The 132,500-nt window shown below is 54.0% G+C and overlaps 7 protein-coding genes across 25 annotated transcripts; 4 read left to right on the top strand and 3 right to left on the bottom strand.

The window, feature by feature from the left end:
- The first annotated feature begins 11,047 nt into the window (after nt 1–11,047).
- Nucleotides 11,048–16,214, top strand: NANOS3 (nanos C2HC-type zinc finger 3). Its single transcript, XM_036460005.2, has 2 exons — nt 11,048–13,859; nt 15,888–16,214. Exons 1-2 carry the CDS (start codon nt 13,403–13,405, stop codon nt 15,953–15,955), a joined length of 525 nt encoding a protein of 174 aa, XP_036315898.1. The 5' UTR covers nt 11,048–13,402; the 3' UTR covers nt 15,956–16,214.
- A 1,475-nt stretch (nt 16,215–17,689) lies between these two features.
- On the bottom strand, nt 17,690–35,489 carry BRME1 (break repair meiotic recombinase recruitment factor 1). Of its 2 annotated transcripts, XM_036460000.2 has the most exons (10): nt 35,094–35,484; nt 34,466–34,517; nt 29,208–29,373; nt 28,116–28,197; nt 27,781–27,885; nt 25,188–25,605; nt 24,250–25,094; nt 20,838–20,923; nt 18,756–18,848; nt 17,690–18,428 (listed from the first exon to the last, which is right to left on the bottom strand). In XM_036460000.2, exons 2-10 carry the CDS (start codon nt 34,494–34,496, stop codon nt 18,278–18,280), a joined length of 1,977 nt encoding a protein of 658 aa, XP_036315893.1. In that variant the 5' UTR covers nt 34,497–34,517; nt 35,094–35,484; the 3' UTR covers nt 17,690–18,277. The 2 variants fall into 2 exon arrangements, with proteins under 2 accessions (XP_036315893.1, XP_045445264.1); XM_045589308.1 differs by lacking the exons at nt 17,690–18,428; nt 18,756–18,848; nt 20,838–20,923; nt 24,250–25,094; nt 25,188–25,605 and adding an exon at nt 27,384–27,663 and having other exon boundaries at nt 35,094–35,489.
- A 98-nt stretch (nt 35,490–35,587) lies between these two features.
- On the top strand, nt 35,588–52,065 carry CC2D1A (coiled-coil and C2 domain containing 1A). Of its 6 annotated transcripts, none has more exons than XM_045589307.1 (29): nt 35,588–35,892; nt 37,880–38,015; nt 39,313–39,425; nt 39,514–39,579; nt 39,854–39,988; nt 40,081–40,315; nt 44,122–44,246; nt 44,539–44,611; nt 44,780–44,851; nt 44,955–45,085; nt 45,164–45,236; nt 45,912–46,045; nt 46,385–46,499; nt 46,581–46,753; nt 47,454–47,576; nt 47,663–47,721; nt 47,812–47,928; nt 49,094–49,167; nt 49,242–49,300; nt 49,408–49,459; nt 49,543–49,642; nt 49,728–49,818; nt 50,117–50,254; nt 50,346–50,407; nt 50,972–51,035; nt 51,107–51,258; nt 51,333–51,409; nt 51,490–51,537; nt 51,614–52,065. In XM_045589307.1, the coding sequence occupies exons 1-28, from the start codon at nt 35,833–35,835 to the stop codon at nt 51,528–51,530; spliced, it is 2,850 nt and encodes a 949-aa protein (XP_045445263.1). In that variant the 5' UTR covers nt 35,588–35,832; the 3' UTR covers nt 51,531–51,537; nt 51,614–52,065. The 6 variants fall into 6 exon arrangements, with proteins under 6 accessions (XP_045445263.1, XP_036315891.1, XP_036315892.1 ...); XM_036459998.2 differs by having other exon boundaries at nt 50,343–50,407; XM_036459996.2 differs by having other exon boundaries at nt 35,589–35,892; nt 46,388–46,499; nt 50,343–50,407; nt 51,132–51,258.
- A 310-nt stretch (nt 52,066–52,375) lies between these two features.
- Nucleotides 52,376–57,691, bottom strand: PODNL1 (podocan like 1). 2 transcript variants are annotated; one of them, XM_036460004.2, is made up of 10 exons: nt 57,402–57,691; nt 57,050–57,274; nt 56,541–56,634; nt 56,222–56,286; nt 55,992–56,101; nt 55,587–55,743; nt 55,208–55,323; nt 53,843–54,500; nt 53,072–53,220; nt 52,376–52,952 (listed from the first exon to the last, which is right to left on the bottom strand). In XM_036460004.2, the coding sequence occupies exons 1-10, from the start codon at nt 57,402–57,404 to the stop codon at nt 52,802–52,804; spliced, it is 1,728 nt and encodes a 575-aa protein (XP_036315897.1). In that variant the 5' UTR covers nt 57,405–57,691; the 3' UTR covers nt 52,376–52,801. The 2 variants fall into 2 exon arrangements, with proteins under 2 accessions (XP_036315897.1, XP_045445265.1); XM_045589309.1 differs by lacking the exon at nt 57,402–57,691 and having other exon boundaries at nt 56,541–56,672; nt 57,050–57,166.
- Nucleotides 57,692–63,544: 5,853 nt separating this feature from the next.
- On the top strand, nt 63,545–88,794 carry DCAF15 (DDB1 and CUL4 associated factor 15). 2 transcript variants are annotated; one of them, XR_006743066.1, is made up of 15 exons: nt 63,545–63,715; nt 65,387–65,484; nt 65,566–65,701; nt 66,243–66,349; nt 66,430–66,569; nt 66,655–66,825; nt 69,582–70,016; nt 70,122–70,213; nt 70,314–70,442; nt 70,535–70,620; nt 70,809–70,913; nt 70,985–71,100; nt 71,489–71,594; nt 86,709–86,732; nt 88,783–88,794. XR_006743066.1 is itself a non-coding variant. In XM_036460003.2 (13 exons), exons 1-13 carry the CDS (start codon nt 63,578–63,580, stop codon nt 71,542–71,544), a joined length of 1,809 nt encoding a protein of 602 aa, XP_036315896.1. In that variant the 5' UTR covers nt 63,545–63,577; the 3' UTR covers nt 71,545–71,946. The 2 variants fall into 2 exon arrangements, 1 of the variants encoding a protein (XP_036315896.1); XM_036460003.2 differs by lacking the exons at nt 86,709–86,732; nt 88,783–88,794 and having other exon boundaries at nt 71,489–71,946.
- On the bottom strand, nt 72,034–104,226 carry RFX1 (regulatory factor X1). 11 transcript variants are annotated; one of them, XM_036459985.2, is made up of 22 exons: nt 104,029–104,226; nt 95,354–95,701; nt 88,736–88,845; nt 88,434–88,517; nt 87,814–87,921; nt 86,726–86,842; nt 85,572–85,667; nt 84,876–85,256; nt 84,039–84,133; nt 80,674–81,043; nt 78,358–78,539; nt 77,427–77,546; nt 77,219–77,334; nt 76,882–77,000; nt 76,692–76,801; nt 76,184–76,335; nt 76,011–76,108; nt 74,374–74,523; nt 74,074–74,282; nt 73,647–73,800; nt 73,522–73,567; nt 72,034–73,403 (listed from the first exon to the last, which is right to left on the bottom strand). In XM_036459985.2, exons 2-22 carry the CDS (start codon nt 95,652–95,654, stop codon nt 73,228–73,230), a joined length of 3,294 nt encoding a protein of 1,097 aa, XP_036315878.1. In that variant the 5' UTR covers nt 95,655–95,701; nt 104,029–104,226; the 3' UTR covers nt 72,034–73,227. The 11 variants fall into 11 exon arrangements, with proteins under 11 accessions (XP_036315878.1, XP_045445259.1, XP_045445258.1 ...); XM_045589303.1 differs by having other exon boundaries at nt 76,734–76,801; XM_045589302.1 differs by having other exon boundaries at nt 95,354–95,695.
- A 15,242-nt stretch (nt 104,227–119,468) lies between these two features.
- RLN3 (relaxin 3) lies at nt 119,469–122,189 on the top strand. Its single transcript, XM_036459800.2, has 2 exons — nt 119,469–119,910; nt 121,473–122,189. Exons 1-2 carry the CDS (start codon nt 119,721–119,723, stop codon nt 121,700–121,702), a joined length of 420 nt encoding a protein of 139 aa, XP_036315693.1. The 5' UTR covers nt 119,469–119,720; the 3' UTR covers nt 121,703–122,189.
- The last annotated feature ends 10,311 nt before the right edge of the window (nt 122,190–132,500 follow it).

Genomic DNA, 132,500 nt, shown 5'->3' with positions numbered 1-132,500 from the left:
ATGGGATGACACTCAACCACTGAGCCACACAGGCTAGGGCTCTTTTTACTTTTTTTTATGTTTTTTTTTCTTTATTAAGGTATTACATATGTGTCCTTATTCCCCCATTGCCCTCCCCACTCTCCTGCTCATGCCCCCCTCCCACACACACACACCCGGGTCTGTGCCCATTGGTTATGCTTATATGCATGCATACAAGTCCTTTGGTTGATCTCTCCCGCTTACCCCCACCCTCCCTAAAACATTTGCGAATGACACACCTGGCGGCTGGCATTTCTGGTTCGTGATAAACTTCTTTTGGAGAGGGCTGCGCTGGGCTCGCTGCCTCTGCTCCCTTCTTCCCCATCCACTCAAGTGGCCGGGTGATCCCACCACCGACACCAAGCTTTCAGTCAGACCACCTTTCTCAGTCATCGCTGTCTTCAGCCTTCATGCAGTATCTGTCGCCTTTGCCCACTTCCTCCTTGGCCTTGGGACACTATGTTTCCCCTAATGTCCCTCCCCTCCTTGATTTTTTTAAAAAATATTTTTTATTGATCTTTTACGGAGAGGAAGGGAGAGCGATAGAGAGCTAGAAACGTCGATGAGAGAGAAACACCGACCAGCCGCCTCCTGCATACCCCCACCGGGGATGTGCCCGCAACCAACGTACATGCCCCTGACCAGAATCGAACCCGAGACCTTTCAGTCCGCAGACCCACGCTCTACCACTGAGCCAAACCGGTTTCGGCTCCTCGATCTTTTTTAATCAAATGCTATTCTCGGGGGGTGCAGCTTTGGCCATCACATTCTGATGACCCCCTCTCCAAACATCTACTCCCCGGTGTCCCACAGCTGCCTCCAAGTCAGCTTGCTCTGCTCCAGGAGATCCCCACCTCCCTCCTTAGTCCCTCAGCCCCTACATGTGGTCCGTCTCTGAGACCTGCAAGCCCTACTTTCTGAAGCTGTTCATTCCCTTCTCTTCTGGACAGCCACACTGGGCTCCTCACTTCCCTCCGTGGCTGCCAGGACCCTCGCCTCCTCCAGAAGCCTTCTCTGGTTACACCCCATCCTCCAGACTGGTCCCCATGCTTCCCCTGTATATTCTCATGCTTCTGGCTCTCAGCACTGACAGCTCTTCAGTGCACTCAACAAGCTATGTGACTGTCCCCTCCTCTGACTGGCAGGTGCCACACCTATTTTGTTCCCCAGCATGCCAGGAGCATGGTCGTTACAATATGTCGATGCGACAAATATTGTCCGACGCTCTGCTCTCGGTGAATAATAGTGATCAGGACAAAGCTTCCTGCTCTTGCTCTGGCCAGTTTGGCTCGGTGGACAGAGCGCTGGGCCTGTGGACTGAAGGGTCCCAGGTTCGATTCCGGTCAAGGGCACATGCCTGGGTTGCGGGCGAGGTCCCTGGTGGGGGGTTTGCAGGAGGCAGCCGATCAATGACTCTCATCATTGATGTTTCTCGCTCTCTCTCCCTGTCTCCCTTGCTCTCTGAAGCAATAAAAATATATTAAAATAAAATAAAAAAGCTTCCTGCTCTGGAGGAGCTGACATGTGAGTACAGGAGACAAGACAAGAAACAAGATATGCAATCAAATATATAAAGTGGTCAAAGGCAATAGGGCAATGGGAAAAAAATAAAGCAAGAAGGTACAGCTTCACATGGGGGGCGGGTCTCACTGAGGAAGAGATAGCTGAGCAGAGGCCTGAAGGAAGTGAGGGAGGCAGCGGTGTGGGCATCTGAGGGGAGAGAGTCCCTGGCAGAGACAGCCAGTGCCAACGCGCTGGGGTTAGACCGTGAATGCCTGGTGTGTGTGAGGAACAACGAGCAAGTCCATGTGGTCGGAACAGAGTGAGGGGGGAGAGGAGGAGGTGAGGGCAGGGAGCGGATGGGGTTGAGTGTGCAGGGTTGTGGGGAGGACTTGAGCTTCTGAGTGAGAGACATTGGGGCCATGGAAGGTCCTGAGCAGAGGAAGGACGTATTCTGGCGAGGGTGCTCAGAGGGGCCCGCGCATTCGCTGTGCGGGGACAGGCTGGTGAGGCAGAGGCCTGAGGAGCACGGAGGTGATCCGGGAAAGAGCTGGTGGGGGCGTGGAGCAGGGTAGTGGCCCAAAGAGGGTGACATTTTATTATTTTTTAAAAAATATATATTTTATTGATTTTTTACATAGAGGAAGAGAGATAGAGAGTGAGAAACATCGATGAGAGAAAAACATCAATCAGCTGCCTCCTGCACACCTCCTACTGGGGAAGTGCCCACAGCCCAGGTACATGCCCTTGACCGGAATCAAACCTGGGACCTCTCAGTCCGCAGGCAAACGCTCTATCCACTGAGCCAAACCGGTTAGGGCGAGGGTGACATTTTAGATTCCTTAGGGGAGAGAATGAGGGAATCTGTTAATGGATTGCATTTGTTAGGAAAGGTTTTGAGCCTGGCAGGTGTGGCTCAGTGGTTGAGCATCGGGTCGTCTCATGCCTCATGCACCAAGAGGTTCGGGTTTGATTCCAGGTCAGGGCACATGCCTGGGTTAGTTGTGGTCTTGATCCCCAGGAGGGTGGAGGTAGGGTGGGGGCGGAGGGGGGGCGGTGCAGGAGGAAGCTGATGGATGTTTCTATCTTTCTCTACCTTCCTCTTTCTATAAAAAATAAATAAATAAAACGTTAAAAAAAAAAAAAAAAAAAAAAGAAAGAAAGAGAAAAAGAAAAAAGGTTTTGGCCCCAGCAGCTGGAAGGCTGGAGCTGCCGTTTCCGGAGACGGGAAGATGGCTGGAGAAGTTGGTTTGTGGTTGAAGGAATGAGCTTTCCGCCCAGAGCCTCTCATTGCCCTGAAGTGTCCTGGCCCAGACGCCAGTGGGCTGCGGGGGAAGGCGGCCCGCACAGCCTGGGCCTTGCCTCCTTCTGGAAGTTTCTCTGAGTGTGCAAACTACAAACACATCCGGACACACACGGCCCCATGACCCAGCACCTCCACCCATGGCCACAGGCTCGGGGGCTTCGGCTCTGGGATGACAGAACCGAGAAGGGCCTTTGGTTCACATCTCTGCAGGGCCGCCTTCTGGGTCCCTCGGGAGACCCCAGAGGGGACCGGAGGGGACAGGGCTGGAACGCTCTAGGGGAGAGGCTCAGGAAGAGCCGCTGCTGAGTCACAGCGGTGGGTCCCCTATGAGTCAGCACTGGCAGGGGCCCCAGGAACCGGAGGCCGGGGCGAGCAGTTCCCACGCCCAAAGGGACCAGGCTGCTGGGGCAGCGGGGGAAGCCCTCCCATCCCGTGCGAGGCTCAGAGGGGAGAGTCCGAGGACTCGGGTTTGGAGGGCTGACCACGGGGCGAGGCTCCAGAAATCCTCTCTCCTAGGCTGACCCAGTTCAGGAATGCGGAGGCCGCCCACCCAGCCAAGGTGCTGCAGCAGCAAGGAGCTGAGCGAGACGGGGCGAGGCGCCACGTGCGAGCGAGGCATCGGTGGGGACATTCGTTCTAGGGGATTCTACTCAAGAAGAGCTCCTTCCTTCTGGGGCCGGAGCGTCTGGGCAGCGGATAGTCCAGCCCGGGGGTCCAGGCTGCGTCCTCAGCTTCTGTGTTGTGGCGGGGGTCGCGGGAAGAAGAGGGAGCAGAGAGGCTGTCCTCCCCCACAGCGGGGAGGACGCTGGCGTTTGCTGCCCCCTGCTGGTGGCCGTAAAAGTGCGCAGAAGAGCCGGCCAGAGGGTTTTTTTGTGTGTGTTTTTTCAGGCTCATCCAAGAGCGAAGATGGGGAACGGCTGGCACAGAATCCCAGCTTCCAGGCTGTGCCACCTTGGGCAAGGACAGTCCCTCTGGGCCTCACTGGTCCACTTCGTTGGGCAAGAGTCCGAGATGACTGGGAATGAATGAATGTAGCATATTCCAGAGCAACCCCCGTTCCCTTTTCCATTTGAAAGAAGGCACAGGAGGAACAATAAACCTGACCCCACCCAATGAGGCTCAATTACTATCTACTCCCATCCTTGCAGAAGAGGATGGGAGTAAATAATAAATAGAATATTTTATTGATTTTTTACAGAGAGGGAGAGGGATAGAGAGCTAGAAACATCGATGAGAAAGAAACATCAGCTGCCTCCTGCATGTCCCCACTGGGGATGTGCCCGAAACCAAGGCACATGCCCTTGACCGGAATTGAACTTAGGACCCTTCAGTCTGCAGGCGGAAGCTCTATCCACTGAGCCAAACCGGTTTCGGATATATATATATTTTTTTTTTTTTTGAGGGGGTGTTAGGTACAAAGTAGGGCTGGATGCCAGTCTGGAGTCCTGGACCCATCATTCTCCTAGGCCAGCTGGCTTTCTGGGCTGAGACCTGAAGGAAGGGAGCAGGGTATAGGGAAAGGGGGCTCATCCAGGAGAAACTGAGGCAGGACTGTGGCTGGGGGGGCGGGTAGAATGGAGGAGACAGAGCCAGGTGGAGCATGACCATCCCCCCACAAAGGTTCAAGCCTCGGTTTGGGGGGTGGGGTCAGGTCGGGTCAAAAGCTTCTTTGACCCCCTCTCAGCTGTGGGGGAAGGAGATGAACAGAATGAGAAATCCCTCAAGTCAGCCCTAGCCAAAGGGAGGCCCTGCCTGGCACCACGGTCTGCCCTGAGGTGACCTCCCTCCAGCAGCATGTGGTGTAGGCAGGGCCTGCGTGTGTATGTGTGTGTGTTGGGAAGTATGTGGGAGAAGCTGTGTGTGGTTTCCTGAACGGAATGTCTGCCCGTGGAGGAGCCCTGCTGTGTGTGTCTGGGCACCTTGTGCATGTGGATACGGGGGCTCAGGATAAGCGTCTCTGATTGATCAGGAGAACCCCAACCCACGGACAACTTTCCAGTGTGCCTCCTTTGTGTGGCCTGCGCCCCTGGCCAGAGTGTGCCTACACTAGATGGTCCCAGGAACATGTCCCCAAGTGTGCTTTTGTGTGTGTTAGCTAAGACCCCTGTGGACCTGGGGTTTTGTGGGTGTGGGTCTTGGTTCTTTGAATTCTGGGTGCTTCTCTCCTTGTACATGAGTGACTGTGTGAATATTTGTGTGTCTGTGAACTCTGTGTGTCTGTGTGTGCCCCTGAGACTGTGTCTGGCATGTCTCGATGGGTGCGCCCCTGTTCTATGTATTGGGGTACTAATATATCCATATGTTGTGTCTATGTGTATTGAGGTATTGTATGTCCAGGTGTTCCCACTGGTGGGTGGGGAGGTATGTGGGTTCCGTGTATAACCCCTCTGTGTCTATGTGTCTTGTGTGTGCTGTGTGGGCATCCAAGTGTCTGTGAGCATTCCTGTGAGTCTGTGTATGTGTGTGTGTCAGTGTTTTCTGCATGTGCCCCTGGACCCCTCTCTGTGTACTTCCGTCCTGAGGTCCTTCCTTCTGCCCCTGAGATGCGGTGTCTGCATCTTGCATGTCTATGTCTGCCCTTCGGTGTGTAGCTCGGTTTTATGGACATTCCCGTGTAATCGGTGCCTCGGTGCCCCTGCACGTCCCGCCACGCCCTCCCGTGTGAGTGCGCGCCTCCCAGCCCCTCGCCCGCCCTCCCTGTGTGTGAGGTCTGCGTGCCTTTGTGCGCGCGTGCTCCCCATTCGCTTCAGAGGCCCATGTGCTCCCGGGCCTCTGCCTGTGCCCGTCCGCGCCCCCGTGCCCCCTGCGCGGGCCCCGGAGCCGCGTCCCGGCGCCCCGCGGGCATCCCCGCGGAGTCCTGGCGCGCCCGGCGGGAAGCCTCGGAGCGCACACGGCCAGGCTGTGGACCCACCACCCGCCGGTGCGGAGAGGGCGGGGGCGCGGCGGCGGGGCGCGGGCACGTCACCGAGACAGACAGACTGGCGGGCGGGCGGGCCGGCCGGCGGGAGGAGGTGGCCGCGGGTTCGAGACAGCGCCGGAGCCCGCGGACGCCTCCCCCTGCCCGCGGCCTGGGAAGCCCCCCCGCCCGCGCAGCCCGGAGCCGCCGGCATGCAGTTCCCGTGCCGGAGTCCCGGCCGGGGGGGCTTTTCCGGGCGGGTCTGGAAACAAGAGGGGACACGCGGCGGCGGCCCGGAGCGAGGTGAGCTCGGGCACCGGGGGCCGGGGCTGCCTGCGGGCTCGGGGCGCGGCGGGGCGGGGCGGAGGTGGGACCGGGCCGCGGCCCCCTGGCGCACCTGCTGCGGGCCCGGGGCGGGGGTCCCGGCCTCTGCGGCCCGGCCCTCCATTGTTGCGGCTGCTGGAGAAGGGGGGCGGGGAGGCCCCGGCGGCGTCTCTCCTCGCTTTCCCCGAGCAGGGGCTCAGAGAGGCCTGAACCCCCCAAGCGGAGAGGCCTGCAAGCCCCCGAGCCGGGGTCGCCCGGGGTGGGGGGAGGGCCGGCCGAGATGCCCCCGAGGGGCGGGGACGCGTGGTGAGGGGCACAGGGACCTCGGCCCGCTGACACCTGACCGCCCGGAGGCCCGGGGACGGGGCGGGGGCGAGCTTTGTTCTTGGGGAGGCCGAGCGCGTGGGGAGCTCGCACACGCGGGGCCGGTGGAGGCTCCGTCCCGGCGGGCGCCCGGGCCAAGTTCACGGGCGCGCGGGCCTGCGCGGGGCCTGCGGAAACCGATCCCCGCGGGGGCCCTGCTCCGGTCTGGCCGCGGCCACCTCCTCGTGCTCCCCGCCACCGGTCTGTCATTACCGGAGGTGGCTGCAGGGCATTTACCGGGGCCAAGGTTTACTAATGGGAACTCGCTCTCCACAACTGGCCCTAAAAAAGGAAAAATGGCCCCGAATCCCACTGCTGGGGAGTCCTTTTAAAGCGACAGGGACCCTTTCACAGGGAACTAACTGCCCTAGAAGGCACGCTGGGGGTGGAGGAAGGGAGATCATCTCTCATGGACTGATGGGAGCTGTGAGGTACCCCGCACTCCCCACTGCTCTTCAGCCCTCCATCTCCTTCCCCACCGATGCCCCACTGCCCTGGACAGCTCATAGATGCACTTACAGGACCACAGTTACATTCCCAAATCGCTGATGAAGAATCCCAAATTCACACACTGCACACGGACATACAGCATCCTCAGTACTCAAATCAGCCGCAGGAACGCTGATAAGCACATGCACATGCACATCACCCACAATAACACTGCCACCTGGGCGCACACGTCACCCACAGTGATGGGGACGCCCTGTGAAAACACTGACGGTGGCCATGGCACAGACACGGCCTTGCACGGAACATACAGTTCTCTACCACACACACAGACACATGGATGGACACCCACCACTGTCACCAGGACACACAGACACACAGCATCAACCACAGGTATGTTAAACACCCTGACAAAAGTACAGGTAGACACATAGACATGGACATGCATGTGCCTGCCCGAGCAAGCACACACCCACAGCCACCCCGTCATCCAGGCAACCTCACACACACACACACACACACACACACACACACGGCACCAGGCTTGTACAGATGCTGATATCAGGTTATATTAATCCAGACAGACACACGTATAGCACAGCCACACATGCTGACACATGGCTGTGCATGGTAAAACGATCCTCCTAGACACCCATGATGACACTGCCACCCACAAACAGATATGGACCTTCCAATAATACCTACACCCCTACACTGGATTATACACCTGGACACCTGCAATAATACACACAGAGGAAATAACATAATGACACACAGAGCCACTGGGACAATGACAGGGACACTCAGAAACACAGTCCCCTGGATGGCCGTACACCCAATGCTTGTTTATTGAGCATCTGTTACGTACCAGGCAGCCTTTTAGTGCTGGGCATAGGAGAGATAAAAACCCCTGCCTCTTTAAAAAAAAAAATGTATTTTATTGGTTTTTTACAGAGAGGAAGGGAGAGGGATAGAGAGCTAGAAACATCGATGAGAGAGAAACATTGACCAGCTGTCTCCTGCACACCCCCCACTGGGGATGTGCCCGCATCCAAGGTACATGCCCTGACCAGAATCGAACCTGGGACCCCTCAGTCCGCAGACTGACGCTCTATCCACTGAGCCAAATTGGTTTTGGCCAAAATCCCTGCTGACATTTTAGTAAGGGAGGTAGGGACCCAACAATTGGATGACACCCAAACTACAGTCACCCTCAGTGACTCTGGCATATGCCAGACACCCCACACACTGGCTCACCTATCTACCTGCAATCACCCACAACTAGCCTGACATGCACTCCCAGTTACACTGACACCCCCTCACACACAAGCCCACAGCAGCACCAACACACACACTGATGTGCACATCACTGGCACAAGAGACGGCTGCTCATTATCATGCACACCTACCTGGATTTACAGACACCCATAGCTGCCCAGAACTGCCCCCCTGAATAGTGAGGACCCCAAAAGCAGGGCAGCTCCCCGGTAACAGGCCCCCAGGCAGCTGCTGCCTGTGTTTTCCGGTGGAACTCGCCTGACCTAAGACACAGGGCTGCCCTGCAGCCTGAGTCACGGGAGCACCAAATGTCCCATCCACTGGCCCCAGGCCCCAACCCTGGAGAAGACGCTTCTTGCCTACCCCAGCCCTGGTGGGCTTGGGAAGAAGGCTGGGCTCCTGGCCCTCTGCCCACCCCTAGGCCTGGGCAAGACAGATGAGCCCTTTGTCCGAGGGCCCCGCATGGAAAGGCCTGAGCAGCCAGAGGAAGCCAGGGGCTGGCTTGGCGATGGCAGAGGGGGAACCCGAGAGACCATGCAGCTAGGAAGGAAAAGAGGAGCCCCCTGCACCGTCTAGTCAGTCTGGGTCATCAGCCGGAACCCACTTGGGAACCCCCATGTGTGCTGTCACCGTACCCTCAGGAGGGGCTCTTTGTCTGCCAGGCCCTGACTACCTCCTCCCCCATGCTCCCCACAGGTCCGTGCACACACACAAGGACATACACACACCGGGACACGCGTGCAGGAACACACACACACACAGACACTCCTTCTTCTTCAGCTTGACGGCAGAGCTGCCTCCATCCATCACCCTCACTCAGACCATGACCCCCAGACCTGCACCAGCTGCCCTGCCTGCCTGGAGCTCAGAGTGGGGGTGGGGGCGGGCCTTGGGCCCAGTGTGGCTTCTGCAAGGCTCCCCTCACCCACTCATTCCCAACCCCCCTCCAGGTGTGGCAGGGCTGGGGTCCCAGGAGGAAGAGGGTGATGGTCCAAAGGGCCGGGAAGGGCACCCCTGCCTGGCACCAGGGCCTATGGTGGGGAGCGGGAGGAGACAGTCCCCTCCACCCTGCTGGGCTTCACAGATGGAAGCGCAGTGGGCCCTCCAGGTCTCAGGGCACTTGGCAGAGGAACAGTCGCCCCCCATTCCCCCAAGGTCCAAGTCCAGACAGTGAGACGCTGAAGTTGGGGGGGGGGGGGAGCAGGCCTACACACAGATCAAGTGTAAAGGGCCAGACAGACACAGGCGGACCCAGACAGCCAGGAATAGGAGCACCAGTCAAACAGAGCGGGAGACCCAGTCAAACACAGGCCGCCAGGGGCGCAGGCAGACCCAGACGGGCCGACCCAGACAAGCACGGAGGGCGAGGGCGGGAAGCTCCGCCGACCACCGCAGACAAAGGGAGACCGGCCCGGGAAGGCCCCAGCTGACTCCTCCCCACAGGACGGGGCGCGGCCGAGCTCCTCAGCCCCGCCCCTCGGCCCGGAGCCACGCCCACCGATCCAGCCCCGCCTTCCGGACTGCCGGGACCGGCCCATCCTGGCCGATTAGGGGGAAACCCCGTGCGGGGACCTCCTTTGTAGGTCAAGGTCAGTGCCCTTAGAGCGTCCTTCTGATAAGCCAAGGTCGTGGGTTCCATCCCCCACCAGGGCACACACCAGAAGCAACCAGTGAATGCATAAGTGGAACAATAAATGGATGTTTCTCTTGCTCTCAAATCAATTAAAAATCCAACAATTTTACTTAAAAAATAAAGGACCAGTGCCCTCAGGGAAGCTAGGGGAGAGAAGGCACAGGGTGTCTGTCTCAGGGGGACCCTCAGTGTGGTCAGAGTGCCTCCAGTCTGTTGACCTCGCCTTCTAGCTTTATGGTCGCCAAGGAACCTCAAAAGTTGTTACCAAACTCTCAGAGAATCCATCACCGTCTTCATCGATAAAATGAGTATCCTAATAATAGGGTGATGTATGTAAAGATTTATTATTATTATTATTATTATTATATCTCTGCATTTCCAACAAATCCTCCAGTCCCCCTCCACCCCCCATCCCCGGGTTCTAGGCATTCTGTGGTTAGGACCACCACCCCCAAGGCAGGAGAAAAGGGGAGGAGTCCGGGCCGCGGCCCACCCACCCCTGAATGGGGCCCTGATGGCTGGGCGGATGGGCCACTGGGCGCTCCCCACAGGGGTGCGAACTAGACTGGACCCCGGCCTGGGACGAGACGCCCGGCTTAGGGAAAAGTTGGGGAAATTTCCTGGGCGAATTTTGCGGGGGGTCGGGCTCTGAGGGGCTCCAGTTTGGGGGCAGGTCCTGTCAGGGCGGAACTTAAGGGGTTGGGCTCCAAGGGAGCGGCCTTGGGGATTCCTAGGGTCACGGTCCAGGAGTGTCTAGAGGAGGGTCCTATGGGGGGCGGGCCTCTGTGACCTTGGCCCCTCCTGGGGCTGACAAAAATGTGGGGTGCCACAGGGTTAGGCTCAGAGGCCAGGCCTGGGAGGAGTCTAGGGGAGCTGGACTCTTTCTGAGGACCTGCTTAGGGGCAGGCTTTACGGGTTGAGTTTGTTGGGGGGCTCCATGGGAATGGATATGGGCGGGCTTAGAAGGAGGGGCCTAGGGACTGGCAGTGTGTGTGGCTGTAAGGAGGCGGGTCTTGCGGAGGGGCCAGGGCTGGTGGCTTTAGAGGGGCGGGTTTCCTGGGGATGGATCTGGGTGGGGCCTCCAGAGAGGGGTTTGAGGGGCTGTGCTGGCTCAGGTCAACTACTTCAGGGACATTTTAGGGTTTATTCAAACTCAGCACACTCGGGGTCCCTGATCCTCCTGAGGGTCGTGCCAAAGGCTTCCTTTGGGGCTCCACATTCCCCTGAGTGAAACCGGAGGGGGCTGGCCGCCACCTGGGGCCAGCTCCCTAGAGACTGTGTGCATCCTCCCTTTTCGCCCAGGGGATGGGCACCCAACTGTGCGAGGCCCCTGGAGGGAAGGACTGGAAGCCCTTTTACCGGGAGGAAATGAGGAGGGGGCAGCATCTTGCTGCAGTTGGAGTCCAAGTAGCTGTTTGCCCACAGTGTCCTTTGAGGTTGGAGGGCGAGCGACCTTGCACGATTACATCACGAGGGGCCTGAGTTCAGATGCCTGGAGACCCTGCAGAAGGGCACCAGGCATCCCCGACATCCTCTGGCTTCTCCCCCGTCCAGTGGACAAGTGGACCTGGCAGCCACCCCACTGTGGGCCCTGCATTTGCAAAGGGAAGGCTGAGGGCCCCCAGGGGTTGTTGTGATTCCTAAACAATTGTGCCCAGAAGCACAGTGAGGCTGGAGGAAGGTATACATTGTATTAAAATGACTTGTTTATCTCTCTGTTGAATGATGCTCCTCCTTCGCTCCCCACCCCCCCATGCAAGGCAGCCAGACACACCTTGGGGCCACGAGGAGTAGTGCCCTCGGCCTCAGTCTTCCCCACTGACAAATGGGCCACATCTGCACCTTCCCAGGGCCCTTTTGAGGATGATTTGAGTACATGCATGAAGCAGGGAGCCCAGCACCCAGTATTGCTACATCCATGTAGCAAAACTACATAAACACCTACTGTTACAACTAGCTATATTGATGTCATGCTTTTCCAGGTCATGGGACTGTTTGCTTACTTAGTGAGTCAATAGGTCCATCCCTCTGCCACCTCTCTGGTTCCTTGCACCTCACCCTCTTACTCTGGACACACCACCACCACCACCACCACCACCAAGAAGTTGCCAAGGGCTTGGGGGAACATTCAACCTGTCGGTGAGTTTGGGCAGCTCAGGCAAACCATCGACCGTTGAGTGGACCCCGAGGCCTGGAAGTGCCATCCAGCCATCGTGACCCCCACCTTCCAGATCTGGGGGGCGGGTCCTGCCTGGCCACGTCCCCTCCTTTAGGCCACGGAGAAAGTCACAATCAACATTCATTGTTGTCGGTGGGTTGTGAGGACGGAGGCCAGACCCACCGAGGGATGAATGTCACTGTGGCTGGGCCACACGCAGCCTGAGGGGAAGTGGGCTGGGGGGGACAAGACCCACCATGGGTTCCCCCAAATGGCTCAGCCTGTACCTTGCCCTGACCCCACAGCCTCTCACCACTTGGGAGGGCTGGTGTCTGGGGTCCTAATGGACACAAGCTGGATTTGGGGGAGAAATCCTGGAGGGCTGGAGAGCTAAAAACCCTTCTGGAAGGGGATGGCGAGCTTAAGAGAATAAGTGAATGGGGCCCTCTTCTCTGAGTCCAGGTCCTGGGCTCAGTTCTCTCACCCTCCTTGCCCACACCCTCCATCGCCCACCTAGCACTTGGTGCTGGCTGATCCCTCCCACTGCATGTCTGTGCTCCTGGGCACACTCCCTCCTCCTGAGGCTGGCTGAGGTCTCATGTGAGGGAGGGAAGATCAAAACTCCGTGAGTGCCGGGGGTCCTCCCATTAGCCCACCTTGGCCTCTGCTCTTCCCAACCTCCCCACTTCACCCCCTCACCACCCCAGGGACAGAACAGGCTGCCTGGCCAGCACCTAGCCTTGAGGGCCCCAATAAGTAGAAGGGGAAAGGCAGAATTTGTGTTAGTCTTTGTGAATAGCCCTAGGGGCAGGTGGCTTCATACCTCAGCTTGCTCATCCATTAAGTGGGGGACAATAGGTGTGGAAACACCCTAAGGCAGACCAGAGCTGGGGCCCAGAACCTGATACCATCCCCCTTCCAGGGGCATTTGGAGAATCTTCAGGTGTCCCCCTATTCCCACTCCTTCCCCAAAGGCCCAAGGGCACCTGGCCCTTCCCCGAAACCAGGGGAAGGAAGAAAGCAATTACTAAGTTACAGGTTACATCAATGCTTATCTTGAGGCAGGGCTTCCAACACTATCCACCCTCCCACCCCAAATCCTGTGGGGCAGGGTGGTGGGCCTCCTCAAAGGAGGGGTTGGGGGTAGCCCTCCAAACAGCCTCTGGGTGGGGTATATGGCTCTAAATTGCAGACTGTGTCCTGTATCCTGCCCCTCCCGCCCCCCCAGAGAACGCACACCTCCTTGGCAGGTGCATTTACTGGGAGCTAGCCCCCCTGTGACAATAGGAAGTCTCCCACAGGCTGTTCCTCCCCCTTCACAACCCCTTGGAGGTATAAGGAGAGAACTGACAGCCCAGACTCCTAGGCTCCAGAGAGGGGAAGGGAGGGGCAGGGAGGAAGCAGAGAAGGACGAGCTTGGGGCAGGCAGGGTTTCTCCTCTTTCTGCCCCAAACGCCTGGCACATACTGCCCAGCCATGGGGACCTTCGACCTGTGGACAGATTACCTGGGTTTGGCACGTCTGGTGGGGGCTCTGCGTGGGGAGGAAGAGCCTGAGACCAGGCTGGAACCCCAGCCAGAACCAGTGCCAGGACCAGGGGATCAGGGGGCCAGCCCGGAAGCCTCACCAGCTCCGGAACGCCTGTGCTCTTTCTGCAAACACAACGGCGAGTCCCGGGCCATCTACCAGTCCCACGTGCTCAAGGACGAGGCGGGCCGGGTGCTGTGCCCCATCCTCCGAGACTACGTGTGCCCCCAGTGCGGCGCCACTAGAGATCGAGCCCACACCCGCCGCTTCTGCCCACTCACCGGCCAAGGCTACACCTCTGTCTACAGCTACACCACCCGCAACTCTGCAGGCAAGAAGTTGGCCCGCTCCGACAAGGCGAGGACACAGGACTCCAGTCACCGTAGAGGAGGAGGAGCCGGTGCAGGTGGCTGGGGGATCCACTGTGAAGGGGGCATGCCTTTGTTAAGTGGGTTAACCCCAGGACCCACCTCAAAGGGTTGGGGTAGAGAATCTGGGTAGAAGCCTTAGGACAGTGTTCTAGAAGTGTTGCCCGGGGTGGGTCAGCAGGGGCTTAACTTTGCTCTGCAGCCTTGGGAAAGGGACTCTCCCTCTCTGGGCCCTTGGGGGGAAAAGCCATCCTTTCCTAGGCACAGGCGACCTGGCATGGAAGCCATGGGGATGAGCAAGCAGTGGGACCTGGGGACAGGTACAGCGAGGGCTTGACATTGCGTGGCTCTGAGGAGAGGAGTTGCTCAGACTCTCTGAACCCTAGCGTCCTTATTTCTTACTCATTTGCTAATAGTTTGTGTGCCTGTTCTATGCCAGGTGCTGGGCTGGGCTAGTGGTGGACAAGATAGATGGGCGAGCAGCAGTTAAAACACAGGGTGATAGGTGCTGAATCGGGGAGTCTAGAGAAAGTACTTGGTCCAGATAAGAGGATTCAGGAGGGCTTCTGGAGGAATTGACTTCAGGAAGCCTAATTCGAGTGTGGCCCAGGCTTTGGGGCTTGTCCAGGAACTTCAGGATGAAGCGTGTGTGATTGTGTGGTGGAGGGGGAGGTGTCGGAGATTTGGGGACAAGCCAAAGGGCCTATAGGGCCTTGTGGGCCACAGTAAAGAGCTTGGACTTGGGCAGCAGGGACCCACAGAAGTGGCAAGACCAGGTATGCGTGTTTAGAGTGTGGCTAAGCAAATGGACCCAGGGATGGATTTGAGAGTGGTGAAAGCAGTTGGTTCTGCGGGCAGAGGTGTCCAAGGCAGGCAAGAGGGAATGGCCCAGTGCCCAGGGAAATCTCAGGCTGGAGGGGAGTCTGCTGAGTGGGAGCAGCCCCCCTTAGAGCTTCTGGGGCTGGAGGTTAGGCGTGAGCTGCACTGGAGTCTCCCTGAGGCCCAAGCCCAGTCTCCTCACCTGCATGGCCCACCACTCTGATCTTGCTCATCAGATGTGGGAAACACTTCACAAGTTTGTTTGGGTGAGGCCTGAGCAGCTGCATTTCCAGCCAGCTCCCCACGAGGTGGCCACGCCGCCAGGCAACAGACCATGCAGGCTTTGAGTGGCTTGGGCTTAAAAGACAGCAGTTATCAGAATAGATGCAAAAGACCTCAGCTCCTGTGGGGTTTTAAAGGACAAATCCATTTCAGCAACTTTCTGGGGGTAGTCAGTCAACAGAGGAAGGAGTTGTTTTTTGTTTTTTTAAATGATTGATTTTAGGGAGAGGAAGGTAGAGAGAGAGACAAAAAGAAACATCAACACTAGAGAGAAACATGGACTGCTTGCCTCCTGCAAACACCCCTACTGGGGGGGTCAAACCCACAACCTGGGTATGTGTCCTGACCGGGAATGGAACCCACCACCCTTTGAGGTATGTGAGGACCCTCCAACCAACCAAGCCACACTGGCCAGGGCATAGGAAGGGGTTCTGATGGGGCAGTGTCGCTACTTGGGTACTGCCTCCCATCAGACTGAGCTCCTGAGCAGGTGAGCTGGAAGGAGGATCCCCCTGTCCGTACAGCTGGGAAGTGAACACTTTAAAAGAGTGAGCTTGCCTCCAGGAGAAGACAGTATCCCTGTGAGGTTCAATTTGGAGGCGCAGGAAGCTGAGGGGACACATGAGATGATGACCTCAGAATCCTCTTTTCCCCCTAATTCTGAGGGAGCAGGGTACGCCTGCCTCCCTGGTAACACTCTAGGTATCACAAATACGGGGTCCCCAGGCCCTACGGCCACGAGGGGGCAGCACCACAGGACGGAATTGGGGTTTTTGCATTGTGTCCGTTTCTGGGTCTCACTTGGGTTTGACTTGGTCCAGAAAAACGTAATTTGGGAGCTGTTCCACAAATAGCCTCTGGGTGGCGCCAGAGTCTTACAGCCCTGTAGGTTGAACTGATACTTTGGCCACATGAATCATCGCCTATTATTGTTTTTCTCCTCCCCCTTCCGCTTTTGAACTCAGGTTCCAAAGGTGCCAGGAAGTCGTCTGGACCTTCGCCCTCTTCCTGCTGCCCCTCCAATTCTGTCTAGAAGGCAGGTTCGGGGAGGACGTCCGGGATGCTGCCTCCCCCTAGCCTGGGGACTCCTTGAAGCCTGGATTTCAGGGAAGATGCATCAGGCAAGGACCCTGCCTTGACCCCCTCCCCCAGCCTGGGGCTTGTATGAGGGAGCAGCGACTGGAAACATGACTGGAAGAGCCCTGTGAGGAAGGAGGTGGCCTGGAACAACCTGCCTGCCCTCCCTCCCCAACACCAGGCGCCCAGTCAGCTCTCAATAAATGCTATGAATGGATCAGTGGTCAGATGAGGCTGGTCTTGGGGCAGGGTAGTGGGAACAGCTTTGGAGGGACTGGGTTCTCTCCTGGCTCCGACAGCCTGCACATGTTCCCGTGATCCCCACTTTCCTGACTGCTATTTGGATTTCAGTTCACCCTGAGGCTCAGGGAGAGCAGAGAGATGGGAGTGGGCACCATAGGGTGGCTCTGGGGCTTTGAGAGGTGGCTCCTTTCCTGGCACTTCTGGGCATGACTTCTGCTGCTGGCATATTTGGCACTTTTTCTGACGTTTTCCAATTCCCTTTCAGCCACCCCTCACATATTGACATGCCAAATAGGTGGTAGAATCTCATGCACTGGGTGTGAGGGCCTGATATGAGGGGAGAAATGGAAAGATAATTAGACAAGCCTCCCTCACCCCCACTGTCTTCCCCAGGAAGCCTTCAGTGAATGTTTACATCACACCACAATGCCCCAGTGACTTGGGGCCATGGAGTACCAAGCCCTCTGGGTGGGGGCAAGAATGGGACCATGTTGACTGTGCCTTGGGGGGGGGGGGTGTCAGCCAGTTGAGGCCTTGCCCAGGGTACTGGGGTTCTGTAGAGGCAACTGGATCTGTTTGGGCAAGAGTAGGAGATACAGAGCCCTCCCCATCCATGGATTGTGATCCAGTTCTCCTGAAGGGGGTGCTCAGAGGAACAGCTAGCCCGGTTTCCTCCCTCACCAGAGGCTGTTTCCCTGGCAAGTGGCAATTGTCCATCCACTTCCCCTAAGTCAAGATGCTGGCCTCCATCCCCAAACCACACGGTCTTTCTCCCAGGGGTGGGTGGAGGCAGGATTTGGACTTTGCAGGTCCACTCTGCCCTTGAACTGGGACTGGGGCCACCCAGAAGGAGAGTCTGGGGTGGGAGCCTGCCCTTAAAGACAGCCTGCTGCCTAGGCTTAGAGGGGGAGAATGGAGGACAAAAAAATCACAGAGGGCAGCCCAAAGGGTCTTCAAATTGAGTTGGGGACACGACATCCCAGGCTCTGCCAGCAGCTGCATGCTGCCAAGGACAGAGCTCTTGGGGCTTGGACACACTGGACAAACCGGTGTGTCCTGGCAAGATCAAGGAAGGAGAGGTGGAAGGGGACCCCGATCTGACCTGCTCCCCTCCTGAATGGAGTCTGGGGCTTCAAAGCAGCTTGTCTCATGGAGAACAGACAGGACCACTGAGCACTGGGCAAAAACACCTCTGCAGGTGAGACCTGTGGGCTCACCGCCTCACAGATGCTGGTGTGGGTGCCTCAACGGGCCCACAGCCACCCGCTTCCAGGGAATCCCACACACTTGGGAAACTCGTGGGGACACCCTGACCTGTCCCAGCAATAGCCCCACTTGCCTTTCTAACGGAGGATGAGAAGCAAAAGGGGAAAGAGACAGTTAGGTTTGTGGGCCGAATATCAAGGAACTCAAAGGCTTCAACCTTCAAACAACAGGTCCTGGGGCTTTGCTAGGGAATCATTTATTAATGCTCATCCCAAAATAAATAAAATGGAAATCACAAGAAAGACAAATGCACAACCAACAAAGGAGGCCCTTTTTCCTCCAGGAAAGAGAAATTCTGAACCCGCCATAACCTCAGCTAAGGAGCCAAAATTTGCAAATCCAGATAAACATCTGGGTGGCGCTGGGCCCTGCTCCTGGCCCCCCCCCCCTCCCCCCCGCGCTTCCACCTCCCCCTGCAGCCTCCGCCTCTGGGCGAGCAGGTTCCCTCCCCATACAGACTCCAGAGGGCAGCTGTGGATTCCAGTGGGGCCTCCAGGGTTCCCCAGGGCAGGCTGACTTCCAGGTCGGCGGAAGGACAGTTTCTGGGGCCCACTAGGACCCGCTTGAGCATCTTGGGGGTAATAAAGTACCAGGGGTAACAAAATATCAGGAGCAACCTCAGGGACTGAAGGCTTTCCTGGGTCAGCAGGGGATTGTTGACAGCTCTGTGACAGGAACACTTCTGGGGCCAGAGTTTGAACAAAACATACATCCATGGGAGGGGTAATCTCTGTACACACAGTCCCCCAGCACCCCCATTTGGAAGAATCTACAAGTCCCTCCAGGGCTGCTCCCCTCGAGGGAGAGCCCCAGCCCCCTTTGATGGGTAGGGCATGGGGGCTTTCCCTGCAGGCTTTGTCTTCCGGTAGTTGAGGCGCTTGAATGCTTCCAGGTCCCGGTGGGCATTCATGATCAGCCGGCTGCAGGAAAATGCTGGCTTGACTCTGAGGCAGAGCAGGACACCTCACACTCGTGCTTGCACATTCTCAGAGGCTCACACACTCTCACAGACACACACGTACAATCAGAACCAGCCTGCCACAGAGTGGACTACTGATTGTCCCAGGCCCTCTCTGGAACCTAACAATTCTGTAAAGGATGGATCTGTACCGTAATAGGTGAGAGCCAGGAGGAGTGATACTTTTTGGAGGCCCCTTGATGGGGGGTCTGGGCTGCGGTGAGGGGCCTCCTCCTTGCTGCCCCACTGGCTCTCCCATCCCACTGCCTGTCCTATCCACCCCTCTTACTTCAGGTTGGAGAGTTCAATAATGAGGCCGCGCATGGTATCTGTTGCATCCTCCATCCTGGTGGCTTCACAGGGCTGGATCCCCTTGTGGGTGCTGGAAGGAAAGGAAGATAAGAGGCCTGACCTCAGCAGGCAGCTCCACCAAACACCATGCTGGGGGGCTTTCGCTGGGCCTTCAGCTGTCTGCTTTCCCAGATATTAAGCTACTGTGGGCAGAGCTCTGAGGGCCAACCCAGCGGGATCGATTGCCAAAAGCACACCCAGCATCCAGCCACCTCTCCCCACCAGTCTCCCCTGACCCCTAGCTCCTGCCCCTACAGTTTGTCTCCCTTGCGTATGGGGTGGAGGGCTGTGAAAATGGTCACTGCACCATCTGCAGGCCCTTCCAGACCCCATCATCCCTGCCTTCCCTCCAGGCACAAGATGAATACCTGGCCTTTCCCTGAGCACCTCTTAGGGCTCTGGAATGTTCTCTCCCAAATGTCAGGGGGTTGGGGGAATACTTCCCTGCTCACTGAGTTAAAATTTTAACCTCTTCCCCACTGACTTTTTTCCCCTAACACTCTGTCGCCTGCTTATCTAATTTGCTCGTCTCTCTCTCACCCTGCCTGCCCCACCCAACGTGCAGTAGATGGCGGCTTCATGTTTTGTCCTGTCCCACGCTGCCTGCCCAGTGCCCAGAGCAGTTCCTGGAGGAGCCAGCACTGGGTGGCATTAACCTCTATGGGAGGGTGGATGTGCCACAGCACCCACTGTATCTAATGTGTGGCCTGAGGGTGCTGGCAGAGGATTGTCCTCCTGGCGTCCAGCCAACAGCTCTCCCCAAATCATACCAGACCCTGGCATGGCAGCACCTCCTGGTCTTTCACTATAGGATCTGTGTTCTGCTCCACCTGCCGCGGCCACCCAAGATGGCTGGCTAACCTGGGCCTTAGCTTCTTTTGTGTCTTACTCACCATGGGCCATCACCCCAGGCCCTGCCCTGGGGGTCTTCCAGATGTCCATGTGGGGTCACATCGCCCAACAAGGAGGTCAGATTGAGACACGATTCTCCCTCCTCTTTGTTCAAACAATGGTGGTGCCATTTTGACTGAATGGCCTCTGGTATTTGTGCAGGGTGTGTGTGTGTGTGTGTGTGTGTGTGTGTGTGTGTGTGTGTGCCACTAGTACAACAGGTACTAGAGACAAAGCTTATGCAAAGGAAGAGGGCAAAAACATGCTACCTTATCCCTGGAGGAGTAGGAGGACGAGGAGGAGGAGGAAGGAAAAGGAAGAAGAGAAGGAGGAACAGAAAAACTCACCAAGGGCTGCACTCCTAGCCCCTCCTCCACACTTGCTAGACAGACACAGAAGCTTGGCCATAAATAATTGATAAGGCACTGCCTCTGCAGGAGGCCTGTAACAGGAGAGGATGGCCACCCAGTGCTGGCCCTGGCAGGGCCGGGAGAGAGGACTGCAGGGAGAGGACAGACTGTGAGAGCCTCTGGAGTAAGGGGACCCTAGTCCCACACACGCCCACTCCTCAGGCGGAGGGACAGTGCACCTGGCGGCCTGCCGAAGGGAGAGAAATGGCCTGCCCTGGGGCACAGAGCCAAGCAGGAAGTGAGGACACCAACCAGGTCAGACCTGGAGGGCCCACCCTGGGCCAGAATTGGGTCCGCCCAAGATTGGCTAGGTCAATGGTTCTTAGCTGTCGCACTCTAAGGAGATTCAGAGAAAGTTCTGGACCTTTTCTCCAGAAAAATGCACACACTGAGTTCAAACAACCCACAGAACCAGGGGCGCCACCCCAGGGGTCCCAGGGAGAGATGCTTGTTTGGATGCTGATGGCTGGTGACCAGTTCTCCACCTGCGGGGAGCCGGGGACACACGCAGTTTGAAGGACAGGGCTCACCTCCCTCACTAGATGGAGGAAAGCGAGGCCCAGCGAGGGAGAGCCAGGCCCCTGCATCAGCAAAATGGGAGCTCATAGGGCGGGGGGCGGGGATCATGGCAGCTCAGCGCCAGGAAAGCAGTGACACTCTCTAAGGGAGGACCTCTTCCCCCCAGATAAGGGTCCTGGGGTGCCTCCCACCTGGCCTACCTTGGCTGGGAATGGATGAGGGGGCCTCCTTCAGTACTTAGGCTAGTGTCAGGCCAGCAAGGGTCCGCCCCGCTCACTGCAGGAAACTGGAAGAGAGCACACGTGTGAGCAGTTAGCCCTGTACAGGACAGGAAAGGAAAGTCATACAGGAACCGTCTCAGTGGCCACAGCAGGAACTCTGAGGCTGGAACTCCTGGAGGAAAAGTGGTTAGACCTGGGGGCCACCAGCTGGGCTGCTCTTGCCATCATCCCTCAGAAAGAGAGCAGACACGCTAACCACTGGGCCTGACCCTGTGTCCTCTCCTGGGCCTGCACCTCCCAACAAGCTGCCCTGTGCCTGGGGGTGGCTCCGTCCCCACATTCTCTGCATCCTGCAGGATCTGGGAAGGCACAGAGAGGACTCCTAGGAGTTGCAAGGTGGGCATCAGTGTCGAGGGGAAGAGGTCAGCCAGATAAGCCACACATTTTATGTCAGAAAACAATTTTGCAAATCTATTGCAAAGGAAAGATTCATAATTAACAGGGGAAAGAGCCAAATAACCCAGAGAAGCTCAAGTCTCTAAATGTCAACAGTGGTTTAATTTTTGTGGAAAATGTCAGGCTCAATAACGGGGTGACGTGTGTCCTACCCAGGGTCTTTTTTAAGGAGACCGAAGTCCTGGGGCTGGAAAGGGGCCTGTTCTAGGACATCCTCTCCCCTGATGGGGTGGGACAGGGAGAAAAGTTGAGCTCCTTTAGCAAAGAAGTACCTGAAAAACTGCCTGTAGCCAGTGGTTCTCACCTGGGGATGACTCCATCCCCAGGGGACATTCTTGGTGGTCACGACTGGGGAAGAAGGTGTTATTGGCATATGGGTGGAGGCCAGAGACGCTACTCAACATGCTACAGTGCACAGGACAGGCCCCACCACTAGAACGAGCTGGCCCTGGACACCAGCGGTGCCGGCTAGATCTCTGCTATAGACAATAATACAGTGTCTCCTAGCATCTGGCTATTTCATGTAGGCAACTCTGACGTAAAAGACCATCCAGTGTCACATAGTCACCAAACCCCCTGCACTCACTGTTCCTGGCGGTGAGAATACGCTCTCTCCCACCAGGATTGTGTAAATGTTTGTCACAACAGAAGTGTTCCTGAACGTGCCAGGGTCAGAGATGTAGGCCCTTGAAAGGGACCTGGGAATGAGCTTTGTAAACGATGCTCTTTAAGCAATGGTGTACGGAGACTCCACAGCTCTGGGGTGAGTATCATGCCCCAAGGGAGCTGTTTTAGAAGAAAGCACCAGTTTTCCTGTGAGGGACCTGGGTTTGAAACTGGTCAGTCACCACTGTGTAACCTTTGAGTCTCCGAGTGGCTTCACCTGAAGTGGCACTCACCACCATGCTCAGTGAGGCTGCTCTCACCCATCTGTGCTGTACCTAAGTGTCCCTGCCCACCTGGCCTTCCTGCCAAGGGCTATCAGAATCTTCCCATGAGAATTTGCTTGTGCCTGGGTCATCCCAACTTGTCAGGAACGCCCAATATCCAAACGAAACTCGTCTGGGCGTTGGCAGTCTTGTCAAGGAAGTGCCTGCTCCCCTGGGGGACCTGTCAGGTCTGACCACCTGGCTGTCTGCCCAGGTCCCCCACATTGCTGACTCCCGGTGTTTTCTAGGAGCGCAGTCACTGGCAGCCTGTCTGAAGGGCTCACTCCTTTGCCTGCTGGGTGCCACCAAATGTCCCAGCTGCTTCACCAGCTTTCCCCCTTAGCCACTGCCCAAGAGGCCAGAGACTGGGAGTAACTTAGACAGCATTTCCTTCCGAGTGTGGAGTTTGCACTTTTCAAGAAACAAAGCTCCAATTCTAAAATTTCAGCTCTTTCCCAGGAGATCGTGTTCTAACTCTGCACTGTGACCTACTTTCCATGATCTTGCTCATCTGGCGATCATGAGACAGGTGCATGAGGAGCCAGGGCCCGGAGGGCCCAGGGAGGGCCAGGTCTGAAATCACCTCACAGGTGAACACTGGGGAGGGCCAAAATGCAGTGGAGACCACATTCGCTCAACCTAGTCACGCTCCCTTCGCACGCAGAACAGCTGGCTTTCTCCAGCTGGGCACCAGATGAGATCCTGTGCTTGTTTTGGAGCTGTGTCACATGAAGACTCTTTTAAAAATATATATATATTTTACCGATCCTTCACAGAGAGGAAGGGAGAGAGACAGAGAGCCAGAAACGTCGATGAGAGAGCAACATCGACCAGCTGCCTCTTGCACACCCTCCACCGGGGATGCGCCTGCAACCAATGTACATGCCCCTGACTGGAATCGAACCTGGGACCTTTCAGTCCGCAGACCGACGCTCCACCACTGAGCCAAACCAGTTCTGGCACATGAAGATTCTTTAAGTTCCAAAATAATAGGGTACAGAAATGCTCACTCTGGCCCTAGCTGGAGTGGCTCAGTAGATTGAGTGTTGGCCTGTGGACTAAAGGGTCCCAGGTTCGATTCCGATTAGAGGCACATGCCTGGGTTGCCTCTAATCCCCAATGTGGGGCGAGCAGAAGGCAGCCAATCAATGATTCTCTCTCATCATTATTTCTCTCTCTTCCTTCCTCACTGCAATCAATATTTTAAATATATATTTTAAAAATGCACACTCTGTGCCGAAACCGGTTTGGCTCAATAGATAGAGCATCGGCTTGGGGACTGAAAGGTCCCGGGTTCGATTCCGGTCAAGGGCATGTACCTTGGTTGCGGGCATATCCCCAGTAGGTGTGCAAGAGGCAGCTGATGGATGACTCTCTCTCATCAATGTTTCTAACTCTCTATCTCTCTACCTTTCTCTCTGTACAAAATCAATAAAATATATTTTAAAAAAAATAATCAGGACAATCTGGATGCAGACCCAGTCTCCACCCCTCCTGGCTGTGTCATCTATGGCAGGTGCCCAACCCAGTAGAAGCGAGAATCACCTACCTCCCAGAGCACCACTGCAAAGCACTTAGCCCAGGCTCAGGTGTGCCACCAGCCAGGGGCATGCAGCCTACCCTGGGAGCGGGGCTCAAGCAAGGCTGCCACCTGCCCTGCTAGGTGAACACCAGGACTAGCAGAGGCTCAATGACAGCTTTCCCACTGCCTGTCATGCAGGCAGCTCCCCGAAGGAAGCTAAGTTCCTACAAATTCCAGCATAAAATAAAAATTCCATACACATGTTTGGCACAGGCCCCTCATGGAAAAGCAGGTCTTTCTTTCTGGAAAGTCACAGACTCCACACAGCCACTGAAGTTGCAACTCAGACCCCCAGACTCGCCTGCCATATAAACAGACTACCACATGCCCCATCTTTCCCCACCATTGGGCGGTTTGGACCGGAGCCTATGGATACTGGCACCTGCTCTGGGATGGGCTGGCTGTAACTTTAGGAAGCTCTTACCTGCTCAGGTGGGGCTTCGAAGTTGAGGGCTTCCAGGGCATCCTGTATCTGGCTATCTGGCAGGAAGTCGAGTTCCAAGGCGGCCTGGTCTGCAGGGTCAGGATGCTTGGGCTGGCCTGCTGGGCTTGCGGGGGCATCTGGGCTGCCCTCGAGGGCCCTGGCATCCAGGAGAGGACCAACCACTGATTCTCTGTGCAATGGTGGATCAGAGGCTCCAAGGGACAGACTGAATCCCCCAAGGTCTTGTTCATGGCTCTGGCTACCTAATTCAGCTGCCTTTTCACCTGAGGGCTGTGACAACAAAGACACACCTCCCAGCCCTTCTTGATCTAGTTCTGGCACCTGTGTCTGACCAACAACTGGGCCCATTTCCGAGGCTACAGGACTGGAATATCCAGCACCTATTGAGGGCTCTTGGGTTTCATGAGCCAGAACCAAGGAGGCTGCAGGGCTCCTGGAGACATCACCAGGGGCCTCAGCCTCCCACTCTGCCTCTCCTCTGCTTCCTGTGGCCTCCCCAGCGAGAGGTGAGCCTGTGAGCAGGGCCCCACTATGGCCTCCATCAGGAGCCTTCCCGTTGGGAGAGGCAGATGCCTGGGTGTTAGCCTTCTCATCTGGCCCAGTCAACTCCAGAGCCCTCTGTTCTGCTTTGGTGGGGTCTGTGACCACATCTGTGATGACACTGATCCTAAGGGAGGAGTGTCCGGGGCTGCTACAGCTCCCTCTGGCTTCGATGCCAACCCTGCTGAGTATCTGCAGGGGGTCGGGTGGGGCCTGGGCTGCAGATCCAGGCTCTGAGCCCTGAGTGATCAGGCCTAGGATGCTGTCTCCTTTCTCCTGGTCACCTTCCTCCTGTGAGACTCCTCGGTCTGGCTCCTTCTCCTCAGCACCACTGCTTGGCAGAGACCCTTCCTGGCTGAGATCACCTGGAATCCTACCCCCTTTTATTCCCCCTAGGACACCTTCCTCCTGTGGGACTCCTCGGTCTGGCTCCTTCTCCTCAGCACCCCTGCTTGGCAGATGCCCTTCCTGGCTGAGATCACCTGGAATCCTACCCCCCTCTGTGCTTCCAGCATCTGGCAGGTTGGCCCCTTGCTCCAATAGATAGTCCCGGTTGGCACTCTCTGAAACCAAGGACACCATCCCCCATTCTGAAGAAATGTCATTGGAGACCTCAGGCTGAGAATCCCCCCTGCTGGACACAGGTGTTACAGAGTTTTGGGCGCTGGGCTCAGAGTGGGTGCCATCTGCCTGCGTCTGGTCTCCTGGCTTCCAGGCCTCCAAGACAGTGAGCTCTGAGGACTCTTGCCATGACTGGCTTCCTGCCCGCTGGGCACTGGGCTCTGGTGGTGTCTCCTGTGTAGAGAGAAAGACTCAGCCTCAGGCCTTCAATAACCAACCACTCTGAAGATGCTTCTAGTCGTTACTGCATCTGTATAAAGTCTCAGACGCTGTACAGACCACTGAAGGGATCAGCACAGCTGTTCCCTCTTATCCATGGGGGCTGGGGGTATGTTCCAAGAACCCCAGTGGATGCCTGAAACTGCGGGTTGTGCTGAATCCTTTACATACTATGTTTTTTTCTATAAGTGCATGCCTATAATAAAGTTATATTTTAAATTAGGCACAATAAGAGATTAATAACAACAATTGATGATAAAATAAGACAGTTATAACAGTATACTGTAATAAAAGTTATATGAATGGCTTTGAGGCCATTGCTGAGTAAAATACAGGTTACTTCAATACAAATACTGTGATACCACAGCAGTCAATCTGATAACGCAGACGGCTACTAAGGGACTAATGGGAAGGGAGCATAAGCAGGGTGGAGCTACTGGACAAAGGGACCATTCATGTCCCAGGCAGGACGCTGTGAGATTTCATCACATCACACAGAACGGCATGCAATTTAAAACTTATGAATCGTTGATTTCTGGGTTCTCTATTTAATATTTTTTGGACAGTGGTTGACCACGGAAAGTGAAAGCACAGAAAAGGGGGGGACTACTGCACTAGTACAAGGCAGAGCTTTGTGTCAGGGGCTGGAGGGTAATCCCTTCTCCCCACCAAGCATGTGGAGATCCAGGATATAAAACTCAAGGGGGTCTGTGGATGACACTAATGTCAATTGCTTGGACTGAAAATGAAGCACACTTATGTAAGAGTCACCACTGGGGAAACTAGGGGAGGAAACACAAGGACTTCTCCTCTGTTTTGTTGTTAAATTGTGATATGATGCACACAATGTAAGGTTCACCATCTTGTCCTAACTGATTTGGCTCAGTGGATAGAGCTTCGGCCTGCGGACTCAAGGGTCCCAGGTTCGCTTCCGGTCAAGGGCATGTACCTTGGTTGCGGGCACATTCCCAGTGCGGAGTGTGCAGGAAGCAGCTGATCGATGTTTCTCTCTCATCGATGTTTCTAACTCTCTCTCCCTCTCCCTTCCTCTCTGTAAAAAATCAATAAAATATATTTTTTAAAAAAAGATTCACCATCTTAACTATTTTTTATTGTTGTTAATCATCACTTGAGGATACTTTTTCATTGATTTTTAGAGAGAGTGGAAGGGAGAGAGAGAAACACAGAGAGAGAAACATCAATATTAGAGAGACACATCAATTGGTTGCCTCCCACATGAGCCCCGATCAAGGCCAGGAATCGAGCCTGCAACCGAGGTAAGTGCCCTTGACCGGAATTGAACCTGGGACCCTTCAGTCAGCAGGGCCGACAGACGATAGTTTGTTCAACCATTCACCAGTTGAAAACTATTAAGGGTGTTCCCAATTAAGGCTGATTAAAAACGCAGCGGCTGGCATTCCCACCACTCACTTGTTCTGGGGCGTGTGTTACCAGACATTGTCAGCACTGGAGCTCACAGTGGCAAGGATAAGAAAGCACACTGTGAGACCCCCTCCCCCAGCCCCAACTTGTCCAAAAGCTACTGAGAAGCAAAGGGGTTCAGGGACAGAAAATGGGCTGCCTTCCTGAGTTTTCTTTTCCTTTTTAAAAAATCCTCACCAGAAGATATTTTTTTTATTGATTTTTAGAGAGAGAGAGAGAGAGAGAGAGAGAGAGAGAGAGAGAGAAAATGATCACTTGTCTCCCACATGGCATGCACCCTGACAGGGGATGAACCCACAAACTAGGTTTGTGCCCTGACTGAGAACTGAACCCACAACCTTTTGGTGTTTGGGATGACACTCCAACCAACTAAGCAACTGGTCAGATTGCCTTTCTGAGTTTTCTAATTCTTACGAAATGTGGGCAAGAGGGCTCTTGTCTCCAGCACTCTGCTACAGGCACTGCTGTCCTGAGTGCTCTCACAGGCCTGGGGGCTGCCTGCATAGCACCTGCAGTACAGAGACATCGGTAGTGCAATGTGCTAAAAATGGGGTGTGGAGAGGTGCAGATCTAGCCATTGCCAAAACAAAAAAACACCAAACAAACCAAAGTTAAACTCAGCTGCCAAGGCTTGGCCAAGAAGCTGCCCTCTCTATGGGGCTCAGTCTGCTGATTTTAGGGTCTTACCGAGCTAAAGGCCCCACTCCCAAGGTCCTCTTCCCTCGCAGTTGTTAGTCTTGTCACTGTCTTCCTGGGTTTTGCAAACTGGGGGACAAACCTCCTGTCTGAGTTCTGTGAACCAGATACAAGAACAAAGCAGCAATTACTGTAAGGGAGGAATGAGGTCTAAGAAAGAAAACAAATACCCAAACGTGCTTCCTTCTTGTAGTCTCAAACTGGCCTTTGCCCTCTATCCCCAGGGCGAACCAGCCCATTGGCCACAAGGATGAATAGAGGCAGGGACTCCAGCCTAAGGGGGGCGGCTTCTTTTCGCACACAGGGGAAGCTACAAACAGGCTCACCTGGGAAGGAGGAAAGGGGATTGGCTCCTTTTCTGCTTGCGAGAGGAGCCTGCAAGGAGCTCCAGGTTCCTTGTCCAGAGAGCTAGGTGGAGAAAGACGAAACAAGAGTTTCTGAAGTCCTCCAAGGCTTCCAGCGCAGAGAAGGAAGTCCAAGGGCAAAGTAGCGCTCAGAGTCTCCCAGAAGGGAGGTCCTGGAGCACCTTCTTGCTGAGAGAGGGTGGGATGGAGGGGAGCAGTGTGTTGCGGAACATTTGACTCAAAGAAGGGTGCTGAGTCCCACATCTAGAATTGAAGCTGCCTGCTGTGGCAGCACTTCACCCTTAGAATCCTAGGAACTGGCTCTTCAAGTAAGACCAGGAATTCTCGTTTGCACTGACACTCCTGCCCACAACTCAGGCAAATTCTAAAGGGATTTGTAGATATGAGAAACACAGTAGCAAAAGAAACTGGAGTATTCATGATTGCCAAAATGTGATGGCCTCCAGTGGGTAAATGAAGTGGCTCAACCAGAAAATGGAATATTATTCGGCACTAAAAAGAATTGAGCCCTGGCCAAGTTGTCCTATGCACCAAAAGGTTTTGGGTTTGAGTCCCAGTTCAGGCATGTCTCTGGGTTACAGATTTGACCCAGTAGGGTAAGGTGACCAGACGTCCTGCTTTTGGAGGGACAGTCCCGATTTTTAACAATTTGTTAAAATTCCCAAAATCGGGATTTTTTAAAAAAATGCCGAGGGACGTGGGACAAATTGTTAACAATAGGGACTGTCCCGCCAAAAGCAGGCCGTCTGGTCACCTTACAGTAGGGGTGTGTACAGGAGGAAACCAATCAATGTTTCTCTCTCCCTTCCCTTACCCCCCTCTCAAATCAATAAACATATCCTCGGGTGAGAATAAAAAAATAAATAAAATAAATAAGCTATCAAGGCATGAAAAGGCATAGAGGAAACTTAAATGCACGTTATTACTAAGTGAAAAAAAGCCAATTTGAAAAAGCCACGTATTGTAAGATTCCAACTACATGACATTCTGGAAAAGGCAAACTGTGGAATAAGTCTAGATACTGATAGCAAGAGTCTGTTCTGAGCCACCTACCTGGAGGCCTCCTGTCCTGATTCCTCCTCACTCTGCTCTGTACAGGGAACAGGTCCCGACCTGCTTTTTGACTCTTCAGGGTGACCCGAAGGGCCAAACTGGAAACTTGGAGGATCCTCGTCAGAGTCTCTGAGCTTTGGATGCTTTGGTGGACGAATTCCTTCTCCTGGTTTAGACATAAAGGAAGACAAAGGGGCAGAGGATGCCAAGAGCACGCACTTCCGTTGCTGACAACCAAACCTGGCAGGGCTACTGCTGCAGTGTGGGCTTGTTCCATGGGCAGAAACCACTGCTCGACACTTGCCTGGAAAGTGAGAGATGGGTGGAACCTTACCGAGGTGGGACCTAGGAGCTTATGCGGCTATGGGACTCCAAAGCTTTTGCCTGTGGACTGGTCATGATTGAGGCTGAATCTTGAGTTGGCCTGGTTAGGCTCTCACCCACAGAAGATAAAACCCAGCTGACTGCTTTTCTGGGGAAGTGGTGAGAGGTGTGTACTGGCTTCTTTGGGTCTCAGCTCAAACACCCCTGCAGAGGGGCCATTCCCTAACTTTTCTATAGAAAGTTCCCTTTCAGGCCCATGCTGTTTTTGTTGACTTCAAAGCTTTTCTGCAAGAATCAATGTACTGGGTCCTTTCTGTCTTGCCCACTACAACTTGCTCCATGCAAGGAGAGGCTCTGTCTGTCTCGCTCTCTGCTGAGTCTCAAGTGCCCAGAAGAGCATCTAGTTCACCATCAGTGATCAATAAATACTTGGGCCCTAGCCGGTTTGGCTCAGTGGATAGAGTGTTGGCCTGTGGACTGAAGGGTCCCAGGTGCGTGCCCGCGTCCTCTCTCATCATTGATGTTTCTCTCTCTCTCTCTCCCTCACTCTTTCTCTCTGAAATCAATAAAAATATATTTAAAACAAACACATTAAAAAAAATACTTGGTAGATGATTGAATAAACATGTAGAAAATAAAGATCACTTCCCAGGAAATGCAGATACAACTAAATTGTATCCCACTCTAGTTTTCTATGATGCCTGAAGAATATCCACCCTGGGAAAACTTGGACCCAGTGTGATTAGGTGCCAAGGAACTGATATCTCCACTGCCACTTATTTCCTTGTCTCTCTGCAACACCTTCCTCATCACTGAGAGCAATTTAGAGCCTAAAGGTACTTTTAAATATATATATTTTATTGATTTTCACAGAGAGGAAGGAGAGGGATAGAGAGTTAGAAACATTGATGAGACAGAAACATCAATTAACTGCCTCCTTCATGCCCCCTACTAGGGATTGAGCTCACAACCAAGGTGCATGCTCTTGACTGGAATTGAACCTGGGACCCTTCAGTCCATGGCCAATGCTCTATCCACTGAGCTAAACCGGTTAGGGCCTAAAGGTATTCATTAACATCTACTTGTTGGATAAAGGAAACTCCCTTACACATAAGTTGCCATTGTTGGCTGGCTTGTGAAACTTCCCCACATCTGGTCCCAACGGAATCATTTGTTCAATGAACAAAAAATAAGGGTTGACTCTAGTGAGCTCCATGCCAGACACTGTCCTAAGAACTTGTGTTCTGATAAAACTCAAGGTAGGGTCCTGTTATACCCATTTTACACATGAGAAAGCAGAGGTACAGAAGGCCAAGGAATCCAGAATGGGATCCAGGCACCCAACTCCAAAGCCTGCACATTTAAGTGTACTCTGGCACTTACCAGGCAGTGAGGACAAAAGGACAAACTGGAGGTAGGCCTGATCTTCCTGGAGTTGTCACGTAGACCCTTTCCAACCTCAGCTCCTTGCACTCATTGACATAAACCCATTTAATAAGCGCTCCCCACCCCCACCTTTCTCCCAATGCCAATTGCTAGGGTCCACCTCAGCATTCAGCATTCACTCAACTCCGTGCACTCCGCTAGACCACAGCAACTTTCCTATAATTTCTTCTAATTCAGTTATGGTTCGTGTGTATCCATTCAGAACTATAACCCACTGCTGTGTGTTTGATTAGCTCTCTCCATGAGAAGCATTTTTCTTTTTTTCTTTGACTTGACCTTGAAGGTGTGGAGGGGAGGCACTAAGTCTGCTCTACCTTTTGATCTCATCCTTGATTTACCTCTTCTCAGGTGCCCACCCCAATGCTGCACCCAGAGCTAGGCTCCAATGAATTTCTTACACAAACCCATGTTCCTACCTTGCTGTCTGCCAGAAAACACAAACTACAGCGGCTTCATTTATTTGGTTTTTAAAGATGCCCAAATACCAGCTTGCTTTGCTTAATCTAATGGACATTTATATCAAATAAGAAGCAAAAATATAAACAGAAGTGAAGAGCCTTCCATTTCCTTCCTGTGATCTGTTCCCACAGGACTAATATAAGATGTTGGAAGGGAAAGAGCTTCTTTCACCATCTGCCAGAATTGTCTTCCTCTCTCCCCACGCCGTCCAAGGCATACAGAAACAGCTGGGCTAACCCAGGGGTTCAATGAGCTGGGGGGGTCCATGGCCAAGAGAGGCCCCAAAAGACTTGCTGTGGGTGGGCTTGGCTGTCCCCAGCTTCTCCCTCTGAGGTCAGAGAAATTCTTGTGTCTCAAGCAGCCTATTGCTAATCTCTACACAAAATATCTCAATCTGTTGATAATTTATTTTCGGTCCCACATTTTCGGGGGGGGGGGGGCAGGGGACTGAATGCTGCTCCATAAGTTCATTAAGCACTAAGTAAAGAGGTTATTGCTAAACTTTTAAGAAGTTTGAGTTACCTTAGAATAGGGGTGTCGAACTCAATCAGAGAAGGGGCCAAAATCTAAAATCCAGCCTAAATCGCGGGCCGAATGGTTTACTGAACAGTCATAAACTGTCATTGTGATGGAAACGCAGCGGAGTGCAGTGATGACAGCGCGGTGCGGGCCACATTGCAAGGCCTGGAGGGACGGATTTGGCCCACAGGCCTTGTGTTTGACACATGTGCCTTAGACAATAGGCAGGGAAATCGAACTATGCGATGTAATACTTGTGTTTCTTTTTAATGAGAAAATGTTATATGTTTATGGACAAGTGATGATAGTCCCAATATACCATGAAGTAAAAAACAAAGGTTAGCCCTAACTGGTTTGGCTCAGTGGATACAGCATCGGCCTGAGGACTGAAGGGTTCCAGGTTCGATTCCGATCAAGGGCATGTACCTTGGTTTGCAGGCACATCCCCAGTTGGGGCTATGCAGGAGGCAGCTGATCACCAATGTTTCTAACTCTCTCTCTCTTCCTTCCTCTCTGTAAAAAAAAAAAAAAAAAAGCAATAAAATATATTTTAAAAAGCAAAAAAAGGTTGCATATCAATGACGACTCTTATGTCCCAATAAAAACACTATATTTTTGTATGTGAAGAAAAAGTTTGGAAGAATAGTATACTCAGGTTCATTTCTTGTTTTTTTTTTGTGTTTTTTTTTTAATGTTTTAAATTTTTATTGATTTCAGAGAGGAAGGGAGAGGAAGAGACAGAAATATCAATGATGAGAGAGAATCATCGATTAGCTGCCTCCTGCATACCCCACACTGGGGATCGAGCCTACAACCTGGGCATGTGCCCTTGGCCAGAATCTAAATGGGACCCTTCAGTCCACAGGCTGACTATCCACTGGGCCAAACCGGCTAGGGCCTGGTGTTTTGTTTTTAATCATCACCTAAGGATATATGTTTTTGATTTTTAGAGAAAGGAAGGGGGAGGTGGAGAGAGAAACATTGGTTGCCTCTCCTACCATCCCACTTCAATCTGGGGATCAAACCACAACCAGTATTTGAACCCTCAACATTTTGGTGTAGGGGACAATACTCCTATCAACTGAATTACTTGCCCAGGGTATTTCCTGTTGTTTTTTGTTTTGTTTTGTTTTTTTAAAATGCTGCACTATATGATTGATTCTTGCCCTGTGGTTTTGTTGGATGTTAACATAGGGGAATAAAGTCTGGAAGGACAAGCATAACAGTAGCATATATTTGTGTATTACCTAGGGTCTCTTCTTGGTGCAATATAAACACTAATCCAGCCCTGGCCAGTACTGCTCAGTGGATAGAGTATCAGCCCTGGCACTAAAGAATGGTAGGTTCAATTCCCAGTCAAGGATAGTACTTGGGTTGCAGATTTGATCTCCAGTCCAGTCAGGGGCGGGTTGGGGAGGCAACCAATCAATGTGCCCCTCACATCAATGTTTCTCTCTCTCTCTCTCTCTCTCTCTCTCTCTCTCTCTCTCTCTCTCTCTCTCTCTCCTCATTCCCTTCCACTCTCTCTAAAAATCAATGGAAAAAATATCCTTGGGTAAGGATAACAAAACAAAACAACAAATACTAATCCACATCTGAGCTGTAGGGAATGGTTCTCTACCTTAGCACTACTGACATCTGAGGTTGGATCATCCTGTGTTGTGGGGGCTGTCTGCACATCCTATGTTTTGAGCAGCATCCTGGCTTAGATGCACTAAATGCCAGGACCACCCCTCCCACACACACCAATTGTGAAAACCCAAAATGTCTCTCTAGATATTGTCAATTTCCTCTGCAGGGTAAATGGCTCCCCCCACCAGGCTGAGAATCACTGTTCTAAAGAAAAGGCGAGGCGCTCTTATTATCCTCTATCTGCAGAAGGGGGAGAGTGAGGCATACAGCAAGTCACCTGCCACCACATGGCGAGCAGCAGAGTTGGGCGGAACCAGGTTTTTGGTTTGACTGTGAAGCACTTAGCCACACACCAGTTAGCCACACACCAGAGGGCCTTGCAACAGGTCAAGCTCCATTCAGAACAGCCTCTGAGAGTGACTTTCACTTTCCACTCTATGCATCTTCCATCATTTATACTTTTTTTTTTTTAAGAGAAAGCTTCTTAGAAAATTTCCAATTTAAAAAAATATATATTTTATTGATTTCCTACAGAGAGGAAGAGAGAGGGGTAGAGAACTAGAAACATCGATGAAAGAGAAACATTGACCAGCTGCCTCCCGCCCACTCCCCTCCTCCCACTGGGGATGTGCCCGCAACCAATGTACATGCCCTTGATCGGAATCGAACCTGGGACCCTTCAGTCTGCAGACCGACATTCTATCCACTAAGCCAACCCAGCTACTTATATATATCAATATATTTTTTACTAGCAGGTATTAAATTACTTTTTTAAAGGAGCTTGGTGTGGTCATTTTAGCATTTCTGCAATTAATAAGCCCCAATTCCTACTAAGAGCAGAAACTGCAATAAAGAGATCAACTTGAATATCCAAATACCTGAAGTCCGCAGCTTCTTCCTTTTACTCATTTTATCCCTCCCTTGAGAAATCTGAAAATGGGCAAAAATTCCATCGTTACAAGCACTCACTGCCCCTGGATACTGACCCGAGGGAAGAAGCCACCCCATCCCCCAGCTTGGCCCACGTGGCCGCCCTGAGGGGCCAGTTAGGCCCCAAGAGGACACAGGGTGGGAGTCATAGCAACCTTGGGCCATGTGTAGCTGGGAAGCACTCAAACCTCCTCCCAGCTGCAGAGGGCAGAGAGGGAACTGCCCATCTGCCCAGGATCTGAGGGCACAAGGGTGGAGGGGGGTGGGGTGAGCTCAGTGTGTCTTGGGGCAGCCTGTGAGAAGCTCCCTCCTTCCAGGCTGGCTCTCAGGGAACCTTCTAGAGACACACGAGGGGCTTTGGAGGCGCCACCGGGAGTCCTTCAGTCACCAGGTGACTTTATTTTTATCCCCTCAGCCGCGCCCCCTGTGACTTTAGAGGGGCCATCAGGGGCGCTTCAAAGGCTGGATGTGGGGCTTTCACAGGGGGAAGGAGAGGGGCGCCTGGGCCTTGAGGGAACGAGAGTTACTACCGAGCAATTCCTTCCACCCTTGGGGTCCGGACAAGCCCAAACTGACCTGAGCCAGAGAAGTTGTTGAGAAACCTCTGTCCTTATCAGGAACTGGGAAGGTCTGCCTGAGCTGGTGGGGGACAACTAGGTGAAGTTATACGCGTGAAATAGTTTGGAAAAAATAAAAGATAATTTGGTCCCTCTCAGGGGCCGGGCAGCCCTCCGAGAGGGCCTGGAGCTAGCTGAAGGGCCAGGAGGCCTGAGGCCCGAGGCTTGTGGAATGGCTTCTGGTAACTAGGCCCCCAGTAACCCTACCGCGGCCGCCAAAACGTGAGGGATGCCCAGGCCCAGACCGCCACGCGGGACGAAGTGAACCTTCGGCCACCGCCACCCCTCACGCCTGAGCGCGCTCCACTACTTTCCCGCGCACTGCGAGGCCCAGTCCTGCGCACGCGCGACGCCAGCTTTTTCTGACGCTCACGCCCCGCCTCTTGCCCGGACCACTAGTGGCACCGCCCACCGCCCCGCAACGCGCACGCGCGCTTACGCACTGACTTTCGGGAGTTGTAGTTTCAAGGAGGCGGGCCCCGCAAGTCCAGTGGCCGCGCTTCTGTGCCGCGGTGCCCAAGGGACGAGACGGAAGTAGGGTGGCCACCCCGGGGACCGAGGACCCTGGGTCGGCGGTCGCGGGGCGCCGGCGAGGGGCGCAGGGCTCTGGAAGGGCGCGTGCGCGGCCATAGGCCCCGGGGGAGGGGGCAGGGCAAGGCTAGGCGTGGGGGCCGTGGCCTGGGCATCTAGCTTGGAAGATGCACAAGAGGAAGGGAACCCCGGGACCCCCGGGCCGAGGCGCCGCCGCTGCCCGCCAGGTAAGTCTGTACCCTGCGGCCCCACCTAAGGAACCCTCCCCACCCCTCAGGGAACCTGATCTCCACCCCACAGGTGAGTGAGCCCAGGTCCCCGCCCCCCAAGTGAGGTTCGACCCCCAAAGTGCGGCCTACTGGACCTGGCTCCCCAGCTTCCGGCGCCCCGCCCTAGGCTCAGGGCCACCTGTTGCCACACCGCCCCAGTAGGGGAGGGGAAGGCCTCGACTTGGGAGAAGGACAGGTACTGCTCCCCTGACCTGAGCAGCTTTGAACCCTCCCATCAGCCAGGCCAGGTCAGATTCTTTTATCCCCATTATAAAGATGAGGACACTGAGGCCCAGAAAGGTAAAGACACCTGGCCAAGGTCATGGGGATTAACAGGTTGTTGGCCAGAGCTAAGTGCAAATCCAGAACTGCTGCTATGATGAGCCCACAGGACTGTGGCTGGGTCCCTTCTCCTGCTCTCCCATCTCCCCTGTCCCCAGCACCTGGAGAGTTTGATTTTTCTCAGCTTTGATGGGAGGAGCCCAGGCTACTGCTTAGTACCCAGATGTTGGAGTCTTGCTAACCTGAAGTTCCCCCTACTAGGGGTGTCGAACTCAATCAGAGAAGGGGCCAAAATCTAAAATCCAGCTTAAATTGCGGGCCGAATGGTTTACTGAACAGTCATAAACTGTCATTGTGATGGAAACGCAGCGGAGTGCAGTGATGACAGCGTGGTGCAGGCCACATTGCAAGGCCTGGCGGGACGGATTTGGCCCATGGGCCTTGTGTTTGACACATGTTCCCTAACCCTTTCACATTGGATTTGTTCCCTTATCTGTACAATGGAGGCCCTAAGAGCCTCTATGTCATAGGTCAGGTGTGAAAATTCATTGGAATAGAATAGTTTATGGTAAGTGCTAGAACATAGTACTCAGTAAATGTTATTGTCATTGTTAATAGTATTAGAAGAAGCCATACATATTTGCCAATATTGAGTCATTTTTGATCCACAGGAAGGGCAATTTTGTATAGTTCATCCTAATATTATCATGTTATGATGGGTCATTAATCAGGATAGGATAGGATAGGAAAGGATAGGAAAATGGTCTGTTATATAGCAAAGACCCCACTTTCAAAGTCATGTTACTGTCAGGGTTTCTATTTACTTTTTTAAAAAATATATATATTTTGTTGATTTTTTTATAGAGTGTAAGGGAGAGGGATAGAGAGTTAGAAACATCGATGAGAGAGAAACATAGACCAGCTGCCTCCTGCACACCCTCTACCGGGGATGTGCCCGCAACCAATGTACATGTCGGAATCGAACCTGGGACCCTTCAGTCCGCAGACCGACGCTCTATCCACTGAGCCAAACCGATTTCGGCTACTTTTTTTTTTTTTTTTTTTTAATCCTCACCTGAGGATATTTTTCCATTGATTTTTAGAGAGTGGAAGAGAGAGGGAAATTCAGAGAGAAACATTGATTGGTTGCCTCCTGCACGAGCCCTGACCAGGGCCTGAATAGGGAGAAGCCTGCAACCGAGGTACGTACCCTTGACCAAAATCGAACCCAGGACCTTTTGGTCTGCAGGCCAATGCTCTAGCCACTGAGCCAAACCGGCTAGGGCAAGGCTTCCTGCATGGCCCCCTCTGCTGAGGATGCTGGAAGGAAAAGCCCAGGTGTGCAGAGAGGCCTTGCTTTGGGCAGGGTGTGGGGCCTGCTTTCCCTATGATTTCTGCTAGCAGCAAATCATGGGTGTGGACTCAGAGCAGGGAACGGGATCTCTCCACTTGCCCTTTGCCCCGTGTTGGTCTATGCCAGTGCATTATGTGGCTTATTGAGACACCTGTTGCCTTCTGGGCCTGTTCCAGGTTCCTGACACTCCCCAGGGAAAGGACTTTTGCCGCAAGGCCTGGGTTCTCTTGCTCCCGAGGGGACCCTGGGTAATCATGGCCAGGTGTGGTGCATCCCAAGGTCTGACTGGACTCTTTTCTGATCCCACAGCTGGGTCTGCTGGTTGATCTCTCTCCGGATGGCCTGATGATCCCTGAGGATGGAGTTAACAATGAGGAGCTGGAGGCTGAGTTCTTGGCTTTGGTTGGGGGCCAGCCTCAAACCCTGGAGAAGCTCAGAGGCAAAGGTGAGGCTCTCAGTCCATCCCTGGAACATTTCCTGAGCTCCACTGTGGGCCAGGCTCAGAGCTAGTGCTGGGAAGACAGGGGGAAGGAGACAGAGAAGGTCCCTGCCCCCCTGAAACCCACATTCTGGGTTAAAGGTTAAGCTACCAACTCTGTACCCAGAGTGAGGGTTCAGTCCCAGCTCAGCCACTTACTGGCTGTGACTTAAAGAGTCCCAGCACCTGTGTGGGCCTCAGTTTCCCCATTTATAAATGGGAATAAACCACACTTACAGGAATGAATCGTCAAGTGTTCTTAAAGCACTTCACCCAGGACCTGGTGAGTTGTCCAGCCTGCTGTCCTGTGATGGGGCGGCGATGGGGGAAGCACAGAGTGTGGAAAGACACCTATGAGCTGGGAGGAGATTTTTGGAGGAGGCACACATGAGGGGGAGGGCCACATGGAGAGGTGGGGAGCGCTTCTGGGAGGGGTCACAGCACGTGCAAATGCCCTGGGGGAGATGGCATTGGGCAGAGGATTCTAAAGTGGTCAAGTGGGGCTGGAGCCCAGACAGCAGACACAGCCTTTACACTTTTTAGCTAATACAGTTGATCTTCGTTATCACAAATTCTGCAATTGTGAATTCACCTACTGGCTGAAAGTTATCTGTAACCCCAAATCAATACATGCAGCTCTTTAAAAAAAAAAAAATAATAAATAAATAAATATATATGTGTGTATATATATATATATATATATATATACATATATATATATATATTTAAATATATATTTTATTGATTTTTAATAGAGAGGAAGGGAGAGACTAGAGAACTAGAAACGTCGATGAGAGAGAAACATCGGCCAGCTGCCTCTTGCACACCCCCTATCGGGGATGTGCCCGCAACCAATGTTCATGCCCTTGACCGGAATCGAACCTGGGACCTTTCAGTCGCAGACCGATGCTCTATCCATTGAGCCAAACCGGTTTCAGCCATGCAGCTTTTTTGTGGTTATTCTTGGAAGTGCTCAGAGCCACAAATAGTTACAGTCACCCAACTCGCCCAGTGCCCCATAGGGAGAAAGTTCCAGAGCCAGAGTTTGAACTCAGGCTTCCTAAGGAAGGGATAAGGCCAGGAGGTCCCTGAGAAGCGGGATTGTGCCTGCTGGATCTAGGGCAGTGGGTGCCGTGAAGTGTCGGGAGGGAGACATGCTGCCCCATTGCCTGCTCCCTATTCCCCGGGGCTGTGGGTGACCGGGAAGGGAGACTGGGGACTCTTGAAGGATCCCGGCCCACCAGGCGCCTCCCCCTGCTGCCAGGTCCCCTGCCCATGGAGGCCATTGAGAAGATGGCCAGCTTGTGCATGAGAGACCCGGATGAGGATGAGGAGGAGTTGACAGACGAGGATGTGGAAGCTGATGATGACCTGCTGGTGAGTGCCCAGAGTGGGGCAGGAGGGTTCCTCCACTGTTGCCCATCCATTGGGCACACACGCAAGCCCCTGGCCTGTGTCCCTGCAGGCGGAGCTTAATGAGGTCCTCGGGGAGGAGCAGAAGACGGCGGAGTCCCGCCCTCCTGTGGCCCAGGTAGACCTCTGACAATCCCGTTCCCTATAGCCCGGGGCTCAAGGCTTCCCCTTGTGACCGCTTAGCCATGTGACTTCAGGCAGATGATGGGACACCTCTGAGCCCCAGTTCTCTATACTAAGAAAGGGTACGGTAATTTCTGTCCCTCCGAAGTGGGGGCACTGGCCCAGGGGCGGCCTGGCTGGTGTGAATAAACCCTCAACCACGAACACCTTCAGGGTGGGCCACGTTGGGTCACCGCCCACCCACACCGTGCTCCTGGCCCCTCCCACAGCCAAAAGCCACAGCCCCCAGCCCAGGGTTGGAGGCCACCTTGCAGGAGAGGCTGGCCCTCTACCAGACAGCGGTTGAAAGTGCGAGGCAAGCCGGAGACAGTGCCAAGATGCGGCGCTATGAACGGGGACTTAAGGTGAGTGGGCAGACCAGGGTGCGGGGACCCCACCCCTGCCCCCGCACTCAGCTCCGTGCTCCTCCAAAACCCACGTGGACACCTTCTTCCAGACGCTGGAAAACCTGCTGGCCTCCGTCCGGAAGGGCAGCGCCATTGGCGAAGAGGACATCCCCCCACCCGTCGCTGTGGGGAAGAGCCCAGCAGCCACATCTAGCCGCCCTCCCGCACCCACCCTGCCAGGCTCTGTGCACCTGCCGGCCCCAGAACCCAGGGTCACCGTAGAGGGTCCTCCTTCCACTGCCCCAGCCTCATCACTGGGCTTGGCTAAGCCCCAGCTGCCCCCAGGTAGGCCGGGAGCAGGGGTGTTGACATGGGCTGTCGGAGGATATAGTCAGTGGTTGACCCCTCTGTGAGGGTTTAGGCCTGTACTGATGGTTAGATGTTATAAACATTCTTCCTTTCTAAGGTCTGCATGCCTCTGCAGTTCATGAATTCCTTTTCTTTGGTGTGTGGTGGTAGTAAAATATATATAACGTACCATGGGCCATTTTAACCATGTTTCAGTGTGTAATTGAGTAGCGTTACGCAATCATCACCTCTATTTTCCAAACCTCACCCCAAACCAAAACTCTGTCCCCATTCAACCCTATCTCCCCATCTCCATCTCCCTCCCCAGCTCCTAGTGACCTCTGTTCTGATTTCTGTCTATGAATTTGCTTCTTCTAGATATTTCATAGAAGTAGGACCACACACTATTTGTCCTTTGCTGTCTGGTTTCTTTCACTCAGGATAACATTGCAGCTTGTCTCAGAACTTGATTCTTTTTTAGGGCTGAATAACATTCCCACATACAGAATTTTGTGTGTTTTTTATATATATATTTTATTGATGTTTTTTACAGAAAGGAAGGAAGAGGGATAGAGAGCTAGAAAGATGAGAGAGAAACCTCCATCAGCTGCCTCCTGCACACCTCCTACTGGGGATGTGCCCGAAATCAGGTACAGGCCCTTCATGGGAATCAAACCCGGGACTCTTGAGTCCACAGGCCGATGCTCTATCCACTGAGCCAAACCCACTAGGGCCCCATATACAGAGTTTTAAGTGAATAATTCTCAAACCCTTCGCTTGTCTGTCTTTTCTACTGAAATTCCCCTGGCTGGAGGATGTACCTACCTAGAGGTTTTTTCTTCTCTCCCTCCCCCTCTGGGGTCGCCCTCCTCCCGCTATAGGGAAGGAGTACACAACCTCTCCCTTCTAGAATCTGTTCCAGGGGCAAACGCTTCCCGACAGGAACCAATGGATGGTATAAAAGGATGGTCTGGGTTGAGAAGGTGAACACGGGGTCTTTAATTCCTTTAGCGGCCAGGCTGGCCTCTGAGCCATTGTTTTTTGGTGAAGGAGGATTATTGGAAATTGTCACCTGAAATTCTTGGTTGAAATCCCTCTAAATTTTTCACGATGGGGTTTTTGGTATATAAAAAGGTTGGCAGGGGTTCGGGAAATTATGGTGTTACCTGGCAGTAACAAGACTGTCTCTTCCCATCTATTTTTTGGTGTGAAGCAGGTTTCTCTACACTTTAAAAAAAGGAAAAAATAAAGTAGGAAAGGAATGAATGGGAATCAGGAGCAACATGTTAGAAGGTGGACCCAACCTTTACTGTGTCAAGTGAGAGGTGCCTTGCCAATAAAATTTTACCCTTGGTTTGTAAAGGTATCAGAAAGCTAGAGGTAGTTATACTATGCACAATTATGTGTTAAATGTAATTGTAACAGTAATTCAACCCCAGGAGAAAATATTTTTAATGCTGAGAGAGACTTGCGGTAATAAATCAATCAAATATCAAGGTGTTTAGGTTCAACCTGTACACACCTTCTCAGGCTTAAAGGCCTGGGTCCAGGTGTCAGTATGCAAAAGTACAATGCAGGCTGTTTCCCAGGTGCTTCTAGGATTTGTGGTCACTGGGTGGCGTTTCTGTCTTTGTTTTTTATTGTTGTTTGTTTTTTAAATATATTTTTCGGAGAGGGGAGAGGGGAGAGAGAGAGAGAGAGAGAGAGAGAGAGAGAGAGAGAGAGAGAGAGAGAGAGAGAGGGAGAGAGAGAGAGAAATATCAATGATAAGAGAGAATCATCGATCAGCTGCCTCCTGCATGCCCCACATGGGATCCAGCTTGCATCCTGGGCATGTACCCTGACCAGAATCAAACTGACCTCCTCCTGCTTCATAGGTCGATGCTCAACCACTGAGCCACACCAGCTGGGCTTGTGCTTTGTTTTCTTATACCAACAACTTATCTATTACTTTCAATTTAGAGATACTTCCTCTGAAAACATATTGAGCCTATTATTTGAAACTAACTAAATTGCTGTTTAAAAAGCAGTTTAATTCTCTGTTTCCCAGCTTTACCAACACACTACACAAATGTATTTTGGTTACAAATGTATGATAGGGTGATCAAAAAAGGCTTTCAGATCCCCACATAGATAATGTTAGGATTAAATTCTGTGGGGGACGTGGATAGAAAGAAGAGAAGTATGAGATTTCCAACTGCTAAAAGCAAATCTGGTAAATGTTTTGTAAGTAAATGTTGGTATATATTCAGAAGAATTGAAAGCAGAGACAAGAAGAGCTATTTGTACACCCATGTACATAGTAGCATGATTAAAAGATAGAAGCAGCCCTAACCAGTTTGGCTCAGTGGATAGAGTGTCGGCCTGGGGACTGAAGGGTCCCGGGTTCGATTCCAGTCAAGGGCATGTACCTTGGTTGCAGGCACATCCCCAGTGGGGACTGTGCAGGAGGCAGCTAACTATCCTTCTCCCTTACTCTCTGTAAAAAAATCAATAAATTATATTTTAAAATAAATAAATAAATAAAAGGTAGAAGCAACCCATTGATGGATGGTTATATCTGTACAATGAAGTATTATGCAGCCTTAAAAAGGAAGGACATTCTTGCCCTGGCCAGTTGGCTCGGTTGATTGGAGTGTCATATCATACACCAAAAGGTGGCAGGTTCGATTCTTGGTCAGGGCACATACCTAAGTTGCAAGTTTGAACCCTGGTTGGGGCACATATGGGAGACAACCGATCGATGTTTCTCTCTCCTTTTCTCCTTTTCCCTTCTCTACCCCCCCTTCTTTTTCCCTCTCCCTCCCTCTCTCTATAAAAATCAGTAAAAATATACCCTCCAGTGAGGCTTTAAAAAATAAAATAAATAAAAGGGAAGGACATTCTGACATGCTATAATGGGGATGAACCGTTTGGATGTTATGTGAGGTGAAATAAGCTAGTCATGTAAGAATAAGTACTGTCTGATTCTACGTATGTGAGGTTCCTAGAGGAATCAAATTCAAGACAGAATGGTGGGGGCCAGGGCTTGGGAGAGGAGGAATGGGGAGTTAGTGTTTAGTGGGGACAGAATTTCAGTTTGGAAAGATGAATGTTCTGTTCCGTGGATGGATGGTGGTGATGGCTGCACAACAACAAATGGATGTGCTTAATGCCACTGACCTGTGTACCTGAAAATGGTTGAGATGGTGGATTTTGCCTTATTTGTATTCTGTCATAGTTTTCAAAAGTGAATATTGATGAGTTCTAAATCACCATAGTAGTTAAAATATGTTAGGCTTAAAAGAGTGGGGTGATGCTTTTCTCTTTCGAATGTAAATGTTTGCAAGATACTGGGGATGACAACATTGGCCACTTTTGAAACTTAAGATGAAAAAATTTTAGATGTTGCCAAAGCCGGTTTGGCTCAGTGGATAGAGTGTCGGCCTGCGGACTGAAAGATCCCAGGTTCGATTCCGGTCAAGGGCCTGTACCTTGGTTGAAGGTACATCCCCAATAGGCAGCTAATTAATGATTCTCTCTCATCGATGTTTCTAACTCTCTATCCCTCTCTCTTCTTCTCTGTAAAAAATCAATAAAATATATTTAAAAAAACCCCACAAACAAACAAAAACAAACAACAGCAATGGCGTTGGAGCCTGCCAAGCCTAAGCTGAGTCCCCCACCACGCAGTCTCCAGGCTGTGTGACCCTGGGGAGACAGCAGCCCCTCTCTGAGCCTTAGTTCTCCCGTCTATAAAAGGAGCCTGAGGACAGTTTTTGCCGTGAAAATAGAAACGGTCTGTACGCTCTTCTCCCTGCCAGGTCCCTGCAGCACCGGCCCCCTGGCTCAGCTGCAGAGCCGCCAACATGAGTACAAGATGGCCGCCCTTCATGCCAAGCAAAAGGGAGATACCTCCGCTGCCACCAGATACTTCCGTGTGGCCAAGGTGTGTCCAGACTGGATGACAGTTTTGTATGGGAAGGACAGGATGCTTCCGACATTACATGGTGGCAAAGAACGTGGGCTCTAGGGTCAGACATACCTAAATTCGCATTTCAGCTTGATCAATCCCTAGGTGTCATTAGTTTACCTTTTCTGTGGAATGGTCCTAAGTGTGAGAAGATGGGACGGAGGAAGGGGCAGAACTGGGAGTCCTCTGTCACTTGGCAGGGCATGGCAGCTCCCCATAGGGACCAGGCTCCAGCTCCAGCCTCTCCTGACTCCCTTCCTTCTCACAGAGCTTTGATGCTGTCCTGGAGGCCCTGAGCCACGGGGAGCCTGTGGATTTGTCCCGCTTGCCCCCTCCGCCTGGTAAGGCCCCCACCTGCCCACCTTCCAGGACTATCGGAGGCTTCCACTGACTTCCTGATATTGCCGCCCCTTTTGGTCAGGCTCGGAGACCCGCTCAGGCCACACCAGCCTGAGGTTAGGGGCGGCCACAAGCAAGCCCCTCATTGCACTGGACTTCTCTGCCCCCAGACCAGCTGCCCCAAGACCCACCATCACCGCCGCTGCAACCTCCGACTCCCACCACGGTGCCGTCCACACCAGGTAGGCTCCTGGGACTTGGGGCGGGCAGGCGGGCCAGGGCAAGACAGTCCCCTTCCTCCCTTTCCAGCACTCTTAACCCTGCCCCCACCCTCGTTGGGCCCAGAGGTTCCCCCACCCCCAAGGACTCTCCTGGAAGCACTGGAACAGCGGATGGAGCGATACCACCTGGCCGCAGCCCAGGCCAAGACCAAAGGGGACCAGCGGAAGGCTCGCATGCATGAGCGCATTGTCAAGGTGCCCGGGGGCCGAGCGGGTGGGTGGGCAGCACCTGGAGACCGTGCCAAGGGAGTCCTAATACCTCTGTCCCCACAGCAATACCAAGATGCCATTCGAGCCCACAAGGCCGGCCGAGCTGTGGATGTCGCTGAGCTGCCAGTGCCCCCAGGTAGGCCCTGCCCTTCCCTCTGGCCTCTGAGCCTTTGCAGGTGCTCACCCTTCTGACTGTACTGGCTCAGGAAGTTGATTGCTACACATTCAGGAATTCGGCAAGCTGATTAGGCAATTGGTAGCTTAAAATCAGTGTAGTAGCTGGAGTGTTTACACCTTGGAGCTTGGCCAACGCTAAGAACCAGGAGGCTTTATTTGAAGAGCCTGTTGGCTAGCCCACTGCCGTCTAATCTTCCCTGTTCTTCATTTGACTCACTCCTTCCTCATCATCAGCTCTTCGGCTTTACAGATACCTACTCCGCCTCCCACTAACCGCCCCAGGGAGTTGGAGGCCTCCTTTGGGTCCTCAGAGTTGCCTGTATATCCCTTCTGAGAGCAATGATCTCTCTGCACCAGGAGTCCCCCAGGCCCAGGCCCAACACTTGCACTCAGCACAGCAGCTCGCAGTGCTAGCTCGTTGGAGTCTGGTCAGGGTCCAGGGTCAGGCGAGAGGAGCCAAGAGACAAGAGGGAGGTTGACATGGTCTGGTGTCTATACCAAACCGCCAGCAGCTCCTTCCTGCATCTAAAGTGGATTCAAAGACCCGAGGCTCATTTGGATCGGGTGGAACCCACCTCTCCACCATCATGGCACAGGTTTCTCTCTCCTGACCGGGCTCCGACTGGCCGCCCAGGCTTTCTCCCTATCCAGGGCCTAGAGGCCTCCGAGTCCGCCCAGCCGAGCCTGGTGGGGGTCCTGGAGACAGCTATGAAGCTGGCCAACCAGGATGAAGGCCCAGAAGACGAAGAAGATGAGGAGCCTAAGAAGGTATGAGGGGCTGGGTTCCTGGGGTGAGGCAGGGAGTGACAGCAGAGTAAATCCTGACAGTCCCAATCTTGAGCCGGAAAGAACTGGTCTCGTTTCTTGGCCCTGCCACTTCCTGTTCATGTGGTCATGGCCAAGTCATTTTGTTCTCTGAGCCTCAGTCTCCTCGTCTATAAAGTGGGCATAGTCCCTACCTCCAAGAGTTGTTGCAAAGATTCAAGGAGAACAGGACCGCATGTTACATTTAGTGCTGAGGAAACAGAAGTTGAGCTGGTCACTATTGTCAGTGTCAGGCCCGGACTACTTGGTAGTGGCCTCATCACAGGTGCTCTCTGTTCTCAGCAGCCCAACAGCCCTGCGGCCCCCACAGCCCATCCCAAGGCAGCACCCTCAAAGGCATCCCAACCAGGATCCACCTCGGCAGCTAAAGCAGCCCCCAAAGGCATATCCAACAGAGGTAGGTGCCCCTGCCCCACCCTGCCTGCCTGTCACCCGGCCATAGGCTGGGCAGCACACGCAGATGCCCCTGTGCCCACAGCCCAGCAGCAGCTGGCCTTCCTGGAGGGCCGGAAAAAGCAGCTTCTGCAGGCTGCGCTGCGAGCCAAGCAGAAGAATGACGTGGAGGGCGCCAAGATGCACCTGCGCCAGGCCAAGGGGCTGGAGCCCATGCTGGAGGCCTCACGCAATGGGCTGCCCGTGGATATCACCAAGGTGAACCCTCTGGGCCGGCTAGACCTTCCCAGGTGCTCATCTGTTGGGCTATGGCCAATTAGTGGCCATGTGACTTGGAATGTATTAGTCAGGAGGCAGGTGAAGCTGCTGTAACAAATAGGCTCTTCCTAAGAGACCCGTTATACAAGACGTGTGTATGTTTCTTGCATGCAGCTCTCAGGGTGCTCTGGGCTCTGAAAGATAAAGCCATTCAGAGCCCAGGTTCTTTCCTTTTTTTGTTCTGCTGCACCCGAGGAGGTGGTCTTGGGCATGTGGTCCAAGTGCATCACTAATCTGCCTGCATCCCGTTCATGAGAAGTCGTGAGGGAGAAAAATTGCAGGCCAAGCAGTTTCCTCTAAAGGAAGTGGCATGGAATTGTCATCACTACTGCTCACCTCCCATGGCCCAGGGCTGCGTCACCTGGCTGCACCTAGCTGCAAGGGAAACTGAGACATGTCTCGCGGGCCGGCCATGTACCCAGTCAGAACCCTATTGTTAGGGATCAGATTTGGGGGGAGTAGTTAGTAGATTCTGCCACTTTGGTCAGGACTGTCCCTAAGCATCACTTTTCTCTTTGGGGAAGGAAGCAGGGGCAGGGGCCAGAGCAGTGGGCAGGGAAGGCCCCTCCAAAAAGGGATCCAGGCGGGCCTGCTCATTGCCGACCAGCAGGCCCCCCTCCATGAGCCCTGTCTTTCCCAGGTGCCACCCGCCCCTGTCAACAAGGATGACTTCACCCTGGTCCAGCGGCCTGGCCCTGGTCTGTCTCAGGATTCTATCCGGCGCTACGGTGAACTCACCAAGCTCATAAGGCAGCAGCATGAGGTGAGGGGGCCCCTGGCCTGGGTCAGCAGGGTTCCCCCCGGGTCATGGCCCCTCAACCGTCCCTTCACCGTCTTCTGCCTCACCAGATGTGTCTGAACCATTCCAACCAGTTCACTCACCTGGGCAACATTGCCGAAACCAGCAAGTAAGTGGCCCCATGCCCACCTCTGCCTGACGTGTGCACCCCCGGCCTGCCTCTGGGACCAGGGAGCTGAGCAGAGCCCTCTCATGGCAGATTTGAGAAACTAGCAGAGGACTGTAAGCGGAGCATGGAGACTCTGAAGCAGGCCTTCGCCCGGGGGCTACCCACGCCCTCTGCCCGCTTTGAGCAGAGAACCTTCAGCGTCATCAAGTAAGGCCCCGAGGCCCCGGAGGAGGGGTCTGCCCTCCGCAGGAGCTGGTGGAGGACTTGCTCTGGAGGAGAGTTTGGTGGGTGGTGGGAGCATGGCACACTCGGGGCCCGGAGGCAGGCATGAGGTGTGAGTGAAGGATGGCAGGTGAGGGGGTGTTAACAGTGACACCCCTTGGAAACAGGGCCGAGGTGTGCCCTGTCAGGGGCCCGTGGGATGGCAGTTGTTGGTCCTGCTTCAGTTAAGTGCTCCCACACCCTGGGTAGTTGGGGTAATTGCTCCCACTTAGAGGTGCAGCCTCTGGGGTAACCTAGGATAACCTCCTAGGAAAATCCACACCATTTACCCTGGCTTTCCCTCGTCTGCACGGCCTAGCTCCTTGTCACTTCCTTTCTATGTGTTGTCCACAGTTTGCCCGCCTCCTGCCACACAGACCTCTTTTTGGTCCCTCAGACACACCAAGCATGTTCCCACTCAGGGTCTTCACCCCAGCGATGTACCTGTCCTGACTCTGTTCCCCGTGTAGCATCTCTGTGCAGCACCTTCTTGACATGCAGCATCACTGTGCTGTCACCTGAGAGGCCCTCCCTGACCACCCTCTCTAAAGCAGCCCCTCCTGAGCACACGTCCCTGTTTTAATTCTTTGCAGAGTTGCTTTATTTCTTTATTCTTTGGGTATTTTCCCACTCAGTCAGCTCAGGTTCCCTGAGCACAGAGATGGGTCTCTCTCGTTTACTTCTGTATCCCTAGCATCAAGATCAGAGTGATCAAGAACACGGCTGGCACATAGTAGGGCCTCCGGAAATATTGTTAAATGAAGGGAAGGTCCCCAAGCCAGGAGGTCACTGACTGGTAGTTAGTAACATGACTCAAGTAATGTCAAGTGAAGAGAAGGCCTATCCAGTGAGGGCACTGGCTGGCACATAGTAGGTACTAAATAAGTGTGTGAAAACTAAAGAAAATACCCAAAAGTTTGTTATTGGTGGAACTGGACAGAGAACTCTAGTTTGCCTAATTCTAAAACTGGAGCTCAGAAGCTGAGACACCCCTAAAGGCGGTGTGGAATTTGTTCCCTACCCCTGCTGAAGGAACGGGTGTGTGTGTGTTGAGGGGTGGGGGGGGCAGTAAGGTTGAGGTGCCTCTGTCTCCCCACCTCCCTCCCGGAAGGATCTTCCCAGACCTCAGCAGCAATGACATGCTCCTGTTCGTCGTGAAGTGCATCAACTTGCCCACACCTCCAGGTGAGGGGGCGCCAGGCAGGGGCCAGGGCTCCGGGGACCACCTCTGCCCAGCTGTGACCTTTGTTTGCCCACAGGGCTGTCCCCTGGTGACCTGGATGTCTTCGTTCGGTTCGATTTCCCCTATCCCAACGTGGTACGTGGAGAGCCTAAGAGAGATGGGCTCACGCCCCATCGGGATGGGAAGTGGGTGGGGCGAGGGGTCCCAGGCCCTGAGCTTGCCTGCCTCTTGACTGGTCCCAGGAAGAAGCTCAGAAAGACAAGACCAGCGTGATCAAGAATACAGATTCCCCTGGTAATTCATGGGCAGAGGTACCCCCTGCCCCCTGCAGAGATGACATGCGACAATAGCTGACCCCTCCCTCCTTCCCTGAGCAGAGTTCAAGGAGCAGTTCAAACTCTGCATCAACCGCAGCCACCGAGGCTTCCGAAGGGCCATCCAGACCAAAGGCATCAAGTTCGAAGTGGTCCATAAGGGGTGAGCTGGGGGGTCAGGCACTGCATGGGCTCTGCGGGAGGGGAAGCCGCCCTGGGCCAACCGTCCCGTGTCCCCTCACACATAGGGGCCTGTTTAAGACCGACCGGGTCCTGGGCACGGCCCAGCTGAAGCTGGATGCCTTGGAGACGGCATGTGAGGTCCGGGAGATCCTTGAGGTAAGAGGTGACATTCATTTAATATTCCATGTGGCCATGTCACTCACTGACATCACTCAGACGCTCCCTGCCCTGAGCCTCCCGAGGTCCTCTCCGCTGACCCAGCCCCTCCCCGGGAGTTGAAGCCCTCCTCACTCCCAGCCCCTAAGACTTCCAGCACCAGTTCCATTATGACCGGCTGGTGTCTCCGTCTCACCCATGGGCTCATATTTTGGAAATCACCTTGGTTCTCCCTGATCCCAGCCCTGGGACTGCAGCCACTGCCTGCTTCCCAGCAGCCTCTCCTTATGCCCACCAGGTCCTGGACGGTCGCCGGCCCACGGGGGGACGGCTAGAAGTGATGGTCCGGATCCGAGAGCCACTGACAGCCCAGCAGTTAGAGACAGTGACGGAGAGATGGCTGGTCATTGACCCCGTGCCAACAGCTGTGCCTGCAGTGAGACCCCCACCCAGCAGCAGCCCCAGGGAGGGAGGCGTGGCTCAAGGGGAGCCAAGACTCACCACCCTGGTTTTGTCCTCTGAAGCAGGTTGCTGGGCCTAAAGGGAAGGCCCCTCTCATGCCTGCCCCGACAAGGGAGCCAGGAAACAGGTAGGTGGCTGAGCCAGGCCGTGCTGGAAAAAGCCCCTCTTCCCATCTCAATCCTTCCTGGACAATGTCTCATCGGGCACAAATCGGAGCAGATCCTTCCTCCCTTTTACAACCTTTCCTGGCTCCCTTTCTTCTGGAGGATCCAGTTTATACTCCTCAGCTTGATCGTTAAGATCTTTTTGATCTGACCATTGTGAAAACACCCAGCCTTCTCTCCCCCACTTCCTCCTGCTGGTTCATGGCTGCACCCAGTTTTCACTGTCCTCCGGGCATCTACGTCACAATGCCCGGAGCACCTCTACCTCTACACTCGCTTCCTATTCCTCTGCCCAGCTCTGACTCCTGGGGTCCCAGATTGACTGTCACCTCCAGGAAGCCCTCTCTGACTGCCTGGCACAGGCATTGCCTATGTATACAGTTGCCTGAGTGTACATCATTGCCACTGGGGTGTAGGCTGAGCAACGCTGTGGTGGGCCTGGCTTGTTCCCCATTACCCAACATGTCAAATAAATGGTCAGGGGTGAGGGATCTTTGTAGACCCTCATCCCTGTCCCCACTCCATAGGTCTGCCCGGCCCCTGCACAGCCTTAGTGTGCTGGCCTTCGACCAAGAGCGTCTGGAGCGGAAGGTGAGTGCCCACCCACTGGGCTCGGTGGGGCAGGGCTGTGGGGTTTGCAGGCTCAAGCAGGGCCCTCTCAGCCCCCTCTGTACCCCACTTCCTCAGATCCTGGCCCTCAGGCAGGCGCGGCGGCCGGTGCCCCCGGAGGTGGCCCAGCAGTATCAGGACATCATGCATCGCAGCCAGTGGCAGAGGGCACAGCTGGAGCAGGGCGGCCCAGCCATCCGGCGAGGTGGGGGCTTGGGGACAGGCACCCGGGGGCGGGGCGGTGGCAGTGGCCCCATTCTGACCCCCTCCCCACCTCAGAATACATGGCCCAGCTGGAGCATCAGCTGCAGTTCTACACGGAGGCTGCTCGGCGCCTAGGCAACGAGGGCAGCAGGGTGAGCTGGGGGAGTTCGGCTGGGGACTGGGGGGCTGGGGCTGCCAGGGGCTTCCCACTGACTCCCCGTTGGATCCTCAGGAAGCTGCAAAGGAGGCGTTGTACAGGCGGAACCTGGTTGAGAATGAGGTGAGCAGCTCACGTGTTGGGGTGGGGGTGGGCAGCTGTGGCCTTAGCCCCCCCTGACCCCTGTGGACTTCTGCAGCTGCAGCGGCTCCGAAGGTGAAGGGCCAGTGGGGCTGGCCGCCCTGGAGATCCGGGAGCAGGCTCAGGCCCTGGTGCCGGGAGGAGCTGACGTGGCCACGGCTTCCGACCAGACAAGCAGACAATCAGCAGACAATCGGTTCTGATGGACTCATCCCCTGCTGGGCCCACCCAGCCTGGCCAGAGCCGCCCTGGCAGGGGGCATCGGGGATGGTGCCTACCAGCCAGCCCGTGCCCCTGGCCTGTTCCGGAGGTGGAAACGTGGTTGGACCAGGCCCTGAGAGCCCCTGTGAGCACTTTACTTCCTGCCCCTCCCCGGCCTTAATCCGTAAGCCCTCCCAATACCCAAAGAAGCCTCTGAGAGCGGCCGGAACCTGGCTGGCTCCCCAGAGGGGGCGCCCTGGCCCAGCTAGGCCCCAGGGCGGACACACAGAATAAACAGCCAGGGCCACACCCGGCTTTCCATCTTGCCTTTGTTTCTGGCCCTCAGTGGCTGCTTTGGGTCTCTTCCCCCACGCGCACACACATCACACACACACACACACACACACACACACCCTCCCCCTCCCCAGGGGGAGTAGAAGGGAAGGTGCCTGAGAGGAGAAGTGTCTGCAAAGGATGTGTTCTTGCATGTGAAGGCTCTTGCATCTGTTAGGGGAGCTGTGGCTGCCTGAGGGCGCCTGCTTTACCATGTATTTAATCTGCGCATATAAACCCAGATATGCCCAGTGGCCTTGAGTATATCTGGGTTGAGAGGTGTGGTCAGGCCATACGTGGTGCTGCTTGGTGACCCATGTGGTACTCGGGGCCTCAAAATCTAGCCCTGCCATTCACTAGCCACAGTACCTGGACCAAATGGCCTCATCCACTTAGCATCCTACAGCCTCAGTTTCCCCACTGGATATAGGGATGGTGAGAGCCCTTCCTGTCCCACAACGTGAGGGCACCTGATTGGTGGAGAGTGCTCGAAAGAATTAGGCTTTATTGTTGCTGTCTCCATCTGTGCGCGGCCTGGCCAGCAGGGTCGCCTGGTGTGTGAGCTGCGTGCCTCGGTCCCTCCCTCCGGGAGGGGCCCCAGCTTCCTAGCCAGCCCCGGAAGGTGGGCCTAGCCCGGAGGCCTGGGAGAGACGGGTGGAGGCTCCAGGTGGGCACTGTCTCCTTAGTCCACAGCCCGGCAGAGCCCCTCGGGTCAGGGGCCCCCTGCCCGTGGCTGCCGTGGCGCCGTGGCTGGCAGCCGGACCAGGACCTGCTCGGGGTTACCCGCCGTGTCCACCACGCACAGGTGCGGGAGGCCCAGGAAGGCCTCAGGCGCAATGCTGGTCATGTGAAGCCTGTTGGCCCTGAACCAAGAGGCAAGCGTGAGGGCAGGTGCAAGGGGAGGGGGCCATAACCGCCCTGACCCCCTGGGCCTACTGAGGTGCCCACAGCCCACCGTGGCCCTCCCCTGCCCCAGGGGCACCTGAGGAAGAGGGCACGCAGGCTGGGGGTGCTGAGGAAGGCTTCGGGGCCCACGTGGCTGATGCGGTTGCTCTGTAGGTGCAGCTCCTCGAGGGCCTCAGGCAGGTCGGGAGGCACGAAGGACAGCTGGTTGTGGCTGAGGTCCAGCACCTGGGCAGGTGGGCAGAGACGCCTGTGATGGCTCAGCTAAGCCCCAGACCACTCTTCTCCCAAACCCTCCTCCCCTCCATGCCCAGCTCAGTCCTGCCCCTCCTTCTGGACCCCTTCCGAGGCTGCTGAAATCCTCCCCTTGGCAGAGGTAAACTGAGTCCTGGGGCAGGCCCTGCTATCGATGCTAGGGGCACAGACAGGTTCCCACCTGCTGTGGGAGACATGATTCCATTAGCCGTTCGTGTAGATGGCACTTCATCCACTTTGTCGTGCCCTTCCAACACCACTGCCACTTACGTTTGATATTGATTGCTTTCTCTCTAAGCGGGGTGTTTATGCCAGGGCCAGGAATAGTGTCACTGGGGCCCCCCTAGAACAGTGCCTGACCCCCCCAGAGGCTTTAAACTCTGGGGTCAATAGTGGTGAGGAGCCAGAGGCCAGTGTTTGCTGAGGCGGGGGAGGGGGTGCCTTAGAGGCCCAGGGGGCAGGGACAGCACAGCCAAAGGCCTGGAAGCTGAATCTGCCTTATCTGCCCCAGGGCCTTGTGGAGGAGGACGTGGGCAGGCAGGGCGATGGGAGTGCCATGGGGACAGTCGGTGTGGCCAACCAGCCAGCCTCTGACCTGGAGGGCCCGCAGCTCATGCCAGGTGCCGGGCTCAATGCCGCCCACTCGGAGCCGGTTATGTGCCAGGCTGAGCTCCCGCAGCTGGTCCAGGCCGGCCAGCGGCTCGGGCTCCAGGGCCCGCAGCTGGTTGCGCTGGAGCCGCAGGGTGTGCAGGCCAGTGGGCAGACCAGAGGGCACCCGCGTCAGCTGGTTGCCGGCCAGGTCGAGGCTGCGTAGGGCACGCAGCCGGCGGAAGGCCCGGTGGTGCACGCGGGCGCTGGCCAGGCGGTTGTAGGCCAGGTTGAGCTCGGCCAGGCGCGGTGTGGCCGCCAGGTCTCGGGCGCCCAGTGCAGCCACGTGGTTGTGGGGCAGCACCAGGGACCGCAGGCGGCGTGGCAGGGCCAGGGGCACACGCTCCAGCCTGTTGCCATAGATGTGCAGCGTGTGCAGGCGCCGCAGAGGCTGCAGCGCCCCCACCGGCAGCCCGGCCGCCCCGAGCTGGTTGTGCTGAAGCAGCAGGTAGCGCAGGCCCCGGGCCCCACGGAGCCGGGCCGCCTCCACCTGCCGGATGCGGTTCCGGCCCAGGTGCAGCACGGTCAGGGCGGGCGGCAGGCCGGCAGGCACCGCGGCCAGCTGGTTGTGCGACAGGTCCAGGTACTCCAGGCGATGCAGTTTGCTGGTGGGAGAGGGCACTGGCGTGGGTCTGGATGCCCAGCCTCGTGGGCCAGGTGGTCTTGGGCAGAGGGCAGAAGGGCTGAGGAGTGGCCGAAACCGGTTTGGCTCAGCGGTAGAGCGTCGGTCTGTGGACTGAAAGGTCCCGGGTTCGATTCCGGTCAAGGGCATGTACGTTGGTTGCAGACACATCCCCGGTAGGGGATGTGCAAGAGGCAGCTGGTCGATGTTTCCCTCTCATCGACGTTTCTAGCTCTCTATCTCTCTCCCTTCCTCTCTGTAAAAAAATATATTTAAAAAAAGAAGAAAAAAAAAGGGCTGAGAAGTGGTACTGAGAGATGTCAGCTGGACATTCCAACTTCGGGTGGTGGGTGAGTTGAGAGTTCTGGGTGGGAGGTAAACTTGGGGTGATCAGGGCAGGATGTGGCCTGGGGATTGGAGGTGGGGATGACCAGGACAGAGTTCTGAGTCTAGATCAGCAGGAGGCGGCTGTGATGCTGGTTAACAAGATGGCAGCACACGGCAGTGGGCAGTGAGGGCGGCTGCCGGGTGCTGGGCTGAGCTGGCGCACAGCGAGTGCTCACCAAATGAGGCCGTGGGGATAGGAGTGACACAGAGGAGAGGACAGAGGGCGGCGGCCCCAGGCTCTGAACCTCAGCCCCTACTCCCAGCACAAAGCTGCACCCCATCCCACCTCGTCCCAAGCTTCACCTGAAGGTGGTGGCATCCAGGCCACTGTCGCTCAGCTGGTTATGTTGGAGGTAGAGCTCGCGGAGGTGGGTCTGGCGGCTCAGGGCTCCTCGGGGTACCTTGGAGATGAGGTTGTTCTGGGAAGGGAGGAGAGAATGAAACCGAGGGTCTGGAACAGAGGGCAGTGGAGAGCCACAGAAGGCTCTCGAGTAAGGGAGTGATCGAGGAGGAGCTGACTTTAGCAAGCACAGCTGCTCAGAGCACTTGACTTGTGCCAGCGGTAGAGGGTCAGAGAAAGACTGCTGACAGCTGGAATTTTAAGGGGACGGAGGGGCCTTCCAGGAGAGAGGGGAAGGGGGCGAGGGGCAGGGGGTGGGGGTTTAAAGTGAAGAAGGGGCACCTGCAGGTGGAGCCGCTCCAGAGAGGGTGGTAGGCTGGGCGGCAGGTAGCTGAGCTGGTTGTTGGAGAGGCTGAGGGTGGTGACAGCCTCAGAGCCGCGGAAGGCATCGGGGGGCAGGCCAGCGTTGCTCAGGAGGTTGTTGTGGAGGTACACAGACCTGAGGGGAGCCAGGCTGCTTCCACCAGCCTGCCCGCAGGCTCCCCACCACCCCCATTCTGCACCCCAGCTCGGGGCTGCCTTCAGTGTGCATGGGAGTGTGTGTGCGTGTGTGTTCTCCAGACAGAGCACCCAGGGTCCTGTCTCCCCCAGGCCCCCCAGGCAGGCTCAGGACCTCCCTCAGACCCCAGGGGAGGAGGGGCCTGGGCACGCCTGAGGCCTGGAGGGCCGAGACGGGCCAGGGGCTACCTGAGCGCCGGCTTCTCCCCAAAGGTGAGTGGGAAGATCTCCGTCACTTGGTTGGCAGCCAGATCCGCCACTCGGAGGGAGCGAGGCAGAAACTGGGGGGCCACGGAGAGCTGCGGGGGCACAGTGTGCTGGTCCTGGTGGCACCTTCCAGCCCCTGCTGCTCCCTCTGCACTCGGCTGCGTGGCCGTGGCCGGCTGGGTGGGTGGGGTGGGGCGCTGGGTGGGGCTCACCTTGTTGTGGGCCACGTAGAGATGCTGCAGCTGGGGGAGGGACTCGAAGGCCTCGTCCGGCAGGCCTGGAGCGGAGCGGGTATTGAGGGGACCCCAGGCCGGGCAGGGGGCAGGGGGAGTCTGTGCTCCCGGCTGCCCCAGGGCTCCAGGCACCCTCTCCCAGTCCACAAAAGCCACAGCCCCCCTCCCCACCCCCATGCCGTGAGTTTCCGTCCTGCTCAGCAAAGGGCAGTTCTGGGAACAGCCGCAGAGCTGCCCACAGACCCAGCCCGGGGGGAGGGAGAGGGCTGGGGGGGGCCAGCCTCCTTGTTCCCCTCACCCTCAGAGGAGATGAGGTTGTTGTGCAGATTGAGGGTTCGAAGTCCGCTGAGGCGGGACAGCTCATTGTAGGGGAGCTCCTGGAGCTGGTTGTTCTGGGGAGGGGGCATTCACACCCCTGACCCGGATGACCCTGAGCCCTCAACAAAAGCCCCCAGCCCGGATTCTCAGCTTCCCATCAGCCCAAGCGAGAGAACCCAACACCCCATTCCCCCCATGGTTGACCCCAAATGCCTCCTCACCCCTTAACCAAAAGGACATTAATCCCCAATGCCCCATCCATCACCTTCACCCCAGACAACCCCATAGCTGCCAAGATTTTGAGCCCCTGACACCCCCAAACTCTCAGCCCCACCCACATCCCGTATCTGTGCTCCACCTCCCACACCAGGGCCGACTTCCATCACTGCCAACACCCTCACCCCTGCAGGAGGACCCCACACCCATCACTCAGGTCCAGCCTTCCCCATGCTTAGCCCACTCACCCCACCCTGCAGTGTGCCCCCTCACCTGCAGGGAGAGGTGCTGAGCCTCCCGGGTGATGTTGTGGGGGAACACCCACAGGTCCAGGCCATCGCAGTCCACGGTGGCAGCGCGGGGGCAGGAGCAGCGCGGGGGGCAGGCCCGGGGCGGGGGCTGCGAGCCCTCCCCCATGTGGGGGAAAGCGGGGTCCTCCATGCCGGGGGTCGTCGGGGGGCCCAGCAGCAGCAGGAGCAGCAGCAGCAGCCTCAGCCGCTGGGAGAGGAGGGACAGGTCAGGGAGTAGCCAGGTTGGGCACCACGTCGCCATGGTGACGGGAGCATCCCGGAGCGGGTGCAGGGCAGGCGGCCTCGCCCTCAGACCTCCCCCCACCCCACCTCACCATAGCCAGCCCCAGCTCAGCTGTCTTGCCCAAACTGCCGACCAGGGCTTCCTAATGGAAACCAGGCGGTCACCTCCGGGAGCCGCTGCTGTGGCCGCCACCGCCCCCCATCTCCTGGCACCGGCCCCCCTCCCTGCAGGCCGTTCCCCCGGGGCTCCAGAGAGCTGGCCTGCCCCCTTGCCTGCTGTGGGGAGGGTGGGTGGGCTGATGGATGGGGTGGTGAGAAAAGGCCAGCCTGTCCCCTTGGCTCCCCACCCCCAACCCCCAGCTCCGCTTGCGTAACCTCCGCCAGCCTGGGCCTGGCTACGGGAGCTAGGAATGCTTGGGGGAAAGCTAAGATTCACCCTGTCTGGTATTTGGGCCGACCACAGGAGCTGGGGTGGGGGCGGAGGCGCGGGGGATGCTTCGGGCGGCAGGAAGGTCCCCAAGGAACTGGGGTTGGTGGGGAGGGGTCAGGGCAGGCCTGGGCTCAGCCTGCGGAACCCCGACACCAACCTGGAGGCTCTCGGCCAGATCTGCTGTCCCAGCTCCTCCCCTCCCCCTCCCCACCAGCTGGCCTCCCTGGCAGTCACACCCCTCCTCACCCAAAATGGCCACAGCCGCCGCTGCCTGGCAGGAAATTACACGTGTGGAGGCACCAGCCGGGTGGTTAAGGATGTACGCGCAGTGCCGGCCTGCCTGGGCTTGAACCTGGGCTCGGCCTCCGCTCTGGGGCTCGGGGCTCGGCTCCGGGTGTGAGGGCTACGGGAGACAGATCATCCCATGAAGCGGGGAGACAGTCCCAGCCGTCCCATCCCCTCAGCGCCAGAGCAGCGGGTGCCACGGGTGAGGACCCCTGGTCTGTGGGAAGCAGTTACACAGACGTGAGCGGAGCAAGGACCGTGGGCCGGTGAGGAAGGTCTCCGGGCGGAAACCGCCAGGTGCCGGGCCACGGGCGGAACTGGGAAAACAAGGACCTCCCCCAGGGCAACCTTTCCTCCGCTAGCATCACGGCGTAGACCCCCTGACCTTTCCTATTGCTGGTCATGGGCCTCGGGCCTTCCCGGGACCTTCCCTCCCCTGCTGCCAGTCATGTGTAAGCCCCCTGGGAGGAGCAAGGGATCAAGGAATGGCCTCGTGCGGCTCCCATGGGCCCTTGCACAACCGCCCCCTCCAGCAGTGACCCCTCGGGATGACATCTAGGCCTCAGTGTGTCTCAGCTCCTGGCCCAGAAAGCAACGGGGCCAGCTGAGGTGACGCCACGGCTGACATCAGGACCAGCTGCGATGAGTAATGCCTCCCTCCCCTGGCACAGACCCATCAGTAGAGACCACGACCCTGGAAGGACACACCTGGAAAAGCTGATGAATATTCAATTGGGATTCTCCGCTGGGACCTCCCCTAAGAGCCCGCCTTTAGAGAGAGGAGAAAAGCCACAGGGAGAGGACCCAGCTTACCTCTATCCTACACTCTCCATCCATCGACACCCCGTGCCCTCACCCCCCCCGCCTGAGATACACCTGCACCTTTCCCCCTCCTCACCCCAGGCACATAAATCCTTTCTTGCTTTCTCCTCACTCCCTAGGGCCCTTCTTCAGCCTCTGTGACTCCTTTCCTGAGCCCATGCAGCCCAGCTGGCTCACTTCTTCCACCTCTGTCACTTTCTAAATAAACTTGTGCTTGCATTTGAGTCTTGGCTCTGAATGCCTTCTTAGCCAGAACTCAGCTACTGAGGTTACTGAACTGAGTCTAATTGCTGGTAACATTCTGGTGCCATTTCGCCACAAATAGTCTGGTCCCTGAGACGTGCCGCTTACCAGTGGGGCGACTGCAGACGAGTTATTTTCCCGCCCCAACCTCAGCTTTCCTCACACACACAATGGGGACGACAGCAGACCCTGCCTCACCAGGCGAAGCCAGGAGCCGGCAGATGTTCTCAGACCACTCTGACCCTCCCAGCACCCAGCGGCTGAGGCGACGGCTGCAGGAAGGGCGTGGAGGGGGCGGGGATGCCCTGGAAGCAGAGCTGGAGACAAGGTCTGTGTGTGTTTGTCTAGGTCTGACAGTGGTTCCCAAAGTGCGGTACGCGTACCCCCAGGGGTACGCGTTGCACCAGAGTTTGGCGGGGATATGCACTACACCGTGCTTAGCTGCGCCTAATTCTACGTTCTCATGAGTTCGAGGGGTACTCAGCGTTATGGAAATTATAGAAGGGGTACACATATGTCAAAAGTTTGGGAAACTGGTCTAGGAGAAAGAAGTGGTAGGGACGCAGGGAGGTGACGAAAGGAAGGAAGGAAGGGAGGGAGGGAGGGAGGGAGGGAGGGAGGGAGGAAGGAAGAAAGGAGAGGGAGGGAAGGAGGGAGGGAGGGAGGGAGGGAGGGAGGAAGGAAGGAGAGGGAGGGAAGGAGGGAGGGAGGGAGGGAGGGAGGGAGGAAGGAAGGAGTCAATAATAAATTATCACTGGGGTTATCAACTTGCCTGGATCTTGCCAGTCTTAGCACTCAAAGTCCTGTTTCCCAGAAAACCTTTAGTCCTGGCAAACTGGGATGATTGGGTGTCATTATTATCAAACACGTTCCTGCCGTAGACGCCTGGGGGCTCACTCCCACGGGGAACCCTAGGAGGAGCCTGGAGCACACACACCTCAGAGCCATCCACTTGAGGGGCAGTGGAACTGGGCTATTGATCCTGTACTTCCCTCCATCTATCACTGGCTGAGGGCTGCCCCCACGGGCCTGCGCTCTCTCTACTCTGGGTGGAGCAGGCTCTAGTCCGAAAGAGACAGAGGTGCCTGATGGCGAGGCCTGAGGGGCGTGAAAGGCCCCAGCTAGCACCTGCTATAGGAGGCTCTGGGGTCCAGCCATGGGGAGTTGGCAGTGAAGTACATTGAGTGGTAAGAAGGGAGCAAGATATAGGAGAGCCCTGGATAGTGTGGCTCAATGGTTGGAGCACCAATAGGTCTCAGGTTCAATTTCCTGTCAAGGGCATGTGCCTGGGTTTCAGGTTTGCAAACACCCCCCCCCCCCCCTCCCCAATTAGGGCATGTGCAGGAGGCAACTGATCAGCCAGTGTGTCTCTCTCACCTCTCCCTCTCTCTCTCTCTCTCTCTCTCTCTCTCTCTCTCTCTCTCTCTCTCTCTCTCTCCCCTCCCACTTCATGGGAGAATGGTGGAAAGAGATGGTATCTGTATTATTAAGCTCCATCCCACAAAGGAGGAAACTTAGACCCAAAGAGGTAGTCATTTGCCCACATTTCCGAGGACTGTGCAGCCTTGTGTGTGGCCCTCAGAACTGGGGCAGGAGACAGGTCTTAGCCTTGGTCAGAGAGAACAACAAACCTCACGCCAAGTTCTCCATGTGGACGGATGGCCTGGTTTGAACATTGCGTAGAGAGTGATAGATCCAGTCCCAGTGAGCTACTGAGCTTCCCCCGCACAGCCCCCGGCCCCGGGGCAGCAGCAGTGCCAGCCAGGCTGTGTGAGTCTCTGGCAGGCGCCTTCGTTTGTGAAGTCTGGAGAACCCAAACCAAACTAACTAATGCAAACAACGGCATTTGCTGACTCATGAACCAAATACTGGGGGAGAGGTTCTTCAGGGACAGTTGCATCCAGGGGTTGCCATTTAAACCACAATATCTCTTGATGTGAGTAGAGCTAATCTTATGAGGAAAAACAAGTTACAGAGTGAGGCTAACAATTTTGATCATTAGTTAAAAAATATGTTTTTATTGATTTTTTACAGAGAGCAAGGGAGAGGGATAGTTAGAAACATCAATGAGAGAGAAGTATCCACTGGGGATGCGCCTGCAACCAAGGTATTGTACATGCCCTTAACTGGAACTGAACCTGGGACCCCTCAGTCCCCAAGCTGACACTCTATCCAGTGAGCCAAACCAGCTAGGGCAATTTTGATCATTTTTTTAAGTTAAAAAATATATTGGCTGTCTCTGGGGGAAGAACTGGGTGGCTGGTGCTGGATGCACAGTGGGACTTGCCATCATATATCCTGTGTATTTGTTGAATTAAAAAACTTGATTGAGGTTTTAATATGAAAATGAAAAGATTTACTATTTATTAAATAGTAAAATATTTTTATTTATTTTAAGATGTGATTAAGTTAAATTTAAATGAATAAAAACTCATCATTCCAAAACTCCACATGTATGTACCCACAAAACCATCAGCCTTTTCTCTGACCACTTCACCCCCAAACCCAAGAAAACAGCTGGATGCTCTGGCAGGTTTGGCTCAGTGAATAGAGCCTCGGCCTGCATACTATTCCAGTCAAGCTGGCTCAATCCCCAGTGCGGGTCGGGTAGGAGGTGGCCGATCCATGATTCTCTCTTCATTGATGTTTCTCTCTCTCCCTCTCCCTTCCTCTCTGAAATCAATAAAAATATATTTAAAAAGAAAGAATGAAAACAGGTGGAACAGAACACAATGGCCTGTCCAAGGAAGGGTGGTCCCTTTCCCTTCATTTATTTATTGTATCACTAGAGGCCCATGCACGAAATTCATGCACAGTAGGATCCTTAGGCCTGGCCGGTGATTAGGGCTGATCAGGGCTGATCAGGGCCTTCTGACTGTGTGCCGGGGCCTGCCTTCGTTCCTCGCCACCCCCGGTGGTCAGCGCACATCATAGGGAGGGATGGAACTCCTGGTCTCCCAGTTGAACTCCAGAGGGGACACATTGCATATTAGCCTTTTATATATATAGATTTATACCATATGGACTCATGGGTATTTGATTCTTTGGATTAAAACTAGAATCAGATTCCATCGTCTTCTACTAAAACTTTCCAGAGGCTTTCCTTTATATTTGAGTAAAATCCAAGTGCCTTGCCTACCTACAAGTCCCATACACTTAAAAAAAATGTTTTAATTGATTTTTAGAGAGGAAGGGAAAGATAGAAACACCAGTGAGAAACATTATTGATCAGCTGCCTCTTGCACGTCCCCCACTGGGGATTGAGTTCACAACCCAGGCATGTGCCCTGACTGGGAATTGAACCAGTGACCTCTTGGTTTATGGGTTGACACTCAACCACTGAGCAATACCAGCTGGGTGCTCATACACTCTTTACCTGCTTCCTGGTTCTTGTCTGTTTTTCTTGCTCATTCTTGCTCTGGCCCAACTGGCCTTATTGCAGTCTCTCAGTTATACCACCCTCACTCCCCTGAAATCATTGTCTTTGTTGGAATATTCCTTGCCCTCACCGAGCCTCTTTCTGACTGCCTAAGTAGCATTCTTTCTACCTGAAATAAGAAATTTATTTCCTCATTTATCATCTGTCTTGTTCACTGCTGTATGCACTTCGTTTAGAACACAGTAGGTGCTCAATAAATAGTAGTTGAATTAAAGCGAGGCTGGAAGAATAAGGAGAGTGAGATCCATTCACTTCCACTCTGATTATAGTAACAATAGCTAGCTTGCATCTGAGATATACATATGTCAGATAGTCAGGGGCACTACACGTAAGTCTTGGCTTCATCATGTGTAAAATGAAGATGTAAGAGGACCAAAACTGTTGCAAAGATGAAATGAACACACACACAGATGGTACTCAGCAGACATGCAACTATTATTAGTATCATGTGTAAAATGTACATAGAATTGTTGTGGCTCAGAACAGTGTCTGGCACATGTAAAGGGCTGTATAAGCGATTGATGCTATCATCACTATCACCATCATCACACCAGGCCGGGCCTACATCTAAAAGATGCTTTAATCGAATCTCATTGCGGTTTTGACCCTGGGTACTCGCCAGACCTCCCCGCTGACATCTCTGGGCTGGGGATTCAGGTCCTTCTGGACCACAGGCTCTTATCGCCCCGCCCACGGGCCTAAACCGTCCGGGTCTCCATAGAAACCCACCAGCCACGGAGGGGCGTGACGCCATCGAGACGGACAGGGACGTCCTCCTATCGAATCAAAGCCATCTCGGGGTGAGGCACAAACAGGACCTCTGATTGGTGCGTCCTTGCAGGAAGGCGGGAATACGTCGATAAGCGCGGGAGCCGTGCCGTACCCAACCAATCAACGGCCGAGATGGCTGTGATGGACAGACAGAGAGGGAAGAGGCCCGGAGTTTGGGCTTTTACCCAACCAGAGGTCCACAACCTCGCGAAAAGGCCAATAAGGAGGCGGCGGGGGTGGGGCGAAGAGGCCGGTTGCTCCGGAAGTGGAGGGAGGGGATGAAAATGGCGCCCAGCTCGAAATCGGAGCGGAACAGCGGGGCCGGGAGTGGCGGCGGCGGCACCGGGGGCGCCGGGGGGAAGCGGACGGCGGGGCGGCGGCGGGAGCACGTACTCAAGCAGCTGGAGCGAGTCAAGGTGAGGCCCGGAGCCCGGATGGCGCGCGCCTGAGGGTGCGGAAGAGCGACGGGGGAAGCGGAGGGAGGGCGTTTGCGGGGTGAGGGGTTGTGGGCGGAGTCCCGGGTAGGGGGCTCGCAGGGAGGGAGGGAGGGAGCGGGCGGCGCCCCGGGGAGAAGGCTCGGGTGCGGGGGCTGTGTCGGGACTGGGGTGGAGGCGTGGGAGGCGGGGCACCGGCCGCGGAGCTCGGATGGAGGCGCCGCAGGAGGAGCCAGGGGAGGACCAGGAGGAAGGGGGCGATCCCGGGGTAGCCTCCTTTCAAAACCCTCCTCCCGCGGCCCCTCCGGCGTGCAGCCTCCGCGCCCCCTCGGCGGAGCCCTGGCCGCCTGCTTGGCGCTCCCTCCGCTCGGCGATCCCCTCTCTGTGCTGCTCGGACCTCCCGGAGCCGGAGCCGCTGTACCTGCTGCCGCCACCCCCGCTGAATGGGAGGTGGCTCCCTGCGGGGGCCTGGGCTTCCCCCTCCGACGGGGGCCACCTGAGCAGGGTTTTTTTTTCCTTTTTTTTTTTTTTCTTCTCGCCATCAGACTGTACATTTCCAGGGAGCCAGGGTCTCTGCCCCATCCGTCTGGGAGCTCCGGGAGGGCAGAGGGCTGTGCATCCGTGGTCAGGCCAGCAGCAGTGAGGCCAGGGCTGAGCCGCGGTGGGTGGGGAGGGAGTGTGCCCTGTCAGTTAGGCTGGGAGCGTGAAGACGGCCGTGTCTCCTCCTTCTGACTGGAGCTTCCAGGGCGGGGACAGCCTCCGCCCTTAGCCTGGGAGCTCCCTGGATGGGCATCTGGGTGGCGGGTCTTCCTTGTGGGGCTGAGCCTTCCCGGCAGGGCTGTTCCATCAGACTAGGGTCTCCTTGAGGGCTGGGCTGTTTCCCCCACCGGCCCGCAAGCTCCCCAGGCAGCTGTCTCTTTCCCACTGGAGTGGGCTTGCTTGAGGGCAGGACTGTTTATCTCCTGTCAGACTGGGTAGCAGGACCCAGGGTGCCCAGATCACCTTGCACCCTTCCTTCCTTAAAGCTGAGAGACAAAGGAGTGAGTTTAAAGAGGGCCAAGTTAATGGAGAAGGGGAATCAGGAAGGAATTGGAAGGTCACTGATCAGCCCCAGCGCCACCCTTTTATCTGCCTCGGTTGGTCCCCAGCTGAGGCCACAGCTGTCCCAAGGGGCCTGAGCACCCCATGGTTAGGCTAGGGGTTGAGGACAGGTGAGTGCAGTTGGTCAAGCCCCCATGCCAGCCTTCTTAGCAGTTTTGGACACCCACAGCTCAGTGTGCCATGAGGCAGCCTGCAGGAAGGCAGCCAGGTGGCCGGCAGATGTGGGCAGGGGGGACCGGGGAACCTTCCTGGGGAAAGGGGGTGATGCCAGTGCTGTCCTCAGAGTCTGGGGCCTTGGCAAGAGGGACCCCGATGCTGAAGAAGTGTGGGTCTGGGATGGTGGCCTGGGTCCGTGGTGGCGAGGGTGGCTCAAGGGGAGTCCAGCTTACCTATCTCCCCTAGCCAATCTCACCTTCCAGAGCTTGGGCCACCTTGGTTGATATGGTTGGAAGGTGTGGGTTCCGTGCTGTTCTCCCTGGGTGAGGGGCCTGGGGGACTGCAGGTGGCCTCTGTCCAGTGGTGCCTTAAAGAGTCCTGGCCGCCCTTCCCCAGATCAGCGGGCAGCTCTCCCCTCGACTCTTCCGGAAGCTGCCACCCAGGGTCTGCGTCTCCCTTAAGAGCATCGTGGATGAGGACTTCCTCTATGCAGGGTGAGGCTAAGGCCGGGCCGGGGGCGGCGGGGCGGGGGACAGGCCGGCCCTGACCTGGCCCCTCTGCCCTTGCCCTGCCAGACACATCTTCCTGGGCTTTTCCAAGTGCGGCCGGTACGTGCTCTCCTACACCAGCAGCAGCGGAGACGACGACTTCTCCTTCTACATCTACCACCTGTACTGGTGGGAGTTCAACGTGCACAGCAAGCTCAAGCTGGTAGGGCCAGGCTCACGCACAGGTCACGCCACCCCTGAGCCTCAGTTTCCTTCTTCAGAAAATGGAGAGTGTGCTCATTGGGTCATGGTCAAGGCTCATGTTAGGTCAAACCACATGAAATTGCCATTGTTAAGAGTTGAAAATGAGTAAATAATGGTAATTTTATGAGGTTCAACTCGGCATGTACAGTCCATAGAACTTGGTGTCTACAGGTGGGATTCATTAGCTTTGTTATAAGACCAAGTGTGTTGCCCTGACCTCGACTCCCCAACCCCGTCCCTACTCCAGGTATGCGGGTGCTCTTAGCCCAGTTTATACATGAGCTCAGGGGCATGGGAGCTGGGACAGGGCCTGGGCCCAGCCTTCGGTCTCTCCCGTTTGTGGACTGTCTCCCAGCCCGTCCTCAGGAAGGCAGAGGGATGCAGGCTGGAGGCTGCTCGGGGTGCTTCTGCCAGCCTCAGTTCCAGCCCAGCATGCCCTCGGGTGGGCCTCTGTGGACCCATCCGCTTTGACGCTGCCCTGACACAATTGTGCCGCTCAGATCCGGCAGGTGCGGCTCTTCCAGGACGAGGAGATCTATAGTGACCTGTACCTGACTGTGTGTGAGTGGCCCAGCGATGCCTCCAAGGTCATCGTCTTTGGCTTCAAGTGAGACTCAGAGATGGGGAGGCTGAGGTTGGCTAGGGGAGGGCACAGGGACCAGGCAGCTGAGGCTTGCTTGTCCCCAGCACCCGCTCGGCAAATGGGATGCTCATGAACATGATGATGATGAGTGACGAGAACCACCGAGACATCTACATCAGCACCGTGGCTGTGCCACCGTCCGGCCACTGCGCCGCCTGCCGGGAAGCCAGCCGGGCCCATCCAGGTGAGGGGCTGGGGGGCTTCAGGGCTGGGGCTGCCCGTTTCCTTCCTGCAGGGTGGCGACTGAGCCCGTGGCTGTGTCCCTGCAGGCGACCCCAGCGCGCAGTGCCTGCGACATGGCTTCATGCTGCACACCAAGTACCAGGTGGTGTACCCCTTCCCCACCTTCCAGCCCGCCTTTCAGCTCAAGAAGGACCAGGTGGTTCTGCTCAACACCAGCTACTCCCTGGTGGCTTGTGCTGTCTCCGTTCACTCGGCAGGTAGGCCCCCGGTCGTGAGGACAGGCACAGCGTTTGTGTGACAGGAAGAAACTGAGGCTGGGAGCAGTGCCTCATCCAAGGTCACAGCCGCAGAGTGGGAGTGCTAGGACGCAGACCCAGCCTCAGCCAGCATTGTCCTTAGAGCAGTGGGGCTGGGTGTTCCCGTACCTGTGTCCGCTACAGCCGCCGCCAGTAGAAACACGGCAGAGGCCCGTGTGACCACGGAACTGTTTGAACAGTTTAGTTAGGTTTAAAGGCACTTGGGCCGGCCACCTCCTCTGAACCAGGAGGTCAGTTTGATTTCCAGTCAGAGCACGTGCCCGGGTTGCAGGCTTGATCCCTAGTTCAGGAGGCAGCCCGCCAATGATTCTCATCGATGTTTCTATCTCTCCCCTTTCTTTCCTTTCTGAAATTCATAAAAACATTAAAAAAACAAACAAAGGAATGTCACATTTGCCAGCAGCTATCATGCTGGACCACATAGTACTGCCTTCTCAAAAGGAGAAACGTTCATTCAGAATTGTAGGGAGTGGTGAGTGGACAGATTACCTCTGACATCTTTGGTAATCACAAGTAGCAGTGGCAATCAGCAGGTGATGTCCCTTGACAGAGGGCAATTGTCAGAAAGCTGGGTAATGCCGCTGGCTTCTGGCTATGGAGCCTGTCGGCTTTCCACAGCTCTCCCAGCTGCGTGGGGACAGAGTGTGACAGGCCCACAGCCCTGTGCCTGGCATGTCCACAGCTGTGGTGGTGGGAGCTGGCGGTCACCTGGTGTCCATTCCTGGGATGTGGAGGCAACAGGGTGGGTACGACCCTGGGATCAGCAGACTCAGTGTGAGCTCCAGTATCCTGCCCAGTGAGCATGTCTCAAAAGCCATTTGCAAATGCAAAAGAAATACAAGCTCTAGAACAGAATAACACACATAAATTAGAAATGTCTCAATTTTGCAAGAATGCAGTCAATTAAAAAGATGCCCACTAACGTTCAGAGGGTCGCCTGCTGCAGGAGGCTGTGGGCATGGAGAGCGGACCGAGTGTCTAAAACAGCACACAAGTGCGCTCTCCCTCATGCCTTTCCCATCCTCCCTTCACCCCCATCCCCACCCCCAGTCCCTTACCTTCGCCTTCCTCCTAAGCTCCAAAGCCCTGTTTCCTGAGCCTGTGCAACCCAGCGGGCTCACTTTACTAGCTCTGGAACTTTCTAAATAAACTTCCTCTTAGCATTTGAAAAAAAAAATAAAAAAAAATGGAGCCCACAAACCAGCCAGAACCAGGGCATCTTGTGTCTGGGCCCATCAGACGTGCCCTGGTCACCTGTGCCCTTGTGGGCAAGGCCTGCCCTGGTTAAGCTGCAATCCTCTCATGAGCCTGTCCTGGTGGGCCGGTGCTCCCTGCCCTCAGGGTGGGTCCTGTTAGGAAGGACCATGTCAGACAGGACTCAGCCATGTGCACCAGCCAGGGCAGGGGCACTGTCACTGATGTCTGGACACTCATCTCGCCGGAGGAGGTATTTTCACAGAGTTCTGACCTGGCTGTGCTGGTGGACCAGTGTGCACTGATGGACTCGGATTATCGTGTGGTGTGATGTGGTCTTGGACAATTTTCTGTGAACCGAGAACCATCCCACCCTCAGCCCCATTGCTGCTGGACAGGGCGGGGTCCAAAGGAGAGGGTACAGGCTGGGCTCAGGGCCTGGCTCTGGTGCTGCTTAGTTCAGTGAGTGGTGGGGCTCTCGATGCCGAGCCACCGCCTGGCTCCCTGGGGAGGATGGAGTGTAGTAAACTCTCAAACTTACGTGGCTTTTTGAAGAATCTTCACCCGAGGATGTTTGTTTAGAAAAAGTATTTTTATTTATTTTAGAGAGGAAGGGGGAGGGGGAGAGGAACATCGATCGTTTGCCCCAGGGGGTATCAGACCTAGGATCGAACCTGCCACCTTTTGATGTATAGAACGATGCTTCAATAGACTGAGCCACCCTGCCAGGATGTGACTTTCTGTGTGTTTGTTTTGCTTTGTTGTTGTTTTTTAAATTTTATTGGTTTTTAGAGAGAAAGGGAGAGGGAGAGATATTCAGTATAAGAGCATTTGGCTACCTCCTGCATGTTCCCTAACCCAGGACCAAATCCGCAACCCGGGTATGTGCCCTGACTGGGAATTGAACCAGCAACCTTTCCACACAGAGCCACATGGGCCAGGCTGTTTTCCTTTTGTTTGTTTGTTTTTATGTGGCTTTTATCTGCTGTCACCACAGACTGTCAGCTTCCCAAAGACAGGGATGTTTTCAGTCTTGTTCACTCTTGTCCTCTGTGTGGCATACAGGAGATGCTCACGAATCATAGAATGAGTGTGCTCCTGGGCGTACACGTACAAGATGCCTTTTAAGATCATAAAGATCATAAAGCCTAAAGCTGTGCTATATGATCTGCTTCATACGGATCATACAGCATAGGCTTTTATTTTTTTATTTTTTATTTATAATTATTATTATTATTATTATTTTAAATATATTTTATTGATTTTGTACAGAGAGGAAGGGAGAGAGAGTTAGAAACATCAATGAGAGAGAGTCATTGATCAGCTGCCTCTTGCACACTCCCTACTGGGGAAATAACCGCAACCAAGGCACATGCCCTTGACCAGACGACACTCTATCCGTTGAGCCGAACCGGTTTTGGCAGCATAGGCTTGTAGAACCTCCCGGGGTGGGGCAGAGGCATGGGCTCACTCCAACCCCCACGTCTCTTTTTATGTTCCAGGCGATAGCAGCGACTGCCAAGTCCTGTATGACCATACCGCCTACCCCCAGGCCCCTCCCAGCCCCCCTGGGCCCCAGAGCCCAGAGGTGCCCCTGGCCCTCCCCAGCCTCTGTCCCGAAGTGGCCTCCACCCGTCCCTCTGGGGTCCCTGAGCCCTCACCCGCCATCGCCAAAGCCAAGGAGTTTGTGGCCGACATCTTCCGCAGGGCCAAAGAGGCCAAGGGTGGGACCCCGGAGGAAGCTCAGCCACCCTCCCACACGGGGCCCTCCGGCAGCTGCTGCCGCCCCTCCGCTGGGCCTGCAGCCCCAGGTGCAGAGGTAGCGCCCCAGGACAGCCCCCCTGCAGCGGAGGAGCCAGCCCCCGAGCCCGGCTACGTCAACTACACGAAGCTGTATTACGTGCTGGGGTCCGGCGAAGGGACCGAGCCAGAGGATGGTGAGCAGGGAGTCCACCCAGCAGGCAGGGCCCCGGGCCTGGGAGGCCGGTCTGGAGTGGGCCTCAGGCCTCCCCCCACCCCCACTGCCTCTTCCTGCCCCTCAGAGTTCGAGGATGACAAGATCTCCCTGCCTTTTGTGGTGACCGATCTGCGTGGCCGAAGTCTGAGGCCCATGCGGGAGCGGGCTTCTGTACAGGTGGGTGCTACAGCAGACAGAACAAGGGGCAGCCCCAGGGAGCCGGCAAGGGCAGTACTGGGCACTGCCCTCCCTCTACCCCTCCTCCCCCTGCCCGCAGGGTCAGTACCTGACAGTGGAGCAGCTCACGCTGGACTTTGAGTATGTCATCAACGAAGTCATCCGCCATGATGCCACCTGGGGCCACCAGTTCTGTTCCTTCAGCGACTATGACATCGTCATCCTGGAGGTGGGCCCAGGAGTGGGACAAAGCGGGCTCTGGACCTCTCTGCTCTGACGGTCATCCTCAATAGCTGTCACCATCCACCCCTCGTCCCCCAGGTCTGCCCAGAAACCAACCAGGTCCTGATCAACATTGGCCTGCTGCTGCTGGCATTCCCATCCCCAACTGAGGAAGGCCAGCTCCGGTGAGTGGGCAGGGGCCACACTGAGACCCTTCCCTGCAGGAGAGTGGGGGTGTGAGAAGACTCACCCCAAACCTGGGTCAGGTACTCTAGTTACTGCTCCACAGACAAAGCCCCTTGGGGCAGCCTGGGTCCTGGTTCATGGGTATGGTGGTCCTACCCCTTTCTCTCCGTTTCCCACCCACCTGTAGACCAAAGACCTACCATACCAGCCTCAAGGTGGCATGGGACCTCAACACGGGCATCTTTGTGACGGTCAGCGTGGGTGATCTCACGGAAGTCAAAGGGCAGACCAGGTAAGGCTGGGCTCAGGCCAGGGCCGGGGGTGGGGCCAGAGTGACGAGATCCCTCACCCTCTCGCCCACAGCGGCAGTGTCTGGAGCTCATACCGCAAGAGTTGTGTGGACATGGTCATGAAGTGGCTGGTGCCCGAGAGCAGCGGCCGCTATGTCAACAGGATGACTAACGAGGCGTTGCACAAAGGTGGGCCCTGTGACCCGATGACAGGACGGGTGGCTATCCCAGTGCCAGGCAGCCCGAGGAGACACTGACTCCTGGGTTGCTGAGTGGACCAGCACGGTGGCTGTGCGAGTGGATGGCACAGAAGAGGGGTGAGGGGAGGGCAGCCTGGCCAGGCATGCGGGGGCCAGCTCAGAGAGGGCACGACAGGTGGGCACTGGAGACCTCCCGCCATTTGCTTATTTATTCAGCAGGCATGTGTTCGGTGGTTGCAGGCAGGCGGCAGAGATAACACAGCAGGGCCCCTGCCTTCCAGAACCTTCTGGACCCAAATCAGCTCTGGGAAAGAGGGGGACTCATCTCACAGCTGGGCCTTCAGACACTCCATGGTCTGTCCAACCCTTCCCCACAGGGTGCTCCCTGAAGGTTCTGGCAGACAGCGAGCGGTACACATGGATCGTGCTGTGAGGGTCTGCCGGCCTGGACACACTCCAACTACCTCCGCGGCCCGGAGCTGGCCGCCACCGACCGCGCCAGTGTTAGGCTGTGGGAGGGGCTGGGCGGGCAGCCCGGTGGCCCGAGGGGCTGGATGCTTCTTATTTATGCCTATTTAAGTGGGAAGGGCAGAGGGAGGGAGTCCCATCCCACCAGCCTCCAGTGCAGCCTTTACCCTGCACGGGGTGTGGTCTCTGCTCCTTGTGTATCCCCTCCCGGGTGACAGGTGTGGACACTGCCCCCCTGGGAAGCCGAATAGACCCCGATTCCTGCCTCCAGCCTCTCCCCCCTGAGGTGGCCAACATCGTGGTCATCCTCTTCTCCCCCCCCCCCCCCAATTGTTCCTCTTCATGTAATAAATGTTTTATTTCTGAACGTCACCGAGTTCCCTTTACTGAGATCAGGGCGGCTGGAGCCCCGAAGTCCTCATCCCAGCCCCCGGCAAGGCCCTCAAGTCAGCGGTAGCCAAATATCACAGCGGAATTTATTGTTTTAAGAAAGACTACAAAAAGGTAGAAAACGCTTGGCACACTAGACTACCACACTTTCACTGCTGGGAGGGGAGGCCAGAGGGCATGGAGGGGAGTGGCGGCCACCCCGAAGCTTGCAGCACTGCGGAGCACACAAAATAGTGATTTTTACACAACAGGTCAGGTTTTTTTTCTTCTTTTTTTTGTGTGTGATTTTTGCCATAAACATCTATCTCACAGGTTGAAAACACTGAGAAAACCGAACAGATAAGGCCATGATGGTTGGAAAAAAACCCAAGTTACCGACTCTGCTTGGGCGGCACTCACAAATCGCACAATAGTCATGAGGGGGGCGGGCGCACGGCAGGGAGAAGCACGGAGGTTCCATTACAGACCAGCCGGGGCGGGACTGGTGGGGGGATGGGGGTGGTGGTCTTGGATCTGAGCGAGTGGAGCCCAGGCCTTGAGGGCAGGCTACTTCTGGGCCCTGCTGCCCGCAGCAGGTCCCTCCAGGCTCCGGCACCAGGCCCAGCCCACTGCTCTTTGGAAGCTGGGGGCCGTGCCCCCTGCAGCCTTCCCTAGAGCCAGGCTGCCTTCCCCAGAGCTGGGCCGGGCAGTGCCCCCTCTAGGCTGTGGGGCAAGGGAGAACCCAGCTCTGGAGAAGATGCGACACCCACGGCTTTAATTGCACTTATACCAAGGAGGAGGGGGCGGTGGGGTTGCTGGGGGAGGGGTCCCGGGGCTGCTGCTGACAGTGGGGGATCCCTAGGTGCTGCCCACCTGTGCCCACCCGGGGCTCAGGGCTGGGCCCAGGACAGGCTGTGCAAAGCCAGCGAGCTGAATAAGTTAACAGGGAAGGGGGCCTGCCTGCCTGCCCCCTGAGGGGTGGGGGGAGGCTGCTGCCTTCCGGGTCAAGAGGCCAGGCTGCTGCCCAAAGGGCACCTGGGCACAGCGGCGGGTTCCGTAAGGCACGTCTTTTGTGTCAGTTTGCAGCTGTGGCTTTACCCGGCCTGTGATTGTGCCGGTCCTATAGGGGGTGAGGACCCCCTTGACGTCCCTGTCTGGGAGGCCCCCTCCCCACCCTGGCAGAGGCTGGAGTGGGGACAGCGAAGCCACAGGAGCTGTGAGGGACCCTGGAGTGGAGGGGCGGAGGGGGCGGGCGGGGCGGGGCCGGGAGGCTGCGGGCTTAGCTGGAAGGCAGCGCCTGCACGAAGAGGCCGCGTGTGTCCGTCCGAGCAAGCTTGGTCGGAGGCTCCAGAGCCTCAGGGCCCAGCGCAGGAGAGGGAGACTCGCTGCCCGCTGCCAGCGAGATGTCCTGCGGCAGCTCATCCTCACTCTCCTCCTCCTCTTCCTCCTCCTCATCTGGGGAACGTGGACCAGAACCACTCAGTGCAGGGTGCTGCGGCCCAGCCCCTGCCGCAGGTGCCTCCTTCACCCGAGCCCGCGCCCGCCCCCTCCCACAGGGACAAGCCTCGCCTACCTTTGTCTGGGTCCAGGGCGTTCAGCGAGGTGGCCAGGTTGGCGAACTGGGAGGAGGAGAGAGGAGAAAAGGTGAGGGTCCCGCCAAGGGGTGCCCCGCCCGCACCCTCGGCGCTCCCTGCGCACCTCGCCCATGACGGCGATGGGGGTCTCTCCCTTGGCCTGAGCCACTCGGTGCTCGATCAGGTAGTACATGTACTCGTCGTAGAGCAGCCGGATGAGGTGGAAGGAGCCGAAGCTGGCCGCGCTGCGCAGGGTCAGGTCCCTAATCACCATGGAGCTGGGGCGGTAGCGGGGAGGAGGCGTGAGGCCGGTTCCGCCGCTCCGCCCCTTGTCCCCACCTCCCCGCTGCAGGATCCAGCAGGCCCAGCTGCCCTGGCCCTGGCCCTGTTCCCCCCCCCCCCCAACCCCCCCGCTTCTGTGGGGTGTGCACCAGTAAGAGTGGAAGGCCCTAGCGGCCCCCCTGTCCCCCAAATAAAAGACACCTGCCTTCATAAAAGACCGCCTAAGCCCGCTTTGGCCCGGGCCCCCGGGCCCCGCCCGCCCCGCGCACCTGTAGAAGGACCACTTGAGGAGGAAGAGCTTGGCGGCCTTGGGAAAGCCGGCGCTGCCCTGGTAGGGCTTGAGCACCTGACTCACGACGCCATCCAGCCAGGCCGCCCACTGCTCCAGGGAGTTCTGCTGCTGCAGCGTCACCTTGAAGTCCTGCTCCAGCCGCTGCACCACCCGGTCCTCGCAGCGGCACACCCACGAGGCCTGCTCCTGGGCACAGCGGGAGGGCGTCCCCCGGCTCAGCCGCCAATCCAGGCGCTCCCAGCATGGCTTTCCTCTCACCTGCCCGCCCTGCGCTCACCTGCACGTTGGCGAAGTCCACTCGGTTGAGGTCGCTCAGCATCTGATTGATCTGCGCCGTGTTCTGCAGCACAGCGCGCGCCGCCTGCGCCAAGTGGTTCAGGGACGTGTACCGCCGCAGCGTCTGCGCAAAGGCGCCCGCAGCCGCCACCTGGGGGCGAGGGGGTGGGGGTGGTGGCTTCCGGAACCCACACTCACTGCAACCTCTCTGAGCCCCTTTTTTTGCCTCCTAAGTAGGATGGGGGTATACTCGTTGCTTTTGTTGGGAGATCAAGAGGTTGGAAATTTCAAATCTGGGGTATCCACCTACCCAAAGCATGGGTCCAAAAAAACCCAAATCAATGGTTTATGTCTGATCACCATTATTATTATGAAAGGACACAACAGAAAATCTGAGCGCACTGCCCAGAAAGGGCATTGCTTCAGTAAATTTTTATTCTATTATGTTTTTACTATTCCAGCGAATGTCGAGTCCAAGGTGGAGTTTTGTTCATGTCGGTCACTGTGTGCCGCCAGCATGAAGAGCCACGCTGGGCGGACAGTGGGCAGGTAACAGATGTGTGTTTAACGAATGAATGAATGCACGGGTCCTGCCAGTTCTGAAGGGCTTCCCACTGGATCCAGCTGCTACTCTCGCCCCACAGGCCCCCTGCCCTGCCCTGTGCCTGGCGTTTCCAGGGGCGATTCTTTAGACATCAGCTTTGTTTAGCTGGCTTGTTAGCATTTACCAACAAAAAAAACACACTCTTTTTTTCTTTTTCCTTTTTGCCCAAGGGCAAGCACACACCATCTAATTCCTCACATCTAAGTAGTTAGTGAATGTGTAGCATTGATAAAGAGAGCTATTGTTCTGTTTCCTTATCAGTATAACTCCTTAAAAAAAAAGAAAGATTTTATCTATTTCTGAATACTTTAAAGCACTTTCTCTTGAGGTTGTCTGAAGAAAATGACTTCAAGTTTGCAGTTTTTTTTGTTTTTATTTTTTTAACTCATCACGGGAGGACATGCTCAATGATTTTAGAGAGAGTAAGAGAGAAAGATAGATGTGAGAGAGAAACATCCATCAGCTGCCTCCCGAACGCACCCAGACCGGGAACCTAACCACAACCTCTCTGTATATAGGATGACACTCACCAGCTAAGCCACACCGGCCAGGGCTGCAGTTGGTTTTTAAGACTCTGCGTTGTGAGGTATTGTTTCAGAAATGGGTAACTGAGGAAGCCAGTTTGGAAAGACAACACCGAAAGCTCACTCCCAGGGGACAGGCATGGGGATAAATCTTTTTTTTTTTTTTTTTTTTAATATATTTTATTGATTTTTTACAGAGAGGAAGGGAGAGATATAGAGCTATAAACGTCGATGAGAGAGGAACATCGACCAGCTGCCTCTTGCACACCCCCTACTGGGGATGTGCCCGCAGCTCAGGTACATGCCCTTGACCAGAATCGAACCTGGGACCTTTCAGTCCGCAGACCGCAGACCGATGATCTACCACTGAGCCAAACCGGTTTCGGCCATGGGGATAAATCTTATTGCCCTTTTGGGCAGAGGTACTGAGACCCAGCAAGAGCCCCAGACCTCGGCCCTGCGGCTGGGAGGAAAAGCTAGGCTGAACCCAGGCTGGCCCCTCACCCTCACCTTCACCCGCAGCATCTCCTCAGGGATGTTCACCATGGCATGAGTGAGCCAGCTCTCCAGGCTCTTGGCAAAGTTCCGGATTGCTTGGGTCAAGGCACCTGTGGGTGGCAGTGGGCGCTGATGAGGACTGAGGGGGCGGGGTGGGGCTGCGGGGGCAGCAGCAGGGCACTCACTGGGGATGGGCCGCAGCACGTCAGGGATAAGGATTTCCACCAGGCCCTGGTAGAGCACGTTGTCACAGTGCTTGGTCCACTGCAGCACTGGCTCGAACTTGGACAGCAGCACCAAGCTGGCCTTGGGCAGCCGCTTCTCAGCCTCGTCTTGCCTGCAGACACACCGTCTTGGGTCAGGCAAGTGCCCCTGCCTCTGCCTAACCCTTAAGGTCAGGCCAACATAGACTCAGTGCGTCTGGGTCCGATGGGGTCTTATAACGGGACACAGGCACCCACCTACCTATTGCAGGGAAGGAATGATTCAGGGGGGCACCCCATCCCATGCACTCAGTGTCAGACCTATACACACTCTGGAGGGGGGGTCAGAAGGCCATGTTTACCTCACCGACTGCAGGAGCCAGGCAGGCACCCCCATTCCTGCATGATGCCTGAGGTCCAGCCACCCCAGCCCTGGTTACTGACTCACAGAGTCCTCCCCCCTCCTCCCCGCTCTCTCCCAGGGACTCACACGGCCAGTGTTGGTGCCTCACTGGCCTGGTTGAGGTTGTACCTCCAGAAGGTTTTCCACAGCGTCTCCACCAGGGTGAACTGCAGGTTAACCATGACATCCACGATGGCCTGTTGGGGAGGCTGAGCATTTAGGGCCATTGGTGGACAGCGTGGCCCTCCTCACTCCCCCTGCCTGCCAGGCGCCCTACCTCACAGTGCTCCCGGTACAGGACCTGGAAGGTCTTGATGTCCGCAGGCCCGATGCCCTCGGGCAGCACTTTGCCCTGGATGTCGAGCTCTGAGAATTCAGGGAGGCTCCTCGAGGCATCTGGGGGCAGGAAGGGACACCATGAGGCCCTCTGTTCCCTCCTGCCTGTCTCCTTGGAGCCTTATCTTGGGATCTGATGAAGTGGTTGCCATTTTCCTACCAAGCAGGAGTGTCCCCCCCCGTGCAGCGGGCGATGACAAGGCTCAGGGGGGGCAAGTGAACCATGTGGGAGCACAAACCCTGACCCAGGCCCCGCCCACAGGCCAGGGGGCTCTCACCCAGGAACTGCTGGTACTGCTGGACCTGGGCGCTGATGTCTGACAGCCCGGCGGCCTGCTGCGGCCCCACGGCCACGCCGTTGGTCATGCCCTCCATCTTCTGGATGGGCTTGAGCCTGGGGGAGAAGGGGCGGGTGGGCAATTGGGTGGGGGTCAGCCAGAACACCCTTTTCCACCCATCAGTGCAGGGTGCGGCTTGGCCTCCTACCTCTGCTTTTGTGAGAAGGGCTGGCCTCGCATGGCCATGTGCTGTTGATCCTCCATCAGCCGCAGCAGAGGCGAGCTGGCCTTGATGCGCAGGCCATAGTAGTGGTACTTGGAGTTGCCCCTGAGAGCGAGGTGGAAGGTGAGGACTGGGTTGGGGAGGCCACTAGGCATCCACCAGAAGGTTCATGGTTCACATCATACCCGCTGGGGGGCCCAAAGAGAGCCCACAGCAGGGGCGGCGGGGGGAGAGAGAGACATTCCACAGCAAAGACTTGTTGATCACTAGTCATAAGAACATGCTCGGTGCTGTTCTGAGCTCTGCGCACATACAAATCCACATGCTCCTCATCCCGACCCTACGAAGGCTGCTTGGACAGATGAGGAAATGGAGGCAGAGAGAAATGCAGCACTTTGCTCAGGTTATGTGAGGTGATGCTGAAGCCGAGAACGGAAACAGAGATGCATGCATAGGCACGGGGGTTGCAAAAGAGAGGCAGGGAAGGGGGGTTCCTGGAATGGCTCCCCGTTCCTCCCTGTGTGAATTCACTGACTCAGCCTTGATTAAGCACTGATTGTGTGCAGCCCCGGCACTGGCAAGATGTATGCATTTCAACATCGGAAGACAGAAAAGAAACAAGGGAAGTAACATAAAAGGCATGTTGGACAATGGGAAGTACTAAGAGAAAAAGTAAGCAGGAAAGGTGAAGGGTAGGAGGTCAGAGAGGCAGGGGAAGGCTGCAGTGGGGACCAAAGGTGGTTGAGTGGAGGCGGGAAAAAGCACACAAGGCAGAAGGCACAGCTGGTGCAAAGGCCCTGGGGTGGGAAGCTGTACAGAGTCCAGTGGGAGTGAGCAGGGCAGGGGAGTGAGTAGGGCATGGGAGAGGTAACCGAGGCCCTGGGTAACTTGGAGTGGGTGGTCCTCGTGGCCCCACCTGGTGCCCAGACGGCGGGTGCGCAAGCCCATGAAGACAGAGCGGATGAGTTTGCCGAAGGAGGCGGCATTGACGGGCTCCAGCTTCTGCTCCTGGCAGTGCAGTAGGTAGTGGCAGTAGAGAGTGCTCCGTGGCAGACTCACGCCCTCGGCCGTCTCGTAGTTGTCCAGGAGCCACTGGACCTGGGGCCGGGTGGAGATGGAAGAGTGTTGCTAAGAATTGCTACCGTATCATCCCTTTATCCAGGGTTTTGCTTTTTGCAGTTTCAGCTCCCCCAGGTCAACCACAGTCCAAAAATATTCAATTTCCCCAGCCATCAACACTGTCTGCCCCTGACATCCGAACACTGACAATGCCATGGCTCAATGACAGGATCACTGAGGTGAGAGGTCACAAAGTCAGCAGGAGCCTAAGACACTGTCACATACGTCACTTCACTTCATCTCATCATGTAGGCACTGTATCAGCTCTCATCACCACAAGAAGAGTGAGTACAGTACAATATGATATTTTGAGAGAGACCATATTCACATAACTTTTATTACAATATCCTATCTAATAAAAGGGAAATATGCAAATTGTCCCCTTGGCTGGGAGTTTGGCTGGAGTTCAACCAGGGGGTGGGGCCAGCCCATCAAATGCCCGTGGCCCCTCCCCCCTAACTGGCCCCACCCCTGATCACCCCACCCCCCACATCAGGGCAGGCTGGACCCCACCTGTGCACAAATTCATACACCGGGCTTCCAGTATTATTATAATTATTCTACTTTATATATGTCGTTGTTGTTAATACCTGACTGTGCCTAATTTATAAATGAAACTTTATCATATGTAGGAATAAACACAGTATATGTAGGATTCAGGTATCCACTGGGGGTCTTGGAACAAATCCCACATGGATAAGGCAGGATTGTAGTATTCATTGTTTAGTGCTCTCTGTACCTATTTCCAATTGTGAACCTGACAACCACGATGTAGGGCATATCCTATCACAATGACGCATGGCAACTCTCTAGAACCACACTGTCTAATATAGTCACTGTCAGCTACATTAGCTATTTAAATACAAATTTAAGCCAAAACCAGTTTGGCTCAGTGGATAGACATCGGCCTTCGGACTGAAAGGTCCCAGGTTCGATTCTGGTCAAGGGCATGTACCTTGGCTGTGGGCACATCCCCAGTAGCAGATGTGCAAGCAGCAGCTGATCGATGATTCTCATCAATGTTTCTAACTCTGTCCCTCTCTCTTCCTCTCTGTAAAAACTCAATAAAATATATATTTTTTTAAAAAAAGAAAGAAACCCATATGTAATGGATATGGGTTTTCTTATTAAATACAAATTTAATTTATGCTAAGTGGGAAAAAGCAATGTCGAAAGATCACAGGCAGTAAGATTCCATTCACAGACATTCTCAAAATGACAATACAGATATGGGAACAGATCCGAGGCTGCAGAGGGTTGGGATGTCGGGAGGGAGGAGGGCGGGATGACTGGGAAGGATTAGCACGAGGGAGACCTTCGTGGTGCTGAAACAGTTCTGCATCTTGGCTGTGGTAGTGGTCTCCCAAGTCTGCACACACAGCAGCAGACACCACACTACAGCAATGCGAGCTGCCTCCCTGGATACTGTACTGCAGTTACGTCAAATGTAACCAGCAGAGGTAACCTGGGGAAGGGCGCATGGGATCTCTACTATTTTTGCAGTTTCCTGTGCCTCTAACATTGTGTCAAAATAGTTTAAAGAAAGCAACTCAACTCAGTTCCTTGGTGACCCCCACCAAATTCCAAGCGCTTAATAGCCACGTGTGGCCAGAGGCCTCTGTATTGAGCATTTATATCACCAAGAACCTTCTATTGGACAGCACTCTTCCAGTGCAGCATGTCTGCAAACGGCGGGCGAGGGCCCATTAGGGAATCATTAAGTCGGTTAGTGGGTCACACCAGCATTAAGGAAAACTAGACTAGCCCTGGCTGGGTAGCTCATTGGTTAGAACATTGTTGAACTACATCAAGGTTGCATGTTCGATCCCCAGTCAGGACACATACAAGAAAACAAACAATGAGTGCTGCCACTCCCTCTCCTTGCTATCTATCTGCTATTATCAATTATAATCAGAGTGACACTTCTTGAGGTACCACTCTAAAAGCTTCATGCATATTAGTTGAGGCTCAGAGGGACTGAATAACTTGTCTAAGGCCAAACAGTAATAATTCAATCACAGGCCATCTTCATCTGAGCACCATGGTGCCAGGTTACCTAGGGGCCTGAGGGGTCTCGCCACCTGCCTCCTCAGGGGCCAGGGTTGGTACTTACAGTGGCTGGTGAGGCACGGGTGGTATGGGAGTAGGACTGGCTGGCACTGCCCAGCATGTAGCCACCTTGAATCACGTAGGTGCCTGCTCCGCTGCTGCTGCCGCTGCTGCCTCCGCCACTGCCCCCACCACCGGCTCCATTGCCACCACTGCCACCGTTGCTGCTGTTGCTGGCCCCGCCCCCGCTGCTGGTGGGGCTGGCGACGACCTGGCTGCCAGACACGTACATGGGCACAGAGCCACTGCTGGCCACTGCCTGGGAGGTGGCCGGCGTGCTGACCTGGGCAGCCGTGCCGGCAGCCTCATAGTAGCTGGTGCCTGCTGTCTGCGTGTACAGCGGGGTCTCAGGGTACGGGTAAGTGCTGGAACGGCTGAGAACAAAGCAGAAGGAGGGGAGTCAGAGGCAAGAGCTGGGGAACGAGGGGCCGGAGGGAGGGAGTTCCCACAGGGGTGGGCTTCCAGGATTGGAGCGAGAAGCCACAGCCTAAGTGTCAGACCAGGCACCACCCCAAGTGCTCCATGGGCACATTTTCATTGAATCCACACGGGAGTCACCAGCTCACGTGTGAGAAAGCTAAAACAAAAGGGCTACATGCCCAGCGGGTGGTTTGGATGGGAGGGCCATCCCGTCCTGTACACCAAAAGGTTGTGAGTTCAATTCCCAGTCAGGGCACAACCTAGATTGCAGGTTCGATCCCTGGTTGGGGCGTGTATGGGAGGCAACTGATCGATATTTCTCTCTCACATTGATATTTTTCTCTCTCCTTTCCTCTCTCTCTCTAAAACAAATCAATAAAAAAACATATCCTCGGGTGAGGATAAAACAAACAAACCGTCTCCCAAAGATTATTTTCTAAAAAAGGTCTAGTTAACTTGCAACAGGTCACATACTTCGCTCAATCCAGAAAAAATTTATTGAGCGCTTACTGGGCACTGGTACGGTACTGTACTAGGCACTGCGGACCCACAGTGTGTGAGACAAAGATAGGCCCCACCTAGGGGAGTTAATGTCCTAGTGGGGGAGCCAGAAAAGAAGCCTAATGCAGAGGTAAACTGAGGGCACTGCAGAAGGTGGTAAATGCCCCGGAGGAGAACAAGATGGGAAGGGGGTGCAGAACACAGAGGCTGTGGCTTTTACTAGGGATCCAGTGGCCACCCTGTTGCAGATACATTTTTAAAAATTTTTTTTTATCAAGCAACCTATTTTGCCCTGGAGAGTTCTCCTCCAGCTATCCCAGGACCTGTCTCAGATGATGCTGGCTCAAGTGGGTGGAGAGGGGTTGGGAGGGGGCACCTCTCTCACTGTCTCACTAGACATCATTGGACATAGTTTTCATTTTTGAGCCCTCTCAACATATTACTGATTAAAAATAACGTTACATTTTACAAATCCAGAGAGACACGAAGGCCAGAACGGGATGGCCGGGCTTAGAAGGTGCTGTGGGAGCCAACTCATGAGGAAGCAGGAAGGAAGCCTTGCTACAAGGCTGCTAATTGTCGCGAGAGAGTAAAAGTGACTGTGTTTATCTTCAGCGGGCTGTTAAGTAAAAGGTGATGGAATCCTAGGGGTGAGAGGAGGGTGGAGGAGGACGCTCTCATGATCCTGCCAAAGGACAAGTTTCATAACATTCCATTAGTGAACAAAGAGGGAATGGTGCAGACGGTATGTTGGTAAGAGAGGGGAGGTTCAGCTGAATTTCCTATCTACGTCTGCCATCTGTATGCCATCTGTAGGGGCTCCTGGGGGCAGCCAGGAGAGGGAGCTGGGGGGTCCAAGAGTGGTGAGAGATTGACCGCAGGAGGCGAGAGGCCCTGCACGTTAGACACCTGGATGTAGATCTCGATCAAATGCCCAGGCCCACATCTACCAAACGAGTGGTGACCTGAGCTGGTACAGCAAGTGTTCACACACTCCAGTGCAGGGACCACAGCCTGCTCCAGTCCCCCACATGCATCACTCATTCCAAAAAAATATGGCATCCACTTGCTGAATGACTGACTGAGCGAATGTGCACGTCTCTGGTACTGGCCTGGACAGGGGCAGAGGCACAGAGGCTGTGGCTTTTACTAGGGATCAAGGCCCATCAAGAGCTGGGAATCCAGTAATGAGCCTCTGTGAGGACGAGACTGAAGATTCAGTGCCCCAAGAACTTCATGTAGAAAAGAAACACCTGATGGTTAAATGGGCCACACAGTATCACACACACTGTAATCACCGAGGGAAGAATTCAAACAGAAGCAAGGGACAGACACTAGCAAGGGAAGCAGGTGAAGCCACCCTCATGGCTCAGCTCTGATTCTCACGTCCTAGTGGCCCTTGGGGCCTGTCTCCTCTCTACAATATGCCCCTGAGGTCCCTGGCAGTGCGGTTAAATGCACAGCGAGGAGGCTGGCAGCATCAGAATGTAACCAGCAGCACTGTGAGATAGCTGGATACCGAGAACCATGATTCAGGTGCCATGCCACAGGGGAGCCACAGCATCACGACCCAGGGACCGCCAGCGTCATGCCCACCGGGAAAGGTGGCAGAGAGGCAGAGATAAAAGGAAAAAGCTAGAAAAATGCAAAGAAAACCTAATGAAACTTCTAAAAACGGAAACAATAACAACTACAGTCCTGGAATTGTTACTCTGGGGATGGAAGAGGGAAGGTGGCAGGTCCAGGATCCCGGGCTGGGGCTGGGGCACATCTGCCCGAAGTGCCAGGTGTTGATGTGCCATGCGCAGTCCCAGGGGGTGGAAGTCCTGTGTGTCAGCTGGGTGGGGTCTGGCTTTTTTGTTCATGTTATATTTGTACAGTGGAGTATTCACAGTATTGAAAAAGGGTAACCGGGACCCATATGAGCAAAGAGAGGACAAGATTTGAGCTACATATTGAGGAAAGAAAGAAGAGGTAGAACATGCTGCCTCTATTTCTGAACAAAGAAAGGGAAGTTTCTATTCTCAGATTATCTCTGGGAGGAAACAAAAAAATGGGTCAGAGTGCCCGCCCTGGGCAAGGTGGCAGTTAAAGAGTGAAGGCAATTTCTTTTTCACTGTTTAACATTCCATGTTCCTTAGAAATTTTTATCTTGTGAAATTTTCAATTAAAATTTTTTGTGTGTGCGGGAGGCTTAAAAACCAGGCCCATGTGACTCTAAGCCGTAGGTTTTGCTGGATCCATTTCCCAACCTACAGGGGTCCTGCCTGCTTCACCTTTGCCTGTGGCTGGTGGCTGCCCCCGGGGCGCACCCACCATCTGTCTGTCACTTGAAGCCTTGAAGGCTGGCTGGTCCCCTGAGGACTGGGCCCTCCCGTCCTGTCCTGGGGGGTCCCGAGCAGACCTATGATCCTAACCGTCTCCTCCCCCAGCTGTCACCCCACTCACATGGCACTGGTCGTGTAGCTGGCATCACCGCCCTCCACGTACTGCACTTGGCTGGAGTACACATGCGGGACAGGCACCTGCTGGAGCTGCTGCACCTGCCGCGGACAGACAGCATGCGGAGGGTCAGAGGTCAGCCAGCTCCTCCTCTTCCGCCCCGGAAAGGCTAGAGCAACCCAGCCTCCCTGTCACCTGGCTCCCAGGCTGGCAGGCTGCACTTCTGGGCTCTCTGAACACACAATCAACAGGCCCAGGGGTCAGAGCCCAGGAGCTGCGGCCTCTGCCAGGGCTGGGAATCAGGCAGGGCTGTGTCAGCAGCTAGGACTCTGCTCTACTTGGGGGCAGCAAGGGTGGGGTCTGAGGGGGAGGACAGAAGGAAGCCCAGACAGGGTTCTACTGTGGGTGTGAAAGCTGGACCCCAGGGGCAGAGCCAACCACTGGGACCAGGCTGTGGCTCAAGCCAGAGCCTGGAACTATAGACAGGGCCTCATAGATGGAGTCTGCATTAGGGACTGACCCCTGGTTTGCAGGGTGGGACCCGGAAATCCAGTACGGGACTTAGGGGCAGAGATAGGGTCTGGGAGTGGGGCCCAGTTTGTAGGATGGAACTTGGAACTTCCTACAGGGCTTTAGGGGCGGGAATTACGTACCCCACCCCGCTGTGGGATGGAGCCGGGACCTGCAACTGGCTTTGGGGAGGAAGTCAAAGGTGGGACCCCAGGACTGGCTGCCTGAGGGGGTGTCCAGGGTGGAGGGGGTATCCAGGGCCTAAGGGGCCGGGCGCAGGCCGGGGTCGGCGGAACCCGCCCCCGCCCGCCCGCCCCTTGCCCCTCCACCTACTTTGAGGGCCGTGGCAGCCGAGCCGAACACTAGCACCTGGGGGACTCTCTGGATCCTGACCCTCTGGTCGGGGCTGGCTGGGGCTGGGAGCCCGGGCAGTGGCTCGAGGACCACTTTCTGCTGCGGCAGGAGCAGGTGAGGGGGCAGCACGCCCACCAGCTCCACCCACTGCTCAGCGCCCGGATCGTAATGGGGCGGCGGCAGCTCGGGGCTGCCTAGCGGCGGGGCCTCGCCGCTGCACGCAGGCTGGAGCGCCGGCTCCGGGGCCAGCGCGCCGGGCCCGGGCGTGGGCGTGGGCGGCCGGGGTGGCGGCTCTGGCGGCGGTGTGGGCCTGCGCTCTCGCTGCTCTGCCTTCCTAGCGGGAAACTGACTGCCTGAGCTCTGGAGGACAAACAAGAGACGCTGCGGGGTAACCAGGGGCTTCCGGCCTCTGCCCGCCGGGATGCTGAGCTCACGCAGCAGCCCGACCAGAAGATCTCTGCTGGTTGACTAAGGGAGATGGGGCCCCAGGTTATTCTCTTAGCAAAACCTGGGCCCTGAGATGCCAGGTGCCAGGGAAAGGGAAGCCCACAGCCAGCGGGGGAGCCCCAGGGGGCGCTCTATTCCCTCCCTGCGGCCTGAGGGGCCTGCAACCTTCCCGTCCAGCCCAGGAGCAGCCCCAGTCTGCCCAGATGTAGGTGGGGGAGCTACACGTACCTCCTGAGCCACGTGAACTGGCTGGAGCCCCTGCACAGTGAGTGGCTGCACTGGGCTGGCTTTGGGTGCCTGTGGAGTGGCCTGGACCACAGACCTCTGGGGAGGGAAAAGGGAATCAGACCACGGTAACAGTGGCAATGAAGGTGGCAAGCCCATCCTAAGCCCATCCCCTGCCCATACGCACTCATATAAGCCTGGGAGCAACCTGGTGAGAAAGAGGCCACCATCTCCAACTTTCCACAGCCGGCCCTGTCCCAAGTGCCTTCCAGGTTCATTGCCACATTGACCCTGGGCACAGTTACAGGTGTGGAGCCGGGCTCGGCAAGGCAAGGCTGAGGGGAAGTGATAGGGCTGAGAGAGGCACTGGAAACTGACAGAGGAAGGCCCTGCTCTCTAGCTGCACTCCCCTCAGGCTTATCCTGCACTCCATGTCAGGGATTCCCACTGTCCTACTTCCATGCTATGGTGGGAATTCAGGCATCACCTTCGGGGAACAGTGAGGGACAGAGGCTGGGGTGGGGTGGGGTGGGTGGGGAATGATGAGTGGTGGGGCACAGACTCGAACCCAGGACTGGATATTCAGAGGGGTTGTGGTGCCAGGCAAAATATCTGATTCCTTTGGGGTACAATTCTGCTTTCCTTTGGGGAGAGGATCTATGCTTTTCTCTGGTTTTCTGAGGGTTGGGAATGCACCAGGGTCATTGATAACCACCAGATGACAGACCACCCTTCCCTCTCACCTAGCCTACCCTGGGAACCACCTCCTCCAGAATGCTGGAGCGGACTGGAGGCCAGGGCCTCTCACTGCGTCTCTTAGGAGTGAGCCAGGACTTGGCCTTGGGGCTCCTCCAGGCAAATCGGCCCAAAGAGATCAAAGTTGTTTCTCAAAGCTGTTTCCAGCACCTGCTCAGGGCGAGGTGCCTCCCACAGGACCACACTTCATCCTCACAGCAGCTCCACCCACACTGCCCCTAGGCTCCAGGACAGAAGCCATTATTGAGAGTAGGATGCTGGGTCTGGAGAGAGGCAGAAGCGCTTGCCCAAGTTCCAGGGGGCAGGACTCCCATCTGCCCAGCTCTCACAGCCCTAGAAGGCTACAGAGGCTGCCTGGCCAGGACCCCTCGCCCCAGCTGCCGCCCGCCTTGGCCTGGCACCTCTTGGGTGACAGGGACACTCTGCTGGACGCCATGGACCTGCAGCTGCTGTGGCACCGTGCCCGTGGGGGCCCCGGCCGTCTTGCTGGAGGAGCTGTTGGACTGCACTGGCGACCGCTACAAGGAAAGAAGACATGGAGTGATGTCCGATAAAACCCTTCTCAGAAGGGCTGCCCCAAGAGCTGTTGTGGGAGGCAACAGCCAGTGGGGGCATGTCCCAACCACCTAAACTGGTAACCGGCTGCATTCTGTACACCCAAATGCCTAGTCCTGGCCACAAGCTGGCCACTGCTGGGTAAGGCTGGGGATTCAGTCCAGAGGTGCTGGTGAGCAGACCATCTTCCCCAGTGAAGAGAGCTGGTCTCCAGCCTCAGCCCAGGCCATCTGCTGCCTCCATAACTGGAGAGGCCGCAGCCCTGAGGTAAAGACAAGCGAGGGAATACCTAATTTCCAGATACGCTGAGGCACAGATGGCAAGGGACATGCCCCAGAGCTACACAGCTCTGAGTGGTGGCACTGGGCACCGGGTAAGCCCCTGTGAGCCCTGGGCCATGCTGGTATCTATTTTATATGTAGAAAACTCGGGGCACAGAAGGCTCGGGGGGTCTCCCAGGGTCCTCCAGGAGAAAATGACTGCGCCAGGGGGTCTGAGCCTAAGCTCCTAATGGGGACACCCGTGCTCCAGCCCCATGGCCTGCCTACCTGCTTCTAACACTCTTGAAGATATTTGGGGGTCCCCAGATTCCACCCTGGGGTCTGAGGAAGAGCCTCTACCCAGCCTGTAGAGGAAGAGGGTCCTACTGTGCCTCCTGCGAAGCATTCCTGAGCTGGAGCTGAGGCCCATCTCAACTTGGGGTGGGGGAGGACACTAACTCCTCCTGAAGGTGGCAGGATCAGGAGTCGGGCAGCCAAGCCATCCTGCCTGGGGTCTAAGAGGGTATCAGAGCTGGGAGTGGAGAGGGCTGGAGGATTCTGGAGAACACGTGGGCTGAGGGGGGCGGGATACTATGTATATAGTATACTATGGGGGTACATGGCTAACCTGGGGAGAAGGAAGTGGGAGGGTAGCTGACAGAGCCACCACCTACCTCAGGGGGCGAGTGCACCTGCTGGGTGCCATGCACTGCCAGGGAGACTTGGCCTGCTTTGACGCCTGGGGCTGTGCTCTGCACCACCAGCCGCTGTGTGGGGAGAGCCTGGAGCCGGGAGGGAGAAGGACCACAGTTCACTGATGACAATCTGCACAGTTTTAACGAGCATTAACGAGCATCTGTGTTGAGCCAGACAACATCCCAGTGCTGCATGCTTAGCTCACAGAATCTCCCAGACAAGCCCTGATGCAGCACAGTCCTTATCCCCACTTCACAGAGGTTGACAGTGAGGCTCAGGACAGCAATTGTGCTTGCCTGAGGTCTGGGAGCCCATAAGCAGCAGAACCAGGGTTTGTGTCCAGGGAGTTTCACCTTTGAACCTGACGGGACTGTCCTGGGCTATAGGCCAGCATGCCACCTATAACCTTGCAGTCCCTGTGCTGCCTACAGGCTGTCAGCACCTAAACTGGCCTTGGGTTCTCTGCTTGGGGCACCAGGCTGGACTGCAAGCCACCTTTCTTACTGCCAATCTGAGGGCAGATCACCGAAGGCCATCAAGGGCTGGTTCTGCACCCTGGGAAGGCAGTGAGGGCCAGGGCCAGACATGACAGACTTACCTGCTGGGGCACAGGGATGTTGGTGAGCTGGAGGGGTGACATGTGGCCTGGCTTGGTCTGCACACTCGTCTGGATCAGCAGCCGCTGCGGGGGCAGAAAGGAAAGCCCTGAGTCGTGCTGACTTCCCCACGAGGACCAGCCCAAGTGGGTGGAGGGGCAGCTGAAGTGAACATCTTGATAAGGACAGGTACGCAGATGGCTCTGGCAGCGAACCAGGGAGGGAAGGCCAGGTACCCTTAGCCACAGCCCCACTGCCTCCCTCATGCGCCCTTCCCACCTGGCCCTGGGAGGGTGTGTCCTACCTGCTGGGTTCCTTGCACCTGCTGAACCACCTGAGTGGGGACTCCAGTCTGGCTGGCCGTAGAGCCTGGGCTGGCCTCTGACACAGTCTCACTGGCCCGCATGGCACTTTCTGGGAGGAGGAGTCGCAGGGTCAGCTCTGCCTCTGCCCCTACCCCCACCCTGAGTCTGAGCCCATGTGGATGGGATGATAGAATCTGAGGCAGACCCTTGACGGAGCCAGGTCTCTGCAAGAGTCCTGCCTGGCCCCTGGCCAGCCCTGCCCATGTTCATTGGGGTGGGGGCCAAAAGGACCCTTACGTCCAGAAGTAGCCCCCCTCCTAATCCCACAGCCAGACAGGAAGGGGTAACTAGAAAGCCATGAGGCAGTGGAGGCCCAGAGGGCCGAACCCCCTTTTCCCAGCAGACAGGACGTGTGGCCAGGCAGTGACAGGCCTCCCACCTCAGTAGCCCTGGGAGGAACAGGAATTGCAGCTGGTTAGAGGAGTGACCCCAGAAGACCTTGAGGGCCAGTGGCTGAGAGCCCCCTCCCTCTCCACTGCCCCAGCCTTTTTGTCCTCAGTGGAGTGGGGTCAGGCTGGTACTCACGCTGAAGGGCAGCCGAGAAGAGGCAATCATAGAACATGGTGCCCACCTCACCGTCCGTCCCCCTGCCCTGTGCTCCTCACTCCTGGCCCACCTCTTCGGAAACAGCAGGGCTCGAGGGCAGATTTATACCTGCAGCCTTGGAGCTAATCCCCCAGTGGATGCAGAGCTCCCAGCTGCCCTCTTGGGATAAACACTCCCCTCCCAGCAGGTGTGGCCAAGCAGGGCCTTCTAGGGGCTGGGGCTGGGGCTGGGGCTGGGACTGCGCTGCACAGACAGGAGGGAGGCTGGTACCCAGAGATCCTATCAGGCAGGCACAGGTAGAGTTTCATGCACATTTCACTGAGTGATTAACAAGAGCTGGGGGGGCAAAGGCACGGATGGTGAAGTGTTCCTGAAAGGTGTGGGCTGGGAGACCCTCATCCCAGCCAGGAAGCGACTTATCCTGCCCCTCTGTGTGGCCTGATTTGCTCCCTACAATTCCAGAGGTTGGGGTGGGGCTGGGGGCACACAGGTGACTGCCCTCTAATGTGGTCCAGCCCCACTTCCTGGGTCCCCTGGCAATATTGGGGGTGGAGGGGAGATAAGGAGGGTAGGACTAACTATAGTGCTTCTGGTGCCCAGGAGCTGCACTAGGGTGTTTCTGGGCAGCTGAAGATGGAAAGAACCTTTATTACCCCTAATTTCAGGTAAGGCTACAGAGACTAGAAGAAAGAAACTGCCCAAGGTCACCCAGCTGGGAACAGGCAGGCCAGGACACTGGCCCATGTCTGTGCCCACATGAATCTCAGGCTATGCATGGAACCCAGAGTCATAGGTCACAGCTGGGCGAGGCCCCATGGGCAGTGGTGTGCAGACTCAGGCATGTGGGTACAGGGGCCTATGGGGAGCATCCTAGGGTGGGACTCAGACGCCAAAGCAAGGAGCTGGGCCTCGGTGATGAGGAAATACCGGGGAAGGGCCCTCCCAGAGTAAAAGGCTATCCCAGGTAGCCGCCAGGACCTCAGGGGCCAAGTCTGGAGCAGAGCACATGCATGTGTGTGTGTTAGGTCGTGGGGAGCAGTGGCCAGGATGTGGGAGGAGGTATTGGGGGAAGCCTCCCATTGGTCACATTTGGGGCCGGCATTGGGACAACCCCAGGCCTGCTTGGCCAGCTGCCTCTGCAGCCAGTTCCAGAAAGCATGGATTCCTGTTTTGCTGGAATCTTTACCGAGCTGTGAGGGAGGCCCCCCTGGAAGAAACCTGAGAAAACCCTGAGTCACGTGAGGAGCCTGGGACACCTGGGTGTCTGTGGAGCCCAGCCCAAGGAATGATACCCAACCAGGGAGGCCCGTGGCAGGTCTGGCCTGGTGCACAGTGGGCAGGGGGTGGGAGGGCTGGTCTCAGACACCTTCTAGGCCCAGAGGCTCCGATGAAAATGCCAAGGCTGATCCTTGAGCGGGACCCTGAGAATATCAGACATCCGTCTGGGAGGGGGAAGCCTGGGAAGCAGTCTTGCCCATCTCCTGCGTCTGGGGTGCCCCCCGGGCTGGGACAAAGGAAGATGAGCAGGTAAGGTTTCAGAGTCTATTCCTCGGATGAGGGGCTTCCTGTGTGGTCCGTCTGCCTGTGTGTTGCCTGAGGTGTGCATGGCGGACAGGGGGGAGGGTGGAGTCTGAGAGCATTTGCATCTGTCTATTTGCCATCTCCATTCTAGGCATGTGCATGAGGTCAGGGAGGCCCCACTGTTTCAAGTCTCTAGTCAGGAAGTGGCAGCTGATTTCCTGTCCCTCAGTCTGATGAGTGTCTCATCTTCCCTGGACCCTGCACTTCCCCTTTAAGACCTATTCATACCTCAAATGCCATGAGCGACTTGGGGGAAGCTGAGAGAGGCCCATTCCCCGCGGACAATAGATGGGGTAGTGCAGCCCTCTCCCTCCTAGTCCGTTACTCCTAGGGATGATTTCAGTCAGGAGAACTGGGGAGGGGAGGGGAGAGGGAGGGAACCTCTAAACCTCTGCTGCTCCCATGGTCCTGGGTCCCTTGTCTGTCCTGACCTCAGTTTCCCCATTGGCAATGAAACACCCCCCTCCAGCCCTCCCTGCAACGCCCATCTCCCAGACACAGTCTTTGGGACTCCCAAGGACTCCAAGTGGAGAGAAGCAGGGAAGAGAAGCTGGGCGTGATCCTTTCTTCAGGCTAGCCCCATCCCTGGCAGACAGGCTTGGTTTTACTGTCCTGGGGACACTGCCAGGCCCCACAGAGCCCTCCTTCCACCTCGAGTTTCTGGCAAGAGTCTGGTAGCCTCTGATGATGGGATTCATGGATCTAGAAGATTATTTCTGAGCAGAGAAACCTGAGCTGCTTTCCCATCACCTCCAAAGTCACCTCAGGGTAGCGCCCACGAGGACAGAGCTGGATGACCTGCCTTCTGGTGCTGCCTTGGCTAGCTGCCAGCCTGGGCTCCAAGTCTAGGTCCTGGCCCTTCCCTCCCCCTCCCAGAAACTCCCTGGGTCCCGGGTCAGCTCAGATTGCTTCTGGCCCTGGAGGAGCCCCAGGCACCTTGCTGCATTTGCTGGTGTCACTTATAGCCCCACCTCCCTACCCCAGGACTGGCTCACATGGCCCAAAGGCCAGCCTTAGGTACAGAGACACTAACTTGAAAGAAGGTCACAGTAGACCCCCTAGGAAATCACTGCAAGGGGATGGGGGTGGGAGCGACAGAGCAGCAAGTGCAGTTGTAGGGTGCTAGCCAACTTCCGCTTCCTCAGAACAGATCGAGGAAACATCACCCAGACACCCTTCTGGGGATAGGCTCACTCCTGCCAGATCCAGGAGCAGCAGAAAAAAGAAATCTCCCAAGACCATTATAGAAGATGATTAAACCACTGCCAAAGAAGGGATCCTAAGAGTCATGCCAATAGCCCAGAGCGCCCTGCAGCACAGTGGGAGGACTGGGGGGCACCTCCCCAGCCCCACAGCTAGTAAGAGGCCTGCTGAGACCCAAGAGACCATGCATAACTCTGACCTCTAAGCAGAGGGCTCCGTGGGGTAGTGCCAGGAAGCACTGGAGGAGCTGGAGGAACGGAGGGGAACAGAGAGGGTGGGCTGGGAATTGGGGAGTTCTGGGGCCCGGAGTTTGCGCCCATTATAGACCCTTGCTCTAGAGACCCTAGACCAGAAGGCAGCTAAAGCCAGCACCCGGGAGGTCCAGGGCCAATCAATGCCCCGGAGCTGAGCAAAGCCCTCCACCTGTGCCAAGGAAGGCCTCCCACCTGCTCTTGGTGGTGCAGGGTCTGACCGGTTGTGAGGGCTGCATGAGGTCAGGCCAGCATTCATGTGGGAGATCACCAACCATCCCACAAAGACTCAGTAGACGAAGCTCCACCCTCATAGATAATGGAGGTAGATATCATAGTTGTCATCACTACAGGTGGTGATATTAAGAAAAATAAAGCAAAGTAAAGAGATAAAGAGTGAGAGTGCCCGAGAGATGGTATGGGCGTCAGGTAGGTGGCATCTGAGCAGAGACTGAAAAAACACGAGGGATGAAACTCCAGAAGGTCTAGGATGGAGTGCTTCAGGCAGAGAGCACTGAGAGGGCAAAGGCCCTGAGGCAGGACCGCACCTGGTGGGTTTGTAAAGCTGCAGGCAGGCCAGTGAGGCTAAAGCAAGGGTCTGAGGGCGCAGTGGGGCCAGGTGGGGCCAAGCAGCCAGCAGAACTTGCAGGCCAGGGTCAGGAGGTTGGGTGCTCATTGCAGGGCACAGCAAGAGTGGAGAGTTTAAAGCCCTTTCCTATGGGAGGGGCCCATGGGAGCAGATGTCCTAGGGTCCAGAAAGCCCAGGACAGGTTTCTCAGAGAGTGCCGCAGGTCACCTGCCTTGGGATCAGCTGGGTTGACAATAGTCAATAGGCTCCCTCTAGCTGCTGTAGGGGAGGACTATGAGGGTCATAGTGGAAGCTGGGCCATGCTGGGGGCCATGGAGGCAGGAGAGATGGCTGGATTTAGGAGGGGGAGCCAAGAGGCCTTGCTTGCTGGAGGATGGGAAAGATAGGAATCAAAGCTGACCCGGGCCTGGGAGTGGTGTTTTTGAGGAGGAAGAAGGCTCAAGGGAGGGCAGGTTTGAATTGGGAGGAATCCACAGTTCCATTTGGCCATGGTGACTTGAGAGGGCTGTTTAACCGAGTAGATGGTCAGAGGAAGCTGGACACAGGGCACAGACCTCAATATGGGTATTGTCAGCATGAAGGTGGCATTAAAAGCAGAGACATTGGACAAAGCCCCAATGAAGGATGAGTCATTGGAGTGAAGAGGCGGCTCCAGATCTGATGAGGTCATTGCTAATGAGGCCAGAGATGAGAAGGAAGCAGCAAAGAGGACAGAAAGGGGTGGCAGAGAGGTAGGTGGAGACCAGGGCTGGAAGGCATCCCTGGGAGGAAAGGATGGGAGGCTGAGGAGAGAGCTTGGGGGAAGGAAGGAAGGACAGATCCTTTGAGGAATTCTGACTTAAAGGGAAGACGCCCGGGGGTGGGGTTCCAGGTTAAAATGGAAGCTGTTTCACTTTTGTGGGCGGTGAAAAAGAATGCGAGATAGGGATCGAGGGACAAGGCTGGGATGGCAGAACAGGTCTTAGAGGGGCAGTCTGGGACAGGTGAAGCTGTGGATGAGATGGAGCTGGGAGGCTGGTGGGATCCTTCTCATCACATGGTGACACCCTGTCCCCAGTGAGGTCAGCAGCAGGGTTAGGGGTCAAGAACGCAGAGGCAGATGATAGAGGTTAGGGGGAGAGAGGAAGTGTGTTCTCAGAAAGTGGGGGTATGCTAGTGAGAAGATGTAGCAGGATTCCTGGGCAGCACTGAGAACCCACCAGAGATCTGTGGCCGGAAGCCCTGGCCATGCCCATGGCCTGGCCTCAGCCCAGTGTGCTCCGCATGGCTCTCACGTACCAGCCCTCCACACCATCTGTGCGGTAAAGCGCCAATGCTCTGAGCTCCTGCATGGCCCACCCCCTGGCCCTCTCTGGACACTGACACTGTCAGGATGCTGCCCAGGGCCCCAGCCGCATTTATCCTAGTTCCATGGAGTCGTGTCAATAGCCACATATTTGACTAACATCTATGGTCCTAAACTCAGTATTGATCTGTTCCTTCTATAGCCCCCAGAATACACTGTGATCCCCCACCCCCCACCACTTCCTTTTTCATTCCAAAAGACCTGGGCCAGCCTCAACGGGGAGTTTTGCAGCATCCTCCCCCTTCCTCAGAGCACACTGGAAACCACTAACAACGTCCAGTCCTTGTCTGAGCTATACACTTCTCAGGGGAGTGACCGCCTGCTCGAACCCTCTGCTCTGGGTTCCCTCTGCCCAGCCTGGCCTTGTCCCAGGAAGACTGGGGCATGGGTTAGATGCTCTGGGAGGGCTGCACAGGCACCATGACCCAAGTTTCCTGGACATTTGCTCCATGGCCTTAAGGGGTGGCCATAGTGAGAGACAGGAACTCTTGGCTACATACTCTTGAACTTGTCCAGCCAAGAGCCCTGCTTGGCCCAAGTCCTGCCAAAAGTGAATGAGAAGGGAGAGAGGTGACGCCTTCAGGCCCTCCAGCCAATCTCCCTGAAGTGCCCCCACCTCACACACATCCCCTGAGCGCATGAAACCGTTAGGAACCTTTTCTGGGTGAGGAAACTGAGGCAGGGCAGCCAAGGGGCAGGTGAGCAGTGAGGTGTGCTCACCTTCCTCTCCAGCAGACGTTTATGAACTTTAACTCCACTGCCCAAGCCTTTCTTCGAGTGCCATCTTACTTGGGGACAGACAGAAACGGCTCTTAGAGCTGCCGGGGGGGAAGAGTTGGGGGCACAGAGGCCTCCCTGACTGGTCTTATAACGCCTTCCCCAGAGATGTTCCCCAAGTCCCGCCTGGGAATCCTGGAGAGTTTGAAAGCTGCCATGCTGATGCCAGGCACGGTAAGTGGCAGCCCTCACTGCCAGGATGCTCCCCAAGGCTCCTCCTGGAGTTGTTTGAAGAGCACCTGGCCCCACACACATGTCCACTTACCGGAGACGGTGACCACGATGTACTGCTGGGACACGGCGGACGGGGCCGGTGTGCCGGCTGGCTGGGAGGGCGTGGGGGCCGCTGGGAGCTCCGTCACATACTGCTTCTGGCTGCCGGGCGGCTGCGCCTGGGGCTGGGGGCTCTGCAGCTCGGTGCCGTACTGAGGCTGGGGGGTGGCGGCAGTGGCGGGCGGCTGGGGGGGCTGGGGCGCCGCTGATGGCGGTGGCTGGGGCTGGGCCTGTGGCGGCTGGGAGGGCTGCGGGGTTGCCTGTAGCTCAGTAACGTACGCCTGTGTTGCCATGCCAACAGTGGGGAAAATGATAATAAATAAGGCTTTTTTTTTTCTTCCTTGGGAAGAAGGGGAGGGGGGAAGAGGAATAATAATAAAACAACAAAAGAAGGAAAAAAAAAAATTAATCTACAGGCAGAGGAAGTCAGGGACAGCTCCTGGCTCCCTAGAGACACATTTGGGTTCATCACTGACTTAATTAAATACCGAGGCTGGTGGCCAAGTGCAGCTAACCCATCACTACGGAGGACTGGGTATGGACTGAGGCTGGGCTGCACCTCTTCCACTTACCCCTGCCCAGGACTCCTGTCTTCTTCTGTCCCAGCCCCTGGTGCCCAGGGAACCCCTGTGCCAGGAGGAACTCAGTTGGGCCCTCACCTGGGACAAATGGTACAATTCTCTGAGGGTTCCTACAGGCTTTACATATTTCATTTTAAACTTTGCAGCAATCACATCTGGGTTTGGGTTCAGAATGCCAGATGAGCAGCAGAGGCTCAGAGAGGTTAAAGGTTAAAGAGCTTGCACAGAACCTGGAAGCAGCAAGGCTGAACCGTGGGTGCTCTGAACACTTGACTAATCGGCTAATTGCTGGGAAGAGAAGTCTTGGGACAAGATGTTTGCCAGCCAGCCCATGTGCCCACCGTCTGGGCTTGGGTTCTTGGCTGAGGTCATTGCCAGTGGGGTACCAGAAAGGTATTTGAGTCCACACCCCCTCTCCCCAACTGCTATGGCCACAGGAGCTATCAGGCCTTTGCCTGAGGGCAATTACAGGTGACACAGCAGATGGGAGCTTATTGTGGAGAGAGCGCCTTTCTGGCTGCTAGCTGGTCATGGTTCCTCTCCCAGATGCTGGGCCAGGCAAGGCATCCCTCTTGCTGGACTACCTCAGCGGGGAATGGGCTGGTAGTTCCTGCCCTCCATCTCCCAATGCAACCCACCCCAGCTCCTGAGCACCTGAGATCAGTGGAACAAACTCTCCAGTGGAACATTTCCCCCACAGTTCACCTGACGGCAGGCCTACGAGGTAAAGCTCCAGCCTCACACCTTCATGGCCCCGCCCTGCCTTGCCCCTGGATTTGAGTTTGACAAGTCCTGCCTGAGATCCAACTTAAGAATGGGATTTTCAAGGGGAGAGAGGAGAAAAGCAACTGCTGCTCCTTGAGGAGAAGCCCCGGAGCTCTCTGCTGTGATTGTTCCTCACAGCAGCCCAGTGAAGGAGGAGCCACCATGCCCATTTTACAGATGAGCAAAGCTGGGCTCTGGGGTGAGCTGCAGAAGGTTATGGAGCAAAAGGGAAGGAAGGAGTTGAATCCAGGTCTCTCTGGCCTCCAGATGCTCTCTTAGCCCCCAGCCCTACTCAGGGAGCCGGGTTCATTTATTTCTCACAATCTGTAGATTTTCAGGTGAGAGACCTGAGGGAACCCCTTTCCTCCCCCCCCTCACACCCCGCCCCCCCCCTCATCCTTTGTTCCCAGAGGTCAGCCACCTGCCCTGGGCCCCTGTTAAAGCGGCAGAAATGGTGGCAGGGAGTTCACCTGAGCAGCCTGAGGGATGCTGGGCAGCACAATGGTTTCCCTTTATTTCCCTTTCCAGGACCCAAGAGCTGTCCCAGTCAGGACTTGAACTTGTCTATCTCCTAGCGTGTGACTTGAAAAAGAGCCTCCCCTCCCTGGGCCTCCACTGTCCCGTCTACAAAATGGAAGCCGGCAGGCCTACAGCGCAGGGTGGCTGAGGAGCTCACAGAATAAGCACTTAGGAAATGGCTCTGGTCCGTAACATCACCCAGGGCCCTGTCACAAAACTCCAGGAAAGAGGAAGAGCCGCCAGGGCCTGCCTCTTGACCTAGGAGAACAAAGGAAAAGGGGCTTCTGTCTACACGGGGGTGTGCCCACTTGCTGGGCTTAGGGTAGGCTGGGAGGAGTTATAGGGCTCCGCTGGCTGGCATAGGCAGAGCCCTGGGGCTACCTTACCCACCAGGGGCAGAGGGACAGAGGCAGTTGAGTTCCCTGCTGGCAGCCTGGGGAGCTTGCCCATCAGGAGAGGCAAGAGGCTGCTGTCTGACACACAGGGCCTCCACCCTCCAGCCTCCACCCTCCCAAACTCCTTCCTGCCAGCGTTAGAGAGGTCACCTCCCACAGGCTCCTCACACCATTAAGTCCAAACTCTGGCCTAGCTCGAGTGCTCAAGGGACTATAGCAAATCATAAACCCACCTCGACATCAGCCACGGCCTGTCTCTTCATTCATGAACAGATGACTGACCTGTTTCCCCATCTGTCACCTGGGTGTGAGGAGAACAGCCAATTCATAGGGCTGTTGTAAAAATCCGAAGAGATTGGCCTAACGCCCAATGAACACTGAGAAATGGAAGCTGCTATTTAAAATTCTTTTAAATTTATTTTATTTTATTTTTTAAAATATATTTTATTGATTTCCCCCCACCCCCCAGAGAGGAAGGGAGAGGGATAGAGAGTTAGAAACATCTTTCAGCTGCCTCCTGCAACCCCCTACTGGGGATGTGCCCACAACCAAGGTACATGCCCTTGACCGGAATCGAACCTGGGACCCTTCAGTCCTCAGGCCAACACTCTATCCACTGAGCAAACCAGTTAGGGCTGATTTTAGAGAGAGAGGAAGGGAGAGAAATAGAGATATAAAAACATGCCTCCCGCATGCCTCAGAATGGGGATCAATCCCGCATCCCGGGTATATCTGTGACCGGAAATCGAACCAGTGACTTCCTGGTGCATGGGATGATGCTCAACCCATTGAGAACACTGGCTGGGCTGGAAGCTGCTATTATTATTCATTCAACAAATATCTGTGCCTGGTGCGGATGAAGGGTAAGGGGATAAGCACCATTCTCTAGCACTTGAAAGGAGACACTGAGGGGGAATCCAATTCTGATGTCATCAGAATCACTTGGAGCTAGTTAAATTCAGGTTCCCAGGCCCCACTGCCCAGGGTCTGGGATGGTCCTAAAGTCTGTTGTTTGAGCTACCCCACCCCTGGGTGATTCTGAGGCAGGTAGTCCTGGGGGCACTTTTTGAGTAATCCTGGCCTGGGCTTTCTCAGCCCTAGGAGAACTGTCTTTTGTGGCCCCTCCCACCAGAAAAGGGCTTTAAAAGCTCCACACACTTAATTGTTTTTTTTCTCCTTGAGATTCAAAACCTGAAGACCCCACCTCTTCCTCTCAGGGACAGGAGGAGGAGGCAATGAGGGCCGAAAGGCTGAGTTCAGGAGAGGGGTGGAGGAGAATGAATAAAACAGTTCAATCAACTTTTATATTGGAGGCCTTCTCAGAACTGTTATTGTCAGTCTGTCTCCAGGAGGAGCTATACAAGATGTCAAATGTCCCATAATTATTTGGCCAAGGAACCATTTTTTCCCTCCATTTGTGGATGACAGGTTAAGTAGAGTTATTTAGGATGTTCCCTAAAGAGGAATAAGTCACAAATCTCTATACAGCATGAGGCATGCCTCATCTCTTTGAATAAGAGACCCCTTTCTTGATGGAGAAGAGCACATGAAACAAAGGAAAAGCTAAGTAAACCTACTCCTTGGCAATGGAACTACCAAGAAAAACACCAATGGCTGCACCTATCTTCAAAGGCAACAGCTCTGTTTTTGGAGAATGACTCCAGATCAGGGCCAGTCAGTCAATGTTTTTGGTTTTGTGAGCAGACAGTCTCTGTTGTAATGACTCAGTTCTACTATTGTAGTGTAAAAGCAACCACAGATGATATGTAAACAAGTGTGGCTCTGTGCCAATAAAACTTTATTTCTACAATAGACATTGAGATTTAATTTGTGGCCAGATTATTATGATCTATGAACACATAATAATCTGGCCACTCAGTGTATGTGTGTGTGTGCATGTGTCTGTGTGTGTGTGTGTGTGTGTGTGTGTGTGTGTATTAGAGGCTCAGTGCATGAATTTGTGCATGGGTGGGGTCCGGCCAGCCTGGCAAGGGGGAGGAGACATGCTGGTCCAACTTCTGGTTGAGGGGACAATTTGCATATTAGCCTTTTATTACATAGGATATACACCAAATGGCCAGATTATTTTTATTTATTTATTTTTTAAATATATTTTATTGATTTTTTACAGAGAGGAAGGGAGAGAGATAGAGAGTTAGAAACATCGATGAGAGAGAGTCATCGATCAGCTGCCTCTTGCACACCCCCTACTGGGGATATGCCCGCAACCAAGGTACATGGAATGGCCAAATTATTATGCATTCAGAGATCAAAATAATCTGGCCACTCAGTGTAATTTTCATGTCATGATATATTATCCATTGTCTTTTGATCCCCCACCTCCTCCCAATCATTCAAGAATGTAAAAATCATTCTTAGCTCATGGGCCATACAAAAACAGGTGGTGTCCTTAGTTGGTGGCCTGTTTTGGACACCAGATCCTATAACCAAATGGTTTACATCTTAGATGAGACCATTCCGAAGAAAGGGAAAGAAAACTCACCCTCCTCATCTATTGAACGGCTTCAATAAGAAACTTACGGGGGTGGGGAAATTAACTATAATGATGCAGGTTTTCCTTATCCTGGATACCCCATTCGTTTCTAAGACTTGTCAACAATTCTTCCAAAATATATCTTAAGGCTGGGCACTTCTCTCCATCTTCATCAACACCATGCAAGTCTGAGCTGCCATCATCTCTTGCCTGGATCCCTGCCACAGCCTTGTCACTAGCTCCTGGCTTCACTTTTACCTCTATAATCTGTAAGAGCCTTTGAAAATACAAACACTATTCAAAAGGCTCCAAGGCTCCCCATCACAGAGAATAAGTAAAATTCAGGGCCCTTCCCATGACCTATAGGGTCCTGTGGGATCTGGCTCTGGATGTTTTAGTCACAACATCTCTCATTCCTAAAATGCTCCAGCCCTCCTCCAGCCTCAGACTTTTGCACCCTATGAGCACGCTCTCCTCACCGCCACCTCCGTCATTGGCTCCTTCTTTTCATTCAGGTCCCAGCTCATTTGTCACCTTCTTGTATTTCCAGTGTCCCTCCCCCCAGCGCTCTGGAACACATACTCCGGTTTTTTTCTTCCTAGCTCTGTATTTCTGTTTGTTTATTTCCTTACCCATAATTCTCCCTCCCTCATAACACCAAGGGCAGAGATCTTGCCAACCTTGTCCATCACTCCAACCCCAGCTCACCTTTTACTGTCAAGTGAGTGTCCCTGGGCTGAGGACACGCTGCTAGCGAATGTCAAAAGCCAGTTAGAATCTACTGGCGAGACTTTGTGAAAAAGTTATTGCTGCCCTGGCCAGTGGGGCTCTGCAGTGAGAGCATCAGCCAGAGCCCTGGAGGGTTGCGGGTTCAAGGGCATGTATCTAGGCTTTGGGTTCACTCCTTAACCCTGGTCAGGGCGCATGCAGGAGTCAACCAAACGATAGACACATTGATGTCTGTTTCTCTCCCGCTCCTTCTCTCCTTCTACTTTCTCAAAAAAAAAGAAAAAGAAAGAAAGAAAAAGTTCATCATCCACCCCTGTAACACAAGCAGCAGGCTTGTGTTACAGGGGTGGATGATGCCTCCTGGTCCAGAGTGAGCCCTCTAGATCAGGAAGAACATATACTTTGAGACTGTTATCTGCAGGCCACGTCCCTGGTGCCTGGCCCATCCTCTATCCTCATCCCCAAAATTCTAGGGGGTGTACAGGGAGGGAAGGGCAATTAACCTCAGCTCTAGGAATTCCTTTCCCATGATATCCACTCCTCCAGTTTACCCAGTTGACTCCTGGAAAGCTTGGGATTGAGTGGGGGGACAATTTTTCTTTCTGGCTACTTTCCTAAAGCCAGAGAAGGGCCTTAGGAGAGTCGAGTCCTGGCATCCAGCTCCTGAGATCCCTGTCACTAACCACACAGCCCAGCGAGTCAACCTTTCAAGCCACTAGGCTCTCAGCCCATTCAAAACGATAAAAATAAACGCAAACAGTGTAATTCCGAGGGCTGAGCAGGAAGTGACAATCATTATAACAACAGTAACAGCTAACATAATTTGAGCAATTACTATGTATTAGATGCTCAACTTGCATTCTCTCATGGAATCCACAGCACAGTAACATGAGATTAAAATCATTACCAATGATTACTGCCTCCCAGCTTAGACAGGAGGAAACTGAAGCCCAGGAAGTTAAGAATCTTGCCCAAGAGCAAAGCTAGGAAGCAAACTGATTGTTTCAAGGACAAGCAAACCAAACCAGTGTTCCTATCATAGTCAAATGACCCTCTGGGCTTGAGCCCTTTAAATGTAAAAGCTGCCCAGCCAGCAAAGCTCAATGGTTGAGTGTCGACCTATAAACCGGGAGGTCATAGGTTCGAGTCCTGGTCAGGGCACATGCCTGGGTTGTGGGCTAATCCCCAGTAGGGAGCATACAGTAGGCAGCTGATCAATGATTCTTTCTCATCATTGATGTATCTATCTCTCCCTCTCTCTTTCCCTCTTCCTTCCTCTTTGAAATCAATAAAAGTATATATTAAAAATAATTATAAAAGTTACGGGAGGTGGGTGACGGTCAACAAGAGTAGATAATCAGAATAATCTCTTTCTGCTCAAAATTTGCTTCTCTAACAGGTGGTGATCTTTCTGGCAATTTATTTCTAGATCTTCACTGAAAATTTTCTAACTTTCAAGGGGTCCTGCACCAACTCTCAGAGGGCCTGGCGTAGGAAAATCCCCTGCAGAAGTGAACCCCCTGCCCTAGCCTTATCTTAAATCCTGGGGGTGGGGGGTAAGCTTTGGGAGAGCCTGAAATTCGATCCTTCTCATTGAAGTTTGGTTGATTTTAAAAGTGGCAGTCTGGCCCTGGCTGGTGTGACTGGTGTGTGTCATCCTGTGCACTGAAAACTTGCTGGTTCAATTCCCACTCAGTGCACATAACTAGGTTGTGGGATTGATCCCCAGTTGGAGTGCCTATGGGAGGCTGCCAGCTGATGTTTCTCTCTCACATTCTCTCCCCCTCTTCCTTCCTCTCTTAAAAATAAATAAAATAAATAAAAACCCATTTTAAAAGACATAGTAAAAAAAAAAAAGTGGCCGTTTGCACATAGCCACTCAGTTCTGCTGATGTTAAATTCCAAAGCAAGATGGAGACTAGGGAAAGTGGACTTGGCCTGGCTGGCTTAAAAAAAAAAAAAATTCTTCCCCAAGCTGGCAGCTCTTGCCGGCTGGCAGAGCAGTCCCTCAGATTCTCCTCTAAGAAATGTGGAACACTTACTTCCCCTTCCCTCTGACCTCGGTGACCGCCCCCTCCTGCCCACGTGGTCCTGGAGGCTGGTACCTCCTCGGTAACATGTGACCCATCTGACACCAACTTGACTGACACAAAAATATGTGTCTCGCCAAGAGAAGCAGCTTAATAAATCTAAGAAACTTCCTCGGGCACCATTTGCTATCCATCCCCAGAAAGGGAGACCAGGATGGGCAGAACAGCTGGGAATGGGTCCAACTCCCTGCCCAGGGGCTACACCTGGTCTAAGACAGCAGCCCCAGAGAAGCAATCAAGTTCCTGTTCCTCTAACTCAGCCATTCAAGATCACTCTTCCCTACCATCAGCTTCGGTTTTTGCAAATCAAATCTTCCAGGCTAAAGCCATACTCCTAGCCCACGTGCTTCTCCGTGAAACTTTGCCTCTTAGCCTCCTCTCAGAGAGAAGGCAGATTTCCGAGCAAACTGCTGGGTTGAAATTGAAACTAGCTAATAGTTAATCTATCAGACACATTCAGAAACAGTAGATGAGGTAAAAGTTCAAAGACGACCCTAGAGAAAGTCTTGGAAAGAATTAGGAATCCTTGAAAGGCAAAAAAAGGGGTTCTCCCCATTTTACAGGATGAAAAACTGAGGACTCAGCAGCGGTGGCTGGCACTGAGTTCCGGGGACAACTAGAGGGGTTCTAAAGAGAAAAGGCACATGTGGCCTTCCGTCGCTGGGGAGAGCAGTAAGGCACTGGCGACAGCTGCCCCACCCGGTTCCAGGGTGCACGGGACGCCCCGCCTACACCTAGTGGCCTGGCCCCGCCCACCGACCTCGGCCCCGCCCCGCCCCTCCCTAGCTTCTATTGGCCCAACCTCCCCAGACCCGCCCCTCCACACCTCCTGATATATAAAAGCCCCCCGCTGGGGCCCGTCAACCTCCGCTCGCCGCGGGCCAGCGAGCGCCCGCCCCTCGCGGGGGCTGGGCCCCGGGGCCTAGGGCGGGTGGTGTCGCCCCAGCCGGGCCCCGGCCCCCCTCCCCCACGGCCCCGACTGTCGCCGCCATTTTGACCGTCCGCCCCTTCCCCCGGGGACTATGATTACAGCGACACCCGCCGTCCGAGCCCCGCCGCCCTCCCCGGTCCGCCACCCCGGCCGTCTCGGTTACCTTGGCTTCTCCCCACTTCTGTCCGCAGAAGGGCTTTCCAGAGATCTCGGAGGCGATGTTGGGAGGGGATCAGAACGTGCTGGGGTCCCCGGGCCGGGTCGGGGATCGGGGTGGGGGTGGGGGTCGGCCGGGCGGTTGTTGTTGTTGACTCGCGTTGCCGGGTTGCTTGGTCGCCACGACTACCGTGGCTATGGCGCCTCCGTTTCCCTCACCGGGGCAACTGTTGCTACCCACCCTACTTACGTCACGGGCAAGGGCGGGGCCCCGGGTGATTGGCGACGCCAGAAGGAGTGATTGGACAGTGCTGGGCCCTGCTGCTAAGCTATTGGTCCTAAAGCACGCTTTTCAACACCCTCTTTACTTTCCGGCGATCTGGTTAGTCGGCAGGAATGTCTATCAAAGGAAACTGAACCCTCAAAGGCAGCAGGGCCCGTCATTCCCGCAAGGAAGCGGCGGCTAAGAATAAAGGGGTGGGGCCTATGGCTGGCGGCTGTGAAGCTGCCCTGTGTTTCGACTAGAAGGACGTCAATCTACCCTAAAGGTTTGCCGCGCTCGCTAACTGGAGGCCGCGAGCATGCGCAGCACGCAAGGCTCGCTGGGAGTGGTAGTCCGCTCTTGTGTACTATAAACGTCTTACCAAATATAAAGGTGAGGAAGAAGAGAGTGCGCTCTTCAGACGCCTCCGTCTCCCCGTGGGCCAGTTCATGGCCTCCCGCACTAAAGTCACGAGAGGAATGCGGTGACGCAGCGCTGCTCGTCTGTGATGCTAGCGGCGGGGTCGGACTCGGGGTTCGATTACGTCACGGGCGCTCTCCCCCTCGCCCCCTCGCCCTGTGACGGTGGGACAGACTTGGGGAGCTGAGGCCAGGTTCAGTCCCAGGGCCCGGCCCCCAGCCCGATCCCAGCCCGGGAGCGACCCAGCCCTTGGCCTCTCCGCCCAGACCGGCCAGTCGCGTGGCCGCCGTGCCCTCTCCCTCCTCCCAGCCCCGTAAAGGTCATCGAGGCCGTGGCCACCCGGCTATCTCAGCCCCTCAGGAGGCACGGGCCGCCCGGGAAAGGTCTCCCGCGGGCGGGGGACTTAATTAGATGCTTCCACGCGGGCGATAAGCAAAGGTCAGCTCCCACCTTCTTCACCGGGGGGCTGGCGGGCGGGGGCGGGGGGAGCTCGGCAGCTTAGCAGAGCCCCGCACCGCCCCGGCGTCCGGTGCCTCGGTTTTCCCCAGGATAGAAAAGAAAAGACAGAATGGCGAGCCCTTTGGATGCAACCACTCAACCATCAAGATAAATATTTTAATAAAATATTTTAAAAATATCAGAATTGGCTGGCATGGCATGGAGGTCACGGTTCAGTTCCCGGGTAAGGCACATGCCCGGGCTTGAACCCCAGTAGGAGGTGTGCAGAAGGCAGCTGATGGATGATTCTCGTCATTGATGTTTCTCTCTCAAATCAATAAAAAAATATATTTTAAATAAATAAATATCAAAATAATAGGGAAAAAATAAGTCCATGAAAAACAAAATACCAAAACCTTAAATAAAAACTACTGGGGTTAGGGTGAGGTGAGTCATGCAAGTGCAATCAGTTCTTGTCTTATTTAGAAAAAATATATTTTGGTCATCTTTTTTTTGCATTAATTTTGATATTTGAAAACAATAATTACCAAGTTTTTTTGTTTTTATACCACCCCATTAAATTTTGTGTCCTAGTCCTTTTTGAGACAAAAGGAGGAAAAAGAAGGCAAAGGCTTAGAGCCTGAGGTTCCAGTTCTGGTTCTGTTGTGAGACAGAAAGTGGGTTTTGTTTCCTACTTCAATCAGCATTACATTTCCTCTTTGCAAGGCACGGGCTGTAGAGTGAGAGCAGATAAGTACTTAAGAGTTTGCATTCTACCAGGGGAGTCACAGTTATCAGTGAAATTAGCACATAAAATTAGCTTATAAAGGCTGTAGGAGAAACATTAGAAGGTGTGTGGGCAGAGAGGATGCTGTAGCCGGTGTCACCTGAGCAGGTGGTTAGGCAGTTAGACAGGCTTGAGCAGAGCAAGGGTGATAGGCCAGGTACAGGGGGTCACCAGGGCTGAAAGCCTCGAGTGCCTAGCAACCAGCAAAACTGGGAAAACAAGGACCTCCCCACAGGATGACCTTTCCTCCCCTAGCAGATCACCCGGTCATGCAGGTTTAGACCCCCTGACCTTTCATCTTGCTTGTCATGCGGTTTCAACCCTTCTCTGGCATGTTGCTAGTCATGAGGGTTAGATCCCCTTAGGGGGAAGGAACAGGGAGCTGGAGAACAGCCCTTAAATCATTAAGCCCCCAGGACAGTGAGGTTCCTACGGGCATCAAATATATCTAGGCCTTAGTTGTGTTTCAGCTCCAGACCCAGAAAAGTAGCAAAACAAGACAAGCCACAAGCAATGTCTTGGCTGATTCAGGACCGCCTGACCACCGCCGCATTTGACTAATGACCTCCTGCTGTGGGGCCACCCAATCAGTAGAGACCACGACCCTGAAAGTACACACCTGGAGAGCTGATGAATATTCTTTTGGGATCCTCCCCTGAGACCTCCAGATAAACACCGTCAAGATGAGGACCCAGGGCAGGAGGCAACTCTATGGGGCACTCCTGCGTCTTCCCCACCCCCTTCCTCCAGGCTCATTTCCCTTGCCTCTCTCTCTCTCTCTCTCTCCTAAACTCCAAGGGCCCTTTGGGCTTTTATAACGTGTCCCCCGAGCCCATGCAGCTCACTTCTTCCGAGGCTCACTTCTTCAACATCTGTGACTTTCTAAATAAACTTTTCCTTGTATTTGGATCTTGGCTCTGCATGCTTTCTCAGCCAGAACTCAAGTACTGAGGTTGCTTGAGCAAACATCTGGCTGAAGCAAAATGAGCGAAGAGGAAAGCGCCAGCAGGTGCGGTCAGAGAGGTAATGGAGCTAGATGAGCCCCCCCAATAAACCTGAGCAGGTGAGCAGAGGCTCAGAGGGGGAAGGAGCTTTTCCCAGGGTCCCAAAGCTGGAGGCACCGGAGCCCAGACAGCCTGTCCCATTTTCTGGGACTTCCCAATGTGCTTTGCTGCCCCTGGCGTGCCCCTCGATGGAAGAGGAGAAGCAACAGCCCCAGTCTGCCTGGAAATGCCAGCTGAGCACACCCCCCCCCCCCCCACCAGCAATTAATGGGTCTTCCAGGGTGGGCGGTGCCTGGGATCCATCCCAGTTGGCTAAGCAAGTTGTCCAGCCCCAGCAGCTGCTTCTGTGAGAGGAGCCAGCTCCTAACCAAGTGGGAGGGGGGGGGGGGGGGCAAGAAGCTGTGTTTCCACCTCTCACCAATTTTCCCATCTTCCTGAAATCTGTGAACCCCCAGATGGGCACCACCATGCCTGGAAATAATTTCTGCAATCACAAATATCCTATACAATAAAAGCCTAATATGCTAAGTGTCCCACTGTTGGTTCCACTGTTGTATCAGTCACTATGATGCGCACTGATCACCAAGGGGGCAGACACTCTGACCAGTAGGTTAGCCTGCTTCTGGGGTCTGGGCCAATCCATCAGGACTGGGCGAGACAGGCTGGACACACTCTGGAGCCCTCCTGTAGTACCTCCCTCGGTCCCTCCCTCCATCGTGTACCCGTGGAGTCCCTTGGCCTGGCCTGCGGGGATCGAGCCGAAACCAGCTGTCCAACATCCCCCGAGGGGTCCCGGGTTGCAAGAGGGCACAGTTCATTATAAGTCTTCATGGCATCGCCGAGACCGGTTTGGCTCAATGGATAGAGCATCGGCTTGGGGACTGAAGGGTCCCGGGTTCGATTCCGGTCAAGGGCATGTACCTTAGTTGCGGGCATATCCCCACTAGGGGGTGTGCAAGAGGCAGCTGATCGATGACTCTCTCATCGATGTTTCTAACTCTCTATCTCTCTCCCTTCTCTCTGTACAAAATCAATAAAAAATATATTTAAAAAAAATAAGTCTTCATGGCAGGAAAGCCAACTTGGGGCTAGAAATGTTCTATATTTTTATCTAATGATAGTTGCACGAATGTACAGATGTGAAAATTTCCTCAGCTTGTCATGAAAGATCTGTGCACTCGCTCATTTATTTTAATCCTCACCAGAGGACATGCTTAGACAAAGGGAGGAAGAGAGAGAGACAAAGAAACATCCATCGGTTGCCTTCCGTGCATGCCCCCACCGGGGTTGAACCTGAAACCTAGGGATGTGCCCTTACCAGGAATTGCACTGTCCTTTCAGTGCTCAGGACGATGCTCAGCCAATGGGGCCGCTCCAGCCAGGCAAGATCTGTGCATGCATGTATGTTAAACCTCAATTTGCAAATGAAAAACACACTTATTGTTCCATTGGAAACGGTTCTCCATCAGCTTCTTCCTGGAAACACTGGTAATTGAAAGTGAGGAGTTAAGAAAAAAACCCAGTGTGACTCCCACGAGGCTGTATGGTTCCCAGGTGTCGCTGTAGGACGCCAGCTGCTTGCCCAGAGCACTGAGGAGCCCATGGGGGAGGGAGCTCTGGAAAAAAAAATTCAGAATAAATAAATAGTAAATAAAAATAAGGAATTAAGCGTGGTCCTCCCTTCCCAGTAGCAGTTGTGTTTCAGTCACCAAAAAGCCCAAGAAGAATGCCAGCAAAAGAAAATGTAGAAGGAAAGAGGGAATTAGAAAAATTATCGTTTTGCAGAAGCCCATGAAATCATTGATTAAAACAGCGACCATGATGGGCACTACAAAACATCATGTGAGGGAATGCTGGGAACAAGATACGCACAGGGGCCCGGCTGGTGGCGTGGTTCAGTGGTTGAGGGTTGACCTATGAACTTGGAGGTCAGGGTTTGATTCCCGGGTTGTGGGCTCAATTCCCAGTGTGGGGCATGCAGGAGGCAGCCAGTCAATGATTCTCATCATTGATGTTTCTCTCTCTCTTTTTCTCTGAAATTAATAATAATAATAAAATTATATAGTTTTTAAAGATATGCGCAGGGTGCCAGAGGACCCACTGGGTGCAGGAGCATGGGCTTTCCCACGGAGGCCAGAATGTCACCAGCACTAGCTTTGCTGAAGCTCAGGATCCAACCAGAGGGACCCAGTGCCTTGTGGGCCTCTTAATGTGACGCAAAAAGGAAGTTCACAGCTTTCCCTAGGACACATCTTGCCAAAATGTTAAACCTGGCTCTGATCAAATCTCTCACCCTAACATCCAATTGGCAGGAAGTGGAAGGGGTCAAAAAACCAAGTTAAATGACAATATCAGGAAGCAGCAGACAAATCCAGAGGGCGGGCTGCACTATGGGACAACTGTCCGGGTCCCTCAACAAATCAGTCATGTAAAAAAAAAAAAAAAAAAGAGCGGGGACAATTCTAGGGCAGGTGGCTCTGTTGACACATGGAGCCAAGTCATTCTTTGCTGTAGAGGAGGGCTGTCCTATGCATTGCCAGTGCACTCCCCCTTGACAGACACAGCCAACGGTCTCCGGGAATACTGCCCTAGAGGATGGTGGAGTGACTGACAGAAGGACAGGCGGTCCCCAGGCGGTCCACCTGCGGAGACAGGTCAACGTTCTCTCTCGTTTAACACAGTTATTAGCTCCCTGTTGAATTGGGAGGGCTGTGCCGTGGCAGTCGTGTTCCAAGTTTTTATATTCATTGAGAGTTTTGCACATGGGTAAGAAAGTTCATTGAGGCCCTCGCCGGTTTGGCTCCGTGGATAGAGCATCGGCCTGTGGACTGAAGGTCACAGGTGTGATTCCTGTCCAGGGCATATGCCCGGGTTGTGGCCTCGGTCCCCAGTAGGGGGACGCACAGGAGGCAGCCAATCAATTACTCTCGCTCATTGATGTTTCTATCTCTCTCCCTCTCCCTTCTCTCTGAAATAAAAAAAATAAAAAATAAAATGAAATAAGAAGGCTCCATGATACAGAATATTATGCCAACCAACAGTGAAAGCAACAAAGTAGATCTTTTAAAATGGGGTGCTAGCCTGACCAGGTGGCTCAGTTGTTTGGAATACCGTCCCATACACCAAAAAGGTTGTGGGTTTGATTCCTGGTCAGGGCACATACGTAGGTTATGGGTTTAATCCCTTGTCAGAACATATATGGAAGGCAACTGATCGATGTTTCTCTCTCTCTCTCCTCTCTCTCTCTCTCTCTCAAGTTGATAAAAATATATCTTTGGGTGAGGATTTTAAAAATGTAGTGCTAATGGGGTGAAACGAAGACACTATAGCATTTTAAAATAAAGCAACCTTGCTCCTGATCCAGGTGGCAAGAGCAAGAGGTCTCCACAGAATTTTGCTAACAGGGTGAAAAAAAGAAACTAAAATCTATCTCCTAGCTCGGCTGGCGTGGCTCAGTGGTTGAGCAATGACCTATGAACGAGGAGGTCACAGGTTGGACTCTTGGTCAGGGCACACTGCCAGGTTGCAGGCTTGATCCCCAGTAGGGGGCATGCAGGAGGCACCGGAACCATGGTTCTCTCTTATGGATGTTTCTATCTCTCCCTCTCCCTTCTTCTCTGAAATCAATTAAAAAAATATTAAAAAACAAAAAACAAACAAACAAAAAACTATTCCCTAATGTGCTAATGAGTAAGGAAATACAAATCTGACACTTGGTATATTGAAATGTGAACAAGACATCCTTTTGATAGGCTGGCAAGTTCTCATAAAGCTGAACCATTTCTGCTTATTATATGTTAGGCGTAGTGAATGGACTGATTTTTTGAACAAACTTTTCAAACTAATGCACAATAAGGTAAAATAAAAAAATATATTTAACTGATATATAAACACTAGCCATTGATAAAATGGAATAGAATGTCAAGGACACCCACTAAAATAGGTTTGGGGAAACATATTGCATGGAGGGGGTTGATGAGTTAAGACAATCTTTTAAAAAATATATATGTATTTTATTGATTTTTTTTTTTTTTACAGAGAGGAAGGGAGAGGAAGAGATAGAAACATCAATGATGAGAGAGAATCATTGATGGGCTGCCTCCTGCATGACCCCTGACAGGGATCAAGCCCGCAACCCAGGCACATGCCCTTGACAGGACTCAAACCCAGGACCTTCAGAACACAGACATATACTCCATCCACTGAGTCAAACCAGCTAGGGCAAGTTAAGACCATCTTGATCTTGGAAAGCTATTCCTAAAAATACTGTATCATTACACGGAAAGGAAGGTTGGAAAAGAACAGAATGAGTGGAGATTTACAGATAAAAACAGCAAAAAGAGGCGGACCCCTAAATAGTTGGGCTTTTAGAGAAAAAAATGCCTGGGGCTCATGAACATGTGTCAACCTCTCTTCCTCCATCCCCATTGTTGAAAACAAAAAAAGCTGAAGGAAATAAGTTAACAAATGCTTTGACTAAAAAACATAATGTATCAGGGAGCTAAAAGGATACAGATGTTGAGAACTAGTACACAATGCCATTGTGCCAACTGCAACACACCCATACAAAATACAAAGTAAACATATAAACATACAAAATGATACATCCTGTTCTTAAAGAATACCTACCTATGCTGGACCATCAGCAAATGCCTTGGAGATGCTGGCAGTGGTTCAGGAAGGGCAAGGAATTGGGGATCTTGGACGGAAGGGGTGGGAATGAAACCAGCGAAGGCTTTGCACGCACCAATGAAAAGTTGATGGAGTTTGGGGAGAGGTGGGGCTGAGTGAGACCTGGGTTCACTGCCATTTGGGGGACAGATATCACAGTGCAAAAGGCGAAGGGCTAAGAAGGAGGGGAGGAATGGAGACAGTACAGGTGAGATATATTTGAGTCGGGAAGCCAAATTATAAATATGCACTGTCCAATGTGGTAGCCTCTAGTTCCACGTGGCTATTTTTGTGGGGGAAGAGATGCCTTTTATTTCTTGTCTAATTGTTCGGCTAGAACTTCCAATCCTATCTAATAAAAGAGTAATTTGCAAATTAGCCACCACTCCACTGTACCCACCAGCCAGTCAGAGTGAGTATGCAAATTAACCACAACGTGATGGCTGCGGCTACAGAGAGCAGGAGGGAGGCTTGGGTTTCCCTGGCAATGGAGGAAGCCAAGCTTTCTGCTTGCCCTTGCCAGCCTAGGTCTCCACTCAAGGCTACAAAGTTTCAATTATGAAAGATAAATAAATTTCAACAGAAATGGCGGCAGCCATGGAGCAAGCAGGAGGTTTGGCTCTGCTCCAGGCTACAAAGTTTCAATTATAGAAGTTAAATAAACTCCAGATACCAGGATCTCCACTTGGGTCACTGGGAGGCATGGCTGGCCTGCAAACCACCACAGGCCCCTCGCCCAGGCCGCCCCATGCCCCAAGGGAACCCCCACCCTGATCTGGGACATCCTTCAGGGCAAACCAGCTGGTCCTCACCCATGTACCAGGACTCTCTCCTAGCAAATAAAAGAGTACTTTGCAGCCCTAGCTGGCTTGGCTCAGTGGATAGAGCGTCAGCCTGCTGACTCAAGGGTCCCAGGTTCAGTTCTGGCCAAGGGCACATGCCTGGGTTGCAGGCTCAATCCCCAGTGGGGATCATGTAGGAGGCAGTCAATAAATTTTTTTGCATGTATCCGACCAAATTTCCCAACACCATTTATTGAAGAGACTGTCTTGACTCCATTTTATGCTCTTGCCTCCTTTGTCAAATATTAATTGAGCACAATGGCTTGTGTTGATTTCTGGGTTTTCTGTTCTATTCCATTGGTCTACATATTTGTTCTTGTGCCAGTACCAGGCAGTTTTGAGAACTGTGGCTTGGTAATATAGCTTGATATCTGGTGTTGTGATCCCTCCAACTTTGTTATTCTTTCTCAGAATTGCTGTGGCTATTCGGGGTCTTTTTTTTTTTTTTAATTCCAGATCAATTTTTGGAGAATTTGCTCTAGGTCTGTGATATATGCCATTGGTATTTTAATGGGGATTGCATTGAATCTGTAGATTGCTTAGTATGGACATTTTAATGATGTTGATTCTACCAATCTATAATTTGATTTGAGCCGAAACCAGTATGACTCAGTGGATAGAGCATTGGCCTGCAGACTGAAAGGTCCCAGGTTCGATTCTGGTCAAGGGCATGTACCTTGGTTGCGGGCACATACCCAGTAGGGGATGTGCAAGAGGCAGCTGATCGATGTTTCTCTCACTGATGTTTCTAACTCTATCCCTCTCTCTTCCTCTCTGTGAAAAATCAATAAAATATGTTAACAAAAATTGATTTGTGCCCTGACCAGGAATTGAACCCTGACTTCTTGGCTCATGGGTTGACCCTCAACCACTGAGCCATCCTGGCCTGGCCATTGGTTAATTCCTTTTTTTTCCTTTTATTATATTTTTATTGATTTCAGAGAAGGGAGAGGGAGATAGAAATATCAGTGATGAGAGAGAATCATTGATCGGCTGCCTCCTGCACACCCCCTACTGGGAATCAAGCCCACAATCTGAGCATGTTCTCTAGATTGGAATCAAACCTGGGACCCTTCAGTCCGCAGGTCGATGCTCTATCCACTGAGCCAAATCAGCTAGGGCTGGTTAATTCTTATATGTGTCCTGAGCAGGAATCGAACTCATAATCTAAGCCTTGACATATTGGGATGAGGCTTTAACCAACTGAGCTACTCAACTAGGGCCTATAAATGGCTCTTAAACACATGGAAATATATTCTGCCTCATTTGTGGTGAGGAAAATGCAAATTTTCTCTACTCTGAAATTCCATTTTTCACCTTCATGTTGGCCCAAGTCCAAAGGTTGGTACACACTCTGTTGGTGAGGCTGTACAGAAACAAGACCCTTACCCACTGCTGGAGGGAATATGAATTAACCTAACCCCCAGAGGGATAAATGTGATAATATCTGTAAAGATTCTAAATGCACAGTCTGGGAACTAGAAATCTCACTTTGGGGGATTGATCTACGGACACACTGGCATATACGTGAAATGACGTTTGTACGAAGCTCTTCACTGCCGTGTTAGCCTAAGAACAAACAGTTCAAAGATGCCAGTTTCTGGGAGTAAAATTAAACTCTGGGGCATCCACACGCAGAACATTATGCAGCTGTAGAAAGATAACAGGGGTGCATAAAGGGAGTTTGGTAAGGGGATGTCTCTGGCATTTGTTAAGCGGAAAGAAAAAGACCAGTGCAGAAGAATGTGTAAAACACGCTCTCTTGAATGGAAATTCTAACACATGCCACAGTGTTGGTGAACCATGACACAATATGCTAAGTGCAAGAAGCTGGACATGCAAACACAGATATCGTATGATTCTACTTGTACAATAAGCAAAGCCATAGAGACGAAAAGGAGTGGTCGCACAGCAATGTGAACGTGCTATTGCCTCTGATGTGGGCACTTAACGTGGCAAAACTGGTATAGGTTGTGTCCTACCTATTTCACCGCCGTAAATAAGAGCAGGGCCTCCTCCCATGCACCAGCTCCCCTCCCATCCTGTGGGAGGGGGTTGGAGGCCATCAGGAAGGCACTGGGAGACCTTGGGAACCGGGCCAGCCTCCGTCAGGAAAGCAACGTTTTGATCTCACACTGCACCCGTCGCCCTCCCCTGCATGCCTTGTTTTTTTTTTCTCTCTCTCTGTTGTCTGGGCTCCAGAAAGCGTTGTGTTGGGAACGCCTGGGTGGTGGGGAAACGGTGGCACTGGCGGCTGACCCCCTGCGCCCGTCTGCAGGCTGGAGGGGACCGCGGTTCAGCTTCACCTGCGGCAGCCAGTGTGGCGGCAAACGTCGATGGTGCGCCACCACCGGCGCCAGGTGACTTCGGATAAACCTGGGGCTTTCACAGCCAGTCAGTCCTCCAGTTACTTCGCTGGGAATCCAGGAACAGCGTGCTGAGGTTTTTCTGGGATCTCAGCACTGGGCATAGCATATCATGACAAGAATTTACTTATTTATTTATTTGAGAGAGATTGATTTGTTGTTCCACTCATTTATGCATTCATTGGTTGCTTCTTTTTAAAATATATATTATTGATTTTTTACAGAGAGGAAGGGAGAGGGATAGAGAGTTAGGAATATCGATGGGAGACAAATATCGATCAGCTGCCTCCTGCACATTCCCCACTGGGGATGTGCCCGCAACCAAGGTACATGCCCTTGACCGGAATTGAACCTGGGACCTTTCAGTCCCCATGCCAACGATCTATCCACTGAGCCAAACCAGGTATGGCCATTAGTTGCTTCTTATATGTACCCTGACCAGAGATCTAACCAGCAACATTGGTGTATTGGGATGACACTCTAACCAAAGGAGCTACCTGGCCAGCCCTCGACCCTATATTTTTAATGCTACCTTTAATGTAAAAGTAGGTGTGGAGGTTGGGGGCTGGGGACATCCTATATAATAAAAGGCTAATATGCAAATTGACCAAACGGCAGAACTACCCAGTCGCTATGATGTGCACTGATCACCAGGGGGCAGACACTCAATGCAGGAGCTGGGATTGTGGGGGGAGTCCCTCAGCCTGCTCTGTGACCTCTCAAAGTCCAGGAGCCCTCAGGGGATGTCAAACTGACTGCTTAGGTAATTTTATTAAAATAAAATTAGTTAAGAAGTTTGGAGAGAGGGGCCTTTGTTTGGGTTTGGTAAGATCTGGGTGCATTTCTGTGCTGACCAGAGTAACGGTGATAATGATGACCTAATATTTCCTAACTCGTCTGTATTAGCTTCCTACGGCTGCTGTCACAGACTGCCACAGACTGGCTTACAGAGCGGACATGTATTCTTTCCTGGTTCTGGAGGACAGAAGTCCTAAATCAGGATGTCAGCGGGGCCGTGTGTCCTTAGAAGGCGGTCGGGGTGGGGGTGGGGGTCCTTCCTCGTCTCTCCCAGCCTCTGGCAGCCTCAGGCATGACTTGGCTTTTTTGGCTACTGGACTCCAATGCCTGCCACTGTCTTCACATAGTTTTGTCTCTTCTGTCTGCATCTTGATTCCTGGATTTAGGATCCACCCAGACAATCCAGGATGACCTAATCTCAAAGGATGATTTAATTATATCTGCCAAGACCTTCTGTCCAAATAAAACCACATTCATAGGTCCTGGGGGGTGAGGTCATGGACCTGTCTTTCCACAGGTCACCACCCAACCAACTGTGCTCGCTGTGTGCTAGGCAGGGTGCTGAGCACTTTGCATAATCTCACCAAGGCCCCCAACACCACCCCATGAGGCAGATATGCTTATTATCTCCACCTCTCCAATGACCTCAGAGAGGTGCAGTCTCTTGCTCAAGGTCACACAGGAATCCGGATTCAAGCCCAGCTGTGTTGGGCTCCAAACCCTGGTTCTGTGTGAGGCACAAAAGAGGTTCCTGGTTCTGGGCCAAAGTCGGACAGTCAGGCAGCAAAACTTCCTGGCATGTTTGTTCTTCGCCAGCCCCGGGGCCAGTGGAGGGAAGGAAAGAAGGGTGCATGGCCAAAGCCGGTTTGGCTCAGTGGATAGAGCGTCTGCCTGTGGACTGAGAGGTCCCAAGTTCGATTCCGGTCAAGGGCATGTGCCTTGGTTGCGAGCACATCCCCAGTGGAGAGGTGCAAGAGCCAGCTGATCGATGTTTCTCTCTCATCGATGTTTCTAACTCTCTATCCCTTTATCTCCCTTCCTCTCTGTAAAAAATCAATAAAATATATTTTTAAAAAAAAAGGGTGTATGCCCGGAGAGTTGCTGGGAGAAGGGGCAGAGGGCAGAGTGCATTATTCATCAGACCTTTCCAATCAGATAACCATGTTAAAAATTAACAATTCACAATGCCTCTAAGTACTTATCCACGTTTCATGTATTTATCACAGCGTTAACATGGCTCCTGCCTTCTGAAGCAATGTCCTCGGCCAGACACATCCACAGCAAGGCCAGGAGTTTGTCTGAAGAAAAGGGCAAAGGAATAAAGTTCAAACCCAGAGGGAATGTGTCAGGTACAAATAGCATTTAAACGGCACTTACTGCATGCCGCAGACGGTGTTACGGATTTGACGTGCTCATTGAATCCTCCCTGTTTTATGTGAGGCAAACCAAGGCACCAGAGGTTGAGTTGCCCGAGGTCACACATCAGGAGATAGAGGTGGGATTCAAACCCAACTCTGCCCACCATCATTGCTGGTTTTTACATATTGAGGTGAAATTGATAGAACATAAAGCTAACCACGTTAAAATTAACAATTCACAATGCCTCTAAGTACTTATCCACGTTTCATGTATTTATCACAGCGTTAACACGGGCCCACCAAGTCCTCCAGGATCCTCCTCCCATTGCCCTGCTCTGGGTGACGGCTGAGAGTTCTGTTTCTGGGCGTGAGCGGTGCTGGCAGGAATGTGCTCCGATCGTGAAAAGTCTTCCAAGTGTCCACTTACAATTTGTGCGCTTTTCTGTATGTGCAATAAAAGGTTACATTTATTTGAGTGCAAATAAATAAATAAATAAATAAAAAGAAAAAAAAGAAAGAAAGGAGAGAGATAGACTCGGCTATCTTTTGGAGGGGCACCTGTTGGTGTTAAAACTGTAATAAAAAGCAAAGACGCCAAAACTGGTTTGGCTCAGTGGATAGAGCAGCGTTTTTCAACCGCTGATCCGCGGCACACTAGTCTGCCGCGAGATGTTGCCTGGTGTGCCATAGGTGCAGACAAGACAAGAATTTTATAATTTTTCACTATTTTGTTTACTTAATATTTCATAATAAAGTAATTATAAAATACTTTCTTTGTGTTTATTTGATTCCTATTCAAGAGAATTACTTTATATATAGTCAATATAGGCACAGAGTTAAATTTTTTAACATTTTCTAATGGTGGTGTGCCTCGTGATTTTTTTCATGAAACAAGTGTGCCTTTGCCCAAAAAAGGTTGAAAAACACTGGGATAGAGCATCGGCCTGCGGATTGAAAGGTCCCGAGTTCGATTCCGGTCAAGGGCATGTACCTTGGTTTCGGGCACTTCCCCAGTGGGGGTTGTGCAGGAGGCAGCTGGTCGATATTTCTCTCTCATCGATGTTTCTAGCTCTCTATCCCTCTCCCTTCCTCTCTGTAAAAAATCAATAAAATATATTTTAAAAAAACAAAGAAATGATGATAGCTAAAGTCAGGATGGCGGTTACCACTGGGGGAAGCAAGGGATTGTGACAAGGAGGATGTGGGGTGAGGAGGTGGCCATCTGTGAGGCTGGCATTCTTTAAATGGCACATGAATGAGTTTTGTCTCTCAGTGGGATCCTGGAGCCAGCTACACTGGTTTGTGAGGGAGGTTTTCAACTTTCCCGGAATTTGGGGGCATCACAGTGACATCACATTCGTAGCTTGAATTTGGCCAGAAACCGACAACTGCTACAAATAATTTTTTTCTGGAGAGCCCATTGTTAAACAATTCCCAGCACATCGCAGCTCCACCACGTATATGGTATTAATTAAGCATTTTAATTACTATTTTCCACTCTTTTTAATTATGAAAAATGTACATAGAATATCGATTTTACCATCTCAACCATTTTTCTGTGCTCAGTTCACAGTCATTAACATTATTCACATTATTGTGCAACCATCACCATCATCCATCTCCAGAACTCTTTTCATCGTGCAAAACTAAAAGTCTATCCATATATAATTTTTTAATCCTTAAAAATGCTCCCTTGGCTGTGGCTGGTGTTGCTCAGTGGATAGAGCTTTGGCTTGTGGGCTGAAGGCTCCTGGGTTCGATTCCGGTCAAGGGCACATACCTGGGTTGTGGGCTTGATCCTCAGTCGGAGGCTTGCAGGAGGCAGCCAATCAATGGTTCTCTCTCATCACTGATGTTTCTATCTCTCTCTCCCTTCCTCTCTGAAATCAATAAAAATATATAAATATATTTTTTAAAAATACTCCTGTGGAGAGCATGGATTCTAGAGCCCATGAATTGAAGCAGCTGTTTCAATGTCTACACCCCCACCCACACCCACACACTTACTAGATGACTTGGGGCATCTTATGTCACACTCTGTGCCTCGTTTTCTTCATCTGCGCTGTGGGGGTGATCTTAGTCCTGATTACAGTCCAGTGGTTCTCGCAGTGGTTTCTGGACCAGCGGCATTGGCCCGGCCGGGACGTTGGTTGCTCGCGCAGATTCGCAGGTGCTCTGCATGTGGGCCCAGCCATCTGGGCCGTAACAAGCCCTTCAGGAGGTTCTGCGGCTTGCTCGTATCTGAGAACCCTTACCCTAGGTCGTCAGAAGAACGAAACATTACACAAATACAAAGTCTTTAGAGCAGTGCTTAGTCCCAAGCCCGTGCTGGGTAAGGGCTGGCTATCATTGCTGTTACAGAGGCCGTCCAGGGTCCCGGCCCTATGAGGGGCGGGTGTGGCTGCCCCCTCTCCCCTGGTCTGGTGAGGGTCCAGGTTCCTCGTCTCTGCCGAGTGCAGGGAGGCTTCCTGCCTCTCTCTGCGGAAGATGACGGCGAGCCGAATGTGTCACCCCATTCATCCTGGCAAAAGGTTATCGCTTACTTCGTCCGGAAACGGGAAAGGTCGGGGTGCGCGGGCCATGCCCGCCTCGCCTCTGCTGGAAGAGATAACGGAGGTCCCTTTGCTCCTCCACACAGGCTGGGGCGGGGGGGGGCTGGGTGTATAAATGGGGGCCAGGAAGCAGCAGAGGCACTGACCACTGGGAAACGGCCTCGCTGTGTCCACTCTCCTGTCCCAGGCTCCCTGTCCAGCATGGCCAAGCACCCACTGCTGCTGCTGCTGGCCGTGTGGGTGCTGGCCGGGGGGCTGTGGCTGGAAGCCGAAGCCCGGGGAGGACCCTATGGGGTGAAGCTTTGCGGCCGGGAATTCATCCGAGCGGTCATCTTCACCTGCGGAGGCTCCCGATGGAGGCGGTCGGACAACCTGGCCCAGGAAGCGATGGGTGAGGCGGGAGGTGGTGGAGGGAGGCAAGGGGGACATGGGACCTGGGATGGGCCCAAGAGACAGGGACGAAGATGAGACCAGGGGCCAGGGAGGGGAGTCCCTGCTCACAACTTGCATCCTCAAAGCTGAACCACTTGGCCAAAGCTGGGATGGGGTGCAAGCCATGTCCGCTGGCTAAGGGCCCATGGACAGGATGCTATTTCTGGGGCACCTGCTCTGTGGCCAGCCTTGCGCTGAGCAAGGCCGCTGCTCACAGGCCTTTGGGGGGACACCGTCCGGAAGCCGACACTGAAGGACTTCCCAAGCCCTTAGAAGGGGACGGCAGTGTGAGGGGTGTGGTGTGTCCACGGCCAGATTGTGCCACCCAGTGGGTGACCCTCCCAGCAGGTTGCTCTTCCTCTCTGGTCCTCTTTATCTGCAAACGGGAGGCAGTCCCTGCATCTCACAAGTTTGTTCGGTGGCAAAATTGAGTCATAACAGGCAAGGACACAGCCCAAGGAAGGCAGGAGGCCCAGTTTGGGCTCAGTCGGGCAGTAGGGGTCCAGGCTCCTGAAGGGCAGGGGCCTGGCAGAAAAGTAGATGTTGGTCATGATGATGATGATGATGATGATGATGATGAAGAAGAAGAAGAAGAAGAAGTGTGGACCTAGAGGACATGCCCTCTGGGCTCAAACAGCTGCTCTACACTTCAGTAGCTGTGTGCCCTTGTGCAGTTACTCCACACACCGGCCTTGGTGGTGTTCTCTAGGAAATGAGGTCATAACAACAGGACCCACCTCATGGGGGTGTCATTGAGAGGAAGAAAGCAGTTTATCTGCAGAAGCCCTTGAGACCATGTCTGGCACACAGCAAGTCCTCCAGAAATGCTCAGTGCTAGTGTGAGTGCTGACATGGGCCAGACACAGTTCTAACTGTTTTTGTTTTTAATGGGTATTAATTAACTCAACTACTCTTTATAAAACATTAAATTCTTTTTTAAATATATTTTCATTGATTTCAGAGAGGAAGGGAGAGGGAAAGAGAGAAAAACATCAATGATGATGACAGAGAATCATTGATTGGCTGCCTCCTGTGCTCCCCCTACTGGGGATCAAGCCCACAACCTCAGCATGTGCAACCTGAGATGCTTCAGTCCACAGACCAAGGCCCTATCCATTGAGCCAAACTAACCAGGCAAAACCCTAAATTCTTAGGAGTTATTATGTTCCTCGCTTTGCAGAAAAGGATGCTAAGAATCAAAGAAGTAAACTCACTTGCTCAGGATGATAACTCCGAGAAGTTGGATTAGTGCTTAATCAGTCTGACTCCCAAACCCACCATGTTCTTAACCAGCAGGTCCTCCATACACAAAGAGTAAGGGAAGAGAAACGACAGGAGAGCCAAGCTCAGTGAGGTTGACTATTAGACCCATCAGAGTTGGAACCTAGGCCTGCATGGCATCAAACCTTTCCCCAGGAGACCAGGCCACAAAGACGGAAGAGCAGCTGGACCAACCCAGCGCCAGGCCTCTGCGTGTGACGGAAGCTGGGCCCCAGGCATTAACTCTTCCGTCTTTTGCAGAGGATGCCTTCCCAGACCCTGGCCCCTATGCAGACCGCCCGCTGGAAGAGGCAGCAGGCCCCAGTGACTGGCTGGTCCTGACCAAGCCCCCCCAGGCTCTCTATGGCGGCCAGCCCGGCTGGCAGGGGACCCCAGGAGCTCTGCGTGGCAGCCGAGATGTCCTGGATGGTCTCTCCAGCAACTGCTGCAAGTGGGGTTGCAGCAGGAGTGAGATCAGCAGACTCTGCTAGGCCGAGGGCCTGGGCAGCTGGGGGTACCCGGACAAACGCTGGATACCTGTGTCTGGCCCCTCCTACATCCATTCATCAGCCCGTCATGGAGGTCAGGCATGATGGACTCCAACACAATTCCCTCAGACGACTGACCTTCGGCCAGCCTCTCCTAATCCTGAACAACCTGTACCCCTGCTTGGCCAAATGGTTGCCCCTGCCCCTGCCCCCTGCCCTCCCCCCAGCCCACATCATGCCTTTGTCTGGATCGCACTGTCCCCGACAGCGGAGCCTCTACTGCCCAAGCTGTGGCCCCTGCCCCCCGCCGGCCTGTAGGAGGCCCCTGCCCCAGCCCAGCCCTGCCACTCCCTCCCCCTGCGTTCCAGCCTCTCTCCCTCCAAAGCCACCTGCTGGGGTCCTACAGCTGTGGGTCCCAGGTTGGTTCCCTTCAAATTCTGGGGTGGGAGGCTGGTCAGGGGACAGATCAGAATCTTCTCCAACCGCAATAATAAAAATTGCAAAGGACTCTGCAACCTGTTTGTGTGCTGTTGTTATGGGTGTGTGTGTGGTGGTGGTGGGGGGGGCTCTGTTTCAGGAGAGTTGGGCAGAGCCCTCAGCCCTCCCCCTCCCCCCTCCATGCCCCAGGTCCCCTCCCCTTCGCCCTCCCCTGGGCACCCAGCGCAAGGTGTGGAGGCGGCTGCAGGGCTGGCTCTGCTTCCTGCCACCGCTGGCAACGCGGCTACCTGGGCCCTGCAAGGCCCGGGTGTATGTGTGTGTGTGGGGGGGGGGACGGGGGGCGGGGCGGGAGGCTCAGGGGCGCCATGAGGAACACAAGGCAGGGATGGAAGTCAGCGGGGGGGAAGGGGGGGAGAGGGGGAGTATGAGGGGGGGGGTGGGAATGGGTGGGGGTGGGGGGGGGAGGGGGAGCTCTCAGAGTGGTGACAGGATGTGGCTGGTAGAGGGAGGGAGGGGAGGAGTTATGCCCAAAGCCTGGGTGCAGGTGCCCAGCGCCCCCTTCCTGCTGCTCACTTCCCAAAGGGACCCCCTAACCCTGCAGGGTGATCAGAACCGGGGGAGTGGGTTCCGGGCAGTGAGGGGGAGGCATTGACCCCTCCTCCCTGGGCCCTGGCCCTCTTGCAGGCAGCTCCGGGCCAATGCTATGGTGTTGGGCCCTTAGGCGTCTTGAACTACCCCCAGTCCTCCCAGCTCTCAATACATCCAGGCTCCCTCCTCTCCGTCCTGCCGGACCCCGAACCCTGTCCCTCTCTGAGGCCCCTCTGCTCCTCTGTCAAAGGCCCTCGTGAGTGACAGCGCTTCCCAGGGCTGGCTCCGAGGGGCCCTGAGGGAGGCCTGCGGAGAGAAGATGCTGAGTGATTAGAAGCTGTTGCGGTTGCTGTGTGGCCACTTACTGCCTCTGAGCATGTGCAGAGACCACTGGGCCGGCGCTGCGGTGCAGCAGAGACACACAGCAGCCTGGTCCTCGGGCCCAGGGGCGACTTCCTGCCTCTGTGATGGCTCCCACCCGGGGACTCACAGTCATTTCAGGTTTGGCTCAGTGCACCAGGAGCGAAGGAGCTGCTTTTTTAAAGATTTTTAAAATGGGAGAGAGAGAGAAAGAGAAATCAATGTGAAAGCATACACCAATGGGCTGCCTCCTGTACCCTCTCTCCCAACTGGGGATCAAGCCTGAAACCTGGGTATGTGTCCTCACCAGGACTCCAACCAGCAACCTTTCGGTGCATGGGAGGGGCCAGCTGAACCTCACAAGGCCACTGTGAGTGGTTTTTAATGGAGGTAAACTGCACGTATAAAACTTACCATTTTTTTCAATATATCGATATATATATATATTTATTTTTTATTGATTTATTGATTTCAAAGAGGAAGAGAGAGATGGAACATCAAAGATGAGAATCATTGATTGGCTGCCTCCTGTATCCCCCCTACTGGGGACTGAGCCCACAAACCAGGCATATGCTTTTGACCAGAATCAAACCTCGGACCCTTTGGTGCCCTGGCCCATGCTCTATCCACTGAGCCAAACCGGCTAGGGTCACCATTTTAAAGTGTACAGGTCAGCCAAAACCGGTTTGGTTCAGTGGATAGAGCGTCGGCCTGTGCACTGAAAGGTCTCAGGTTCGATTCTGGTCAAGGGCACCTGACTGGGTTGCAGGTTCCATCCCCAACCTCAGGGTATGTTAGGGAGGCAATCAATCGATATATCTCCTTCACATCAATGTTTCTCTCTCTCTCTCCCTCCGTTCCAGTCTCTCTTAAAACCGCATGGAAAAAATACCACATTTGTGAGGATTAACAACAACAAAAACGTTAAACGGAGAATTGCCATATGGCTCGGCAATTCCACTCCTAAACATACACCCCAGAGAATAGAAAGCAGGGACTCAATAACTTGCACACACATGTTCTTAGTAGCACTGGTCACAGCCACCAAACGGTGGAAGCAACCCAAATGCCCATCAGCAGAGGGGTGGACGGACAAACGGTGGCCCCTCCACACAACGGGTTATGACTCAGCCGTAAAGGGGAAGCAAGCTCTGATACGTGCCACCAGGCGATGGACCCTGAAGAGATGACGCTCAGAGAAAGAGGCCAGACACACTGTGTCTGAGCCCACTGATAGGAAATGTCCAGACCCCGCAAACCCATAGAGACAGAGAGCAGCTGGTGGTGCCAGGGCCCGGGGGGCAGTGGGGAGTGAGGGCGATGGGGAATGGAACTTCCTTTGGGGGAGACGGAAATGTTGTGCAACTGGACAAAATGGTGGTAGCACAACACTGTGAACACACCAAAGCCACCGAGTTGTTCGCTTTAAAATGGTAACTCTTATGTTATTTGAACTTTCACCTCATTACAGAACGGGAAGAACTTGCTCTGACTCCCCAACCTCTCCCACTGAAAATTGGGCCCCACTTCCGGAGAGGGGTGGTGGTGATGTCTGCACAGCAAGGTGCACGTACTGAATGCCACTGACCTGTACACTTTTTTCTTAATGATTTTTTACAGAGAGGAAGGGAGACAGGGAGAGAGCCAGAAACATCTTTGAGAGAGAAACATCGATCAGCTGCCTCCTGCACACTCCCTATTGGGCATGTGTCCCCAACCAAGGTACATGCCCTTGACCAGAATCGAACCTGGGACCTTTCAGTCCACAGGCTGATGCTCTATCCACTGAGCCAAACCGGCACTGAGCCAAACCAGTTTCGGCTGACCTGTACACTTTAAAATGGTTGACCCCTAGCCAGTTTGGCTCAGTGGATAGAGCATGGGCCTCTGGACCAAAGGGTCCAAGGTTTGATTCTGGTCAAGGGCACCTGCCTGGGTGGTGGGCTCGATCCCCAGGAGGGGGGATGCATCTAGATAAAACGGTGGTAGCACAACACTGTGAACAAACCAAAGCCATTGAATTGCTCACTTTAAAATGGTAAATCTTATGTTATTTGAACTTCAGAGACCCTGTAGTGCTTGGGCCAATGCTCTAACCACTGAGCCCACTGGCCAGGGCAGCTGCAGCCTTTTATGTTCCCACCAGGAAGGCAGGAGGACTCCAGTTCCTCCCCGTCCTCCCAGCACTGGTGTTTTTGTTGTTGTTTATGAAGGGCCTGTTCGGAGCCTTTGGAATCCAATGCCTGGGAACTTCCTCAGTTCCTCTTTCTCGCCCACATCTGATCTATGAGCAAGCCTGCCCCCCAACCCCCGCCCCACCTTCAATGTCATTCAGACTCTGGCTTTCCCCCTCCCTCGGCACCCACCAGCCTCAGCTCCCATCACTGCTGGCGTAGACGGGTCAGTCACCTCTTCCAGGAGCTCTGGACTCACCCTCACCCCTAGTCTCTCCTCTGCCACAGCCCCTCCAGGACGCCTGTGAACATCGGGGTCAGGGCACCTTCCTCCTCTGCTCTCAGCCTTTCAGGCTGCGACCTCACTCCGGACACAAACCAGTCCTCCTTGTGCCTCCCGGGACCGGCACAATCACCCTGTCACCTTCCTGCCCTCACCGCCCCACCCTCCCACTCTCTCCACTCCAGCCACGTGGGCCTCCTCCTTACTCTTTGTTCAAATAAAACCACTTTCATACGTCCTGGGGGTGAGGTCATGGGCCTGTTCTCCAGCAGGTCACCATCCAACCACTGTGCTCACTGTGTGCTAGGCAGGGTGCTGAGCATTTTACATAATCTCACCAAAGCCCCCAACACCACCCCATGAGGCAGACATGCTTATTATCTCCACCTCTCCAATGACCTCAGAGAGGTGCTGCCTCTTTTTAAAAAATATATCTTTATTGATGTCAGAGAGGAAAGGGAGAGGGAGAGAGAGAGAGAATCATTGATCAGCTGCCTCATTCACACACACAACAGGGGCATGTGCCCTCACAGGGAATCGAACCATGACCTCCCAGTCCATAGATCAATGCTCAACCACTGAGCCAGGCTGGCCAGGCTGGGTGCAGCCTTTTGCTCAAGGATTCACACAGGAATCAGGATTCAAGCCCAGCTGTGTTGGGCTCAAAACCCTGGTTCTGTGTGAGGCACAAAAGAGGTTCCTGGTTCTGGGCCAAAGTCAAACAGTCAGGCAGCAAAGTTTCCTGGCATGTTTGTTCTTTGCCAGCCCCCGGGCCAGGCATTGGGGGTGTGGAGGGAAGGACAGAAGGGTGCATGCCCGGAGAGTTGCTGGGAGAAGGGGCAGAGGGCAGAGTGCATTATTCATCAGACCTTTCCAATCAGATATGGCTCCTGCCTTCTGAAGCAATGTCCTCGGCCAGACACATCCACAGCAAGGCCAGGAGTTTGTCTGAAGAAAAGGGCAAAGGAATAAAGTTCAAACCCAGAGGGAATGTGTCAGGTACAAATAGCATTTAAACGGCACTTACTGCACTTACTGCATGCCGCAGACGGTGTTACGGATTTGACGTGCTCATTGAATCCTCCCTGTTTTATGTGAGGCAAACCAAGGCACCAGAGGTTGAGTTGCCCGAGGTCACACAGCAGGAGATAGAGGTGGGATTCAAACCCAACTCTGCCCATAATCATTGCTGGTTTTTACATATTGAGGTGAAATTGATAGAACATAAAGTTAACCATGTTAAAAATTAACAATTCATAATGCTAGACAATTATCAGCTCTGTCTAGTTCCAAAACATTTTCATCAAAAAGGATTCTCAGTAGCAATTCCTCCCCATTCCTCCCTACACCCAACCCTTGACAGCCACTAGCCTTTCTGTCTTTGTGGATTTGCCTATTCTGGACATTTCATATCAGTGCAATCATATAATATGTGACCTTTTGTGTCTGGCCTCTCTCAGCATCATGTTTTTTGAGATGCATTCATATACCCTGTTTCCCCGAAAATAAGACAGTGCCTTATATTAATTTTTGCTCCCAAAGATGTGCTAGGTCTTATTTTCAGGGGATGTCTTATTTTTCCATGCACTAGGTCTTATTTTCAGAGGATGTCTTATTTTCGGGGAAACACGGGTAGTAGCATGTATCAGAACTTCATTCCTTTTTATGGCGGAGTAATAGTCCATTGTATTGATGTGTGCGAATGGAAAAAAAAAAAAAATGCCTTTCTTTTTCTTTGCTGTGGCCTTCCACAATTTATGCAAAGCACCTGGTAATTAAACTCCAAGATGGTTATCTCCTCTGCTTGAAACAGCCCCTCTGCTCAAACTGCAAGACAAAATAAGTTACTGACAAGGCTACATTCCTACATACACCTCCTCCCTGCTGGTTTACAGCCCAGGCATCATTAGTATTATAGAAAGCTCCCTCCCCTGCTCCTCTTCAAACAAGCCTCTTAAGAACTCTTCATAACTTTTTATCTAAGGATGTTTCAGGCTTTGGAAAAATACTGACAAGGCACCTCCCGAGGACATCTGCCTGGATTGTCTCCTGAAGAACTAACACAGTTTTCAATGACAGGCTGGCCCGAACTGCCGTGCCTGCCCCCTGCCTGTGTTCCAAATGCTTTTGTTTCCCACTGGACGGACCCCCGCCCTATCTGCCTGCATTTCAAGTGAATGCTCTTTGTCCTCCCTCCGATAATGGAGACCCCATTGCTGTTGGGAGTGGGGTGATGACCCCTCTGGCTATTTCCTGCTGACAGTGGGCGTTGTGGGGGAGAAGACGTCAGGTCCCATTGGAGGAGGCTGGGCCAGCGGTTCACAGGAAAACACAGTCATCTCCATCTGGGGCTGTATTTGGAGTTTCATAGCCTCTGTATCAGAAGAAACAAAACGTATCAGGGGGTGTGCTAAGCAACGGCCAAGGATAAGCAATAGAAATAGCTAAACAAAGGGCTGAGAAGAAGGACCAACCAGCTTTTTAGAGATGGGATTATTTTTAAAAATATATATATTTTATTAATTTTTTACAGAGAGGAAGAGAGAGGGATAGAGAGTTAGAAACATCGATGAGAGAGAATCATCAGTCAGCTGCCTCCTGTACACCCCTCACTGGGGATGTGCTCGCAACCAAGGTACATGCCCTTGACCGGAATCGAACCCAGGACCCTTCAGTCCGCAGGCCGACGCTCTATCCACTGAGCCAAACCGGTCTCTGCTAGAGATGGGATTATTTCTTTAATTTGTTTTAAGTCCGATATGGAAATGATACCTGGACCCAGGTGGGTCAAAACTATCCCCCTGCCATTGCCTGGAGAGGGGAGATGGTAGTCGGGGCCTGGGTGGCTGAGTCTCCTTGGGTCTTGGTGTAACTGGTGCTTCCAGGGGCCTTGCATTATAAGGAGGACAAGATGGCTTAGGTGTATTCTGTGGGCCACTAGGCCCCATCACCTTCTTAGGGAGTTTTGACTCTGGTATTGTTTTGGGTCAAGGTTGTCAAGACCTAGGGTTCAATTTTGCATTTCTGACATTATTTCTTACCGTTTCTTAAAGTAAAGAAAGCCTGGACATATGAGAGCTTAAACTACTTCCCTTCCCTCCTATAGAAAGTATTTCATGGCAAGATGGTATTGTAGTTAATACTTTCCTCAGGGGGCCATGTCTCTCTATCTGCCTGTTGATATGGAAGCCAGGCCAGGGTACAAAAGAAAATCAGGCGTGCCCTAACTGGTTTGGCTCAGTGGATAGAGCGTCTTACTTTCCTCAGGGGGCCATGTCTCTCTATCTGCCTGTTGATAATGGAAGCCAGGCCAGGGTACAAAAGAAAATCAGGCGTGCCCTAACTGGTTTGGCTCAGTGGATAGAGCGTCGGCCTGTTGACTCAAGGGTCCCAGGTTTGATTCTGGTCAACGGCATGTACCTTGGTTGTGGGCACATCCCCAGTAGGGGGTGTGCAAGAGGCAGCTGATCAAAATAATCAGGCATTTTTTCTTAAGGATCTGAGGATCAAATACATCCCAATGCTTAAGAATACAGCCTAGCCGAGACCGGTTTGGCTCAATAGATAGAGCGTTGGCTTGGGGACTGAAGGGTCCCGGGTTCAATTCCAGTCAAGGGCATGTACCTTGGTTGCGGGCATATCCCCAGTAGGGGGTGTGCAAGAGGCAGTTGATCGATGACACTCTCTCATCGATGTTTCTAACTCTCTATCTCTCTCCTTTCCTCTCTGTACAAAATCAATAAAATATCTTAAAAAAAAGAATACAGCCTAGCTCTAGCTGGTTTGGCTCAATGGATAGAGCACCAGCCTGCGGACTGAAAGGTCCCAGGCTCGATTCCCGTCAAGGGCACATGCCCAGGTTGCAGGCTCAATCCAGTAGGGGACCTGCAGGAGGCAGCCGATCAATGATTCTCTCTCATCATTGATGTTTCTATCTCTCTCTCCCTCTCCCTTCCTCTCTAAAATCAATAAAATATATATTTTTTTTAAAAAAGATTATGGTCCAAAGGGCTATCTGCCCGGGTGTGGATGAAGCCCTTCCCACCTGTAAGAAAACACACAAAAGGATATCCAGCTTCCTCTATGATCTCCCCTTCTCTGCTCGGGGCATCCTCCTCCTAGGGAAGGGATGTGAGGTGAGGGCCTCTTTGTGAAATCACAGAAGGTAGACTTAATCGCCCTTACCATAAGATCGAGGGTGCCCATAACCTGAACCCTTATGAGTGCCTCATTGTGTGTGACCACAAAAGAGGATCTGCCGGACTTAGTTGGACTTAAAGGTGAGATCTTGGGTGAGAACACCTGATGGTGTGCGTCCCTAACAGAACTGACCTACTGGTCTGTGCGCACTGAACAGCATGGTCTACCGGGAACCCATCCTGCTCCAGATGTGGGGAAGCCTGTGCTAACCTGTGTCCCTGGTTAAAAGTGTTGGCGGTGGTTCTCACGTTTTTGAAGTTCCCATCACGTTTCCTAGGGGAGTTTAAAAGGAAGTAACTCTAGGCTGAGCACTGGGAGAGTTCAGTGAGCACCCAGAACTCAGAGGAGAGTGGAGGGTTGCCACCACCCTGAGCTCCAGGAAGAGTGCAAACAGTTCCATTCTTATTCCTATGTATGCCCTTGCTATCAAAAGATATATCTTTGCAGAAACCAGTTTGGCTCAGTGGATAAAGCATCAGCCTGCAGAACTGAAAGGTCCCAGGTTCAATTCCAGTCAAGGGCATGTACCTGGGTTGTGGGCACATCCCCAGTAGGGGGTGTGCAAGAGGCAGTTGATTGATGTTTCTCTCTCATTGATGTTTCTAATTCTCTCTCCCTTTCCCTTCCTTTCTGTAAAAAAATCAATAAAATATATTTTTTTAAAAAAGAATTGCCAGATTCTGGAGGGATTAGATAGGGAGAAAAATACATAATTTACCAAATTGTTTTGTTTCCTTAGATCTGAAAAACAAAAGCCCCCAAATTAGGAGCCCTTTTAACAAAAGTCACAAAACCTGAATTTTGTCTTCTCACACAAATGAATTTATATGAGAGACCTTGACTGTATTGTGAAAACCCAACCAATCAAAGCAATCAATGTATGTGTTTTTATTGAAAGAGCAAAGCAAGTAAACCTTTACCTCCAGCTCACGAAGCATAGGCAGGCCCCAACCAATTCGAAGAGCAGGCTGGGTGGGGATCCAAGGCATCATTCACCTGCCTGTCTGTAGGTCATAAAACTCCTCTGTTGCCCTAACCGGTTTGGCTCAGTGGCTAGAGCATCGGCCTGCGGACTGAAGGGTCCCAGGTTTGATTCTGGTCAAGGGCATGTACCTTGGTTGCAAGCACATCCCCAGAAGGGAGTGTGCAAGAGGCAGCTGACTGATGTTTCTCTCTCATCGATGTTTCTAACTCTCTATCCCTCTCCCTTCCTCCCTGTAAAAAATCAATAAAATATATATTTAAAAACAAAAAACTGTTCTGTTTTATGTTTTGGCTCTTAAGATTGTTATATTGTGAGGTCTTTCCAGAAATCACGAGAAGCATCTGACGACTTTATCTTGCCGAGCCTTGTAACTGCCTACGGAGTAAAACGGCCCCCCTTTTTACCTTTTCTCTCCTCCCTCCCTTTTTGTAGGGAGGTTTCTCTCTTTCTCTTTTTTTAAACCCTTTGCTTTGCATCCTTGGCTGGGGAGGATAATGGTTTGTGAGACACAAGCTGGCTACAAAGTGCCCACACTTTGGCTTTATTTATTTATTTATTTATTTATTTTAAGTATATTTTATTGATTTTGTACAGAGAGGAAGGGAGAGAGAGAGTTAGAAACATCGATGAGAGAGAGTCATCGATCAGCTGCCTCTTGCACTCCCCCTCCTGGGGATATGCCGACGCTCTATCCATTGAGCCAAACCGGTCTCGGCTGGCTTTGTTTTTTTAATTTGCTTCTTTTTAAATTTTTTTTAAATATATTTTATTGATTTTGTACAAAGAGGAAGGAAGAGATATAGAGAGTTAGAAACATCGATAAGAGAGAGTCATTGATCAGTTGCCTCTTGCACACCCCCTACTGGGGATATGCCTTCAACCAAGGTACATGCCCTTGACCGGAATTGAACCCGGGACCCTTCAGTCCCCAAGCCGATGCTCTATCCTTTGAGCCAAACCGGTTTCGGCTTAATTCGCTTCTTAACGTTTTTCCTTGTAAACCTTTTGTAATTTTTATAAATGATTTTCACAGTTTTTAGAAATAACTCGTTTTCAAAACGCATCTCTAGGCGCCATGCCTTTTACTACCAAAGTCAGGTCATTTCCAATGACTAATTCTCAGAAGCCTCAATCCTCAATAACCGAGGAAAGCACCTGACAACCAGCATTCCTGAGGTTGACCGTTATGAACCTATTTTATTCTTAGCAAAGCAAAAGCCATTACAGCAGCTCCAAATCCACTTTACCTGGCACAGACTCTTTGCAACAAAGATAAAAAGTGGGTGATCTAGCAATCAAAGCTGCAATGAGTTCATTGGGTCTGCACACCTGGCTAAGTTTTCCCAGAAACTTGTACTTTTAAAGATGGCCAGACCGGAGTTTTTTTGTTTTTTTTTTTAATATATTTTTATTGATTTTGTACAGAGAGGAAGGGAGAGAGATAGTAAGAAACATCGATGAGAGAGAGTCATCTATCAGCTGCCTCCTGCACACCCCCCACTGGGGATATGCCCGCAACCAAGGTACATGCCCTTGACTGGAATTGAACCCGGGGACCCTTCAGTCCCCAAGCCGACGCTCCACCCACTGAGCCAAACCGGTCTCAGCCAGACCGGAGTTTTTGACCAACTATTTGCATGTCAAAGATCCTAGGAACTACAGGGGAGCACCTTAGGAAATGCTGAAGGGCTTTGAGCACTGTTGGAAAATCTGAACCCCGCAATCCGCCTCCATTCTGTCCCATGATGGAAATACTGCTTTAACGCATGGAAA

The sequence above is a fragment of the Pipistrellus kuhlii genome, unplaced genomic scaffold (assembly GCF_014108245.1).
Source record: "Pipistrellus kuhlii isolate mPipKuh1 unplaced genomic scaffold, mPipKuh1.p scaffold_m20_p_30, whole genome shotgun sequence".
Classification (NCBI taxonomy): Eukaryota; Metazoa; Chordata; class Mammalia; order Chiroptera; family Vespertilionidae; genus Pipistrellus; species Pipistrellus kuhlii.
This window is presented reverse-complemented; position numbering and strand designations above follow the sequence as displayed.

Excerpts from the sequence above, each read along its gene's own strand:
- NANOS3 (XM_036460005.2), top strand. The coding sequence starts at position 13,403 with ATGGGGACCTTCGACCTGTGGACAGATTACCTGGGTTTGGCACGTCTG. Across the intron at positions 13,860-15,887 it reads AGGAGGAGGAGCCGGTGCAG|GTTCCAAAGGTGCCAGGAAG; the intron begins GTGGCTGGGGGA and ends TTTTGAACTCAG.
- BRME1 (XM_036460000.2), bottom strand. The coding sequence starts at position 34,496 with ATGAGTAAAAGGAAGAAGCTGCGGACTTCAG. Across the intron at positions 28,198-29,207 it reads TCAGGACAGGAGGCCTCCAG|CTCTCTGGACAAGGAACCTG; the intron begins GTAGGTGGCTCA and ends TTCTCCACCTAG. Across the intron at positions 18,429-18,755 it reads ATTGAACTCTCCAACCTGAA|CCGGCTGATCATGAATGCCC; the intron begins GTAAGAGGGGTG and ends ATTTTCCTGCAG.
- CC2D1A (XM_036459995.2), top strand. The coding sequence starts at position 35,833 with ATGCACAAGAGGAAGGGAACCCCGGGACCCCCGGGCCGAGGCGCCGCC. Across the intron at positions 46,754-47,453 it reads TGCCCGTGGATATCACCAAG|GTGCCACCCGCCCCTGTCAA; the intron begins GTGAACCCTCTG and ends TGTCTTTCCCAG. Across the intron at positions 51,036-51,131 it reads AAGAGCGTCTGGAGCGGAAG|ATCCTGGCCCTCAGGCAGGC; the intron begins GTGAGTGCCCAC and ends CCACTTCCTCAG.
- PODNL1 (XM_036460004.2), bottom strand. Across the intron at positions 56,102-56,221 it reads TCTACGTGGCCCACAACAAG|CTCTCCGTGGCCCCCCAGTT; the intron begins GTGAGCCCCACC and ends GTGCCCCCGCAG. Across the intron at positions 54,501-55,207 it reads CTGGATGCCACCACCTTCAG|CAAACTGCATCGCCTGGAGT; the intron begins GTGAAGCTTGGG and ends CTCTCCCACCAG.
- DCAF15 (XM_036460003.2), top strand. The coding sequence starts at position 63,578 with ATGAAAATGGCGCCCAGCTCGAAATCGGAGCGGAACAGCGGGGCCGGG. Across the intron at positions 66,570-66,654 it reads AGCCAGCCGGGCCCATCCAG|GCGACCCCAGCGCGCAGTGC; the intron begins GTGAGGGGCTGG and ends GTGTCCCTGCAG. Across the intron at positions 70,914-70,984 it reads GAAGTCAAAGGGCAGACCAG|CGGCAGTGTCTGGAGCTCAT; the intron begins GTAAGGCTGGGC and ends TCTCGCCCACAG.
- RFX1 (XM_036459985.2), bottom strand. The coding sequence starts at position 95,654 with ATGGCAACACAGGCGTACGTTACTGAGCTACAGGCAACCCCGCAGCCC. Across the intron at positions 87,922-88,433 it reads ACATCCCTGTGCCCCAGCAG|GCTCTCCCCACACAGCGGCT; the intron begins GTAAGTCTGTCA and ends TCCCGGCTCCAG. Across the intron at positions 77,547-78,357 it reads ACCCGCCGTCTGGGCACCAG|GGGCAACTCCAAGTACCACT; the intron begins GTGGGGCCACGA and ends CCTCGCTCTCAG.
- RLN3 (XM_036459800.2), top strand. The coding sequence starts at position 119,721 with ATGGCCAAGCACCCACTGCTGCTGCTGCTGGCCGTGTGGGTGCTGGCC. Across the intron at positions 119,911-121,472 it reads CCTGGCCCAGGAAGCGATGG|AGGATGCCTTCCCAGACCCT; the intron begins GTGAGGCGGGAG and ends CGTCTTTTGCAG.